Below are 141055 nucleotides of genomic sequence, written 5' to 3' on the forward strand. Positions count from 1 at the left end.
GAAAATAAAAGAGGATGCTAAAGCCTTTGCAAAATCTGTTGACAAATAAATAATCATGGAAAAAGTAGCAAAAATGAAAAAAAATAAATTGAATTATACAGAGGATACTACTGACACGAAAAATAAACAGAAAGAAGTAAACGACCTACAAATGGTTATTTCTATAGAAAATGAAGAGTTAGAAGCAAGAAAAGCTGAACACCAAAAGTTAGAGGCAATGAAAGCGCAACATGAAGAAAAGATTAAAACTTGGCGAGCCAAACACGAAAAACAACAAGAAATGTTGAAAAAGTCTAAGGAAATGATTCTATCTTTACACAGTCAACATAAATATACTGCTATCAAAGAAAATACTAATAAATGTTCTGTCGGTAAGAATGTAATTTTTTTCAACTAATAAAAAAATAGATTTTTTTTAATTATTAAATCTCCCTACAGAAAAAGCCACAGAAGGATCATTCGACTTGGAATTATTTATTTCTCCTGATTCACAATTGAGTTTGCCTGCTCCCAAAACACTGTTATTTGATAATACAAACTTTAATTTGATGTCTGGTCTGGTTTGTGATTATGATTCAAGAAGCTCGAATGAAAAAAATGAATCAAGCACTTCCAAAGGTCTGAAGTATAACTTTTTAGATAAACATTTGATACATATAGTACCATTTTTTAGATAACAAATTTGATGACTATGCAGCGGAAGTTCCTCAAGATATAGGATACGCTGCTTCTGGTATTTATTGTAAATATAATATAAAAATATAATACTAAACATTGAAATAATTTTAACTTTCTGCATGTTTAGATAAAAAAAATGCTTCCCTGTCTGTAAAAAAATGTCAAAAACAAGATAGAGGCAAAACTGTTGGTGAAAGGCAACTTCAGAATAGTGATAACCAGGAAAGTGATCTTGAAACTGATTTAGAGCAGACTGAGAAGAAAAAGACAAAAAAAGGAAATATAAGAAGGAAGCACGAAGAAAGCAGTGGGGATGAGATAAAGAATTCTGACATGATATCCAAACAGGACAAGAGAGTAAAGAATAAAAAGAGAAAAATTGCGAAACGAAAGGAAGAAAAAAGTGACACTGATGAAAATGATAATAATTACGAAAGGCAGTCTTCTCGTAAGTTATTTTGAATATGCATAAGTCAATTATTTTGCGAATTACTAAATGATAAACTAATGAACAATAATTTATACATATTTTATTTATTTATCTATTTTGCAAATTTTTAAATGATAAAGTAATAAATAATTTATATATATCATTGAATAATTTGCAAAATAAATGACTTATGCACATATATACATCATATTATATATTATATATTGTGTATAAAATTTAAAAAAATTCAATTTTAATAAAATATTTATAAGAATCTTTTTAAAAGAGTGTAAATTTGCACAAAAATTCGTGCAACTTTTCAGGCAAGAAGAAGTTTAAAAGTTATTACGTTCCCACTGCAAAATACGAAGATATGCATAGCACATCCGATTCAGAGTCAGATGGAAATAAAAGACGGTTTTCCCGTCAAAGTGATGATGATTATCTGTCTCACGATTTACGCATATCAGAGCACAAGAATTATACGTCTTATCGCGAAGAAACAGAAAAAAAGGTAATGAGATGAACATTACGCCTGTGGTAATTCAGTATAGACATTAATAAGATTTTTTTTAGAGATTAATGTTCCACCTCAAGCATGACATCAGTATTAAATACAACATCTGGGACAAATTAAAAAAAACTTTTGACGTAAAAGAGTGGATTCGAATTCTGATTCATGCAATGTTCAAAGAAGACGAATTGATCGATAAAGTATTTCACCTTGCAAGTTGTAAAACAGAACGTCTTCCAGGAAGAACTCGATCAGAATTTACTCTCGAAGAAAAATTAGTTATAAGAAGTACTATTCATATAAATTTATATCATTATATTAACATAAATATGTACAAAATAATTTAATTTTTCTAGCAACATTTTTCTGCAGAATAGATGACGTAGTAAAAAACAAAAAAGAAGCAAAGATGCACAAAAATAATTGGAAATCATATATAATTAAGCGAACACATCAACTCATTAATTAACAGAGAAAAATTTGAACCTAATTCTCTGTTTAAAATTATTATATAAAAATATTCTTGCAATATGTTAAATATTAAATTGTCTAGGTAAAAAACGTGAGAAAGCTATGATACTGAAAAAGAATGCCAAGCACGCTGCTAGACAACAGTCGAGTTCATCCTCGGATGATTCAGAAAATGTTTAGTCATCAAAAACAAAGTACATATACTAGTTAATTTATAAAATGTTTAATTGAATAATAACGCTTGTACTACACTACTTCAGTAATCAAACGCATCATATTATACCGTTCTTCGTTTTTCATCTTTTCAAGAGTTTTTTATACTCGTTTTTTTCTCAGATTAGATTCTATGATCCTCATAAATTATCTATTATCAAAATAATGATAATAATTCGTAACGAAATCAAATGAATCGTAACGAAAGCAAAAACACCTATAGTTAATAATATTATTATTGTTCATTAGTTAACAAAATAATACATGGTAATATTGATAAGTGATCAAATATTTGTATGATTACAAAATAATGTTACAGTTTTAATAATTCTTTAATTAGTTAGTGATACTAGTTTGATAGTCACTCCAAAGACTTGATAAGTACATTATGTATTTAGGTTTTTAAGTAGCATATTCTATGTACTGTAACATGATTAATAAGGGATGAAACGTTTCTGCAATAATAAAGTGTAAGATAAATATATAAAACCTTAAATACAATTGCAATTAATTTCTTGTTTTTCCAACAGCAAAATATAGGATGCCAGGTGAGATAATTTTTTTTAGGAACCATGCAGCATTAGTTTGTTGTACCCTGTTTTGATTATTTTATGACAACAAGAACTGGCTTTCTCTATCATTTTTACAGGTCAAACATTTGCTAATCACCAGATATCCCTATATGAGTTTTATATGGATTCTCAGCATTGCACTGCGTACGCACTGTAGAACTCATATATATATGACTAACTGCCGCATATTACTAATCTTTACATTTTCCTCAATTTTGGATAGAAAATCGACAAAAGGAAAATTGTTTCGTAATCCGGGAATAAGGAGCTATCATCCGATATCGATATTATTTCTTTTTAAACAGGAGAAAAATGTTTAATGCATATTACGTGCTGTCCGAACGCCCGATTTTTTTTCGCAATTTTCTTAAAAGCGGAAAATTCGGAAATAAAATTTCAAGCGGAGACTTAATCCGGAAATAGGGAGAAAACGTTTTAGCTCATGAAAACTCAAAAATATTTTTAAACAAATTTTTTGTGCGTCAGCTTCACAAGTCTCTGTCTGGACGTAACTATTACTCGTCTTCACATTCAAAATTTGCGCCTTCCGAGACAATCAATATTTTTAACTTTGACTAGTACACGCATCCTACCGCGGCGTACTCGTACAGCGCGCTCATGTATGTACCGTACGCGTACCAAAAGTTATAGAATCCCACTTCCGACATCGCTCATGTATAAAATCCGCACTTTTACCGGTATCTATTTTATTTTGTTTATTTTTGAATATTCTGCATTCTGAAATTTGGAACGGTGTCAACGTATTTTTAGCTAGAACCATTACTCATTACTTACAGTACGATCAAATGATTAAGAATTCCGCCCCTAAATAAATACACAATCAATAATTTAATTTAGCAAAATTCAATGATCTCACTACTTCTTTTATATGTATGTATGTACATACATACATACATATACATACATAGATTAACATTTAAAGATGGCGTGTGATGGCGTATTTTAAAGTGCGTAGAATGTAACTATATTTCTTGGAAATAAAATCACTAGTAACCCACTGTTGACTGCGTTCGCGTGCCAGTCTCTAGTTTTTATAGTTCTGTACAGAATATGGAACATAAATGACGCTGCGTGTGGCTTGACATAGGACTTTGTATAAAAAAAATCAACAATTTTATGTGTCTTGAGACAACGTCACAGTTTAAATTAGTTAAAATATTGCATATTAAATATTTACTTTGAATAGTACATTACTTTGTAAAAAATGTCGAACAGAAACGATTACAGAAGGGATGATTATAAAAGAGAAGATTACAGAAGAGATGACTACAGGCGAGATGATTACAAAAGAGACGACTACAGAAAAGGTTTGGTTTACCCTTACATATTTGTGTTACAGATTAGTTTAATAATAATTGTCATTCTGTTTTCAAAATTAAGTGGAGTCTGTGAAAAATGCAGTTGCTTTAATCTTTTTATTTTCAATCATTGTATAATTATCCAAAATAAATGCCTAAGAGAGGATTCTGTTGCTAGAGTTTTCATGACAAATATTTCACTTACTTTCATCAAATTTTGGAAAAATTAAGACAATTTTTACAAAAAAGCATTTAAACTTCAATTAATTATTATTGAAACATGTTGACAAAATAATTTTATAATTTTTATGAGATTCATCCTGGAGAGAAGTCCAGACTAGAGATTGGATTAATTAATTCAAAGTAAAATGGTAACACCTCGTACCATTTTAAAGCTTCGGATTAAATTGTTTGCCTTTTTTTTTAACTTCATCTGAATTTGCCAGTGTTTGACGTTATCAGGGTCAAGTTCTTATTTGTCAGAGGATAGACGGAGGGAAGGTGAGGATAGTTCCAGCTCCAGAGAACGATCACCTCACAGGCCACATGATCGATATGAGTACTCAGGCAGTTCCTTTCAATTCCAAACAGATAAGCAAAGATTGGCCTTTGGTTTTGATCAGAAACCTTCCAGTAGTGACTCAAAGAAGGGTGGTATACAAATGAAATTGGGTACTGGACCGGTTAGTGTATGTTTTTATCATTTGTGAGTAACAATTTAAACATGTTATAACATCCCAAAATTGAGTTGAATACTTTCTGTTTAGAAACTTACTAAACCAGTTCCTCCCAAGAAACACACAGTTGCTTCAGTTTTTAATAATGATGATGATGATGAACCAGAAGAAATGCCTGCTGAAGCTAAAATGCGAATGAGGAATATTGGGCGAGATACACCGACATCTGCAGGCCCAAATTCATTTGGAAAAACTAAGCAAGGTTTCTGTGATTCTAAGAAGATTTTTGAAAAAACTTTGAAGAAAGCAATGGAAGAAGCCAGTAAATAAATGGTGTTTTGGACTAATTTAATAAATTTGAATTAATTCTTTGATATTCAGAATAGTTGAGAATATTTTATTGGATAATAGAGTAATATAGAATTCGAAATTTAATGATGCAATATTTGCATTGTCCAATGGTCAAGTTATGTCAATGAATTGTCATATAAGAAAATGTTAATTTCATTAGAATAACTTTTGAATTTTACAGAATGTATTCTTGATTTACATCAAAAATAAGTAATTACTGTAACTAATGTTTAAGTATGGATTCAAATGTCAACAGTTTCATTTTATGCTCTCTGTAGTTTCTTATTTAAATTTGCTCATATTACAATTATCTACATAAATTGAAATTTCAATCACATAAAAACTTTCTATATTATGATCTTAGATTTAATAAAGTTACTAAAAATCTTAATGTGTATAAATTTTATATTATTAAAATATCAATTTTCTATCAAATTTGATCAAAATTAAAAATAATAAAAATTTTATAATTGATAAGTAACATTCTTGTACAGGATATTTAAAAAAGTACAGGGCTATTATTTTTTCATCTTTTATTTGTGAAATTAAAATACAGTACAGTTACTTCCTATTTTGCTGTACTTGACGTATGTCCTGAAAATTACAAAAAAGAATTATAAAATGGTATAGCTACATTTCTTATATCTTCATAGATTACATTTATTTATGTATATACTATTGTACATTATAAATCCAGTCAATAAATTGAAATTTAAAACAGTTAAATGTAAATAATAAATTGAATTTGGACAGATTTACAAGAACTAAGCTTAAAATATTTTTAACTAAAAATGAAATTACCCTAGGGAAGTTGCGAGTTGGAGGGGTCCTGATACGCCTGTCAGCTTTTGATCTGTTTCGCACCACTTTAGAGTGGATTGCACAAGATACACAGTAATGCAGCTTAGCATAAAGTTTAGGTAGCTGATATGGAGAGTATACACTGGCATCAGTGATATCTCTGACAGCAGCAGCCTCAACAATGTTTCGAATGACGAATTTCTTGATCGCCTTGTCCTTGGGAACACATCGTGCACAGTTAGTGCAACGGACAGGGTTCACATGTCCACGACCATTTTTGGCGCGTCCTGCGTTCCTGCGTTTTCGCGTCTATAGAAAATAATTATTAAATGAAAAGATTACTCACTTTCTACTACTGTTAGTTGATAATTAATGGACGTTTTTAATTGAAATATATAACTTTCCGACATTTTGAATGTTTATAAACGAAGTTTTCATTTGCTTAAAAGATATAGCTATTTTTAACTCACTCTAGTTATAAACACCGAATACTGAATTAATTAATCGATTAACTTATTCATTTTAAATAATTGTACCCATACAATTACTGATGTGAAGCATATAATTATTGGATTAATCAGCAAAAAGAAAGATAACCTAATTTTTATACCACATGGTGTATAATGAAGTATTTTCAATAAACAACTATAAAAATACATAAAATATAAATATTTATTTTAAATTGAAAGTAACATTTCGTCGTACTTGTCTTTAGTTTCACAAATATATTTATTACGTGAGATAAATAGACTTTAAATAATCTACGATAAAATTATGTACACTCACCATAATTGCAGGTTAACCAGCAAAAGACCGAATGTGGTTGTGAAAGCTAAAAGATGGAAGGCTCGGTAGGTGTGTCGCTAGTTGTCTTACTACACAAGGCAAATGTAAGATTTTGTTTGTTTCCGGTGTTTAAAAAATTACGATGATTTTTTTCTTCAATATACGATAAATTACAAATATACATATTATTAAAAAATCAACAATAAAGAAATAAATTTAATTTTTAATAAAATGAATATATGGAAATAGTGCTGATGAAAATTGATTAGATTTCATTAATTGCTAAAAATAAATTTAAAATTAATTTAATAGTAAAATTTTATTTGTAATCGTACATTATAAAAATAATTTGTTTTAAACAGAGAATATAAAAAAATGGGTTTAGTAAAAAAGAGTTTAATTTACATAAGAACTAATTTTTATGTGATATAATTATGAAAAATTTGTAAACGCCAATAACGTTAACAATAGTTTTTCACATTTTTACATGTACGTTTCATTTTCTCTATATCAAACAATATGAGTCATGTTTTTTAAATCTTATTGAAATCAGAAATCTGACTATAACTTGACATTTTTACAATAAAATACGAAGAAATATTCTAATATAAATACAACATGTTGCTTACACGCTTTGCAATGAGATGTGTTTCTTTGAGTCGTTAACATACATTAAAATGGAACTCATTTATGTGTAATTAAAATCGAAAATATAAAAAGTAATTGTTCTAAATTACCAAAACAGTAAAAGTTGACAATTGACAAGTATAATTATACTCAAAAAACAGAAAAATGATAAACAAATTCATATTAAACGCATGACAATGTATGACGTGTCTCGTGATATTTAACATGAAACAAAGAATAAGAGGTAATGAAAAGAAAAATTTGTTAAACAGGAAAAGAATTTAGTTTGCTTCTGATGAATTTGGCCAGTAATATGCTTGCATAGACGACCGTAGATTGTTGCTTGGTTTAAGAGGAGTCTTAGCATCTATAGAGTCTGGAAAACGCTCATGATAACGTTCCAGTCTTAAGTATTTAACAGTTACCAAATGCCCTGTAAATAAATTGAATTTAATTTACATAAATACATGAGCGATTTCAGATAAAGCGAATTTGTAATGAGCATTACCATCAAACCAACTTCCATGTAAGGCTTTGTAAGCTTTACCAGCATCTAATTGAGACATACATTTCGCATACACACACCCTTCACGGCTACCACGATCGACTATAATGTGCAAAATTTTTATATTATCGCCACATTTGTCAAGTACAGCGTCTTTTATTTTTGACTCCCAGTCCTCTTCAAACTCTCTGAAATAAACATAGTATATATTTTTTAATTTTATTTTATTTAAAAATCCAAGCATGTACATGTAGTTCTAGCATCTTATTAGTAACTGCAAAACTGCGGAGAAGCATACAGCACCTGTACGCAGGATTGGATACAAAAGTCTTATACTAAGTTCTTAAAAAACTAAATAACCTAGTATCTTAAAAACTAAACGAGCCTAGTTACAAGCATTTGCATTTTATATACCAGGTATATCCTTTTCAATATTTTTTACAATCCATTCTTTAAATTTTTAGTTAGAATATGTTCAATATTTATTGGACAAATTTTTCAAAGCTCAAGCCTATTAATGAACTTCACAACACTTACACATCTGGCTCAAACATGTGTCTTATTTTTAAGCAAGGTGTTGGAGAACAAGCTGGGCTATTAACAGAGCCTTCCATTGTTTCAAATGCACTTCCTTGCCAAACTTTACCCAACTTTGGAGTTGGACTAGATCCTGGAGAGTTAGAAACATTTGAGTTGGTGGGTAACCAGCGCCACACTTGAAATTCTTCTCCAGCAACCATTCGAACTTCCCTTCGGATTCTAAAAATGATCAATATTGTAAATATTTATGATATCACTAAAATATACAATTAAGAAAAAATTCATTGTAATAATTAAATAATACCTAGATTCGTTCTCATCCAAGAATTTGACAGCCTTTTCCCACGGCCTATATAATTTTTTTCTGTCTTTGGGAGATATAAGATTGTCTCTTATGTGATTAATAGCTAAATAACAATCTTGTGTACTTCCAGGATTAGCATTTGCAAAGCTTTGATAATGGAGTTCTAACTTATTAATAATTTCACTGACTAAATTGAAGACTTCTTTTTCAGCATTATCTTTGTAACGTTTGTAAGCAACAAATGCTTTTTGACATCCAATAATCGTTAGCCCTCCTGTAACAATTGTTAAAGCTTAATTTTTTGATAATACATATTTAGTAAGTTGTAAAAAGTATATTTTGATAAATGAAAAGTTTGCTAAAATGCTAAGTTCCAATCTTGTTTACTTTTACAAACTTACTTGAAATTATTAGTAAATAATATCAATTATGTGCATTATACTAAAAACTAATAATACATATGTATTTTAAACAAATAAACATGACAATAGATTGGCGAAGGATTATTTTATTCAAAGATTGCTTAATTTTAAGAATATTTTAGAGTTAAACTTAAACAATACATAGAGGCTATTGCAAATGGAATTATTTGATAATTTTAACTACATAAAATAGTACATATTTAGCCATGTAACAAATCTACCATACAGCATTTAATATACAATTCCGACCGAATGGAATAAAATTTCAGTTAAAAATTTACCAAAGCCAGCTATTAGAAGTGCTGTGACAATATTTAATAATCTTTTCTTGACGAGACATTGTAATGGTAAATCCGGTTCTTGAATGACAACACCCAACTTTTCTGCAAAACGTGTCAATAATACCTTTTCCTGTAATTAAATACAAATAGATAAAAAATTAGATTATTAAAATGTTCTATTTTTGAAACCAAGTAACTGAATGCATAGAATAGTTTTAGAAAATCTCACCATGGTATCAAGAACTTGAGGTATCTGAGTGTCATCTGGAATTTCAATTAAAGACATTCCCCATTGAGGATTTCTGAATAAAAGAACATGAGCCATATATAAATTTTCTTTCACTTTGGTTTCAGACTGTCCCGCATTTGAAAAGATTGTTACAATGTCATTGGTATTAATATAAGGAGGTTTTTTAGTATTGTCACATTCAGCTGATATGGCTCTTTTCATTAATATAGGATGAAGTTGCTTGATAAAGTGCAAAACCTCTGTAACGATATCTTCAGGTACGCAGTTTGCACCTCGTTTATCTTGATTCGACGCTATAGAACACAGCGGTATATCGCTATCTACAAAAAGAAATATATAAAATACAAAATAAAGTAAATCTGAAGAATGTATTTTAAGATTAAAAATGGCATAGGCGATCAAAGCTCTGTTGTAAGTAAGCAGTTAATAGCCATATTATTTATAAGAAGTAATACGTACTTGGCCTATATATGCATTGCTTTGTAATCAGCAAAATTTTATGCTGTCAGCTTCATAATATTTTCTTATATTATAATATATATTATACACTTGATCGCCTATCCATTTTTGCTCTAACTTAACTTTAATTAAAGAAAGGAATTCTTTTTTTCACAATACATTGAACAATACCAATTATTTTAATAAGTTTTAGCAAATTACTCAGTTTATTTTATAAAAATATTTATAAATTGAACAATTTTAAAATCAATTTTATGTACTCAAAGGATAATTTTTTCAATGAGGAAATATCTTTTTATTTTCAATACAATAATTTTATTGTTTTAAACAAAAAATTGACTTACGAAATAACACTGTATTAAACATAAAGTTGAACTGTGGTACTACACTGAGACTTTCACTTCCACATACATGGTTATATTTATTTACATTATATTAATTAATCAAAATTTTTAATATTTTGAAGAAAATTTTAACATTTTAAGAATAAATTAAAGTAATTGTAAGAGAATATATATTAAATGTTATAAAATATACAATTGATAATTTTCATTGATATTTTTTCCAGTACTCTTAATACTTTTACTGGTTGCTAGTAATTAAAAATTATTGTAAATAGAATGAGTAAAATAATAAAATTGTAAGAAGCGATAGCAGTAAAACTTAGTTTTAGTATAACTAAAGTTACGTACCAGCAGGTAAAAGAGGAAAATTGTCAGTTTTTCCTTCAAGTCCTAAGTAAACAATTGCTAATACTCCAAAAAATAATGCCAGTACCCCAACAAGAACCATTGATATAAAATTTTGATTACTCTTTACCTCTCCATGACCAGCAACAGATTTGAAAACTTTATCGCGGGTTTTATCTAATGACGACGTTACATAGGTCATGCTGAAAAAGGATAATGTTATTTTTAAATTATAAAAAAGCTTAGTTATTTCAATAATTTTATAATTGTTACCTGGAGCTTGAAGGATAGGTATTTCTCAATGGAGATGTAAAGTGTCCATTTGAATCAGTTTCTTTTACTTCTGGTGTATTATTTAATCCTGAATAACGATATTTTGATCCTGTAAAATTTAGATTACAAAATTATTGTAAAATTGTAAAGATTCCATTGTAAAATTTCTAGTAAAAGAGAAAACAATTAATGTAGTTTAACAAATTATGGAATTTATAAATGCTTGTACTGTAAAATTTTAATTGATGAAAATTATTTACAAAAAGTTACCTATCAGAGTAGATTTTGTAAGAGATGGTAAAGGTACTGATGCTTGAACACTAAGTTTTCTTGTAAAGTCAGATAAGTAAGGACTTTTATAGTTCGAAAGTAAATCATCCTTTTTGAGATCCTTCAAATCATTTTTATAAGAATCCAAAGGTTTACTAGGCAAGTTTACAGAATACCTCTCATTCTTAGGAGGACTGGCTTTATTGGTTGTGCGCAAACTAGAATCATGAGATTCTCGTAATGACCTTCTCCAGTTAGTCTCATATGACTTTGGTGTGTTTAAATCAGCTGTTGCAGCACTGGTTCCAGGGGCTTGATCATTGTAAAATTTAGTTGTGCCACCTCCAAACTTGGTAACAACTGTGGGTTTTCTTGGACTATCTTCAACTATGTCTGAATCTGATCCAGTTTCAAGACCATCATTATTTTGAGACAGTCTTTTATTTTTGACAAAGGTCTTGTCACTTTTGGCTGTAGAACGATTATTCAAACTTGGTAGATTATCATTGTCAGATATTTCTGAATCTCCAGCAGTAATATTCTTGACAAGGCGTTTTTTTGCGGGGCTTTTGCTTGTACTAGATGTAATAGGTGCAGATATTGGTGGAGGCATAGGATTGGCTAGAGTCTGTCTTCGTGTATTTGGAGGTATCTTCTTTTTCTTTTTAGCACTAGCTGAGATGTCATCGTCTGTATCATCACTGCTATATCTGGAATTCCAAATAAAAATAATTAGTTATTATTCATAAATTAAAGAAAGTAAAATCTTTGCTCAACTTATACCTGGCAGCCATAGAATGACGAGAGCCTGCAGCACCACGAGATTCCATAAGAGTTTTTAACTTTTTAACAAGAATCTTCCGAGTGGTTTGTGTAACTGGTCCAACTGGATACCCATACTCGGACAGTTTGGTCCTAAGCTCTGAGTCACTAAGTGCTTCAATAGACATTTTATAGATTTGAAACAGTTTCTTCAAACTTTATATCTCAAAATATTTCCTCCTATAATGATCAATCACTGAAATACTTAGTCTTGTAGATCTGTCATGAAAGCAAAAATAAACTTATTATAAAGTATTGAAACAGAAATAGATTTTACAACACTTGTCATAAATACTTTCACTGAAAATCATTAAAGAATATAGATAATTTACTATTGAACATATTAGATAATGAAAGTATCTATAGTATTACAGATACTTTATATATATATATATATATATATATATATATATATATATATATATATATATAATTTCATATTAAACACTAATAATCTGTTCATATCCTCATATTCGTACGCTAACCTTTTAAAATGTGCTGTGATTTCAACGTTTTTAAAAAAAAGATTTGGAAAGAAACTAATATTTTAAATACTAATAAACAACACGAGCATGTTGATTGTCAGAACGAAAATTATAAACATAATAGATCTAACGACGGCAATAAAATCGAACCACTTTTTACAAATTTGAAATATTTCAAGACGTGCAAAAACGTGGAAGACTTAGTTGTAAAGTTGATGGTATCTGAAGTATACACAGTAGTAAAATAAACAAACACGAAAATATTATAAATCGAGTATGTATAAAAATGTTAGTAGTTTAGTTTTAAGAAGGTTCAAGAATGCTTATAATCTTCCGGCGAAAACGCGGCGCCGAGTCCTGACGAATACAGCGTGAATCAAGGGAACAAGCGACCGGGTATGTGTTGGCATCAAAAGATTAAAAAGATGATGAAAAAAAAGTAAAAAAGCAAAAGAACTCTGGATTCTTGATGAGCTGAAAAAGTAAGATATTCACCTTCTTCGTGCTCGCGCCGACAGATAGACGCTTGTCTCTGTCTCTTTCTCTGTCCTCTTCTTTCTTGTTTTCCTTCTCTCCTCTCTCTCTCGCTCTCTCTCTCTCTCTCTCTCTCTCGCTCTCTCTCTCTCACTCTCACTCTCTCTCTTCTCTCTCTCTAAGAAAGCCCTCTACTTTTTTCTTCTCAGTCGTTCTCTTCGGCACGCACGTAAATTAACTTTGATTTGAACGTCGTTCACATCTCGTTCAGCATTTTCCAGAGTTACACGAACAATTGTAACGGTGGCGGTGCGGGGCACATAACGGTCGCCCGAAAATGCAAAATGCGCGGATAGTCTCAGTCACAGACTCACAGACCACAGACTCAGCGTGGCGGCAACCACACATAACATGCATGTGTGCGTGCGCGTATAGTATATGATATGTGTGCGCGGGGCGAACATTGGACGCGAGAGGGCCAAAAACGCGCACTCTATCCATGAGACGACAAGCGCCATGTAGGTATAATAATTGCTGACTGCTTGTTCTAGCCTCCCATCCACAGCCGCGGCATCCATATACACGTTTCGTTCGCTAAATTTAAACCCCGGTTTGACACCTTGATTGCTGCTTTTCTTTGGGATTCGTTTTCGTATATAGTCGAAATATAATTTTCGATCTCTTCAATTTTTCTTATATTTTCGTCAAATTTTTAAGGAATTTAAAAATTGAGAAATAAGATAGTAAAGTATTTTTTGTATTTTATATGTTATTATTTCGGATTCAATTGATTTAGTTTGATTTATTTAACTGTTCCACATTAAAAAGATGAAAATTCGAAGTTAAATTCGGATTAGATTTCAAATCTACAAAATAATTATCAGACGCAGTTACTGACTCAGAGTTTAAGACCAAAGTTCAAATCACTGCATATTTTTATTGCTATATTTTTTAATCAATTGTTTGATATTAAAGATATGCGTCAATTACTATTGCTGCAAACGTATAAGCTTAGAAAAAACGAAGGAATTCTTAGATGAAAGCCTAATGTCTAACTCAAAGAAATAATTTAAAAATTTTAAAGCACAATATCAAGCAAACAAGCCTTATTGTTAGTGACGTCATGTGCTCAATTATTACGGAACGGACTTCAGAAAAATCCACCCTGTCTAATATACCGACTTGATATATATATGCTATATATATATACATATATATATAGCAAAACACTTAGTCTTCAGGAGCAATGGCAATCTAATTAGGTGACGTTAAAAGCAGTTAGTTTTGTTTTTACGTATATTTCGGCAAGGGCCGAGCTTTCGAGATGGCTCTAAGAAAAGTCAAAGGTAATTTCGAACGGATGTTCGATAAAAATCTCACCGATCTTGTACGAGGAATCAGAAATAATAAAGAAAACGAGGTAAGGCTTAATACTTTTGCAAGGTTAACGTTTAATTTCATTTTAAGATTTTCTATATTATTGTAACTGATATCAATTCATTGAGATTGCTAAAAAATGAAAACACTTGTGTAATATTTTTTTATTTCTTACACTTTAAATTGTGGACACTTTTCATGCAACATATTTCAATTACAATTTAAATCAATATTTGAATAATTAAAAATTGATACTTTCTTAATAGTACCTGCTACTGATCTTCTGAACTCCAATATGTTTTAAGATTTCATTTACCCAAGTTTTAATTCTAAAATAATAAATAGTGACCACAATATTATTAGGCACTTCAAAGTTTATCCATAATATCATGAAATTATTAAATAAAACTTGTATGTTATGATTTTAAACTTAGTAACTTTATAAATTGTAGGGTAAATATATAACACAATGTATGGAAGAAATAAAACTAGAACTAAGGCAAGATAATATAGCAGTCAAAGCCAATGCAGTTGCTAAGCTGACATATGTAAGTTAGAATAAATTTGTATTTGTTTTAAACATGACTAACAAATTTTTTAATTTTTACAGTTGCAAATGCTAGGATATGATATAAGCTGGGCTGGATTTAATATCATAGAAGTTATGTCATCTGCAAAATTTACTTATAAGAGGATTGGCTATTTGGCGGCTAGTCAAAGTTTTCATATGGAGTCTGAGGTACATGTTACAGTTATTTTTATTCACATGCCAATCTAAAGAGTATTTCTTAGAATATACTTGAAATTGTTTTATTTTTAGCTACTAATGTTAACAACAAATATGATACGCAAAGATCTAAACAGCTCCAACCAGTATGATGCTGGACTTGCACTAAGTGGTTTATCATGTTTTGTTAATCAAGATTTAGCTAGAGATTTAGTGAATGATATAATGACTCTTTTGACTTCTACAAAACCTTATTTAAGAAAGAAAGCAGTGTTAATGATGTACAAAGTGTTCCTTCGATTCCCAGAAGCATTGAGACCAGCATTTCCTAGACTTAAGGAAAAATTGGAAGATCCAGATAGTGGAGTTCAATCTGCAGCAGTTAATGTAGTGTGTGAACTAGCTAGGAAAAATCCAAAAAATTATTTAAGTTTAGCACCAGTGTTTTTTAAATTAATGACAACATCTACAAATAATTGGATGCTAATCAAAATAATTAAATTAGTAAGTAACTTAACTCACAATATTACAAATTTTGATTCTAGTCATTTTTATACAATGAAAATGAATTTATACTGCATTTCACTATTATTTAATTAACATTATAATAATTTATTTTCATTATATGCTCAGTTTTCTACAATAACATTGATTGAGCCTAAATTGGGCAAGCCATTGACACAGCCCTTAATTCAATTAATAACAAGGTTTTCCTCAAAATTAATTTCATTTTGTATAACATATGGTAGTACTATTGTCTATTGAAACCTGTAAAAATTATTATAATTTGATAGCTTTCCACAAAAACATTACATTGTTTTTTGCAAATTAAAAAACGCTCTGAAGTTTTTATTAAAATATTGTTGAATGCTAGTGTTTGCTAAGAATAATTTAAAAATTTACAGTTTGGCGCATTGACACCTCTAGAACCTAGGCTTGGCAAAAAATTGATAGAACCATTAACAAACTTAATACACAGGTATTATAATTACGTAAAATAAAATCATGTAATTATTTTTTCTTTGTCATTAGATATGTAGTAGCTAATATATATGATACTAGAACCTTCTTCAAAGTTTAGTTGTATAAAACTTAAAATAATCCAAACTTTTTTTTCATATTTGGTTCTGTTTACTAGACATACCAGCTATATTAATTGTATACTCATTTTGATTTCATTTTAGCACATCAGCCATGTCTTTACTGTATGAGTGTATAAATACAGTTATCGCAGTCTTAATCTCAATATCTTCTGGCATGCCCAATCATTCTGATTCTATTCAATTATGTGTACAAAAGTTGAGAATATTAATTGAAGATAGTGATCAAAATTTAAAGTATTTAGGATTACTTGCCATGTCCAAAATATTAAAGACACATCCAAAAAGTGTACAGGCACACAAAGATCTTATAATGCAATGTTTAGATGACAAAGATGAAAGTATAAGGTTACGTGCTTTAGATTTACTTTATGGAATGGTCTCTAAAAAAAATCTAATGGAAATTGTGAGAAAATTGATGGTACACATGGACAAAGCAGAAGGCACAACATACAGAGATGAATTACTGTCCAAGATCATTCAAATATGTTCTCAAAATAACTATCAATTTATAACATATTTTGAATGGTAAGATTATTCAAATATTTTTATTTCAGTATAACTAATTGTTGGCATTTTAAAAAAATTGAATTTGTTTATTGCTAACTATTATGACATAATCAGGTACATATCAGTTCTTGTTGAGCTGACGCGCATGGAAGGAACTAAACATGGACGGTTGATAGCAACACAATTACTAGACGTTGCGATTCGTGTACAAGCGATTAGAAAATTTGCGGTGCAACAATGTGCGATTTTGCTTGAAAATGCAGCTCTTTTGACAGGCCAACCTAGAGCAACGATGTCTGAGGTGCTATATGCAGCTGCATGGATTTGCGGAGAATTTTCTAGGTTTGCAAAATAAAAAAATTTTATAATTCAAGTAAAATTTTTTTTATCACCGTTGAACCAAATAATATTATCGTAATGCTTACAGCGAATTAGAAAATCCAATGGCAACAATACAGTCAATGTTAAAACCTCAAGTATCAAGCTTGCCAGGTCATATTCAAGCAGTTTACGTCCATAATATTATAAAATTGATTGCCGCTATTCTTAGTAAAGAAGATGAGACTGATATCGAAACAATCCAACAGGTAGATCAAGTTATTTCGACGACGGGTAAACAAATTTTGGCTATATAATGTATTGTTTTTCAGATTGCCGATTTGAAAGAAAAGTTGGCAATGTTTATTTGCAGTAGTGATTTGGAAGTTCAAGAAAGATCAAGCTCGGCGGTAGCGTTGTTGGATTGTTTGACAGAAAATCCAAGCTTAGCTAAAGAAATATATGAGGCGTTTGTAGGCGAACTGAATCCTGTTGCTCCAAAAGCTCAAAGAAAGGTAAGATATTTTACTAAAGCGTGATATTATACATTAAAATTTGGTTTATCAAGTTTTTATTAAAATCATGACGTAAAAATAAATTTTTTCAACGGGTTGATTACCATATGAGCCAATATAAGTCACTATGACATTGTAATATATATGCCATTGATATAAAATTAAAAAAATTAATAACTTTACCATCATATTTATCGATAAAAAAGTCAACATTTTTGGTAACTTTTTTTATCGCCATGACAGTTATAAATAGCTTTTTCTCAATATTTAGTTAATTTTACAATTAGTATACATTAATTCAACGGAAAATAAAGATAACATCATCTATATCTCATGCTAAAAATGATATTTTATTCAAATATTTCGATAGAACATCTTCAATAATTACTATTACATGTTATTTAATATAGGTGCCAATTCCGGAAGATTTAGATCTCAATTCATGGATCAATGATCCTCCTTCTGAAAGTTCAGACTCTGATGATGTAGATATGAATGATATTTTTGTTAAATCAGAGAAAACTAATGATAGTTATCATACGCGTCCTTCGTATGAACCAACGGCAGAAGAATTAGAAATGAGACGAGAAGCAAGAAAATTGGAACAACAAAATAATCCTCATTATTTGAAAATCTCTGCAACGCCTCAAAAGAAAATTACATTTTACAATAAGAATAACGATGAAGATTACGATAATATTCCTATAACAGAATTGGATATTCCAGTATCTTTGAAAGTTAACGATTCTATTTATTCAAATAAATATATCGATATGAATAAAAAAGAACGTAAACGCTTTAAAAAGGCAAACAAAAAGAAGAAATCTAAAAAGAGTAAGTTATATAATATTGATGTAATAAAAAATTAATTATTATACATCTATTCTGTATTCTTTCAGATAAAAAATCAAGCAGCTCCGAAGATGAAGACGACGATGAAGTTTATCCAGTCCAACTTGTAAATAAAGGGATTGGTGAGTTGCCTCCCGGTGCGCAGTTGAGTGATAGTAACGATGAAGATGCAAAGGATGCAGATGATCCTCATCGAGCACTTAACATTGATCTCGATATGCCGTTGCAAGAGGATGAGAGGTTGCCAGTGGTAGAACATCGTATCCCCATTGCAAACATTCTTAATACAGCCGAAAAATCTATCACTAAAAAGGGAAAAGTATGTTATTTTGATTGTACTGATCTAATTATTTCTGAATATAGAAGAAAAATGATTTTTGTATATATTTTAGGAACATAAAAAACAGAAGAAAAAGCATAGTTCCAAGGATAAAGTAGAACAAGAATCAAAGAAAAAGGAAGAGGTCAATTTGTTAAATGTGAATGAAGCTGATGAACAATGTAAAGTAGATGATGGCGTTACAGAAGAGAAAAACAAAGAAAATAAAAAATCAAAACGTAAAAAAGATCAAATTAACCAGGAAGATGGAAAAGATTACCAGAAAATTAGAAAAAAGACAAAAAAAGGTAAAAGTAAAAATAGTAAGGAGAATAAAGATTATGAAGAAACTGCCGGAATTTCTACACCTTCAAAAGAAATATTGCCAAGTAGGGATCTTAATTTTGATATTGAGACTAATGTGTCTGACCAGTCACCAACTTCTGCTAAGGAGTTGGCTAAAGATAAGACTGTAAAAATGCTTTATGAAATTAAACAATTAGAGCAAGATGCTAGTAAAATTATTTTATTACTTTCATTTATAAATCTGTCGGAAAATGTATTAAAAGAATTGATATTTAATGTTATGGATTCATTAGCTTTGCAACTAGAAAGAAGGGTATGTAATTGAATTACATGTAAATTAATTATCTGGAATAATTATTAATTAATTTTTCAAATTACAGCCGAAAGATGAGTATGGAATCAAGATGAATTTTCAATTACTTCCATTGAGTTCCAATGAAGCTCACGTGGCGATTTTAGTATCCGACGTAACGTTTGCTCAGAAACTCCGCGGTACTTTGACGTACATGATACAGGGTTCTAACGATACAGTGCAAGAAAAGCTCGACTTTATTTTACGATTACCTTGCAGTAGTTTTGTAGTCGGGCGTCTTTGTCATAACGACATTCTTGCGGAATTGTTGAAAAGTGGCCAATTGTCACAAAAATCAAGGACTGAAGTAACGGCTTGTAAGAATTTCAATAAAATACTGAAAAATATATGCAGTGAATGTCACTTAACACTGGTCGAGCATATTGATAATACGGCGTCTTTGTACGGTCAATCTCTGAAGGGGCACCACATCTGTCTTTTAGTGAAACAAAACGTGAGTTGATTGTTTTAAATCGTTAAACTGTTTTTTATTATTATTGGAACTTTTGAACTTTATGTGAATATTGCTTCTGTATATTGCAGTCAACAACAAACATATTGGTAATAGAAGGAAAAAGTGATAATAATTCTCTGCTTGTGGAAATTATCGATGAAATAACAAAGATATTGGCGTGAGAATTTCGAAAAAATAAATTATTGTTATAGCTTAATATACATAAAATATTGACAAAATTTCTTAAAAAGGAAGTAGCATCTGATACACATTTGCTACAAATTAAATAATTTTTTTAATTATTATACATATTGAAGACCATTGAACTGAGATAAAAAAATATATGTAACATACGATGTTAGACGTGCGGATAATTATGCACGGTTTTATTGTGCACAATAATATGGCGCAAATCAGCGTGTATCAATTCTTACGCTATTATTGTGCACGATAATTTGTGTATACATTAAAACCGTGCACAATTGTCCGCATGCCCGATGTTAAACGTCGAACTATTGACGGATTTTATATGCGACCTTTGTAGGACAGTATCTTTTCGTCAAGGGTTCACTTGCGAAAGTTTCATTCCATTTTACTAAAAAAACTATTTGATGGTCAATATTGTGTATATTTAATTTGTTAAATACTTTGAAGGGCTTTTGCAACTAAATAAATTACTTAAAAAATAACGCTTTTTAAATTAAAATGGGCGGAAGAATGAGATGTATATTGTTAAAAATACACATAATTATTTAATGAAAATTAAAAAATCCACGATTACGTAAGATTTTAAAATGTAAGCTATGTTGTCTTTATAATTACTCGTGAAGGTTTTAAAAAATTATTATGTTACAGTTAAAATTTTAAGCGCTCATTACATCGAGATTTATTTTTTTGTATTTCATGTTTGTTGGTACATAACTATATTTTACAATTTTTTTACCTCAATTAATTTCTAAATTTAATCTTATTATTATGCAAATAGTTTTATTTGAAAGAATATTGTGTTGATCAATACTGAATAGCGTGATCAAAAACGATTTGATGCTCACTTATTGAAACATTGATTAAAAAATATTTTTTTAACAAATAAATAAAGGTATGCTTATTTCATTAAATAGATTGTAAAATGTATTGTATTTTGTACAGAAATAAAATAGATGAAAGGATAATAAAACTTATATTAAAATTACATGTTATTACATTTACTGTTTATAATAATACATTTTAATGAAACCCATACCCTGCGATAATTTTTCAATGAAATATTTATAAATATAAAAATTAATGTAATAAGAATAAAGCATTCGATCTTTATTTAGTTTGCATGAAGGGTTATTGTGCGTGTGAACATGATTTGACCCATTATCTATCGAAAGATATATGTCGAACTTTATCAAGGTTTTGTTTGTCAAACCCGGCATTGAACTCGCTATAGCCTATAGTCCGCGCATTAAATTTTATATTAAGTTTTTTTCTAAAGCTTTATTTACTCTTATATAATAAAAAGTGTTAATTATCATTCGCTGTGATGAATAAAATTATTTACTAAGATACTTGTTTAATATTTACCGATTTAGAGTTTCATTTAAAGTTTTCCTTTTGCCGATAATTCCATAAAAAAGCTTTCGATATAAAAAGTTTACCTTTTTATATTATGGCGAGAGATTATAAATAATATTTATGAATCAATATCTATCGCATTTTTATAAATACTCAACGAATCAAAATCCCAACATCGATTGTCTTACAAATTGAATTCGATCAACGGTGTTACCAGTAGGTATCAAGAACAAAATAATCGGCGATGGAAACCTCGCTAACTATATTACTAATATATTACTACTTGGAACACAAGAGTATCGAGTTAGAGTATCAAAAAGCAAACGCACAGCAAACTATCACATCTCAAAGCTATCGCACAACCCACACGATATCAGAATATAGGTTTAGTGATTGCGCATAGGTATAGGCATGCAGTCGTCTGTATTGGCGGTTTCGCGAGTCGCTACGTTCGTTCGCGCAGGTGAGAGCGGCGCATGCAGGGCGTTATCCAGCAGCGTGACTCCTCCCTGCCTCTTCGCGCTTGCGGCCCATCATACGGCGTGCAGCACAGCACACATATACACACCTCTCTCTCGTAGTGTGTCTGGCGCTGGCACTTGCACTGCATACGTGAGGCGTGCGTGCAGCTCGCATCTTTACGCTGCTGCTTGCTCCACTGTCATGAGATAGCTAAAACTCCGGTTTCACACGTACGCAGGTGAGTCCAATCTCCAACCGCTCTGGCTGCTCGCTACTACACCTACACCTATACGTCCATCTTCAGCACTGTATCTGCGAGTCTCCCTGTACTGTTATCACCTTGGTAGCACCTTTTTCTCAACGAATCCTATTAGTGCTCACGTACACCACGCACATACTTGCGCGCGTTTGTTGATCGACAGCGAAAGAAAAGAAGAAAAGAAAGCAAGTGCGTATGCCGGCCCAGCCGTCAATCGCACCACACATTTTATTTGTCTTGTGCGTTATTGTTGCCCGGGACGTTCAATCAGTCTGGCTATTGACGCAATTCCAATGCAATGCTCGCGTGAGCTATCCACTTATTAATCATGCCACTTCTACTATAACTTAAATTTGGCGATTGTTCAACTACTTCTCCAATCGAAACAGCTGCTTTCAAGTTGATTGACCAGTCCACTGATTAAAGTTTGTATTTTCCTTTAATTTTGAGCTCTCTGCAAATGATGTATTAATTGATTCTTTGATTCAATATTAAGTGTGTGTATGTATGTGCGTGTGTATTGCCTACTGTTTGCTCTAATCTAAATTTAGACTGATTGCTTTTGAACATTGCAAAGCATATAAGTTAGATTACGACCATTTTTCATTGATCTAGTTAAAATATTGAGGATATTTATGAAGTAGTATATAGTATGGTTGGAAGATAATAACTTTGATTGTTAGTTTTGCTTTACGTTTACAGAGGTGCATGTTCAACATGAGCTTGCCAACACCAGAGGACACAAATGACAATGCAGTTGCAATCCAGGCAGCAGCACAAGCTAAAGAATGGGTGAAATTTGAAGAGGATACACCAGCTGCATCATCTACTCCAAAAAAAGCTAAAGATGCAGAATCAAGTGCTCCGGCATTTATCAAGCCAGAGTCTGTAACTGTTGATGTAAGCAAAATTAACAGGTCCTTGGATACATCTGATGGCGAGCACAAGAAAAGTGAAAACTACAGTGGAGCTGTAATAGCAACTAACTCCGTACAAATTAATTTGGACAGATCAGGACTCAGTCGTTCAGTGACTAATGAAGAGCCTAATTTGCAGTCTTCGGCTGCAGGTGTTTACAATCCAAAAAGTGCCTCCTTGAAAACTATAGATTTGAGAGATACCTCTAATGGCAGAAATATTATAAGTACCCCTATTGGTAATATAAGACAAGGTTTTGCTAATGGTGACACCATTGTTACTCTTTTACCAGTTAATACTAAGTGGCCTTGGATAACTCCAGCTAGATTCCGTCCAGAACTTGTACCTGAAGAATTGATGGCACAAGGACTGACAGTCAGTATTAGACATTGACACTTAAGTAAAATTTGAAAAATAGCTTTAAACAGTAATTTTTATTTATTTATTTATAGTTAACAGTGGAGGACTATGTACAAATAATGGAACTACTTGTTAATGATGTTCGATTCAACATGTACAATATTTGTTACAAAAGAATTCTTGTAGTATGGATATTCACAGCTTTTATGGTCTTATTGGGACTGCTATTCTCAGGAGTGACAGGACTGACATTATTCGGTCTAGGAGTAATGTGGCTGGTCCTTAATGCTGCTGCCATATTCTTATGTATGTTCATCAAAATCAAGCTCAACCACAATCTGGAAAAATGTATGGCTCAGGTGAACAAGCACCTGCTGCGACATAAAATTTTACTCGGGCTCGACGACAGAGGAAAAATATCCTGCCACAAAGTTAATTTGTGCTTTATCTACTTCGACACCACGGATTGCATTGTAAGTATTACGGCATATTATTTACAGAGATTACAAGATCCGCGTGACGAGTGGGTTGCTTGCGAGTAAAATGTAGTGGAAAAATGTAGTGTAGCGATCTCATCATGAAGCTTTTACTATTTTTCGCGATGCGTTACTGCATGATGAACACCCCGGACAATTGTAACGCGCACTGTGCGAGTCGAGATTCGGTGCCGCGATTCACTGAGATTCGGTAAAATAAGAAACTCGACGCGCTAAATATGTCCGGGACCACGACCAGAGTGAACGCGAACAGGTGCATTTTTCATTTTAGCGCTAAAGTGTCGTTGGCCCGCATACGTGCTCGCGCGTGCAAATGACAAATCGACGAGATGTGCGCTCATTGATTTGGTTAGCTCGTAAAATTGTCGTCGAAAGCTGCGGAAGGCGTGCAACCGCGCGTGGCTTATGTAAATACACGTAGTGAGCGGATCGATAATCGGCGAAGGCTGCGGCAAGAGGGTCGGCGCGAGCTGGAAGTCGATGCGCCCAAATGACAAAAGTTTTCGTGGCAGAAAAAGCTGCAGGAAGTGATCGAGCGCGAGGAGCGCGAGGGCCGGCTGATCGGCAACAACGACGAGAGCTCGCGGTCCAGACGACAGCGCGAGCTCCAGCAGCGCATGGACATCGACGACAGTGACATCGTGATCCAAGGCGCAACCACCACTCGGGTCTCGCGCAAACAGGTTTGTCACATGCTCTCTCTCTCTCTCTCTCTCTCTCTCTCTCTCTCTCTCTCTCTCTCTCTCTCTCTCTCTCTCTCTCTCTCTCTCTCTCTCTCTCTCTCTCTCTCTCTCTCTCGCATTACATAAAGGCTGCTCATTTTCCATTAGACGCCTATTTGTGCACGCGCGCATTCGGCTATTCGGCTTTGTGTGTACAGCTGCGCTCTTGCTGCTGGTGTTCCGCGGCAAGCGAGCTCGTCGCAATGCGCGCTGCTCGTTAAATAGCCAGCACTGGCGTTGTCGGCTCGCTCATTTGCCCGGAGCAGCGCTCAGAGGCAGCTATGTCGGTATAGAGTTAGCGAGAGAATAACGATATCGATAATCCTTGTCAAGCCGTACAGAGGCGACGAGTCGGTAGCGAGGAGGCGAACGTTGACGAAAGTTCCGCTGTCGAGGGTGCTTTTCCGGCTCCGATAAGGAATATCGATAGGACGGAAAGAGAAACGATAGATGCTCGCGCGCGACGAAACTGCTCGGCGGGGGTGCGCGGGCTAATCATCTCTGACTCACGTGTGTATTGGTTGGTTTGCGGGCAAATTTGGCTTGGCGTCCGCAGAGCAAAAGCGAGCAGGTGTTTTGCCGATACGCGCAGCGCTGGGCTAAGGACTATCTGCGACGTCGTCTCGACTGGACGGTCGACGAGGAGGCCGGCAATCCCTCGTCGCCGCGTCACCTCAGCTGCGCACTCTGCCCGTGCCAATACATCGAGGAATGGCTGCGCAACAAGAGCCACGTGCAAGGGCGCGACTTCTGTCCACGGTGGAGCAGCTTTCTCAGGGATCGCGGCATTTGAGAGGCGATCGAGCCGCCCGACAGCTTTCCTTCTGTCGGTGCACTCGCTCGGACTTGGCCTTTCCAGCTTTCCAGTGCCGATCGGCAATCTCAATTTTTCGATATTTTTCTCCGAGAGCACACTCTCCAGTTCTTTTTCAACATTCCTTCGTGACTCTACTACTAGACTTTATTCTACCTTATGGAATTTAGCGTACACGCAAGACCAATATCATTCCGATTTTTTAAACACCAATTTTGCGTATTTTACACACCAATTTACAAACTACAATTTTTTCTATGTGTACTTATTGTGTGCATGATTTTTTGTACTAGTTCTTTTTAGACTTCGTGTAGATCTATTCAATATGTATACACCGCTGATCGCGACGCGGCGATTACATTTCTCGTGCTTTTTTGCTGCGATCTATCTCTGGATGGTAATTCGCGAATCAAGTGGCCTTGTCAAGAATTTTTGCACGACCTCGTTCATTACATGTACCATTGTCTTGCAAGACAAACAATGTATACTTATAATTACAGTGATGGCGTATCCTACGTATATTTTATTCAGCTGACAAATTAAATGCAATCATCCCAGTCGTGAATTGAGCTGGTGATTTTTTCTAGAAACGATGACAAACGATGAAAGTTTATTAACCTTGATTGTTAATTGTTTGTACATTAAGCTTTAAATCAAAAATCTTTGAGTCTTTTTAGATCTCTTACGATTTTAGTATTCATATGTATTTAATACTAGTACATACTTCTGTTTTAACTGTTGACATACAAATGCGAATTTATGCAAATATTAACTCAAATATTTTACTCTGAAATATATGTACATGTATATACATGCAATAAATTAACCGACAGACTTAGAAAAATAAGAGCGAATAACAGCCTAGTAAAAGTCTTGGATATGTACTTAAAGGCAGAGCAGAACGGTTGTAAAAAAAAAGTGATAAAGTTGTAACATGCCGTCCACTTGTAATATAGCGTGCGTAGTCTAATCTATTGATTAGTCACATAACATGAAATTTGTAAAGTACATAATTGTTGCATCTTGTTGACACTGAAGCGTGTGAGCGACGAAAACTTAATACAAGTCTCGTTCGCAGAGAGACTCTAAATCAAAATTTATATATGCCTGTTACTAAAAGAAAGTTATTATATCTTTTTAGCGGTTGTTATGGCGAGAATAATTAGAAAAGTATTTATATACACGATGAGCCGGTGTCGAGTGAGAGATGTACAGCGACTTTCTCTTGCGAAGAAAGTGCGCCGCGGCGAATTCTTGTAGCTTGAAAAGCAGACACACAGCCAATATACTAAGCGACGAAGGAAGATTAATAAAGAGTTTTTATTTGTCAGGCACAGCTTATTATTGGAATGGCTCCTATGTCCTTGGCTGGCGGCGCAGTGCGTTCGCCGGAAAAGGCGAGTGTAATTGCGTGCCACGCCGGCTATGTCGATATCGAACGAAGCGAGAGCGCAATTAAATACACGCATGCGAGTACGTGAGGAATAAGCAAGCCGCGTGCACGGCGTTTGTTGGCAGGAGCGCGCGGAGATGCTGCTGCTGAGGTACGCTTCGCGCTGGGCACACCACTTCGTGCGCAGGCGGCTGGAGCTTGCGGTCGACTCGCAGCTGCGCGGCCGCGCCTTGGCCACCCTCAATCCCAACCAGCCGCCCAGGCACTGCGTCAGCTCGCACTGCCCCTGCCAGTTCATCGAAGACCATCTCAAGTACAAGCCCAAAGGCAAGTTCACTTATTTGCGTAGCTTCTTCCAAATGCCCGACTTCCGCTCCAGCTAGGCGCGCGCGCCTTCTACCTCGTCTCGCGTCCGGTCTTTTTTTCCAATTTTCGTCGAAACGCTTGCGCCTAATCACTCGGCATTACCTTCATCGCAGCTAATTCCACACCATCATGGCATATCTTGCTTTTACTACTTATGCTAATACGAAAACTGCAGTATTGGTTTTGTGTTTTTACGTTCACAAGTGACGTTTGTTCCTTATGATTAATGTGATTGATCGCGCATTCCCACTGCAGTTTTGTTGAAATCGGGTTCATTTCATAGCGCAAAGTCCAAATATCTAGCAATTTTCAAAACACTATATTTTAATACAGACAACATTACAAGAACCTTCTCAAATTTCTATCAACTTTCTATCACTATAATTTGTAAATTTCATCACTTTATACATCTGGCAAAATGTGTTCAAAGTGTGCCGATATATATGCACCTTCATTACTTTTCTTAGCGATAGCATAATAGAAAAGCTTATACTTAGCGCGTTAATTAAAAAATCTTGTTCTTTCAAATTCTTTTCAATTTGATTGTTTAATTGCATAATTCGATGATGGAAAAAATGGCTTGTTGTCATAAATTAATAAAAAATGAGTGAAATGATATTATGCAAACGAATTATCGGTTTATGTACTAATAAAAAATAATAATTTATTTTATATAGTACAAAAAAGCTTTACTCGTGCATCCAATGGTTTGGGTATAAACTAACCAATGAGCTTCTCACAAGACAATATACATGTGCATTCGTAATTAAATTTTTTTTGAGTACTGTTGAAAATTTACACTCAATTGAATTGGGAAAACTTGCCTCAATGCTATGTATACTTGTAAGGGTTACTTATACAGTGATATTACAATCAAACAATAAGTTGCAAACTTATATATTGACTTTGCTATTGCAATGTACGAAAAAGTTTAAAGAAATGGATGTTACTATATAATTATCACATATCGATATTGATGTATATAATACGTCAGTTAATAGATAACAAGATATATCAGTAAGCACAAACACTTTCTTATCGTGTACTCATGTCTTTATAACCGACGTTCAGATAATAATCTACAAATATTCAAGACTTTTTCAACTAAAACTACTAAACACCAATATACTACAAATTTTTCTACAAATTTACTTTATCGACTTTTTTAAATCCAATCTTTTATCAACACGACTGATTATGACTTGGAATATCAAGTATAACTATAATTTCATTGATATGTTGTTGAGCTGAATACTCATCATATGAAATATTTTCAAACATTAGATACGTTCATCTCTTAAATAATATATATTATATATTTTGAAAAAATTTTGATAAATGCACTTATTAGACAATGTATCTACTAAAATATAATTTAACCGGTTTGCGTTGTCTAACAAAACTGTTTTTTTCTATAAGAGAAAATTATTGTAATGCCGTCAATTTTCCAGTGACATTATTTCATCGATATAATTTTTAACTAAAGTATTTTCAAGAACCGACATTAGATCCAAATGCGCACGTTTCGTAGTGATAACAATAAGCAAAAGTCACGGTAACAAGTCTCATAAAAGTAGGCTCGAATAAGTAAATAAGTAGCCACGAAACGACAGCGCGCTATAAAAAACAAATTAATTCACTTGCTGATGCATAATTAATGTCGTTGATTATACCAGATAAATTGAAAGTCTTGATTAACATCCGATACCCGAAAAAAGTTTCAGATTAATCGATGTAGTTTTGTGAAAGTTTTTCGGGGAGGGGGGGGGGGGGGGGGGGGGGTAAAAGTTATACACGTTTATTTAGGCCTTTTCATAAAACCAAAAAATGTATTATCTTCTCAGACGTACCTAGGCATATAATACGTACGTATATGATGACGGTAACATCTTTCACCTGAAAAATTATCTTTATATATATATGAAATTTTATGATCTTAAACCAGTGAGTAGGTCTTTTTCCCTATCAATACACCTTCGTAGAAAAGTAAAACCTCGTGCGAGTAGGCTGCAAAACTTGAGATAGTTTTAAAATCATTATTTTTCTAGTTGCGTACAAGTAGAGCATAGAAACTGTAATTTTAATTGCTATACTGCGAAGCGCCAACTTTCTATCAGGTCCGTCAGTACAAATTGTTCAAAATTGGTGTTTCGTAGTGGCAATTAAAATTACGGCTACTGTACGGTTGCATGCAGCTATAAAAAAAATGTAACTAATAATAAATTATTAGTTACAATTTCTTTGCAGTATAGTCCACTATGTATTTTGTTCAACTTGAGTAGAATATAAAAATTATAGTAGAATATAATTATGTGCTTTTATAGTATAGGTGCGTGTATTGCGTATAATTGTTAGGTCTTTATTGTATTCGAAAATTTTTACTGTACTTCTATTATTTTCTGCGAAATAATTTTTGTACTTATTATTATTATTATTATTATTATTATTATTATTATTATTATTATTATTATTATTATTATTATTATATTTATTATTATTATTATTATTACTTTTTTTTTGCTCAAAGAAAAGACGCGAATTTGATGAATATAAATAGAAAAATAACAAATCTGACTGTTGATAAATAGTGATTAAAAATTTATTGCAGACAAATGTAATATATTACAAGTTTTCACATTGAGACTATGTTGCTTTATTTAGATTCACTAAAATTTATTGACAAACTGTAGTTGAATTATTATATTTTCTTTTGTATTTTTATAAATATATATATGTTTATATCATCTAAACATATTGTATCAATTTTACTTTATTCGATTCAACCTAATTGAATCGGTTACCTGAATAAAAATTAGTACTCCTTAATCCCACAATTCCTTAAATTTAAAATATCAGTCAAGCTAGTCGTATGTGTAGGTATCATGCCACAATTAGTACTCTATACTCATAATAAATGTAAGTTATAAATCAATGATTGTAATAACATTTTATTTAAATTTTTCAATGCGCAACATAAGTTATGTAATGATAGAGCTTTCAAACAACCTAACATTATTGTAGTATCTGCCTTCTCTTAAACTAACAACTGATTGCACGCAGCTGGATATAAATGGTGGCACATCTTATACTATTCTACTATCTACACCCTTTGAATACATTCAATTCTTTAGTCGGTTTACAAAGAGTAAGTATTTTACTATATTTCTATAAGTTATTCATTCTCTTATACTATCTTAGTAATTTTTCTTAATATCTTAATATTTATTTGTTCCCAAAATATCATACAAATAATATGGAGCTTATATTTCAAATTTCTTCAATAATTAATTTATGAGCATAATATTTAGCTCACTATATTATAGGATATCCTCCAGGGTTCACATGGTGTGCTTATCTAGCCATTTCATCAAGGATGCAAGATCCCTCGACTTATGGATATCCTCATTGAGTTATTTATATTTACTGAATTGTGATCACACGGAAATACTTATTTTTATAGAAAAAAATATAGACATGTACTATAATAAACTTAGTAATAAGAAATAAATGTTTTGTTGTTATTTATTTTTTTCAAAAAGACAAAGCATATTTAATAGTTACAAAATATATAATATTTACAATTTGAAAAATAGGTCTATTGAATTAGAGCTGCTTGAGCTTGCTCTTTTATCTCTTCTTTTAATTCAAGCATGCTGGTTATACTGCTTTGTAATTGTTCTTCATTCTTGATAATAGAGTCTTCCAATATTTTTAACTTTTTATTTACATCAAGATATGTTTTGACTTTATTATAAATGTTATTCAAATCATGTGGTTCTGAATTGTCAATAAATGCCGGTTCTGTATTGAAAATTAAATTACATTTGAAATAAGTTCAGTAAACATAATTCAACAAATATTGTTTCAATTAATGCATTTCATGCCAAAAAATAGTTTAATGATATTTATACATTTTCTGAGCAAAGAAAATCAGTAACAGTAAGATTTATTAAAAAATATTAAATAATAATCATAATAAAAATAACAATTACCTTGAGTTAAAATTTTGAAAGCTATATCATCTTTATTTGCTGAACTTATTAAATCTTCTGCAATTTCATCAATGCTTGGAGGTTTTGGTCTCGGAGGTAAAGTATTTTTATTTCCAAACATTTATTATTTGTTTTAAATTAAATATCTAAGTATTACGAGTCACAATTTGCAAAGATATATATATATATATATATATAATGTTTACATCACAAAAATCGGGTTGATTACTGTTTAAGAACAACATAATCTGAGATCTAAATCTTTCATCATTTCCATACTTAATACGCCTCTATGACACGGTAAGTACTGCCATCTAGTAAAGTAAAGTATAAGTATATATATTTAGAAAATATCGCTTAAAAATTTCATTTTCATGAAGTCGTATCGCATCTATATTGTTCATACAACTATGCCTAAGATTCACAGTCGGCAATGCCGAGCATCTTGGACATAGTTGTATAAACAATATAGATGCAGTATGACTTCATGAAAATGAAATTTTTTCTAGGGTCATCGGATTCTTATCACCGTATGTGGCCCAAACAAGACTCTCTCCACTCTCCAGATAAGATCCGAGGTTCAGAAAATCGCGCGGTATTTTGCCATAGTTTCGCTTTGTTCCAATTCTGTACTAGCAATAGCTAAAAGCAATCTGACAATAGCGTTGCGTATGTCGGGGTCGGAATATGTAAACACAGTTGATTAGAAGAAAGTAACTAATTAATTTACTAAATTAACTTTTTTCATTGTTCTTTTGTGTAGTTTTATAAATTAACATTATTATTATTTATATATTTTTTTCTTCTAATCAACTGTGCTTACATGTTCCGACCCCGACATATCACAACGCTATTGCTAGATTGATAACTATTGCTAGTACAGAATTGGAACAAACCGAAACAGCGGACTATGGGAAAATATCGCGCGGTTTTCTGAACCTCGGATCTTATTTGGAGAGAGCCTAAGGCTGACATTAATAACCTTATACAGTATTGTTTCTTTTCAAACGACTTTTATTCGATGTTTAAAATTTAACGTAGTTAAAGTAAGAATAGCCATCGCGGAAAAAACCTTTTTCCTGAAACTCGTATTGCTTGAACAATGAGTCAGTATGAAACCGATCCAGATGAAAGGACTTCTATAAGAGAATATTAGACGTCGAACAATAAACATCAGATTTGACGTGTACCAAGCAAAGCAAAATACTAATTGTTAAACATCTAAGTATATCTGTAATTGCGGAAAATGCGAGAGCAATGATAAAAAATATTAACCCACTATATTTCCATTATTAATACAATTTTATATATATGTGTGTGTGTGTGTGTATATCATTTGGTTATCTTTTCTTCTCCATGATATACATTTGATGACAACACGTACATATATGTATATATGTATATACATACACTGCTAGTTTATTGATTCGTAACCCGCAAAGTTCAAAAGCCAATCATTTCAACGATGGGGCATTGAAGACATATGGTTTTTTTGGTAAATTCTGAGAGTGAAACTTGCCAAAATAATACCATTGACCTAACTTCGTTCGGTGTCATCGATGCTCAATCGTCAAATATAATTCATCGATTTTGAACTTCGCGGGTTGCGAATTAACGTCCGGGCACAACGAGTAACTATTACGTCAGCGAAGTTAGATCCCCATTTCCAAGGAAAATTAGTAGCAAAAAAGGGAAAATAGCATTAATTGCCCTATTTGTCCTTGATTCAGTGCTAATTTTTCTTTTTCGATCACTTACTGGAAAATATATAAAAATTCCTATTTTCCAATCACCTAGTGAATAATTTGTTAATGAATTTTTGTTAAGTCGAATTGAACAATATATTTCGTTTGATATATGAGTCGCAAGATAAATAATATTCACGATCGGAATCTCTATACTGGTTTGCAGCTCCGTTATTCATCATATACATTAACGTAATGTAAAAATGATGGTTTAACATTCATTTAAAAATGATAATATCAATAATATTAAATGTAACTCGCTTTGTTCTTGTTTTTCGATGTAGCGATGACGCAACGACGTTGTTTTCATTTAAAAGTAAAAGACTGCGCGCCGTTGACCATAGTATCTTCGTCAAAACGTGGACTGAGCTCGTTTTCCTGACGTTCGAGACGTCGAACATTTTTATTAATTTTATTTGAAATTCATGCAATTGATTGAAAAAGCGAATGGGGAGGGGGGATGACGAGGGACATAATAATTTTCATTTTGAGACCTTCTCCGCAAACATTCAACAAATCATCAAGATAATAGCCATTTACTAAGTGATTGGAAAGTAGGAATTTTTACCTATTTCCCAGTAAGTAATTGAAAAAAGAAAATTAGCACTATTAATTAATTTCCCTTGCAAATAGGGGAGCCAACTTGGCAGTCCCCATTACGTCTCGATCTCTTACATTAGACATCAAATTAAAAATTCGTTCTACATCGAAATTCAAACATAGTATTTGAAAAAATGTAAAGTGCAGCTATACGCGCATAATGCACTATATAAAATATGATTATTAACGATTTCTCTCCTTAAAAAACGAAAAATGTGTTCAAGAAGTCCAAAATTTACATTAAACGGGGCAAAATACTTTTTCCTTTTCTGAATAATTTAATTAATAAAATATAAATCAATATGCTTCATCATATTTAAGCGAGTTCGATTTATGACCGTTCTATTTTGATCATACATAATTGACTTCAAAAATTGACACGCACCTGTTGTACTGATGTTTGGCTGAATATTATTAATTCGCCAAATCTTCAAAGTCCATATTCTCTACTTTTCCATTACCACTGTGGTCTATATTAACTCGTCAACTTCGATAATTATAAATTGATTGTATTAATGTTTGGTTGAATACTATTAATTGTCCAAATCCTCCCAGTCCATTTTCTCTAATTCTTCATTACCACTGTGGTCCATTGACTCTGGAACTTTAATAATTATATAATTTGAGAAAGATGACATTGTTCACTGATGATTTAATAAATAATCTCATAAATTTTGCTTGAATATTTTCACTTATTCATTTAGTCTGTTACCAAACAAAGCTTAGAAAATTGCAGATTTCCGATATAATTTGTGCATAACAAAAAAAAGCCGAACCCAATAATTGCATAAATAGAAAAAAAAACATATTTGACGACAAAGAAGATATATTGACTTAATCCAACCCTAAAAGGTCTCTCCTGCGCCGCTCTATTGGTATTCTGAAATTATATCGCAAGCTAAAATTAGTCCACGAAATGCATTGCCTAAGTATCGTTTTCTTTTTCAAAATTTTGAGTTTTTTAATGCGAAATTTGTTCTCAAACTACTAGTCCTATCAATATCAGATTTTTACAAATTTATCAGCAATATAAAGTACATTATCATAATACAATATTCATTATTAAAACTTTCTTGAAAATATCCATAAGTTATAAAAATGTTATGATTTTAAAGGCATTTCATAAAAAATGCATTACAACTTACGCGTTGTACCACAATTCAATATTTGATAAGAATTTTTAAATGATATTCAAGCTTACCTTGTACTTTTTGACTATTTGATTCGACAAAGCTCGATGTTTCCCTGTCCCAAACGACTATACGTTCTGGCAAATACAACGTTGGAATAGCATTTTGTGATAATTGAGTTTTGCGGACATTCTTTATAATTTTAACTAAGATGAATTTGGGATCGAAATGTTTCTCACACACGCGAAGATCTTTTAATTCTTCATAGGGCATATTCGTCAAGTCTTCACTTTTCAAAGCCGCCAGCCATTCATTTCTTTGTTTTTCTTCCACCGGAAATGGATACCTGTGTATCCTATCTTTTGGAATTGTCGGGCATAGAGGCACCGCACATTTCTTTCCATTAACCAACCAACTCATAACGATACGCTCAATTTACATACAAGCCATCCACGTACGAATACTGCTTAATCTATAAATCACAAGTGATGAAAACGCACTCTGCGAAACTACGGTGCTAACGTAAAAGGTACTCGGTATACATACACTGATGTGCTCTGAAGGACTGCGAAGTTTGCACTGTTGATTACTGAGAACGGATCGTCATTTCACTCAAGAAAGTTTTCAACGAAAATTGGAAATTGTACAGGCATTTCTAAATTAAATAAACTAAACAGTATTGGCATGTACCCTGCTCATCCATTTCTATATCTTTGCCCAAAGGTCGAGGCTATACAAAACATCACTCATCAAAAATTCGTTAAAACCACAATATTTTTTTCGAATTCCTAAATAAATACGTAATGGTTGATTCTTGCGTGCCGAAAATTTTCGAGGGATTATCTTCAGAAACGTGCTTTGCAGCCTGTTAATGCTCTACTCAACCTTACTAACCGTAATACAATTCACAAGGCTATAAACCAATCAACAAGCGAACTCATCCATCGTAATCTTATATATGCCAAATATCAGAACAATGATTTATAGCGTACATATAAGTCATATACAGACTGGTAAATTGTTCAATAGAAAATTCAAAAAACAAGTCCCGTTAGCTAATTACCTGGTTTTTATGTGTAATTAAATGACTGCGATTGTCTGTTATCACACAAATGTACTCTGTAAAATTCATTTTGTATAGAATAGCACGGATAAAGTTTCATGCTCCCCACACCATCAAGGTTCCGTCATTCAATTTTCTATTACAGTTCTTTTTGTCAGTCCCCCGAATACCTTTAGTATGAAAGATTGACGTCTAGATCACATCAAGGTTGAATTTTCTTTCATCGGAGAAAATTACTTTGAATTACGATATAAGTGCGGGAATGTAGATTCTTGTCTCGTGTGACGTACAATCACTCTTCTAAACCCTGCTTTTTCGAGACATCATTATTTAGAACACAAGCTGTGATTATAACGAGGAGTAACCACTACAGCCTAGCGTACAGCCTACACAGGAAAAACTTAGCCGGATCACCACTCTGCCCATGTGGCCTAACATTGAAGACCAAGACCATCTCAACCACGTGCTCTGGTCCTGCAAACACTTTGACACTCTGCGCAAACTGCTATTGTCTAAACTCATAAGAAAAAAGTCATATCCTCCATACATTATCTCGCAATTCCTTTCTGACCCTGACCCTTCCCTCATTGAAATACTTTATAAATTCTTAAAAATGCAAAAGTCTTTCTATAAAACTACTACTAATTATTTGACCTACAACTTCAATTATCTAACTCTATTGTATCTTCAACTTACTCTCTTTCAGCTATGCAATCTACTTCTCTATAACATCTCTCTCCCTCTCTAACTCTATTCAAATATCACACCAATACGTTCCTGCAGCGCGCAAGCGCAAAAGTCATTGATGGCCGTATGGGAATTTATCTTAGCGCTCACTTCAGTGAGCTAAGCCAGAGCCAACTAATACACAAGAACAGAATAAGAACAGAACTAATCAAATGTTCTGGTCATGTTTAGTCCGTACCAAAACATAGGTGACAACATTTTTTGTATAAACTGCTTTATACTCAAACATTCCTTGTAAAAGTTGATGCGATTCAATTTTAAAATAATTTAAATTACATTTGCTCAATTATGGCTCGAGCAGGAACAAAATTAGATGCTAAAAAAGTTGTAAGTAATATTTTTGTGCACAGTTCGTTGTAAATAAAATTAAGATTTTAAGGCTGATGTACATTTTTTATTCAGAATTCTGAATTATTTACTCTTACATATGGAGCTCTGGTTTCTCAACTTCTGAAAGATTATGAAAATGTAGATGATGTCAATAAACAATTAGAGAGAATGGGATACAATATGGGAGTCCGTTTGATAGAAGATTTTTTGGCTCGGACAGGCTCTGGTAGATGCTATGATTTCAAAGATACTGCTGAAAAAATTCAATCAGCTTTTAAAATATATTTAGGCATTACACCCACAATCACCAACTGGAGTGTAACAGGAGATGAATTCTCACTATGTTTTGAAGCAAATCCCCTTACAGAATTTGTTGAACTTCCAGATCATTGTTTACACCTGAAGTATTGCAATGTATTGCCAGGAGTACTTAGAGGAGCATGTGAAATGGTACAGATGGAAGTTGCTGCATGCTTTGTACAGGACCAATTGAAAAATGATAATATTACTGAACTTAGAGTAAAGTTTATAAAGCGATTAGAAGATGCAATTCCAGCTGGTGAAGATTGAAATAATTCAATGTTTCTTTATATTTCTAAATAAACTTTAATGTTTTAAGTGTTACAATATTTAAATAGTGTAGTAATAGTATTTAGAGTCAAATTCATTCTATTACACTTATAAATAATCTATTTATATTATGTATAAAATGATGAAAAAGAAATGTAATGAATCTTTTATTTGTTCTTCAAACTTATTCAACAAAAATATTGATTTTTCTTTGTAAGTCTTTAACATTCAAAGTTTTTTACAGATGACCATAAAAAACAACTGGACAATGATCACTACCAAAAACTTGATCTCTATTGACGACATCACAAACCTTGTTTTTAATTCTTTCAGAAACAATGTAGTAATCCAGTCTCCTAAAACATCATTTATCAAAATATCATAATTTAATTTTTCATTTAAATGTAGGCTCATAAAACTTTACCAGCCAATGTTCCTGTTTCGTGCATTATTGAAATATGACCAAAAAGTATAAACTCCAGTTCTATCAGGATACAGATTCCTGAAAGTATCAACGAAACCTGCTCCCAAAAAATCAGTCATACCATCTCGTTCTTCTTTAGTGAACCCAGCATTTTTCATATTGGTTTTTGGATTAGTCAAATCTATAACAAAAATGATTATAAATATCTGTATTCTACATTTGAATAATTGAACTCCAAGAGTTTATCGTTAATACCAATTTCTTGATGTGCTACATTCATGTCACCACAAATGACCACTGGTTTTAATTTATCCAACTCTTGAATATATTTTTTAAATGCATCATTCCACTTCAAGCGCTTTGGTAATGTTACTAAACCTTTACCAGCATTTGGCACATCTAAAAAATGTACATTTTATTAGTGATTAGGGGTATATAAAGAAATGTAGCATTACAGAAATATTACTTACAAACAGCAACCAAATGAAAGGTTTCATACTCAGCAATGATTAATCTTCCTTCATCATCAAATTGGTCATCATTCAATCCATAAGATACTTTGAGAGGTTCTTTTTTAGAAAACAAAGCAACACCACAATATCCTGTTTTCTTGCCTGTAAAAAATTTATTTGAATATAAAATACAGATTATCACGTTTGAAAAAGGACACTGATCAATCAAAACTCACTATCAAGAAAATAATGGTTATATCCTTTTAATTTTACTTCAGGTGGTATTTTGTTTTTCTCACATTTTGTTTCTAACAAAACTATGATGTCTGCATTTTCACACTTTAGATAATTTAAGCCATTTTTCTACAAAATATGAATTATCAAAGGATCTGCACAATCTATAAATAAAGTTATATTCAAACTTTTAATCATACCTTCACTACTGCTCTAACTCCAGAAACATTCCACTGACAAATTTTAATGTTGTATTTCTCTCCATCAACATTTAACTTATCACATTCGAAATTAATATCTTCTAAGTTTGAATCAGTTTTATTCAATAATTTTTTTGGTTCAGATTTTGTTCGTTTAGTATCTGGTTCACCATTTCCATTTCCATTTTGATTATCAATATCTCTTTCAGCTCGTTTAGTTTTTTTTGTATCTTTTTTGACTTCAAAAGTTTGTTCTGATAACTTATCTTCTGAATTCTAATTAAACAATAATGCAATAATTTGGTTAATGAATTTAATTGAAGAATATCTTGATTAATTTAACTTTACAAACCTTATTATTAATTTTAGCTCGATGACCTCGTTTTGGGGGCATTATAAAGCTTTTGCAGTAGCAAGAGTAAGTTTCTATTGACTGAAAATTAGTTAAAACTGTTTTCACCTTTTGACCAAATATTTTATTAGGCCTATATTTAAGTGCTAAACATAAAACTCTATAGTTAGCAAAACTAAACATAAATATTGTGTTTAATTAATGTGACAAAATTTACATACAATTTCTTTTCTCTTCTTCTATGAAAATTCACTTATTACATTATGTATGGTACCGGGCGGCATCTTTTTTCGGGCGCAATAATCACACATGTGTGATTATTGCGCGCGAACTTTACTAGCGCACATATGTCGAAGAATTATGAAATACTACAAATCTTGTACATACAAACATACAGGTACTTACATTTAGATGAAAATCGCGTTGTTAATAGCGATACTGAAATTTAGCATATAAGAAAGTCTATTTAGAACCACCCGTTCAGGATAGGAGACAATACTCTTGATAGGGCATCAGCCTAAGGCTAAGACATAAACGGCTTTTGGAAAACGAGCATGTGTCTGTAATTCAATAGACGCGTACCAAAACCATTAACAAATCAATTCATAGAACGACACAAATAAATATAACAAATGACAGAAAACATTTCTCTTTATGAAACATTATTAAACATTAAAAATTAAAAATCGTAGTTTGTTTTTTTGTTTTGAGAATTATTAATGTCGAATTTAGAAATAAAATTATAATTTAGACTGTTTCATTATTGTACCGAATTTGATAGTATATGTACCATGTGCGTTGTATATATTTAAGTATAAACTCACTCATTTGTAATTAAAAAATTATGTTTACTTTATTGTTTTTTATTTAAAAACAACATCGTTACTATAGGTAAAATCCTATAGTTATCAAAATATGAGCTGAAGGAACTCACAAACTCAGCGAGAAACCGACGGAAATTGACCTAAAAAAATTATTAAAAAAACTACGCGTGACTGGTTAGAATTTGATAATTCCGTGCAATTTAGTTTTTGTTAATAAAAAATCCAAAAGTTGAATATTCCCAAATTATAAATAACATCTGCGTAGCATTTTAATTCGGTTTTATGCATTTTATGGAAATAAATATGTTGAAACGTTAGTAAAACTCACACCCAATTTTTCTATCTAATCAAAATATTATTGTAACTATCCCTTAAAGAATAATTTTATTACTCATTATAGCGACATAACTGTATATATATTTACATACCTCAAACATCAATCGGTAACATAGAGCTACACTTTTGTGCATCCAGCAACCCCATTCGATATGCGACCAACTCAAAAGAAATTGCGCTCTTATAAGAGCTGCATTAATAAGAAAAAATATTTTTTGAAATAACCGGCAATGTTAACTATTTGTTAAGAGTGCTTAAAATTATTGGATAGTGAAAAAGTATAAGTCATGATATGCCAGATAATGCCGGTACGCTGTGTTATCTGGGTCCCTATATCATAATACAGCTCTTACACTGACATTCCTAAGAAGGTATTGTCTGTGTTAATTAAAAGTTGATATATTACTATAGATATTTGAAAAAACCCATGTTTATAAGTACAGTCCTTTCAAAGCGAAGTACTTCTCGAGTCTGCGTTATATATACTGAACTTTGAGATATGTATCGCTATGTAATAAAAAATAATATGGGTTTCTTTGTGAAATTTTGATTGGATAGAAAAATTGCACGTGATTTTTGCTAACGATTCAACACATTCATTTACTCTTTAAAAATTAAAGTACAATGCTATACAAAGTCAATTTCTATTGATCTGGGAGTGTTCACAACTTTTGAAAATTTGTTATTAATAAAATCTTAAGTGCGTCGAATTATTAATGAGTTTTGATATCACTGCCATTCATACGCGATTTTTGGCAGATCAATTTTCGGCGATTTCCTGCTGAGTTCTTCCATGCTTACGCCTACAGCGTGCTTGCACTGTACCAGTATATGCATACCAAAAATTATAGACACTCCTGTGAAGAAATGACTATCAATAGAGCTCTTAATTCTTTCAGTATTATCTATTTCAGGGTAATTGACATTGCCGATTATTTGAAAAATAACCCATGTTTATGAGTGCTTCAGGACTTTTTACATAAGCATCAGACATCGGACGTCGACCATCAAATATTGAAACAAATAGTCAAATGATGTTATTGTACTAATAATAAGAAATATATATTTTTTGACATATTGCTCGAATTCTACGCAATCGCGCATACAATCAAATGTTAAACAAACAATTTGTTTTTAATCTTGATACACATCCGACATCCGGTGTCGAGGATCCCTGTGTAGAAAGCTCCTTCAGCTGCACGTATCGCTGCAATGAAAAATAATATTTCTTTGGATGTCAACACTTTTATAGCGAATGGCTATAATTATATTTTATAAAAGATTTATCTCTATAAAAACTGAATCAAAACGCTATATATATCCATTTATACTAATCTAGGACACTTTTTTACTAATGACAACTGAATTTCGTTAAGTTATTAATAAGTTTTGCTATCTTTTAATCATGCGCAGCATACACACACATACTCATTCACGCGCGCGTGCATACACACACACACACACACACACGCATACTTGCTGGCTCCACGGTTACAGCTTAAACACTCGCGCTTGCGCGTCTTAACTCTTGCAGTGTAGATTTAACAGACTGCAGCTCGCCCAGCGCTCACTCATTACAGCTGTATTCAAAGTATATTGATATAGAATTAGGCAAAACAAGAAACGTGTGAATTTTTTTTTTAATCAACGTAAATATCAGTCCATTTTTAAACCAACTTTCAAATTAATAATTACTTTTCAGCATAGCACAAGTTTGTTTATTTGAATTTGAATAAGTAGAAAGAACAACTTGTCCATCAATTGAGGTAAATCCGAAGCATTATCACTAAGTTTGTGTTCAAAGAAAATTGTTTGAAAATATATTTTTTTTTAAATTCTCACATTGATTAGCTAAAAAAAGATAAGGGAAACAGAAAAATAAAATGCATTAGCACTTTCATATAGGTTATGATAATCCAATAAATATGTAAACAAAAATATTGTATAATTGCTATTTAATTGATTAAAAGGCCGGATATGAGTGAAAAAAATTAACTTTATATCCAACTTTTACATAATTTGTACTATTTTTATTGTTTTGTAAAGATAAAACCATTAAATATTAAATATCATTGTGCTTTCACATTAGCTTTAGGTATTTTGCCGAGTTGGAATTTTGTTAATAAAATTATAAAAGCTGCATAAATTAAATATTCTTATTTAAATTATAATTTTATAATATTAATACCCTTATATTTCAAAGTAAACTATAAAAATATGAGTGTGTATTATTTTTCAGTATTGCATTAAATTCTTGCCACAATGATAGAAGTCACATGTAATGATCGTCTTGGCAAGAAAGTTAGGGTAAAATGTGATCCAGAGGACACAGTAGGAGATCTTAAAAAATTAATAGCAGCACAAACTGGAACACATTGGGAAAAAATTGTTCTGAAAAAATGGTACACAATCTTCAAAGATCACATTAAACTAGGAGATTGTATCCTTTTTAATACCTTATTCAATTTTCTTTTAATAATCTTATATTTTCTTTCAATTTTGTATGTATGTGATATAATTAACGATTTTAGGATAATAAATAGTTAAAGTTTTATGGTAACTTTTTATTTCTTTAAAATAATTTATTTCCTTAATTGACAATCACAGATGAAATTCATGATGGCATGAACCTGGAACTTTATTATCAATAAACGAGTTAATAAATATAATGACATATTTAAGATTGTGATGTATGCATATTTTGTAAAACTTCTGTAATTTATACGTTAAAATGTAAAAATTAAACAGTAAATATTTAGTGAATAATAAAAATTAACCAATTACATTCAAAACTGTTTATTACATAAACGCTTTTTATTGAGAAATAGTTATTGCTAAATGCATCATTTTATTTGTATATAATTTCATTTTTTATTTTATCACTCCGTAAGATTACTTATCTATGATGTCTTTTAATAATAGGTAACTTAAGTACACAAATCTATCGATCCAAATAGGTATCTCTTGTAATAAAAGTAATTTTCTCGGAATTTGTTATACGAACTCTTTGGTTCAAAGCTCATAAAATGACGTAATTCTATCTTACTCAACTTTGTTGTTTAAAAAAATAAGTAAAAAAAATATTGTGCTCATAAGATTTTAAAGATATTCTATAGATCACAATTCTGAATACTTCAATCATAAGCTACATCAATAAATCAATTGAATGTTTATACATGTATTAATTATTCCTAGTTTTAGAAGCGTCATAAAACGTTAGTGAGGTCTCTTGAGTGTTCCATCAGAACGGCTTACAGGACTTTCAGGTTCTATAATTACTCTACCTCGGTTGCTTAAAAAATCTCTTATATGTTGAACTATCAAGTCAATGGCCACTGTAACACAATGGAAAAGAAGAAAAAAAAACCAATATAGTTAATTACTAGTCAATTACAATATATATTTGAAAAATATCGTTATAATTAAAATTTTCGTTACAGCATGCATTATGTCGCCATTCTATCAAACTATGGTTCTTTTTAACAGTTAGGCACAGTACGTGATTATAGTGATGAATTATAAAGACGCTTGCATATTTATAATGACATACTTTAAATGCATTTTGGCTAGATTCTAACTTATCAAATAAGTAAATGTATAATGATAATACAAATTGTATAATCAGGATTTCTACACAACTTGTAAATTAGGTTTGTGCATAATATTTACAAAAAACATTAAAAAAAACATGTATATTTTTTTCTAAATTTGAACATCAATAATAATTGACTACTTTGATGAATATTATGCCTTGAATGGAAGTATATATATAAAATGAATAGATTGAATAATCTTAAACGCCGTAGTACAAAATCAAATATAAATTGTTTAAGTTCTACAGCTATTTGTAATAGTAATTAACATTGGTTTTTAACGTATTGCTAAGCAAACTTTCGAAATTATTGATTTTATAACAAAAATTATTTATTATTAAAAGCTGTAAAAATACTGTTATTCACTTGCACCCTTTTTATACATTGAATTATTTTTTTAATATTGTTATTATGTAAAATTTGCATGCAGTTCATATCCCGTATGAAAATTAATATATCAAATCTTGTGTATATGTAAAATGCATTATAAACATGTAAGAAAAAATGGAAATTTGTATATAAGCATAAGGACTATAATAATTGAATGGTGAGTTCAATGATAATTCAATCATCTCTTGAGGAAATCTGAAGATGTAGACACTCTCCTATGATCGATGTATGGATGCTGCCCGGGTGTGGAACCAGCCTTTTTAGACTGCAAAATGTCCCAGATGTGGTGCACTATAAGGTCTATTGCCACTGTAAACATACAACAACCAAAACCATGTGATTTTTTATCAATCACCCATTAAACATAAGACCTTTCAATGACGATATTCTTCTTGCCAGGTATACTGCTAAATATGAATTACATCATTCCACGTATGTTATCTCAACTTATAATAAATTTGTTTAAAAAACAGCATTGGATATATAGCTGAAAAAGTTATTTACTCAGAAAATGGATGTTTTATGCATTATTGACAACAGTTTTTATCTTTTTATGGCTTAATTTTTAATAAAACTGTGACTATTTCCACAGTTATCTGTAAAAATTAAAGCTCAAATTTTATAATATTAATGTAAGCTGTCAGTAACGGTTTTTTCGAAATGTTTTATCATTTCGATATATTTGATTTAAAAACAAAAATATACAGTGTTTATAGTCTTATAGTACTTTATATCCACCAATACCGGGCAGCAGTCACAAGAAACTACTATTGATACCATTGAAAATGGATTATTAACAATTTTAAAGATCACTACAGTCAATATACTTTTGAAGAAAGTAAAATTTCGAGAATTTCGTAAAATACAAGCCAACAGTATAGTCGATACATAAATTAAATTGAGATTAGTAATCGAAAATTGTTGTAATTCCAAGTCAAATTATCGATCATGCAAAAGTGATGATGAACGCGCATGTTAATTAATTATTACAATATAAAAAAGTGATGTTAGCATGTTTGCGTTTACAGCCCCTTTCTAATGATATAATTACTCTTGGCGAAATAGAGAAATCATTAGTGTTGATAAAAGACTAATGCATTTGTTCGATGTTACCTGTGTTATCGGCTCCCCGAGGAATGATAACGTCAGCAAATTTTTTCGTGGGCAAGCAAAATTCTTCAAAAGCTGGCTTTACGTAATTCATATACTGATTCAATACATATTCCAAATCTCGTCCTCTCTCATTAATATCCCTTGGAACTTTGAATACAAAAAAATATACTACAACTATCGATGGATTCTCAATAAACTTGGCGTAACTTTGCCATTGCTTTCAGGCATTTGAAGGACATGTAAAATAATTGGACATACCTCTCCTAGCCAGTCTCGTATCCGAATCCGTGTCGACAAAGAGTTTCATGTGGAAGAGGTCCCTTATGTCCGGGAAATAGAAGACGAGTATTCCCTCGAACAAAACAACGTCGGCTGGATAAATGACCGTGATCTGATCCTTGATTCTGAAACAGAGCAAGAGCGAGAGAAAGAGAGAGTTGAATGTCCTGGGCAGGAAAAAGTTGACAACGCGGTATGAGGATGTTGTGTTCTCCGCGAAAAGTAAAACTCACGATCCGATCTCGACGACACACGCGCTTTTTTTCGCAATCGGCCAAGCTACAACAAAGCGTTCAACGACTTCTTCCTTGTCGTATAAACATCGTGCTCTCGCGAAAACATCCTCGTTCCCGCGCTCGCTATAAAAACTGCGAGCTGCGCCGAGACAATTCATCGCAGTCGTTCACTCTTTTCTTTCTTCATCGGCAAGTGCAACATCGGCGAAGATGAACAACAAGCACCTGCTCGGCGCCGTCCTGTTGGGCATGCTACTAGTGGCGCTGTTCGATCTCGGCGAAGCTTGCAAGAAGTGCGGTGTGCCCAATTGCAGTTGCATTCCGATGGGGATGGGCTTAGGACAAGCTCAAGGCATGGGGCAGGGATTCGGATTGGGATGTGTTCACGGTCTTTCTTCCCTCTTGAAACCTCTTTGCAAGCCGTCACTTATCTGCAAGCCGCAACTCTGCAAACCATGTATTTCCCACCATGGCGGATACGGTGGTATGGACCAAACTCCGAGCTATGGACATGGCATTGGGTGTACATGCAGTGTCGGACCTGTATATGGACTTACGGCTGGCTATGGGTACAGTGGATACGGTTCTCAACAGCAATACTACCCTACCTTACCGCCTTACTGCTACGTAAGTTCATTTTTTCGTAAATGACGTTTTTCGCAGAAAATCTCATACAAATTATTCAAAATTATTTACAAAGATAACGCTCGCTTTGCTTGTTTTTATTACAGGGCCATGGCTACCACCACATGCGAAAACCCTGGTACAAGCCACGTTGCCGCTGCTTCTAGTCTGGCGTTCAACTACCAGTCATTTGTACAATATTTTGCAAAACGTGCGAATAAAAAACAACAAATAAGTTACCCAAGACGTTTGTTCATTGTCGAAACTGTAAACATTGTAAATATTATGAAAGCTACTTACAAACTATTTGTCCTGAAGTCATAAGCGGGAATTTCACACTTCTTTCCGGCCAATATATCTTTCAGAATTTTTAGGATCAAATCGTTGTTGAATGCATCGGGATGATCGAAATTGAATTGGCCTTTCTCTGCCTTGATTTTTTCAGCGGGCGTTAAATCTCTGTAGAAACTGTCCTGCGATATGCACACCACTTGACGCTCTGTGTGATCTTTATCTACTTGGCCGAGTTTTTCCATTATCCTTTTGCAGACTGTGGACTAGAAAGAAATTCACGACTGTAACGAAGCTAAATATTGCATAACATCGGCCTTTTTTTAATCAATAATATTTTTTACAAAGCTTGATTCGAAACAGGAAAAATACGAACGGATTTTTCTTTTCTTTGTTTATACCCAACGACATGAATTTCAAGATATTTGTTAGCATTACGATTTTGGAGTGACAAAGGATTCACAACAAAGAAAAGTGAAAATTGAACTTAAAGTGAGTTTATTATTTCTTTATATAATATTTACAAATACAGGTTGACAACCTGATACATAGTCATTTTTAATTTTTTTGCATTTGTGTGCGACATTTTGATTTACAACAATTCAATCGTGTTTACAAATATATCCATGAATACACTAATAAAATAAATAGTGTTTTAAAAAATATTTTTAAGACAAATTAAGACATTTACTATATGAAAATCCAATTCATACATCAACAAAAAGTGTTACATACGTATGTACACGAAAAATAATTTCATTTTATTCAACCAAAAAGTCTGTGCACAAGGATCACATATTAATTTCGACGCCTTCGAACGCGAGAAATTCGCCATGCATTCGGCTCTTCATATTTGTTGTAGAGTGGCTCGAGACGTTGATTTTTCTTGAATTTGCTGAGTTTGGTGGGATCGCTGAACTTGAAGAATGCCGGAGCATATTCAACCAGCCATTTTGGCTCAATTGTCGTTACTTCTCTCATGTATTCTTTAGTCGTTTGAACTAATTCATGATAGATGACCCACTCGGGTTGTCTGTTGAAAAGTGCGCTGCTTGGATGAATGTAGACAACTTGACTGTCAACCAAAGTACGATAACCTTCCTGTGGATCCTTCTTTGCTGCATTTCTAAAGAAACCAGAACAGATTGCCTTTTGAATGCGAACGGTATTTTTTGCAGCTGATACGACGTCTAATTTGTGTCTGTCCATGATACCCAACAATTGCTTTCGCACGTCTTGAGCTCGTTTGAGAGTACGTATCTGCACGAAGTTTTCGTAACACCAGGCGTTGCTGAATTTATTATTCTTCCACGAGTTATAAACTGCGAGAAGCGTCAAGTGATCACCTTCAGTCTGATTGAATTTAGCTTTTTTCTGATCAGCAAGTGCCTGCTTATCTTTCGGTCTATAGAATACATTCTGAACGGACAGCATACTGACGATAGTCAGAATCTCATCAGAGCACTGCAAATGTACACTCATGATGAGCATTTTCGAGAGATTGGGCTCAAGTGGAAACTCGGCCATGCGTCTACCAAGACGAGTTAGTAGACCCTCATCGTCAAGGGCACTGAGACTGTGCAAAGTTTCCAGAGCCATGATGAGCGATTCAACAGGTGGTGCGTCCATGAAGTCAAAGTGCAACAAGTCATTAATACCCATCGTTTTCAATTGAAGCACCGTCGTCGCTAAATTGGTTCGTTGAATTTCCGGCACCGGCGACTTCAACATTTCGTCCTGATAAGCTCGCTCGGTATAGAGTCGATAGCACTTGCCAGGTCCCGTTCTTCCGGCTCGCCCTTTTCGCTGTTTTGCTGCAGCCTGACTGATGGGAGTAACGATAAGACTGTCCATGCCCGTTTTAGAGTTATAAACCTTTTGCTTGACAAATCCCGGATCGACCACATAGTAAATACCATCGATCGTGAGACTTGTCTCGGCGATGTTTGTTGCGATGACGACTTTGCGTGATCCAGGCGGCGCTGGATCGAAAATTCTTGTTTGCATTTCCGAAGGTAAAGCTGAATATATGGGAAGAATAATGAGATCTGGAATCTCGTTTCCTAGGACTTTCATACGCTCGTAAAGGATTTCACACGCTGTGTCGATCTCTTCTTGACCCGTTAAAAACAGCAATATATCTCCAGGAGGCTCACGAAGATGTATTTGCATTACTGTGATAAGAGAAGCATCCAAATAATCGGTTTCTGGCTCTTTGGTGTACATGATCTCGACCTCGAAGGTACGTCCAGGAATGGTGAATATAGGTGCTTCAAAGAAATACTCGGAAAATTTAGTAGCGTCCAGAGTGGCACTGGTGACGATAAGTTTCAAATCGGGTCTTTTCTTCACGGCCTTTTTCAGCAAACCAAATAATACATCCGTGTGTATCGTGCGCTCGTGAGCTTCATCGAGCATAATCACAGAATACGACTTTAGATCTAAATCCATCAAACATTCTCTGAGCAACATACCGTCTGTCATGTATTTAATTATTGTTTCTGGCCCAGTACAATCCTCAAAACGAATGGTGTATCCAACTTCTTGCCCGAGTCGACAACCAAATTCTTCTGCGACTCTGTTTGCTACGCTCATTGCAGACACTCTCCTCGGCTGAGAACAACCGATTTTTCCTCGAGCGGTATATCCATCTTGTGCCAAGTACTGGGTCATTTGAGTTGTTTTGCCTGAACCTGTTTCGCCTACTACAATCAAAATTTGATTATCGTTTATAGCCTTCATCAAGTCGTCTCTCAATTTATATATTGGCAAGCTCTGTCGCTGTTCCACAATGCTGAGATTAGTTTTTTTGCCGAAAGAACTTTTCTTGCCGCCGATAACATGCTTCTTCCATTCTGGCAAATCTTGCATTTGTAAGCCGATCCCACGCATATTAGCCGATGCCGATTGACTTTCCACGTCAGGAAGTGGATCTATCCAATTTTTATTTGAATTTGTAGGCTGAGAATCGACTTCTTGTTCTCTTTGAAGCATCTTTTGTTCGCGTCTTTCTTTAGCTAGAGCACTTTGCATCATAGCTGCTTGAGCTAACGACCCATCTGGATTTTTGACAATTCTAACAGGACTTAAATCACCCAAAGCTCTTCCATGTCCTTGAAGAAATGGAGGTTCGTCTTCAACAAGTTCAATTTCTACATCTTCTTCTTCGTCATCTTCACGTGGAAGTATTCCAGTTTCCATATCAAAGTCAGGTAATTCACTTTTGTCAATACAAGATGCTGCCATCATTTGCTTAATTTCCCATTTCTCTGGAGATGATAATCTTGGCATTTTTCTGGTTGGAAGAATGTCATCTTCTTTGATACTATTTTGCAAATCTAAAAGGGATGTTGGACGATCTGGATTACGTAAGTATTGTTCATCCTCATCAGCTTTATTTGATGTTAAAACTGGATTCAAGTCACGTCCACTTTCCTGGTCCACATCTTTCATACTTAGAGCAATTTTGTTTCCATTGATAGTAAGAATTTTGACCAAGACCTTTTGCCCACGAGTAACAACATCACTAACAGTAACTACTCTTCCTTCTCTTCTCAATTGGGAAATGTGTACTAAACCTTCACAACGACGCCTCAGCCCTTCTAATTGCACAAAACAACCAAATGCAACTATATTAGCTACTTTACCACTGTAGATCTTTCCAATTTCTGGTTCATTTGATAATTCTTCCAATGATTCTGATGGTGATTTAGAATGAGAACGTGACCTGTGTTTTCTGTCATATCTGCGTGAATTTTTGTGGTCTTCATACTTATTTCTTCGAGACTTTGATCGTGATCTTGATCTAGATCTTGATTTGTATTTTCTTTTATCATCAGACCTTTTAGAATCTTCTCTGTTATATTTTCTAGAGTCTTTGTCATGGTCATGATACCTATTAGAGTCTCTTCTTCTGTCCCTATGTCTGTCTCTGTTGTCATCTCTATGTCTATCTCTTTCATCGTCTTTATGTCTTCTTCTTTCTTTATCACTACTAGACTTACTGCTGTGTCTACTTTTATGGTCATCAACTTTATTCTCTTTGTTTTTGTTATCAGAAGTGTGATGTCTATCTGTATTCTTACTGTCTTTGTTACCCATATTGTTTAGCTGATCCATCATGTCGTCAACAATATTGGAATCATTATTGTCACCATTCGAGATATCTTTTGGTGGGCTTTCATCTGGCAAGGCTAATCCAGGAAATCTAGATGCCAAGGAGTCACTTTTGGAACTTACAGGCTTATCTATATCTTTTGGCTTCATATGTGTAATTATTCTTAAAATTGTTGATATAAATGAATCAGGCCATTCAGCTCCATTACTGTGCAGAGCTCTTTTAAACGAATCAAACGTTTTACTCTCTTCAGCCAAATGTATTACAAATTCTGCTAACTCTTTACTGTTTATACTTAAATGATTTTCCAACTCCGTACAAATTTTTGATACGAGAGAAAGATGTTCAAGTTTTCTAACCTCATCCATCTTCGCTTCTTTACCGATGTACAGATAATATGAATTGCTTGACGGATCTACAAGTAAATTTATCTATAACAATGAATGATTCTAACTCAAATATGAATTTAAACACAATTGATAGTATCTCAGCTTATTTTAATGTAAAATGTCAAACTCGACTAAACTCCAATTGCATAAACGCCATTACGACGCGTTATAGTCCGATACAGTTACAGACGATACTGCACTCACAGTATAGGGATAGGCACAAGCTATATGAACATTATACGTCCTTCAGCTAAGCCGAGCTGAGAAAAAGTGGCTAGTGGTGTACTTCAGTCTATACATTCGTAGGAGTATCGTTATAGTAGCTACGAATGTATTGACTGAAGTGCGCAGCTGGCTGAGAATACGCAATGCGGGATCGATTCATCGATTCGAGATTTACATTATCACTAAGGGCCCTTCCACATGAAGGAATATTCCTGTGAGGCCCTCACCACATATGCGCGCGTACGAGGGCGTACAAACGCGTACAAATCGCTAAAAATGTTGATAGTGCCAACAACAGAAAGTTACTACTATTCCTCGCATGCCCCAAACGAACACACTTACTCTCGGAACAAACGTATCATAACCTTCAATAATATAGCGTTATGATACGTTTGTTCCGGGAGTAAGTGTGTTCGTTTGGGGCATGCGAGGAATAGTAGTAACTTTCTGTTGTTGGTACTATCAACATTTTTAGCGATTTGTACGCGTTTATACGCCCTCGTACGCGCGCGTATGCGCATATGTGGCGAGGGCCTGACCTTGTTTCGTGTGATTTTGCATCTCCTGGAACATTGGTATAGTTCACCGACTACTTCCCTATACGTATTCAGAGGTTTAAGAAGTGCAAAATGAATACGTATAGAGAGATAGATGGTGAACTATACTAATGTTAGAGGAGCAAAATCATACGTGACAAGAACATCACAAGAATATTTCCTCAATATATGAAAAGGCCTTTAATGTATACTGAACGCTAGGGATCCCCAATTATAATCGATTAATGAGAAAGTTCTCGATTATTTTGTTCAAGAATCGATTATTCATTCGATTATTTTAACATGCGATTATAATCGATTCGATTCTTATTACTTGAAGTTCGAAAGTTGTATTCGGTTATCGCTCGCTTTTTTATAACTTGTGTTTTTATAGCGTTGAACATATAGCTTTCAATATTATTGGATATACCGCCATAAATAATTGAAATATTTATTTATAACAATGGATTGCAGACAAGTGGTAAGATGACTGAAACAAATCAATTGGACAGAACAGTCGGTATAAGGTACGGCTAAATCGAATACACTCACAGTAGCGTGTATGTGATGTGACATAAAATAAGTACAGAAATTCGGTATCAATTTACCATTAACAAAGTTTTTCAAACATAATAATTCTGTCATATACCACTACTTTATTCTACAAGTTGCAATTCAAGTTTTAGCCTTGTTTTTTAACCTTGTTTATTTAAACTTTAATTTTGGGATTCGATCTACGCAAACAAGTAGAAGAAAATATTTAAAGCAAATAAAAAATAATTTTTATTAAATTATAAATTTTTATACTGATATTTATTGCCTTAACTAAAAATTGCGCGAAAATTTCAAATTAATAATAATATTTGAAATATTTACATAATCGATGTTATAATCGATACTTGGATTATTTTTTTCAAAAATCAATTATTTTTTTCAAGCAATTAATTATAATCTATTACTATTCCACTGGGAATCCCTATACTGGGCGTCCTTTAATTCGCGACCGCGGAATTTGAAAACAACTGCGTTTTTTATAGTAGTGGGCAGCTCAATCAAAATGATTCGGGTCTACTATGAAGCGAATTAATAAGAAATGTATAGTTGTTACATCTGCAAAAAATATATATCGAGCAATATAAATCAAGAAATTGTTAAGTCTTGCTAACCTGGAACTGACAGATAAGTATAATTTTGTTTATTTTATTTCTTACTTTCTATATTAAAATAAGGAGAGTTTACTTTGTGTCAATTTTGTTTTTATTTTCAAAACTATGTATTCAATTACGAATAATAATTAACACAAATATATACAAGGACTTGTTTCACATCAAGATACTTTGGGAATGTTGCTGATTCAATTCTGTCTGAGGTCACAAGCTATGTCGGTAAACAAGCCTATGAGTTGATAATAGATCATTATTACAGCTATGAGGACACATGAATTTCATTATATTTGTAAGGCACTGAGTAAAATTATATTAATTATTTCTATACTGATATTACAGGATCAGCAGCATCTACTTAACAAGCACAGTAGATTTACAGGTAGTAACATCTTTAGGAAATACTTGAGCTCTAGCACGAACTGTGCAACTCTCAAGAAGAAATCCTCGACCTAATCTTGTTCGATGTCACTGATGCTCAATCGACGTCGTTTAATTTTGTTTTCCAATTTCGCGGGTCGCGAATTAAAGGGCATCCAATGATATGTATAGTACCCCCCCTCCCCCTCCTGCAAACACATATGATGTATAAAGGTCGTTCCACACTGAAAGAATATTCCTGTGATGTTCTTCCTGCATCATTGTTACGCGAGATAAAAAGTGAGACGGAATAAGAGCACTAGAATTATGGAATTATGTTTATTCATGTGGGAAGACCCTGACCTCAATTTTTTAAATACATTGAGTAATTATAGAAATGTAATTAAAATTAATTATACAAAAATTTAATTTAAAAAATTCAATAATTAGAATATATATTTAGGTACTATTGCATTGTGCTTTTTGCGGATGAATTGCTTTTAATTAATTATATGTAAACTTCGACTTCGAATACTACTTTGATTATCAATTATATAGTTACATTACAGTTATAGTCAAATAATGTCATCGATTAGTTTTTACTTTTTAGATTTTGTACTATAAATTATTTTAAAAACAGATGTCAATGGAATACGAATAGGTACGTATATATCTTTTGACCGACATTATTTTTTAGTTTCTGCAATTTTTACGAATAAACACAAGTTTTGTCGCAACTAAGTACACGATATTGAAATATACATTTTCTAATGCGAATTTCGCTCTCAAAAAATAAATATTTTAAGTATCTTAATTTTGCAAATTATCATTTTTTAATTTAAAAAATTTTTTGACAATAACCGAGCATTAATCAATCAAAAATATCAATAATGTATATTAGTCAGTTTATTTGTATTTTAATCATAAATTTGGTTTTTATAAAATTTTTAACCAAATTTAAAAGCAGTATTATGTCTTAATAATACATCTCTATTTATCATATATTTATATTGTTAAGGAAAAAAATATACTCACACCTTTTCTTGCTAATCTTTCCTATTATAAAAAAGAAATATACAAATTTGCAAGAATTATAAAAAAACACGAGCGACACTCATTATAAATATAAAAACGAACGATGTACCTGTTTCGACAACAATAAAAACCGCTTAGTTGCCAAACGTAAAAAAAAAGATCAAGGGAAAAGCCTCGACGCAAACCGCGGTACCGCCAAGAGATAGTAATGAAATAGAATAAATATACTGATACCGCATCACGAAATAATAGGTTATAAACGATGGGAGTGTTGCTAATCTAGCTTTATAGTTTTAGCTTTATAGCTCTAGTTTTATACGCATCTCGTGTGTCTAGAATATTACCTTGCCGCTGGCTGTGCCGCCGGAAACGCCGATGAGAAAGGGTGTTTTGCCTTCGACACCATTCATCTTGCCGTTGAAACCGAAGGACATTTTTCGCGTGGAACTGTTGTCTGCCATCGTGCTTAGTGGCGAGTCCACGCCTGCAACAAAGAGAGCCTCGCTACTGCTAGCTCGGGGTCAGGGCTAAGCAAAGCAGCCGATCGATTCTGATGCAATAGCGTACGCCGCAGATTATACTGACCGCAAACCAGCTGATCGAATCAACTTGCTACTGCGATTTTATATATCATTCACTACTGTGGTTATATTGTGGCGTTGATCAGCCGAAATGATACGTCGTATCACGAATGTGTCTGGTGTTAATCCTATGATGTATCACACGCATCATGTGATTCAAACTGCAAGCTGACCACTGCTCAGACCGCTGCAAATATTCTCCAATTGCTTTTACGCTATTTAATATATTTTGCGCGACTTTCGTATAGTTTCTTCTTATATACACGATTTTATTTATAGACTGACATGCAATTTTACAACCATGTGGGTTTTTGCTTGATAGATTCTTTTTCATTTCGCACTCCTAGTGGTACGTGATCGCAGTCACTTGTTATTGTTGCGCAAACGTGCGAAGCATAAGTCTGGTACTTAAACGACTGTTTATTTCACTTGTTGCAAATGAACGTCACTAGTAATCTGAAAGCGATGATAGTTGCAGTATTTAACATTTATTTTGAATCACTAATGGAGGAACGAATGTTATTTAATTCTATTTTGGCTTAGCTTATTTCAATGACTTTTTCTTAAACACGAACAGTTACACTATCATAATCACGACAGTAGTAGCTAATGTTTCGAGGCATTATATTTATGCTTTATTATTAGTACCCGCCTGCGCATACGCGTCTGCACAAATGAGGGATCGAATTCAAATATATATATAGCTAGTAAGTTTAAATAAGCATTACCAACCGTTGGCTAAAATAACAACATTGACCGCGTAATTTAAATTTAGATGTACGTGAGAAAAAAGTTTATTACTTGTTTTTATTTTCTCGTCATAAGTAAATATTTTGAAAAAAAGAATACTCATCTGTTTTGACAATTTATTCTATTTGATTTTCTTTCTATTTGATTACAAAGAAAGTCATTCATACTATTTTTAGAGAATATAGATGTAACATTTAGTATTATGCATTACAAAAATTATTGTCTCTAACTTTAAGTAATGTAACATAATGATGATTCCAACTGTAGACAAACTTAGATGAATACAAAATTTAAAAGTACATATCCGTCACAAAATATATTGTTTGCCTTTAGCTCGCTAAAGGCAAGCCAAAGATAAGAGATCTATTTAAAAATGAAACAGCAGTACACTATTACGAGAGGGAGACTGTGAAGCGCCGGAGAAAACCAAAACTTTTGCCGATAAGAATATATAATGTACGATGCGCCCCACTCGATGGCGTATCATATTGTCTGCAGCAATACGCTCGGCAGATATCGAGTGAGGAATATTGTGACCAGTTTGCCGTGTGCCGTCCCGCGTTTTTGCGCTCCGTTTTACACACGTGCGGCTACTAAGCTGATCGAATTGCTGTATGGGACGTCCTTTTGGATGAAATAAGCTTACTCCGAAAAGTGTTGATCGCGTGCAGTTACATCGAGTTGTATATCATTTTGTATTTCGTACCAGCTAAAGTGTAAGCTTTTTAATTATTAGCGGTTAGGATGCCACATCGAACATTACTGTATAGTTAGCCAGATTAGTGTATTCGTGTTTTGCTTTGTGGCCAATGAGACACGTAGCTTATGCGACATTCAAGTTTATTTATCTTTCGAATGTTTCTTAGTAAATATTGCAATTAATCATCATTTAATGATCGTTTACCAACTTTGAGATACATTTACGTTCTCATATAATATTTATTTTACTTTTCTTACAACATAACTTTGTTGTGATGTAATTCCACTTATCATTATAGATATGTAAACAAACGTTTCTATACGTCAGGTACATTTATTCAAACTAAAATCGTTTCATGAAGAATAATAGACTATAGGAAAAGTTACTGTTGAATGATATTTCATCATCAGTACTTAATATTATCAGTTATTAATTTTTGTTTCACTATGAACACAGTTCATAGTCCTCGGTAAATAGAGATTGTGAATTGTAAATGACGTCATAAACAGGATCGCGATTGCTGATACTCCTTGCGTAAAGTTCGATTTTGCATTTACGTTCAAAAAATTGTAATCTTAACTTCGCGTGATGGTAGTTATTAGAAAGTTATACAGATTACTATGCAGTAGAGAAAAAATATGGCAACGGCTCTGAATCGGGGAAAAAACTTTCTAATGTACTTAGTTGTCCGGTGCGTTGCGCACAAGCGAGCCTTTGATAGAAGTCTACTTATTACAGTTGATTTCCCAGCAGATTTGTTTTCTTTTTGAAGTTGTTCAAGTTATAACACAAGAGGAAAGACACAATTATCTGCTTATCCGATCGAAGCATTGAGGATCAGCTGCGTTACACGATAAATAGGAGCATTCTTAAGGATGACATTGTCCGGTTTATGAGCCTCGTACTCCTTTCCAGAGCAGTAGCGGACCGGTTTTATCGGTGTACTACTGCTGCCATCACCACCACCACCGCCGCCACCAGCAATCGTAGCTTCGCGTGGGGATTCAACACTTGCATAATAAATGTGATTTTCATGTTTGCTCTGGCTAAGAGGATGATCCAGAGTGTAGCTAGCCAACGCAGCGTTGCTTCAGTCAACTACGAAGTGAGTATTTTCTGTAAACACGTTTTAAAGTAACAGCAGAGCAATGCACAGGAATGCTGTCGGTGAGAAATACACGTTCAAGGTGATTTTGATTAAAATGTCTTTTCATCTTCGACCAAATATAGTTTAAGTTTGCCTGCTCGAAAGTATAGAATTTGATAAGTCACTATATAACGTCACGTCATTGCGATAATGCTATACATTGCTTTGATCTGCGATCGAACGCGGCGCGACTCCCTGCTGCTTTGCAATGATCGACGAATGACCAACTAATAATGGATCCATTTATTGACAGGAAGCTATAAGATGTTTGAATAATTTGCAAAGCAATGCAGCTTACTTGAACGCAGCCAAGGGAATCGTACCAACCAAGGAGAGCACGTTACAGGATGTGAAGAAATACTTGATTCGGTGAGTAACTTGAACTCAAATTACACTGTTCACCGTCATCGTCAATCTCCACTGCTTGCTACAATATCTATCGCTACAGGCAACAACTCTGACGTTTAGCTACGTATCATGGAAATTTTGCTAGAGATAACGATATTTTTCTTACAACCTATGTTCTCGAAATAATTAATTACGATGAGTCAGTTATCTTTAAAATTCCCCAGTCAGCATGCAAATGTAAGCATGTAAACATTTTACGATTTCGATAAACGAAAAACTCAAACTCATCAAAGCGAGTTGTGGCAAGATTTATTATATTTAACCACATCTATTTAAAATAAAACGATTATCCCATGAAAAAAACGTGAAAACAGGTCGGGTATCACTCTTGAGCAGCTGGATGGATTATCCATAATTCATGTAGCCGGTACCAAAGGCAAAGGATCGACTTGCGCCTTTGTCGAGACGATCCTACGTGCACACGGCTTTTGTACTGGATTCTTCAGTTCACCACATCTAATTTCGGTGCGCGAGCGCATTCGCATCAATGGCAAGTCGCTTAACGAAACAGAATTCACACGGCAGTTTTGGCAGGTGTACAAAGCGTTGGATCAGAAAAAGGAACACGAAAATGACATGCCGCAATACTTCAAGTTTCTCACCATACTCATGTTTCACGTATTTATCAAGACCAACATTGACGTCGCCATTCTCGAGGTAATAATTTGTTGCTTCTAGTCAAATTCGACAAATTCTGTTATTCTTTTCGCGTTCCGATTTTGTTATTTGCTTTGAATTGCTAAACATCTTCAAAATGTTTGCTTATCATCAAAGCCTCATAACAGTAAAATTGCGGTGAAATCCAAATCAAGTACTAAATCACAGGTGGGCATTGGTGGCGAGTACGACTGTACGAATATTGTGAACAGCAGCGTTTGCACAGGTATCACGAGCCTCAGTTTGGACCACACAACCCTCTTAGGTGACACGATCGAGGCGATAGCTTGGCAAAAAGCAGGTATCTTCAAACCTGCAGTGCCAGCTTTCACGGTGCCTCAGTCGAATGACGCAATGATCGTTCTGCAAAGTCGAGCTGTCGAGAAAAATTGCTCGCTCAGTGTCGTGCCTAAAATTGAAGAATATCCTTGGAGAAGGGGTGTACCAACTCTAGGTATAATTATACGTTCCATTAATCGTTTGCTCTACTTTCAACATTTCTATGCTTAATGATCGACTTAGCTTGGGAGCAACAATCGATAGTTCATCGCCTACATTTATAAATGCATTTTTTCTCGCTCACATTTTTCTTTGAGAAGTGGTAAGTTACATCCAACTCTAGTGCACGATGATTCATTCATTCGCCGCTAGTAAATCAACGAGGAAACTCAATCAACTATCAATCTGGGCATCTACGCATTGGGCTGATTTGTTAATTGTCCTTGTTTATTAATTCTACAATCACTCCTGTTTTTAGAGAACGTGACTAAGATTAAAAAATCCGTCTCAGGTATTCGTAGTAGCGTGCAGTCGAATAACGCCTCACTAGCTATTCAGTTGGCATCCACATGGATGATGAAGAACAATCGAATTCGACGCTTTGGTGTCCTTAAAAGTACCGAGAACAAATGGATAATCGATGAGGAACCGGCCAAGAAGACGTCTCTATGCTTCGATAAGATTGCCGTGGCTTTAAATTGTTGCAAATGGCCCGGACGTACGCAGGTTTTACTTGGAAAGAGTCTCGATTTTTATATCGATGGCGCACACACCTATGAGAGTATCGAGTGCTGCGTTTCATGGTTCCGCAGTAATATTCAAAACGAGAGGTTGGATATTAGATTGAAGATTACCAGTGCTATCTTATTTTGATCTGCTATTTTTTTTTTAGGACGGAAAGACCTAAGTACTTAATTTTCAATACGACAGGCAACAGAGATTCATCAAAGCTAATGGCACCTTTGAAAAAGTTACACTTCAGTAAAGCCTATTTCGTACCAAATGTTGCCGGTATATGCAAATTGGCCGACCAAGAAAACTTGAACGTACCTGTAACCAAGCAAAAAGAGAAGTGTTGCAAGCATGCCGAAATCTGGGGCGAAAATTCAGTATTAGCAGATAGCATTTACGAAACTCTTCAACTTATAAAGGAAGATCACAAGTGCAATTCAAAAAATCACAATACTGTTAAGCCTCAAGTTCTCGTAACAGGATCATTACATTTGGTTGGCGCGTTGTTATCTGTGGTCGATCCGGATTTAACGATGTCAACCACATTTTAATAAGAGAAACTCATGTACTCCAATTATTATCAAATAACAATTACTAAAACTGATAATTACTGTCAATTCTAAAATAATTATTGGTTAAAAAATTGTTTGTTTGCCACTTTTCAAAAATGTACATTTTAAGCGTTAAATATATTTTATGAGTTTTTTTCTAAATCTTTTGATTCGTTACCTATTAAATCATATGTAAGTAAATCTGAAATCTTCTAGAATCTACTACTGAAAAAAAAACAATTTTGTTAGGGCACAGCTTTGAAAACCTTATTTTTTCCGGTGTAAAATAAAAATAAATTGCCTTAAATAGCAGTAAGAAGTACAGGCTCATAATTTTTTTAAAACCTTTTTATGTAAAACAACATAATTAACTTGAACCTATAATTTTCTAATAAAATCATGAAGGTTATATATACGTCTTTGCTACTTTTGCCTTTCTATGAGGTCCATTGTACAGCTAAATTGTAACTGTGATGACGCATCATACGATTTCATACCTTACTGCCCGAAAGTCAGCAAAACTTCTGATGTTTGTTTACATATTTCCGTACACGCATATTTTCATAGCGTGTTACAACTTAAAATTCTTGAAATTCAATGAATGGACATACCAATAAGTTCATGTAAACACATAATTGCTGTATGATATGGATATTTGATTTTTAAAGTTTTTGTAATAAACTGTAATTAGTCAATACAATGAATATCTAATATAAGCATCGTTTAAAACGTTAATAAAGAAAGTGCACAAAAATAGGCTTCGGGTTACAGACCAATCGGAAAGGTATTTTTAGTGTGCCAGTAGAAAATGACAATTTTTAATACAAGAGGCCCAGTGACAACTCTAACTTGAAAAGCTTATAACTCAGAGTATTCATAAGGCACACTAATAGAAAAAATTATATTAGATTGGAATTTTTAAGTAGAATATATTCTACTTATTTAAATATGATTTATAGAAAACTTTTTTCCTTAAAAAAATGAATAGTTTAAACTTTTAGATTTTTTAAAAACTGCGTTACACATCCACTTGCTTGGTTTATTTTTTGCCTAATAATAACACATGCTTGAGACTTATTTTTTATGTAATATATACCAAAAAGGTACCTACAAAACAATTTTAGAATGATTTGCTCAAGACTTTTTTTAACTTTAAAACAAAATTTTTATGACGAGTTACAGTGCAAATTCTGAATAAAATCATACCTTTTCATCTTATAGCTTCGAAACTATAGTAGATATCTTAAAATAATCTTACGGAGTATATTTTTCATTTTTCTTTTCTACAGAAAATATTTTTCAGTCTTACATTAACTCCTTTTGTAGAACGGTTATCACACAGTAACTAGAATTTCAAAAATTTTGGGGATTTGCTCATATATTATAGAGAATGAATGAATGAAATATGTTAAATAATAAAGATAACTTTTTATTTCTCGTTTTTAAAAATCCTAATAATTAAATGTCACATTTTAAGAGTAGATTTTTCGTACTTATTAAAAAAATTTTGGTGTGAAGAATTTCTACTTGGTATGTGGTAATGCATGTCAGTTTCCGCTTCGGTGTCAGAAAGGCTCAATGAAACTCCGGCCCTTCTTCTTATTCGAGCATCGTCGGGACTCTATATAAAAATCATCACTTGAAGAGTTAATTACTCTAATTTATATTTTGAATCATAAAATGTACATACCTGATCTAGAATTCCGGCAGTGGGTTCTGAAGCGTATCCAACTTCTTGTGCGTCTTCTTCAAGGTCTGCTTCGTATTCTTCCATCCCATCTGAGTCGGAATCTAAGTCGGCGTAACGATTACCACGAGATACTTTGCAAACCATTTGTGCCAAGTCAGTAAATGTGTATGAAGAAGGAACCTGTTGATTGCTAGCCTGATGTTTTGCTCGTAATGCCTTGGCAATCTCCCGATCTGCGTTAAATCGAGGCAAAATCCCTGCTTTCGATTGTCCTTCGAAGTAGGTTTTACCTGCATATAATTATTAAAATTTGTTATTAAAGGAACGTTATAGAACTCATTTTTTAATTTCAGAATTCAAACAAATCATTTCCCATTTTAACTTTAAATCAAAATAACTTAGAAAGCAATGCTTAATTTAAAATGCAATTTCAATTATCGGCCAAAAATCTATTAAAAATAATATTTTATACGCAATTGACAAAGAAAGAAAAATATTGCTTATTACGTCAATTAAATGAATAAATTAATCACTTGTACTCAACACGCGGTTTTACATTACCGGTAATCTCGCGATCACGCTTAATATAAATATTACAGTGAGTCAGCACACGATTAGGAGAAACAGAAAATGATTGAATAACTGACCGTGATTATAGCCAACGTCCTTGATATCGTCAAAGTTGGCGAACTGCAGTGTCTTGTATCTATCAATGGGCGGCCTGATGTACTCGCAATAATCGGAGTTCTTGACCTCTTCGAGTTGCCTGACGCAACTAACATAAGCTAGACGCGATTGTATATCCGGCAAATTCGGCACCTTGACAGGCGTTGCAAAAGGATTCCACCGTTTCCACAACAACCACCAACCGGAGAGGGAATCTCCGTAGTTGGTCAAATCCGTGTCGTCCTGCGATCCAACGTCGATGGCAAGGATATGATGGGCACCTTGTCTCAACATCTCATCAGCTTACGAATGCGACAAAAAGCAAAAAGAAGGTACGGTGAGGCATACGGCTCTTTTTTGGATTTTATTTACTATCAGTTCTATTGAGTTGTGTATAGCGTATAATGAACAATATTGTGACAAAATTTCAGAATGTTTGAAAGGAGTGAATGATATTGGGTTTATAATTAATATTTTTTAGTTGCACTTGCGCAATGCATTATCGAGCAAGCGTGTAAATAAGAAAATCTTTGAACTCCTATTTACGCATTATTTGATTGATTGTAAATACTTGAAAAAATTACAGGAGAATACCATTCTTACGTATGCGTTTTATATCATAGTTTTATATCTTGAGTATATGTGTTAAAACATTTCAAGTTGTTAGTGTATTCAAATGAACGTAAAGTTGAGAACGAGTTTTGAAACGCATTTCGGTGATGTAGTGAAATTTTTGTTCTCGCTTTTCATTGTTTGGTAGGTACTCGTATTGTACTGGATCATGGAAATAAAGACAGAAAAATAATTTGCTCGACAATAAACATTAATTGTCAACTGAACGATTTCGCCGTGTTGGCAAGCTTTATGAAGAGGTTCTTAGACCCGCTAACAAAATGTCGATCCTCGTTTTGTTGATCTTTGCATCCACGATCCGATACAACAAAATTGTTCACATTTTGGTGATAATTAATAGAAATTATCTAGAAGTAAAATAGAGTCAGAAAAGTTTAGTGGCGTATGTTTAGAAAAGAGTAATCAGGATAATTCATACCTGGGACGTTATTAACATAACACCCGTCGACCAAAAGATGCCCGTCATTAGGATCACAAATTGGCGGAAATACACCGGCAAAAGTCATACTGGCGCGTACGTACTTCCAAAGCAAGCCTGATTTAGGCAAACTACATTGTTTATAATACGAAGACAAAAAAGGGTGTGCATCTTTTTATCAACGGGAGCGAGCTTTTCAACAAACCGCACTAAAAGGCATGAAGTATTTTCAAAGTAATTTTAATATAATAAATTATTGAAACTTTATAAATTTGACAACTCATTATAAAAAGCTATATCAAATTTAATACTTCGTATCTATGCAAATCAAAAAAAGGTAAATTAAATCTGAATCCATACTCCTAGCCGTTAGTGAGGGACTTTGGGATTGTTCAATAGCGCGAAACTGCTGTAATTTTTTACGCCAATTTTCTTTTCTGATTGTCTAATAAATTGTGCTATGTTGTTTTGGACAAACTATCAATTTTTTTTCACGCGCGTACTGAAACAATCCGCCAAATGAAAATGGCAATATGTTTTGTACATCATTTGATTCTTTATCGAATTTTCATACTATAAATAAACTTTTTTCCAACAATCAAACTTCAGATAAACCCAAGTTGAATAAAATTATGGATTACAAGCATCGTCATGATTAACTAGCAAGAATTTGGTAAAAAAGTAGTAGTTAGTAAAGATAATACAATGCAACTTATTCATAAACAATAAATACTTTAGAAAAATAATACATTACAAAATAACGATACATAACAAAATAAGCATAAAGCGACAAGCATTAAGCTCTCGGTATGTTGTACAAGTCAAATTACCTGGAAGGTTATTGACGTACCCGCCGTCGAGAAGAAGGTGGCCATCGGTTGGGTCGCACATAGGAGGCATATAACCGGACAACGACATCGATCCACGAACGTACCGCCAAAGCGATCCTAAACACGTCGACATATTTTTTTTCATTAGCTCATAATTTTTACTTTGCAAATTGTCAATAAATACGACGTTTTTTGGATTTAAACCCACGATTCTCTTCCTACTACACTAATTAGCACTCAAATACTATAAACTTTGATTTTTTTGACGTGTATTCAAAAAGTGAATAAGAAAATATCTGAATTTTTCTTTTCACAAGGTAGATCGAACAAAAATTTATTATTTGCCTCCCCACTTCATGAGACTGAACCAGAGACACAAAACGGAGAGTACGTCAATAACTTTTTTGTTCACACAGCTCACTCCCGCTAATTAAGCAATCTAAGTTTTAAAAAAATGCATCTACAAACTAGTGCAAGTCTAATATAAATGAAAAGAAATAAAATTATATGTAAAAAAACGTGGGTATTAAATTTGTCTGTATATCTTTGATATAATGGTAATCTTGTTTTGTTTGCGCGATGTTTGTATGATTTGAGAATAAAAAAAGATCAAAGCATTTGCGAACAAACAATTTGCGTACAGACCGTGTGTGTGAACGCGCATACAAGAAGCAGTAATGTCAGTTGTTATCGTGAAATAGGGAAGCCACAAGTCCTCGATATACACATCTCCCAAAGTGCTTTGGATTGTATTATTGAAATCTTTGCCGGAAAACATTGAAGTCATTGGATATGTTAAATCCAATATTTGCCTCCACCACTGTGTCATTTTCTGCAGTAAATAGTTAAACATTTTAGGATATTCACACAACTTATTTTGTTTTTATCTAATTTCGACATAAAAAAGTTCAATTATTTTACATCAGATCAGATTATAAAAAAGATCATAGTGTGGTAAAAAAAAAACAAAAGCAAAAAAGAAAAAAAAAACAAAATAAAAACGAACAGAATTTTAGAAAAAAAACAAGTTATTCGAGAATTACTATACCTTGGACCATTCGCGAGCTTTCTGTGTAGTAGTAGTGATGTTTTTTTCCATACACCAAAGGGCACCCATGAATGCCCCTATACTGACTCCACCTACCATGTCAATAGGTATACCAGCTTCGATGATAGCTTTGAGCATACCCACGTGTGCTGCTCCTCTAGCTCCACCGCCACCAAGGACTAGACCTACTGAAGTACCTGTTAACCAACGTGCTAGCCTGCTAAAGTCGCTATGCACGTTTGGTTCTGACATGAGTACCTTTGAATATAGTTCATTCTAAAAAAACAACATATAAAATAGTTTCAGAAAAATTATATAACGAAAATATACACAATGTACAATACTATTAAAGATACTTACGATTCGGTACTGTGACTTTCTCGTAAACATGCGTTTGGGACACTGTATGTGGTGATGACTAGAAATCCAGGAACGCATATTCAGCCACTGGACAGTATTGGTAGGTCTTTGTCCGCTTTGTTCTTTGTGAAGAAGTACTAACTCTTTCTGCGTACGCATTGCCAGGCGTTCGACTTCACGTTCTGTGCGGCCAATCGAAGGCGGTCGATCGCCTAAGCCAATGATGAGAATACAATCAGCTTGCCGAACACAACGCTGCGTCCACAAAGTGTAAGTCGAGTCGCATTGATACAACGAGATACGATGTTGATCTTCTTGTTGCGCGAGCCAAGATGTCAGACGGTATTCGTTCATTGGCTCCATTATTGATGTACCAAGTGTCTGTTAAATTTATTCATATATCTTAATATTTACTATCTATTCTTATATTTTTATGATGAAATGCTAATAAAATCTTACTTTTCGGATTACATCAGAAGTTAGACGTAAGCAAGGCCCGATGGCACACAGAGAATGGTACAGTTCATAGGTGAATGCTGTCAAAGGAACATCATCCGAAACTGGGACAATCGCTACTGTCGAAAAATTGACTTGCGACGGTCGTGAATCGACAGCTGTTTGTCTGAAATTTAATTTTAAGAACAGCATGAACTCATCGTTATAAAGATTATCGTGATTTTGGAAACGTTTGTACCTTGACTCGCGAGATCCATTATTTGACGGCCCCTGTTTCCAAGTGCCAAGCAAACGATGACCAAGTAATCTAATTAGTCTAGTAACAACGATGGGATATCGGAGTTTGATGACATTAAAAAGGCCCTCAGGAAGTTTCGCCAACTCAGAATCTCGCACTGCCATTACAGTTGTCGATCTTGGAGTCTGCGTAACCATCTCGACGATTCCAACTAAATCTCCTTTACCGTATTCGGCGACCAGTTCCTTCTTTCCATTTTCATACGTAATCACTGATCGCAAACGACCACTTAGAACGATAAATGTTGAGTCCGAATCATCGCCTTGACGATAAACAGCTCTTCCACTTTCAAGGAATAGCCAGTCCAAAGCAAAGTCGACCTGTAAGCCATCTACTTGGTAACAAATCCCAATATACATCATATAAATATTAACGCATTTGCTGCGATGGTCTTTTCGGCTGAATTTAAAAATATCAATCAGTGAATATTTAATATAATTAAAAAATAAAAATGAAGCAATATTCTGTAGACATTCACCTTAGTTACAAGCTTTCAATTGTCATTAAATTTGGATCAAAATTATGAAAACTTGACACATATATGTGTTATGCCGCACATGGTATTAGTCAATATTGAATATATATGTATCACACTGCAGAAAATGAGTTAAAATAACGTTATAAACTATACCTGTCTGACAAATGGGCTCAAACGCTTAACAACGGTTTTTGCAACGTGTAACACAACAGTAGGTTTCTCTCGCATAATTGTAAAAAATGTCGATTTACTAAGCAAAGCTATGCGACTCGAATGCTTTGCCCTGATTGTATAAAACGACGGCTCGCCTGTCAACACGGCCAATCCACCAACGATTTCTCCTTGATGAGCGCTAAACATATGTACATCCTGACCTCCATCGCGCCCTTCAGGACCTCGTTGACTGACCATCAGTGATCCAGATACAACATACACCAAAGCTACATCCTAGAAAAATAATTAAAGAGATGATTTTTAAAATTTTGGACGTACATGAATTTTGTTATTATTATCATTATTATTTACTTTAGTAAATAAATATTTTCCGTTATTTGTATTATTGTTTGCTATTACTAAAACTTAATTTCGCAATAAATAAAAATATCATCAAATCACGTTATCTTTGTGAAATCTGTTTGGTTTTTAGAATATCGGTAGCTAGTTAAATACGTATGATGTGCACTTTATGAATAATTGATGTCAACAAAGCTAGTATAAATAAAACTGTTCAAAATGTATATCGTAACTGTCTACAAATTATTTACCGAAACATTTCAAACGTTTAAATAATATTACCGACATAGATAAAGAAATCAAATGTTAAGTGAAAAAGTACGAACCTTATGAGACTCTTCTTTCATGAGGTAAGTACCAGCGGGTACTTCACGAATGTGTACTTTGCCATCTTTGAGAAGAGAATCATTCTCAAGACCCAACTCTTTGACAAAAGCATCAGTAGCGATTTGAACTATCTGAGCTTCATCCATTGGCTGCTGCAAACCCTCATTCTTCGAGTGCTTACGACTTGCGCTGCCAGAGTGTGTCTCAACAACTCCGATCCCACCGCCGTCTGAAAAATCCTCTGGATGTGAAGATTGTTGATTCGATGTAACGGAATGAGGCCAGTGCGAGTCGCTCTCAGGTACCATGTCAGGTGTATGTTGGCTAAGCTGACTCAACTGTGAACCTGAGTTTGGTGTTTTCCATTCCAGATTGGTTTTAGATCTATCAGTAATATTGTGAATTCAAAATATTGTAATAAGAATAAAAAATAAAATAACTAAATATTTTAATCAAGGGAATTCTATGAAATACCTGCGACTCGACATAATTGGTACAGGCTGGGATGAATTGCCACTTAATTCTTTCTGAGAAACGTCGATTTGCAATGGATCAGCAACTCCCGAGTATGAATTGATGAAGTGGTCTGAAACAGGTACAGCAAAGTTCTCGCGTGTTCGGGATCTAACTGGTGAGCCGGAGACCGAGCTGTGCTTTTTCTTGTGTGCACTCGGATTTACTAGTTCTGCTGAGAGTCCCAAATATTGATGAAGTGCTGTAAATGTTACACGTTGCAAACGAACCATAATGACCTGGATAACTCGAACGAACGCATCAGGATGATCTTGAAAAACCTAAAAAGTTTTGATGATTTATTTATTAATTTTTTTTTACATAACAAGAAAAATAAATCGGATAAAATATGTTTGCTATTTAAAACATATTTTTAAATTAGAATCAATATATTTTCTTCTGTGAGGTTTCTATTTAATAATACAATCAAGTAAATTTCCAGGTGAATCATGAAAAAGATAACATCGCGCTGTTTACGTCATGACTTTGCAAAATTTCAAGTGTATCACGTGAATTATGAAAACAGAGTATTTTTTTAATTGTATAAATTAATTATAAAAATACTAGAATCTCTCTTATAACTTCTACAGTATCTAATTTTCAATATAATCATTGACTTACTTCTTGAAAGGCGCTCATTGGTAATTTAACAACTACAGAATCTTCCACAGCCCTTGCAGCTACTGTTTTGTAAGTGCTTGTATGACCAGTTAATACATCGGTAAAACTTAATAGACTAGTAACAGATTCTCCTGTTTTTACTAGCTTTAGAGAGATCTGAGACCCATCAGACCCTGTTATATAAACATTAACTAAACCTTGTTGAACTATAAATACATTTTCATCAGGATCCCCAATTTTAAACAAAGGAGTTCCTGCTGGCAAATTCATTATTTCTGTATGTTTACACAACTTAAGAAAAACTGGCTTATCAAAATGTCCAAACACTCTAATGCTTTGTAAAATATAAAGAGCATCTGGCGGTACTCTATCACCAGGACCAACATCTTCCTCAAGGTATTCTGCTGGAGGCTCCAATACTTTCAACTGCTGTGGAGTATTTTCTTTTTTCAATTGCAAAAGTCTTCTAGCAAACCGCATGACAGCCCTTCTTTTTTGTCCTCGACCTGTGCCACCTGGTACTTGGCCACCTATAGATTTGACTTTCCTCAGCATCTTCCTTCCATAAAACAATACTTTGTCTCGTTTTCTGAACCTTGGTCTGCCTGTGCCTACACCTACAAACTCTTTGACTTGAGGCAGAAGTTCCTTTGTTTTCCATTTCCTCAGTACATAAACTGATATAACTAAGATTGTCAGCAAAATACCAACAGACACTGCTAACAATGTCTTTGAAGTTTGATACTCTACAATTAAATATTCTATCCATCTTGAAAATGCATAAGAGCCAAAACTGTCATTAAACTTATTTATCAGTTCCACAACCTGCAAGTTAAGTGTTTGATTACTAGAAGCTTTCTTATATAACTGAAATAACAGAACCACATACGAAAATTAATAAAAAACAAACTTAGAAATTATCTTACAATAATAGGAAATCATCATATAAAGCTTATAAGCTTGGATAATTATGTCTGTTTTAAACTTTTGTTAAAAAATTATTGATCAATGAACTATTTGTTATAGCATTTACTTGTTTTAAATAATTTTATATAACAAATCTAATATATATAATTAGGTTGCCATTACTTTGAAAATTTATACTATTACTGATAAATATATCACTATTAATAGAATGAACAAAATCCAAGCGATAAATGTAGTAACCTGTTATAAAAAAATAAAAATTGCTTAACTACCTTCATAACTATCTAAGCTTTTGAACCAATGATTGAAGTCAATCATGAAGAATTACCAAGCCGCTCAAGTTATTTAATAAGTCAAAGCAAAGAGAAGTTATCCAATGTATAAAAAAGACACAAGCACAGGTTGATTGAACTTTGATTAAAGTCTATTTAAAGGGTATCCACGAACATAAGATCGAGAAAGAGGGGGCTTATCAGCAACAAAACTCGATATAATCCAGAACATACTTTCACTATTATTGCCTAACTCTATACGCAATCGTTTGGCTGACGGACGTACGACGGCAAGAGGAGAACGAAAACGAAAACAAGTAAATAAATAAGGTGAAGGCAAACACACTCACACACAAGCAAACAAATACATGTTAAAACGTACAAACCTCCATCATGGACATTCATGTCTTCGTGTGTTGCTCCGACGATTCGTTGATAAATCCCAAGAATACGCACTCCGGCAAATTTCGGAGCAGAAATGTACGTTTAAACGACGATTACCGGTGATTAACAGATGATCACCTTTACATTAGTGGCTATGAATATATCTTATATGAAAACAGAAAGCGTACACTTCACTCACTGACGGCGGCTCGCGACCGTCTGCTACTCTCCTCTCTTTGCGGCTGATTGGGAATACAACGAGAAGAGGAGTGTAGGAGAACGACGAGAAGTTGTGGAATGCTGCAGAGCGCACCGCGACCTTTGATACTTCGTTCAAGTCATCCAGCGCCATTTTACTGTTGAGACTCGATTCGACGTCTCTATGCGCTCATAATCGCATAACAATATATATATGTTCACTTCATTTAACTATCGTGCACATATATCTCACGTACACATGTCAAGATGCATGCGCGGAAAGCGTACTGTGTATACGTGCGAAAGCACATACCGATATGTTCTGCTGCTTGCTTGTGTACTTGCGCCAGAAACATGACAGTTATCTACTGCTTGTGCTTGTTTATATTTTCTTTTAGAACCGTTTATAATTACGGATGAAAAAATTCGATTCGAATCTCTTATTCATGCCTGTATGTTACAGTTGACTTATTTTATTTCTATTCTAGTTCAAGTCAATTTAGTTAAAATCAGATGAAAATGAAAATTGAGTTGAAGTTGACTTTTTAATTAGAAAATGAGGAAGATTAATCACGATATCATGGCTATAGTGACTACCCCGGAATCACTTGGTTGAATATAATACATAATGCGCTATAAACACTAATTAATATTTTATTTGAACAAAAGCTTTCTTAATTGTTTTAAATTGATACTTTTTGTATTATTTATGCAATAGCTCAACAAATAATTTATAAATAGAAACAACATCAAAAAGATTTATGTTAATCAAACCTGTATCAATGATAGCATTGGTGTTTATGCAATTTCCTGTTGTGAATAAACAGTACAATATGTAACTTCAAGAAATGCAAGTTTTTAAACAAGAAATTTACTAAATATAAAATCTTTAAATTAAGACAAAGTAGATAGACGTAAAACCTATTCTTATCTGCAAAAGAACAAGTCAAATAAATCAGACAAGTTTCAATTTGAGTTTTATATTTAAAAACGTTTGTCAAGTAGTATTTTAGAATTAAAATAATAGGATTGTAAAATGCATAATGGGCTATATGTGTCTATGCCTGATGCATAGATGAAAAATGACTCAGAAATTAAAAAAAATTAATTTATCTTTTTATTTCTAACGTGTAAAGGAATAATAAAATCTTTACAATCATGATTTAAATTGTTTGAATTTAGATAGCAACTAAACTTATCCAAATATTGTAATGAATACATAAACTTTTGCAGAGAATGTATCATTGTTTATAAGTAACTAAATATTTTAATGCATTTGTTTAATTGAAATACTGCAAAATACCCTGTTCTTATAAATCAATATATATTATTGGAAAACCTTTTAAAGTCAACTCATCACTGTAAATATAACATATTAAATTAAATACATCATGTAATTAATTCAATTGTATAAATTACTTTACAATATATTTTACCTCTTCACAAGAATGTGCATATATAAGGTCAGTTTTGAATTCATTAGTAATTTCCAAAATTTCATAAAATACTATGGATGACAAGAATATATCAAGAGTTGCTGGGAGTAACTATCAATAAAGATTACAAATTTACTCAATCACCTTTTTATAAACTATTCATTTATTAAGTACTATACAGCCAACTTTTTGCTCTAATATTGCCAAATTATGCTCTAATATATGTTATTAAAACAAATAACAATCAATTAACTTATTTCAATACCCTAGTCAATAATGAAACAGAATTTTTAATCGTTAATATATTTGCTGCTACAGTAAAATAAACAATTTTTTCCTGCACAGAACTGGAAATTATAAAAATTTGGAATGCAATTGAATATAATTCATTTATTTACAAACCAAAATCAAAGAGTCTACTTGTTTAAAACATCTCATTAAACAAGAAAAATAACAATAAATTATTTAAATATTACAAGGACTTAAAATAATGGATCATATTGAACTTGGTCAAGATAAAAAATGATCCATATAGGATTATACTATAGTGAAAATATCAATAATAAAAAATAATATTTTAACACATCATAAACAAATTTATACGAAGTCTTTCAGATAAACAATAAGATACTTACTTAAATACTTGTAAGAAAGTTCCTGGAACTACACGACAATTAAGTCTTATTTGCATGTATTTTCCAGTAGCAAAAATAACATTTTTAATGTAATGTGCAATTTTTGTGATTCACAAAGCTATCAAAACTTGTGTGTTATTCAACATTGTGTTTAAAGATTATAATACAGATATAGACAGTGCTGCTTATAGTACAAGATAGGCTGAATTTGGACAATATATTTCTCACTTTCATAATTGCTATTGTAGAACGTTTGATGACTCATGGTTTTACAAAACCTATAAGAAACACATTACATTTGTATTTCTCAAAATTGATACAAATAAATGTTACGAATTATATTACAGAAAAATTATTTGAAATAAATACAATTTTTCTTTCGTTTAAGTCATATTGCAATGAAATATTCATAGAACCTGTACAAAATTTTCATATCATTTATGTATATACACTATGTTATAATTCTACTTGAATGCAAACAATCATATTTATTTGTCTGACTCTTTGACTATCAATGATAACGTAATATAATCTGCATTGTTTATTTCAAAGAAGGTTAAATTAGTCGTAATAAATTTATACATATATGTGTGTATGTGTATACATCGCATGCACAAATGCTTCATTCCTTATAAGGGCTCATGTTATTGAAAATAGGAATGATTTAAATATGTTTGTTTGAAAATCGAGATTTAACGAATATTCATCGTCTTGGAGCTTGCGGCTCGGCCATCGCGCTATACCCACCCAATATATATTCTACGATTTTCTGTCGTGTCAATTTCGGTTTATAACCAGTAGTCAGTACGTAGTGGCTGCGTCCACATTGTGGATGCAATCGCAGTGCACCCCGCCTTTTCCTTTGGCGCTCCTTGTAGGCAAGAAAGTAGCTAGATTATATCTGTCCGTCTCTGTCGCGCTCGTGAGCGCGGCTAAACTGCACCGTGACTGCGCTATCACAAACAGGCAGAGCAGACCAGGCAGTGCAGGCAAGCACAGGCGGCATTAGCAGCAGGTAGACGTGAGCCGGTGAAAGAGCAAGGCGTTGTCGTGCGCCTCCTCGTCACCACGCACTGGCTCACGATGAGTTTATTCTTTTCTTTTTTTTTACCAATCCCGTTTGCACACACGTATACACGACGCCGTAAGTGAAGGAGAGAGAAAGAACATTTATAAATATAGTCGCCCCTTTGTTCGCGAGCTCTTTTAGGCTAAGGCAAGAAGGAGAAAGAGAGAGAGTGAGCGACTATGCGAACGATCATATAAGTTGCTGGGGTAGAACGGTCAACATGAGTAAGGACGGCGAGCAGTTACTCCAGTGTCTAACTGTCTACTCTCGCACATCCTCTTCTCCAACAGTGTCAGCTGATCAATGGATTACGTTCGTTTCACACTAACCACGATAATCAGTAAGTTCTTATTATCCTTTATTTTTACTATCACTATTCTTATCCCTTTTATTCCATATATCAACTTATTCCATCCCAAGTGCTGCTCTTTATACACTTCCGTTGCTTCGAAATATTATAACCAAAGTCGTAGTATTTTTTGGCTTTTATGTCTTTTTCCAGTTTATTTTAATGTATGAAGTGTTGGAAATAGGTACTGATAAAATATTTAGACCACAAGAGATTGTCACGACATGAATCTTATATTTAATTTCGCAGCTAAGTTTCTAAAATAATGCAATTTTAATTTTGATTGCTTTGATGGTTATCTTGAAACAGTATTTGTAAACAATGTTTTTAAGAGTTGATGTTCACTTATTTTATTAAACGTACGTGTATAGTAATCATTCAAATTTTCATTTGTCAATTCCTTGAGCTCCTAACTTTTATTTATCAATAAATCAACACATTTTCCTTTAAGAATATTAAAAAAAGTTGTTGTTTCTTACAAGCCTGGAAAATATAAGTTCACTCAACAAGGCTGTACAATAGCAATACAGAAAATGGGTAACAAAACAAGTTGTTGCTCATATACTAGTCCACAACTTGGACAAAAAGATTTATCAGGTGATGGTGGTGTGAGGAGTATTGAGGAACGTCTTCCTGAAGGTGATATCAGTATCAATAATCTTCAGCACATTAGTGAAAGAGAACCTGAAGATTGGGATTGTGATCCGTCGATACATCCATCTGCAGGCACTATTTTTATGGAACGTTCTAAACAAGCAATTGAAAGTATGTAAATTTGAAAAAATGAAAATGAACATTTTTATTATTCTTTTGTTTATTGACATCTGTTCTTTTCTTTCTTGTTTCATAGATGGGTTAACAAGGAAAAAAAGTCAATACCAAATAGCAGATACCAGGCCACTCAAAAAGAGCAGCAGTTGTAGTACTATATATCTAGATGACAGTACTGTTTCACAACCTAATTTAAAAAATACTGTGAAATGTGTAGCTCTAGCTGTATATTATAACATTAAAAATAGAACATCTAATAGACAAATTGATATATTTGATGAAAAATTGCATCCGCTAACTGTAAGTACTTTAATTATATATATTATCTGTTGGCTTGTTAATACTTATGCACTAAGTTGTATTATTCAAATTTTTAGCGTGATGGCGTGGCAGAAGATTATGATAGACATAATCCAGAGCATAAACAAATTTATAAATTTGTCAGAACCCTTTTTAATGCTGCGCAACTCACAGCTGAATGTGCCATTATAACACTAGTGTATCTCGAACGCCTACTTACATATGCTGAGATAGATATAACACCAGCAAATTGGAAAAGAATAGTACTTGGTGCGATACTATTAGCTTCAAAAGTATGGGATGACCAGGCTGTGTGGAATGTTGATTATTGTCAGATCTTAAAAGATATCACGGTAGAAGATATGTAAGTATTTTCATTATTTTAATTTCATTCATAACTAAAGTCAATGTGCTCATGATTGTAAAAACATCAGCACTCATCAACAAATTTTTTCAGGAATGAACTCGAAAGACAATTTCTGGAGATGCTTCAATTTAATATAAATGTTCCTTCAAGTGTATATGCCAAATACTATTTTGACTTACGCACGCTTGCCGAAGCAAATGAATTAACATTCCCTAGTGAGCCTTTAAGTAAAGAAAAAGCTCAAAAGCTTGAGGCAATGTCGAGAGTTTATGAAGACAAAGTTACGGCCGACGTTTTACGAAATGGTATTAAAAAATGGTCTAGTTTAGACAATGTATGCTTAGGTGGACCCAGGCGGAGTATAGCTATTTTGTCTTAAAAAAACTACTTTTCGCGACTGTAAGCATTGCTTTCGTGATCTTATGAAAAGTATACTTACAATATCGATCGTCTGAAATGATCATTAGATATTCGTTATGACTGTGAGAGTAATGTAATCAAATTTTTTATACAGCGGGATTTTTTAAGATCTTTAATAATAATACTGCGTGCTTTGTTTTACATAAAGCTGCTACATTTTAAGTAATATTTACTTTGCATTTGGGAACTGCATAACATAAAGTTTATTAATAGTTTGAACACTTTTTAAAATGATTATTTTGTATCTTTTTATAAATCCAGTTACATTATTGATTATTTTGCTCGAATCACGCATTAAAAAATTGTAAATAAGAAGAAATCGATTTATACAAGTTTTACAGTACATTAATACAATATTTAGTAACACTCGTGCATGTGTATCAAAAAGTATTTAGTTCTTGCAATTCATGTAAGATAGTTTGGGAGCAAATATCTTTTGTGATGTGAAATCAAACAAAATTAAGTGCGACGAAAATAATACAAGAATAATATTATTATTGAATTTTTTACAAATACTTACATTTTTTGTAGAAGGTTGTAACATTTGTTTAAGTTTGTGGTGTCTTTATATTTTTTAAATTTATTCATTTCAATTTTCATTTTTTCTTTCCTTTCTAAATTAAAAATGAAAATTGTTCGTATAGTTACGTTTTCTTTATAATAATTGGCGCTAGTTCCGTTAAAGTATTTATTGTTTCTATTAGCTAAAATTATTAAATGTACGAAACTAACCAATTTCATTACTTAAATAGATTTTAGAAGCATAACATAATATTTTACGAATCTAGATTTGTAACTTATTTGCATATTCTATCACATCACAGTAGAAGACAAAAATGTAACACGTAGATGAATTTAATTCAAATTTAGGGTAATTCAAAATTAAACTTTTATTTGTGTATACTTAAGCAACTGCACAGTTTCGTTTATGCGAATATACCAACTAAGCAATTCAATGCTAACTAAATAAAAAATCAAATTTTTTACAATGATAGTTTTGAAGAATTAAAGAAAGTAACAACAATATCAAAATTGCTATATTGCTCGACACTTTTTTCAATAGTTCAGCCTCTCCAAATATTTAAAAAAACTTCGCGTGTTTCTTATTTTTTACATTTTTTTATTTAATCCTCATTCTTGAAAGTAAGAGAAAGCCACCTGATAATGAAAGTGGGAAAAAATAGACAAATTTATCAGACGCCAAGAAAATAAAGTATGATGTAAAAACATCCAACTGAATATATAAGATGGTTTTTTAGATAATTAGAAATACTTGCAGAATATTGCATGCATAAATCTATTTTTTATATAATAAAATAGGAAACGAATATTAAGACAATCTAGTGTCCCATTTGCGTCCTGCATTTTAAATGCCATTTAAAACTAATAACTTAGGTTGTTTGCAATAATGCACGCTATTAATTTGAATAATAAGATTTGATTTAATAATGAAATGCTGTGCAAAAGATATTTTATAAAAATTCATAATCTTTTCACGAATAATAATTTTGTATAATCAACGATGCTTGCTAATAAATTGGTCTGCTATCATAGAATAATAGTTCCTCGGATTGCATTTCGTTATAATTCACAGTGATATACATGCGAAGTATCAAGAATTATTTCATCTAATCAAAACCAGTATATTTTTTCAAATAATACTATACTGACTATTTTTACATTTGCTATTTTTTCACATCAAATTAATTTATCGAGTGCATTGTTGTGGAAGCCTGCCTTAAAATTTGTAATCGATTGCACGAATTCCAATGTATTTGTTACCTTACATAAATTCGAACGAGATTAATATTTACTATTTAATTTATTAAAATTTCTTCCGCGATGTCTTGCTATAGTTCTAAAATGGTGTAAAAATGGTGCATTTTTTGATAGTATACATGGTGAAATGTAAGCTTTCACTATGATCATTGTTGTAGATAGCTTATGTATACGTTTACATTTTTTTAAATGTTAAATGCAATTTTTGTGAGCTTTAAAAGACTAGTATTTCTGCCACTATCAGAAAGTTTTAATTTTTAAAATAGAAAGAGTGAAGGAAGCATGCCGTTTGCGACGAACGGTACCCTTTGCGCTTTTTGTACGTTTGGTTTAATTGTAGAAAATTATGTTTGTACATATGAAAACTAATTTTTTTATAATTTTTAAATGCTAGGAAAAAAATATTTATTATTGTATAAAAATAATGAATGTGGTATCTAACATTTTGAATCGAAATATTATTTGTTACTACATTTTCACGTACTGCGAAGTGAATCGTAAATGATTCGATATAAAAATCATTATTAATTGAATAATTACCGTTACGATTATAAATGTAGTACTTAACTGTTATTAAAATTGGAATATTATGGAAAATTAATAAATGAATGAGATGCTACAATTTTTAGAGTAACTATGCGTTCAAAGTTAGCTATTCAATTTTTTAGAGAGTGTTCAATGATGTATTAGACTGTACAAAGCAAATTTGTCCACACATTATGTAAAATAATTATGGCTTTTTTACAAGAGTATATTTTACATTACACAATGTTAATTGTAAATAGAATATGTTGGGGCCAAACACTTTTTGTATAAATAGGGCCGTGTATTTCGACTCCGTGTTTGATGAAGAGAAAATCCAATAAAGAATGCACATTTTTTATATTAAGCTGCTTCGAACGTCCACGCAAATATTTTTTGTAAATAAGCAAATCTATACTTTTAACAATTCTTGTAATATTATAAAAAATTACAGTAGATAAAATAGAACAAGATGGTAGACTTGGAATGTAGACTACTTGGTCGTCATTCATCTGTAGAATATCGTATTTTGGAATTTATCAAGTTTATATCATTGACTACACAAAACATTTACATCTATTACAACTAGCAGGCAAAATGAATTGGGTTTGTATCGGACAGATACCGATTTTATACGAATATTTAAATTTTGTTTATTTAACACGATGTTTTTTCAATTCAACAGAAAATATATAATAGTACCTATTTATTAATAAAAAGAAATTATTATTGAACATAAACTTCCTATAGAAAATTTAATTAGAAAATAATTGGCATAATACATTAGAGAGCACTATATTAAAGAAATTAAATTAAAAAATTATTGTAGAATCAGTATCTATACGAAACAAGGCCGGTCGTAAAATGTCATTAAATTTATCGCTATTTATTCAATTAGTAAGTAGCTTTTCTTAGGAGTCTACGAATTATTTCAATACATGGTGCTATATTTATTGTAAAAGTGTAAATGTTTGTTATAGTCTTCCTACGTAGGTCTATTTATTAAGTCATGTAATTAATCTTGTCATAAAATAAAATTTTTTTACGAAATACTCTTCGAATTTTTTTTAAATTTGTTCTCGAATGGAATGTATGCGTTTATTTAAATACACGGAGACGACGTCGATTCGATCCGCCTACACACTGCTATATTTCAGACTTTCACAGGCAGATTGTCTGAAATTGTGTGCGCAGTGTTTAGCAAACTTTAGAGACTGATCATGATTACTATACATCGATTGTGTCTTTAAAATACTCCAGATATTAAAATTAATATCTTGTCCCATCGATTCGATTTTGCATTGTTGCATTTATTGTAACGGGAAGTCGTATTAAAAAAAAATGTAAAACTATCTAATAAATTATTTACAAAAAAATAAATAATTGAATTCCTTTCACCTCTTCTGATATCATTCAATTACTTCATTATTTTATAATATATTCAAATAAAAATAGCATCTTGCTTCAGAAAAAGAATCGATAAGTTAAATTTTCTTTTTCTTAGTCAGAATAAGACGTGTCAGCATATCGTATAGCTACTAAGTTGTAAACAATGTAGATTGTTGGACAATTTTAAAATGTTCCAAAATTTAAAAACTGTTGAAATGTGTCAAAATAATGTAAATTTTTACTCAGTTGATACCTATAATGCCGTAAAAATAATACAGTACCGACCGACAAAATTTGTTATAAAGATAAGCATGGCTATCCCATAATAGGCAACACAGGGATGAAAAAAATGACGCCAGGAAAAGAAAATACCTAACGACAGAGGAGCCGGTGGCACGGTAGCTGGCGGTCACACGCCCGCGCTTTTTCAGTACCCACTACTCAGCCCCATTCATTAACAACACTATGTGCATCTAGCTGCCGCATAGCGGCGCTAGTGGACCATTTACTTAGCGACATAGAAAATCACGAAGCATCTGCAATCTGCATTCTGCAATATCTGCCATACAGAATGAAAACGCAGATCGAGCTGGCGCAGGCATAGTATATAGTCTGTACATTGGGCTCGCCGCTCGGGTGTATTTTCGCGTAAAAAGCTTGTTGTCTGTACATCGGCACACGTAATTTTGCACGCAAACACTGGTAACAGGCGACTGCGCACACATGACGCTCATTCGTTTGGCTCTGCGAGCAGAGCAGCGGTATCGTAGTAGGTTGTAGTAGCACGACGGTGACGACGAGCAGGAAGATAAAAAAGGGGGGTAATCTTGTGATGAGTGTACGATGACGATAAGGAGTAGCGTTCATTGAATGTGTATATTCGCGTGGATCAGTTTAACGCTGCTCCAAAGGACGACGTTAACCTTTCGGACCATCCAGGTCGAGATAATAAACAGGTGAGAGAGCCTAGCATAACAGAGCAGACATTTTTTCGTTATGTCGACGTTGGGAGGGAAGAGAAGATTTTCGCGCTCTCGCGGGAAAACACCTCAGTAATATACGTCTATGGAGGCAATGAAGAGTCGTTGCCTCAGCCTCTTACTCCTCGTAGTAGTCGTAGTGATACGACGCCTCTTCAGTATGATCATTTGGCCCTCTCCTCTGCGTTTCTCGCTCTCCACTCGTCTCTCTTTTTTCATCTTTTCTTTCCAAATGTTGAGTGCAAACCCTCTAGTGTGAACGTTTATAACGTGTATACATTATACAATAGATTGCTCATTCTCCTTCTATTGCACACTGTTGTATGCTTGAGAGTGGGCATATACACTTTATGAAAAGTCAGATTTATTTTTACTGGCTGTTACAACATGGCCTCGTAACACTGGACAGACAAGAGAGTATCGTTCGATTTTTTCGCCAGGTACCTACTTGTTCTACGGTGCTTTGTCTCAGTCATCGCGTTTCAACGGAAATGGAACTGTCTCTAACTCAGGTACACAGTTGTTGATAAATCTATCAACATATTTTATGCTACTACTACCGAGCAATTTATTACGTGATCATTATTATTCGTACTTCGTAAATAGTTTCAATATTGTATTTCATGTAAAAAAGAGTAATTTTTCTGCTGATTCTGAAAATTACAATATCACATAATTATATTTTCTAAATTATTTTTATAAGAAACTATGTTTGGTTGTATCCATTTTTCCTCTTGAGCGAGGTAAAATTTGATTGTCGTGTATTCTCCGTATTAACTACCAACTCCGTGTTTTTTCTATTGCAAATTAGATCGAAATCACAATTCAATCATGAAAATTGTTCTTTTTAGCTTTATGGCCTGACCATAAATATGTAAATAATCGACGTTTTGCTATTTTTACATTCACAGGCTATAAAAAGTGGAGTTTAATAGCTATATTTAGTTGAGAAGTTGGTTTTCTTTTTTAAACACTCAAACTTTATTGTAATTAAATTGGCTGCCATTTATGATTGTTTATCAGAAATTTTACCTACACAAATCCTACTATTCAAGAATTTTGGGGTTATTTAAAAATATTTATTATTTAGATATTCAAATATTATGTAGCCATTATTTTCAATGCAAATAAATACTACTTGTTTATAGGATCATTGAGAATCTAATATAAATCAAGATAAATGGGTAAAATAAGAAATAAACCCAACCTGTATCATAACAGTCAATCACAAAATATCCTCCGTAATTTGATGCTACGTGATTGTGGACTTCGCACAACTCACAAAAGTAGCACAAAGGAATTTGAACCTCTTGCAGAAGAAAATTTTATTGGTAAAGCATTCAAAGAATTGGTATGATGATAACGTGAAATAACATAATTTTTGAATTTATTTAAGTTAATTACTACAGAATTATTATTTCCCAGAAATGCGATCTACCAGGGGTGCCTAAAACTACTTTTTTAATGGTTTTTAGTCCTGATGGGTATGTGATATTAAACTTGATAATGATAGCACAGAACTTAAATAAAACTACATCATTTTAATATATTTTCAGTACAAAAGTTGCATCAACACATGGAAATCATAAAATTTATATCACAGATTTGCCAAGTGGAAAGAACATACAAATTCTTTCTGGCCATCCTCGTACACCATGGTGCATAGCATTTCATCCAAACTCTAATGATATTTTAGCGTCTGGTTGCTTGGGAGGTCAAGTTCGTGTATGGGATCTGAGTGTAAGTTCAAATCATTATTTCACCATAATTGGTTGTTTTTATTTTAGAAAAACAATTGTAAATCAAATATGGATTTTTCAACAACTTTCTATTTTTAGGGAGGCAGTGAAGTTTGGAATTCAAAAAGCCCTATAGCATCAATAGCATTTCATCCGGTACAAAGACTGCTTGCTATAGCTACGTACAATGAAATTCATTTCTGGGACTGGAGTGAATCAGATCCATTTGCAACTGTCACTACAAAAAGTCATAAGGAGAAAGTTCGGTGAGTTCTATTTAAATACATTGAAAATAACTTTCTTACATCGTTTATTCAATAAATTTAAATTAAAACAGATATGTTGCCTTCGATAATTTGGGAAGAAAATTAATAACGGGTATAGCAAACGCAACACATACTTCACAATGGGACAGACCTCCAGTGGAGCATTTAATACGATCTATTCCACTCTCAAGGTAATATCTAATTTGTTTTGAATGTAAAAGTATTGTTATTAATTAATGTATAATTGGGATGTGTGTGGTATAGAGCACCAAGACAAGAGCATGAGTCTGGTCAAAATGATAATACTCCTTCATCTCAGTCAAATAATGGACCGTCATACAATTCATTTCGTCCTGCAAATACTGAGCACGGAAATGAGTCTGATTCAGATTATCAAAACAACTATCAAAATAGAAGATTTCGCTTTCGTAATAATTTTGTGTAAGTAAATATTTATCATTTATGAATCATATAATTATTGTGAATTTTAAAACCGATAAGCTTTGACGTTTTAAATTTTAACAGAGATCGGATACGAGCAATCCGTAATCAATTGTTACATCGTCACAATTTATGGCCTGCTAATAATAATCAAGAGGCTGAACTCGGTAGTTCATACGCGCCTTTTGTCGAGAGGATGTTTGATCAAGATCGTAGCAATAATCCATCGACTTCCGGTGCAAACAACAATAATGCTACTGGCGATGGTAATAGTAATAATGCTAGATTGCGTGTTGCGCCAGTACAACAGCAGCCTTATTCTAATTTTTACGAAACAAGGTCAACGGCGAGTACTAACAACAATCAAAACAACAATAATAACAATAATAGCAGGAATACAAATAGCAATATCAGACCGATGTTGTCAGTATTAAGGATCGAGCCAGTCTTACCGGAAGAAAATAGAAGTAACACACCGCCTCCGAACAATATAAATACCAGCTACGATAATATGCGATTTGCGGAGTCCCGTCGTATAATGAGATCAACAATACGTCAAAGGCGGTTACGCAATCGCTTTGGTTACCAAAGATCTTCCGCAGATATATTAAGGCGTCGAGAAACGACCGATCGAAGTACAGACCCCATGAGTAGAAACCGAGATGCTCCTTCCACCAGCACGAGCAACACCACAAGCAATACATCAGAAACAACAAACAATTATTTTCTAGCTGAAGCCTTTGCGTTGATGTTAAGAAACATTTTGAACTTTAGTGCTCAAGAAACAAATGTCAGCCTTGAAAGACTTCAAAGAAATTTACGACTACTCCGCGAAGAGTCCGGCCAAGTGGTGAATGTGAGATTACACTTTTTATGTGAAGATCTGCACGACACCGAGCAAAATAACAGCATTTGCTTATTGAACCTGTACAAGCTACGCCAGGGTTTGCAGACGCGTATCGGCATGATGACGAATCAAGCTAACCGAAATCCGCGTTTGCAGAGCTTCCTCAATACTGTAAGTCATGAAGTGCAATCTCTCAATAATATGGAGGGACAGCTGATCAACACCAACTATCGCATCGAATCGCTGAGAGAAGAGCTTTCATCTTTCAGAGATGAGATGCGTTTTCGTCAGTCCGTTCAACCATCGAATACTACTCAGATTTTGACAGCTGAAAGAGAAGTCGCGAACGTGCAGTTTCGAGTTCAAGAAGAAAGAGGAACAACGTTGGCTCAAAATGAGGAAACAAGAAGAACAAGCCAAGCAGAAGAATCGGCACCGCGGACGGGTGTTAGACGTCAGTTGGAAATCGATGATAATGACGACAATCAACCATCGGTAACCAGACGCCGACTGGAGAACGACTACGAATATCAACCGAACGGTGGTCCAAGTGAGTTATTTGATCTTTGATTCGCTCCTATTACTACGCGTTCACGTAAATATTTAAAAAATTTTATTTGTAGCCTACAGCTCCCCATCGAGCGACGACAATTGTGTTCCTTACCGTGGTGCATCCGAGTTCTCCGTATCGTCTCACTCGGCCTTTCAGCCAACTCGATCTAGTTCACAGCGTAATAGCGTAAGTCCACGCAGTGAACCGGGACCTTCGTCAAGTCGTGCCGATCTAGCTGTTGCGGGCCCATTGACATCGAGCACTGCGGGTGCTACCAATGGTGTGGATGATTTCAATTCACGCCGAACGTCACGTATCATACGCAGTGCTCAACGTATATCCCAGAGCAATTTCGACATATTTTGGGAGGCATTCCAGCGTTATCTTAATTCAGCAAACATGAACGAGCAGTTACCCAATGAGAGCACGTCTAATGACAACACGGGAGAACAATGGGAAAATGGTTACTGGTTATTGGAAGAGAACAGCAATTCCGACTCGAATCACGATGAGCAAGGGGAGACAAGCAACTCTATGGTCGGACCGAGACGTAGAGCTAGTCGTTGGATCCAACTTGACTCGGTAGGATAAATGTTTTATCAAGATTTTTCCGATTTACTTTATTAGATGTAACAGAATTAAAAGTGATGAATTTTCAATCAAAAGTCTATTTTTAGTTTTCACTCAATGATTCAAGCAGTTTTTTGAATATATTGTTTTATTTAGGGAAATCGCTCAACAAGCGCTTGGGAACCAATTTCATTCCGAGTTCGATCAAATCAAAATACATCAAGCACTGATCAAAATCGACTGTCCCCGATCTCAGCTAATTCGACACGCTACGAGCAACCACCATTGTTTCCATTTCGAAGTCTGCGCGAGACTTTAAACCAGAGGATGGAAATGAATCAAGCAAATGCATTAGCAAGAGCACAAAATTGTGAAACTACTATATCGTCTGGAAACGTAGATCAGTCAATATCAATATCTGATCAAAGTCAAAGTCAGCGAACGGGATATCATGAGAATAGTGTTGATCGATCGACTAACACCGACCTGTCTAGTCTCGTACCTGAAACTTTGAACTGTGTTGATTTAACAGCTTCAACTTTGTCTGCAACGGCAATGTCAAGTACAGCTTTGCCGGAAATAAATACTAGAAGCAACGAGGAATTTCGAGAACTCAGATTGTTAGGTGAATTGATCAAAAAAATTTTTCTAAAAAAGTGCAATTATATGCCTATTTTTCTATTTAGGTCGTCACGTAGTAAACGTCCAACGTCTTTGTCGCATTCGTTTAGAAATTGCTCAACTGCAACATATTCGACGAATGTGGGAGAGACTTCAGTGGCGCATTCGTCATGTTTACTTAACGTTATTTATTAAAGGATATTTTACATTAAATACCAATGTTGAAAGTAAGTTCGATCTTGATATATCAGTGACTATTCTGCTTGAATGCTCCTTTTCATTTGCTAGTGAATTTTTTATTCATTTGTTGTCGTTGCAAATTACACATATTTTGTATATTTCTTTTACAGATTCGAATAGTAGCGATGATGATGATCCGGAACCAAGCACTAGCAGGTATATAGATTTTCTTTTTTAATACTTCACAGTGAATGTGATTCAATAAATTAACTTAAATACTCACAACTACTTAATTATTTCTGAAATCAGGCAAGGAACAAATAGGTCATTAAGATCCACTTCTCAGGCACCAACATCAAATAATGATTTTCAAACGGAAACAGCTCAGAATTTCAGAAAAGCTTTATTGGCAAAATACACAAGACAAAACAATAAAAGTGAGCCTAATCAACCTCAACCGTCCACTTCAGCGGCAACACCGTCCACTAATAATTTGGATCAACCTGGTACCTCACAATCTCAATCCGACGCCAATACTGTTGTTTCGGGTATTTCGAATTTAAAACAAATTTGTACTATCATTCAATTTATAATATCATTAATAATATTTCCGTTCAACAGACTTATCCAAAGCCGTTTTTGAACACCTTAATAAATGGCTGACAAGATGTTCAAATGAAAATTTGATTTGGGAAACGCAGAATCGGAGTAAAAGGCCACAAAGACCAACTAGTGATCATACTTATTCGAGTGTATCTGGCGAAGGCAGTGGCAATTCTAACGCTCCTATCATGCAGCTAGCAAGACTTTATCAAGTTATCAACGGCATATCTAAAAGTATCTCAAATTCTCTACGACTGGCAAATGTTTCTATCTCGCCAAGTGAAAATAACATTAGTAATACAACGATTGACACAGCTGTTCCTAGTACTTCTACTGCCAGTCAGGCTGAACCTAGCAACACAACGACTACTAATACTCGTGACGTAAATACGCCAAGTTCGTCATCACAAGTAGATAGCTCGGCTTCTAGCAATATGTCTGAATCGCCAACAAATGTCACCAATACCCAAGAAAGACACTCCAGGTAATTGACAAAACTTAAGCTAGTCAACAAAAATTAAAAACCATCCTGCATATTAAAAAACACTCATTATGAAACTGTTTATTTTTGTACTAGGCGTTACGGACGGAGAACGTATCTGCGGCGATCACGGTTACTTCAAATGGGTCCAAGAATTAACAGAAAACGCTTAGTTCGCATGCAAAATGCTAACAATTTGTGTCGCATGTACGAGGCTGTCTCTGCCGCATACATGGCCGTAATGCGACGTAATCGTGCCCGTAATGCAGCCAGAGCAGCTACGGCAGCTACGACAGCTACGACAGCTACGACAGCTATGACAGCTACGACAGCTACGACAGCTACGATAGCTACGGCAGCTACGACAGCGACGATAGCTACGACAGCTACGACAGCTACGACAGCTACGACAGCTACGACAGCTACGACAGCTACGACAGCTACAACAGCGACGATAGCTACGACTGCTATGATAGCTACGACTGCTATGATAGCTACGACAGCTACGACAACTACGACAGCTACGACAGCGATGATAGCTACGACTGCTATGATAGCTACGACAGCTACAATAGCTACGATAGCTACAACAGCTACAGCAGTTACAACTAATACAAGTATTAGCACGAGCACCACAACCGCGAACGCAAATACAAATAGGGTTACTAGTACGAGTACTACTACTTCCGGCGCTATTAATAATAATACTAGTGCCAGCTCAAGTGCTTATTCGAGTACAAATACCAGTACTAACACTACCACCACCCCCACCACCACCAGTAGTAGTAACACCACTTCTAACACGAATATAAATCAAAATCCTCCTGCTGTAGAGCCAGTCCAATATATGATCGACAGGTATAACAACTAAAATCATGCATGTAACAAAAAAACAAATTTTTTCTTATATTCAATTTAATAAAAATAATACTTTGACAGGTTACAAGCTTTAATTGATCAACAAACAATGCTCACGCGAAACAATGAAAGCAACACCAGTAACAACGATGCCAATTCAAACACAACAGCAGATTCAAATAACGATACGCAGTATGAAAATCATGAAATAATTGAAAATATTCGAGAAGTTATGTGCCTCCAGGCTAGACAAGTGTTAAGTTTGATGGTCATAAGTTTAACACGTCTTTTTGAAAACAACAACTATAAAAATGTACGTCAACATCAAATGATGAAGATGTATTTGTTACCTCGTCTTGGGCTTAGACTAACGGATCTATTGCTCGAAAGACTAGCGTCAACATTACGTGAACTTGAGCAAAATTATAATGATTACGATTCAACTTTGTCGTCTACAAGATCATCAACTAACAATGAACGCCAATCTGTGAGTACCAATACAACTAGTGAAGCTCAAACTGCAACTGCTAGTACATTATCTAGTACCGGTGGAACGGAATGTTCCTCCTCCACCAGCACTAGCGTTACTAATAATTCAGGTAAATAAAATTTTCTTAATTTCAATTTGGTTATTTCTTTTGTTTAATTTTTAATTTAATCTTTCCGAAATTACAAATTTATTTTAATCATGAAATTTACTATAGTTTTGATTATTTGATTGTTTAGAACCATCAACTTCTAGCGGTGTCACGGCAAATAGCAGCGATAGCAATCATAAAAGGACTTTAGTACGTCTGGCTAAGTTTTTCGGTATTGATGATGCAACAGCGAGCACATCGTCATCTCAAAGGGCACCAAAGCCATCCACAAGTCGTGAACCTGAGACCATCAATGCAACGCCGTCTACAAGTAATGAGGCTGACAACAATGATAACTCACTAACGAATGATTCTCGCAATGAAATAGCACTTTCTGCTGAAATTCAGAGTATCATCGAAAGGATTAAAATTAACAGCACGAGTGCGAGTGATGCTACTCAACGTTATCAGACTCAAAGTGGCGCAAATACTAGATTTGACAATGATAGCGACGATCGTGAAGATGAGGATGATACATCTGGTATAATGAGAAAAAATAATTTTTAATAGCATTCAATAAGACCAACAATTACAATAGTAGTTGATTGTTGTATAATATTTGCAGGAACAAGAGATCGTTCTAACAGCGATAACCGTGATGATAATCGCGAATCTTCTCGGAATTGGCCTGAAAGTTCTTCGAGGCACCCTCAACGTCGAATCGACGGTCTCTCGATACTGCGGCGTTATGCTTTGATGCGCCGTCGTCTACTCTATCTTGAACCGTTTAACGTTTCTCACCCTGCGCGCGATCGTAGCAATTCAAACGCATCTATGACACCGCGTGAACACCTTAATATTCTAGATTATGGTCCTTACCGCAGTCGCAATGAGCTAACAAGGACAGAAGGAAACAATACATCCACCTCGTCAGTTCCGCCTTCGTTCTTGAGACAACCTCTCAATGTCCCAGTTATAACGGTCAATAACGTACCTATGATTGATATTAATCCACTTACGGTACGAAGAAGGCGACTGAGACAAAGACACTTGCCGGAACTCTTATACGGTAATGGACCGAGATTTGATAGGTTTAATGCTGCTAGAAATAATACATCTGGAGGATCTGGTGCTAATCAAGACAACGAAGGTGGAGTGGAATATCCACCGCAACCACCGTCGTTTTTGAACAGCTTCAGAAATCAGGTATACCAAATTCGCAAGATTAATATTTTAGTTAAAAATTATATTTTTTCGTAATATTAATTTCAAATTAATTAATGTGCGTTCAGACTCCTTGGAGGCTCTTTTTGTCTCGAGGACCATTTAGCGCCGGCGAAGGTTCAAGTGGTGGTCAAGATCCAGAGAATGATAGCGACGACGTAGAAATTAGAGGTAATTTAGATCTTTACACATTTTTATTAAGAGCGATCTTTATAATCGAATAGAATGTAAATTAGTTAGTTTTTATTCTTGCATTAATTAATTCAGCATTATTTTTATACTTGATTGTATCTTACTATCTTACGTCTAGGTACGGCCAAATTAATGAAAAATAATTACTTTTATACAGCGTAATTGAGATTTTCTCTAAAATTTTATTTTCCTCTACAGATCACCATATAAACATGGCTTTTATTGGTTTAGAAATTCAAAGTTACCGCATCCAAGCTTGGGATTTTTCCAATATTCCTGATATACAAGACTGTAAGTTTTCATTTGTATTTGATTTTATAGAATTTAAAAAAATGCTTTACAAATTTATACATGATTTCTCGGTTGACAGCCAAAAAGAATGTGATTGTTGGCGAATGTAGAATACACAATGATGCAAATATTGACATTTCATCTGATTCAACAGCATTAGTAACAGTGCTGCCATCAAATCGTTCAAATTTAACAACTATAGGTAAGTTAACTGGCAATTCTAATATTGATATTATGCAATTTGAAGAATATTTTATTAAATCAAATTAAACATAAAATATATCTCGTAATATATGATTGATGTCTTTAGGTGTATATAGTTTAGACTGGGAAACATTAGGTGAAAAAATGTATTCAACAGAAACGGATCACACAGTCATTTCGGTATCTATGTCACCGACCAAACATCATCTTCTCGTTGGATTGGGTTCTCGTCGTATTCATGTACCTTCTCGTCAAATGCCAATGGCTCTCATTTATAAACTGGTGGATCCCGAAGACAAACCAATTAACGATTTACCCGACGCTGGTGGATTATATCGATCAGTAGTAAGCCGACATGACCCCAATTATCTGATCTTCCTCAATCATTACCTAAATGATATACGACAAAGAATCACAACAAACAACGAACAGCAGAGTGGAAATCAGGCACAAAATTTGAATAATCAAGACTGGCGGAATCAAAATAATAGCGGATTTTCAAGAAATTCTGATGCAAGCGATGCCAAACAGAACAGAAAGAAAATGATACTTTTAAGGACAATGTTCCAAAGTCGTGATACTCCGAGTTATGTCAGTTTGAATTGTATTAGATGGACACCGCATCCTGGTCAAGGTATGGTTTACGCAACCAACACTGGCTTGTTGAATATATTATATTGAAGATATTAAGTTGAATATATCTATTCTTCTTCGGGCGCTACTTACCTTACTAAGTAAATTTTTGACAACAGATAAACAAAATAGCCCGATGGTTATTAAGAAAAATGAAATGTTCTTTAAATTTCTAATTTTATTTAGAATAAATGAACATTCGTGGCTAATCTGCCAAAATTTTTTAAATGACATAGTTACTAAATACGAGTGTAAAAATCAAAGTAACAATCTTAGAAGCCTTTAATCTTCTGTATACAAAATAGGATTTTGTTACCTTGCTCCATTAAAAGTAATCAGAGAAAACATTCATCTAATTATAGCGAGTAACGTTTATGAACTTGAGTATGGTAGGCAAAAATATATATTTCAGCGCGGAATCATCACAGAGAAAGTAATGCGTTTTACTTTCTTTGAGGTAAAAGATGTAGCATAAGCATTCGGTGTACGTGAAATCATGATATTTTATCACTATCAACCAGTCCCATATTTTTGATTGCACTTATTGCTGTGCAAAATTAACACTAAACTTAATGTTCACGACGGGACTGTGCCTTAACGATTTTTTTCATTTTCTTGTTTATATTCTTACTACTGTTAAAATGCATAACTTAAATATTATTGTAAAGTGAATGTAAAAAAAGGAAATAGGCAAATGAAATCGTATGTCACCTAAGGTTTTATTAAATGGTGCGCATTTAAAATTAGTAAAAGTGCGTATTGTACTAGATTTTAAGATTTTGTAACTGTATTATTTAAGTCGTATGTTACAATTTTGCGCTACTTTTACGATCAGACTGAATTTAAATTGCGATCTGAGTATTTTTCGATTATATTGCAATATACTTTTGTGATAGCAATTAGAAGAGTAGATCGTTGTATGATTTTGCAACACACGATTATTCCAAAGCTTCATTTTTTATTATCTTCTACATCGCTTTAAGTTATGGTTTATGATTGCCTATAATCTTATCATTGTTTATTTCGTGTGCCATTTGACTGTAACATCGTATAACGTCAATAACATTTAATAACGATATTTAATTTACAATCGTCTGCTTTATCCTTAACAGTAATTTGTAAAATAGTACACAATTAAAAATGGAATATTTCAGATATTGCCATTCCATATACTGTTCAATATATTGCATCAGAAACTAAATTTACTAAAATGTTACATTTGTAAATGATTTTTTTCTGTAAAGCGGGAACGATCATGTGTGACGTACTAATCATAGTAAATGCGTTGATCTTTTTTCAATTTGAACATTCTTAGACTTTTTAATGTAAATATATGATCAAGTTCCTAATTCATTCATACTTTTCTTATTGTTCGTCAAAATTATAAAAAATACAAAAATAATCACAACGATTCGCTATTTCTAATAGTAAGAACACTGACCGTTCCGTGACTGTGAGACCAAATAAATTTTTTGCTTTTTATATGAATATTTCAAATGCCAATAAAGTGGTACTATAAACTCGATTTTTTTGTTATTCTAACATAAGTAAATGTATAATTTTATATAAATATAATAATCTAAGCGCAAAGAATAAAAATATAAATATTTAACAGTCACTTAATCATCATAGAGTAAACTTTGTAACAATTCTGGAGTTTCTGGTTGTTTTAAACAAAATGGAACTTTTTCTTGCATTGATGCCGCATATTTATGACGCTCTAATTGATCAAGATCTTGATCCAACATCGTTTCTATTTCTTCATCTATATACAAGGGGTTTTCGTAGGATTTATTTAGATATGAAGAACTTGGATCCGTGGAGTTAATAGTTTCATTGATTGTATTCTGAATTTCAGTTTCAGTCAAGAAAACTGGTTGGTAGGTATTCAGGGGATCTGGAATTTCTTGCTGGATAACTTGATTAGGTGCTTGTTGGAGTTGAAGATTTTCTTGTGATTCAGGCATAGTACATGTAATTTGATGATACTTCATTTGATGCAGTTTCAAATTCCCTGTTTGTGAAAATGATCGATCACAGTAATTGCAAAGGAATGGCTTTTCTCCAGTGTGACATCTTCTATGCCTTTGTAATTTGTATTTTGTAGCAAACTGTTTTCCGCATTCTGGACACTGTAAAGGGTGATTTTGTACAGGTATGATTTGATTATTCACGATCATTTGATTGTTTGCTGCATGAAAATTAAGCATGTGGGATTTCAGAGACACTTTATATCGAAAAGACTGGTGACAATTAGCACACTGAAACATTTTTTTTATTTCATGACGTTGTTTATGCTTCATCATGATTTCTTGTTGATTGAAAGACATGTTGCAGATCTAAGAGAAAAAAGAATGTAAGAAATTTTGCTTGCTAATAAACATTCTTGAGAATTACTCACATCACATATGTATGGACGCTGTCCTGTGTGAATTAACTTGTGTCGTTTCAAATGAGCTGAACATCTAAAACTCTTACCACATATAGGACATATCTGTTTTCTTTTTTCACTTATACTCAACATTGGTTCTGTTAATTTATCTGGTAAACTTGCCTCCTTCAAATGACAAAGCATATCCTGAAATGTAAAAGCAATTAAGCAATGGCGAGAGTCGCAAAGATTAAGCTCTTCTTGTCAAAAAGTAATACCTCTGCAAAATCAATTTCTAATGAAGGTGCAGTAAGTTGTTTTTGAACATTTGCTACCATCAAACAAAATTCATCAAACATACAAAGCTTTTGCTCGCATTCGCTACATACATATTTAGAAAAAGCATCAGTAATGCATATATTGATAACCTGTAAAAAAATGTTAATGGTAAATGTCAGAACTTTCATTAAAATGTCAATTCGTATATTCATAAAATAGCACTTACCTCTTTCGCAAAGTATTTATTAATGATTGATAAGAGGACTGAACCTTTAATTTTGTCTTTGAAAAGATCAGTACCTTGATGTTTTTCTTTGCTACATAATCTACACAACGACAATGTACTCATCTTATGAAGCATCATTTTTAACAAATATTGGGATGGTAAGTTGTAAGCAATAACTAGGAGTCTAAAGTAACTTGTGTGCCGGAGATGAGCAGCGTAAACAAAACAATATATATCTATTTGACTTTTACTTATGTATTGACACTTACCGAAAAGTAAGGTAACTTTGTTATCAGTCGACTTGAATCGAGTAGTACGCATGCTCCTGTAGTCAAGCGACTTTTGAAATGTGCAAAAATTAGCATATGTCGCCATCGTCTAGAAGAGGCATTAACTTCGACTAGCCGACTAAATCTCTTCTGCGTTTTGAATAGAAAGTACAAAATTGATCACCCGATAACACAAATTGACGCTTCTACTTGTATCGGTAAAGAAAGGTATACCATCATCCAGTCAAATGTGGTTCGGGCAGAGACCAGGAGAATCAGTTTCTCCTGATTTCCGCTTTAGGTACGCTAATGATGCTAATGATGAAAAACACAAAAGCTATGGACATAATGGTGGATGTCTACAGGCTGCATCTTTCTCATTGCTTGTCTCTTTACACGCGCGCATTTATCGAATAACGCTACGACGAGGGTTTCATAGCGAATCTATGCAAAATTTTCATTATAACAATCATGCTTGTTAAGCCGTTACGAACGAATTCCAGAACATTCCGATGAAGCACTTCAAACGGTGCTTATCGTTTGTCTGAAATCCGATGATTAACGCATCTGCCGAGGCTGTTTTCCGTCGACTAATTATATATCACGAACTCGCCACTCTGGCTAGCTCGAGCTCTGAGTGTGCCGTGGGTGCCGTATCCTTGCAGTACTCGCGGAAAGACGAGAGAAAGTGCGATTCGAGTGCGGCATAAGTGCAGCCAGTAGCGGCGAACGGCAGAAACGACAGCAGCAGCAGCAGCAGCAGCAGCAGCAGCAGCAGCAGCAGCAGCAGCAGCAGCAGCAGCCGGCGGCGTCTGCCTGGCGGTCGGCCAAAATATCGACTTAAACTACTGTGGCGCTCCGTGCACCTTTGGTCGTCGCGTTCGTTGCCTCTCCCTCCCTCCATCCTTCCCTTTCTCACTCTCGCTATTTCCCTCTCTCTCTCTCTCTCTCTCTCTCTCTCTCTCTCTCTCTCTCACGCATACACACATACACTCGACCCCTCACTTTCGCTCGATGTTTCTTGCCCGACAGAGCAGCTCGCTCTGCAGCTTTTCTTCTCTCTCCTTGGTTCCTTCGCCGCCCTACAAATCGACCCTTTCAAGCCTAAGCTCCCTTCCTCTTTTCTATATATCGTCGAGCCACGTTTATTCGCACTAGCTGTCTAACGTTGCAAAATTGCTGAATAAACGTCAGACACGCAAGTGCAATTCAACACCGATATTACGAGAGCAATTGCCTTCTCCCACTCGAACATGTTGTATTTCTCGAAGAGCGGTTCGCAGCTCGTATTCGTATGCTTTTGTTATTTCCCAAGGAAAAATTGGATCGCATTAACCGAACCATCAATACAGCAGGGAAGCAATGCAAGGTCAGCGAAAATATCGATAAAATGGCATGCGCGAGCGAAAAAAAAAGAAGAGTGAAAATCGTTGGCAGCAGATAGCCTCAGGGGGAGAGCGTCGAGCTCGGCGGGGCTCATATTCACGAATGACCGACGCGCGCCGCGTCTAGGCGCCGCGCTGCAACCGTATACGGCGCGCGCGAGCGCAGCGCGTAAGCGGGATACGCGCCCGAGCGGCGCATTTGCGCGGAAGGGCTTATACGCCGCATCTCATTTCCGGAAATTGAAATTCGTCCCGCCACACGCGGCAGCCGCACTCGCGCGCAAAACTTGCTCGGCAGCGGTTCGATCGCGAGAGAGGCGCGATCGATGAGCCCGCCCGCCGTCGCGCGCGCCGATGCGCGTGTCTCGTCGCTCTCGCGCAAATTCAGCTCCAGCCAAACCGGAGAATCGCCTTTGTGCACTCTTGCGCGTCGTCAGCCTTCCGTGCCTTCCTTCGCGATTTTTTATTGCGTTTCGCTGCCAATTCCTCTATCCGACCTTCTGTACCGTAGTATTTTTCAAATTATTCTCTCGGTGTCAAACGTTTCTTTTACTGCCGAACCTAAGTTCGCCTGCAAATGAACAATTACGTATGCTTCGCGGAGTCGTTGCAATATTTTTTTCGTACACCACGCTACAACAATCACAGCGCATCGAAGGATCTTTTATTTTGAACAACTTCGAAGCATGAAGGAATTATCATTTCCAAATTAATCCCATTTGACTGATAAGCATTTAGCCAGTATCCAGAAAGAAAAATGCTACGTTCAGCTTGGACATGAAAGCGAGAAAAAGAAGAAAATCGCGCAACGCGGTGAGAGGTAGTTGGCAGGCTATCTATGATCATTGAGCTCCGGCTCGAACCGGCGCACACGCCACCAAATTCGAATAAGAATCATCGCCATACCACTTTCATTTTCCGCTATACAAGTCATCGCGTTCCTGATAACGATGTCGATACCGCGATCGTTAACTCCATACGCTTTACGTGTTTAGTATGAATTTTGATAGTGCGTTCAAAAATCAGTAACTTGATCATTAATCAACCGATATTCCAAAATAAGCCATATATTATTTGTATCATAACGAAAGCATAATTAATTGGAAGCCGAGCTACCGTAATTCTAGTTTAACAATTATATCGGCTGCGTGCTCTTTCGTTTCAGCTCTCGCTGCACGCATTTTGTTTGTACTAAAATCGCGATCTCTCGACTTCTAATGAATATTTTTCAAATTTCCACAAACCAATGTATATGTTATTTAATTCGTGATGTATGATATATTTCATAATTTCACCGAGATAAAAAACTTTTTACAATGACTTAAACAATTACATTGTAAAGAACTAATTAACGGTGCAATTGTCGTTGATCCACCATCGAAATTCGTATTCAGCGAAACAAAATATATTTAAAAAATCTGGTTGTATCGTCATGGTATAGTTCATTTATTTATAATTAACGTTTTAATTATTTATACATTTTTTGGAACTCAATTTACAATATCTCAACTGGTAATTGATATTTTTTTAATTTTCAACGTGCAATACGTTTCTGATTTAATGTGGAATATGAATTTTTACAATCGTTTAAACAATTTAAATGTTAATAATAAATAATGTAACTACATAGTTGCCATCCGCCTACACTTTTTTTTTGTATTTTGTCTCGCTGAATACAAATTTCGATGGTGAATCAACGACAATTGCACCGTTAATTAGTTGTTAATAATGTAATTGTTTAAATGATCGTAAAAAGTTTATTTATTGTCACGGTGAAATTATGAAATGTGCCGTACGTTTCGAATTAAATAACAAATAAATTGGTTTGTGCAAATTTGAACAGCATTTATTAGAAGCCGAGATATCGCGATTTTAGTACAAACAAAATGCGTGCAACGAGAGCCGAAACGAGAGGGCGTACAGTTGATATCACTGTTAAACTAAAATTATAATAGCTCGGTTTCTAATCAATACTTTTTACATCTAAAAAAAAAACTGGTGCCTTCTTTATAGCGATACTTCTTTAAAATAAAAAATAGACTAGTGATTATGTGTTTTGAATACTTGACACAACTAAATATCGACGAGACACTGAAGACAACAAAAGAAACCTATAGAACTTGTGTTGGATGAATTTTGCTAATTTGCCTCTCATGGAAAAATTAAATATCTCAAAGATATGCGTAAAATTTAAATATCTTGAAGATTTACAAAAATAAGCGAACGTATGACTTGATAAAGTTACGATTATACAATGGCACTTTATCTTTTGCTGTCATTCGATGTGCTTAACAGAAAGTGAGCAAATATATGAAAATCGACCGAGAGAAAAAAAAATAATCAAATCGATCGTATTTATTCACACTTGTATTTAGCATACTATGCGTTATTTTGCAAAACTGTTTTTTTTTTCTCGATTCACACGTGCAGAAAACTTGGCTGTTTCGTTTGCACACAAGCAGGTCATCGATTTTGCCTGGCAGCAATTTTCGCGACTGTATACGCGTACGCGCAGCACACGTCCCGACAGCCGCTCGCTGCAAAACTTTTCTTGGCGCCGCATATTGAAGCGATCGCGATCGCGCCGAGATACATCGAAAGTCCATGCTTGAGAAAACGCCTCCGCGCGTCGTACGTTACGATAACGAATTTTTCAGCGTCCAGCTTCCAGCATCCTCTTGCCAAGCTGAATACGCGTGCGGTCCCGCAGCGAACGTTTGCAGAGTGACTGCGAACGCAGTCAAAACAAGCACCAGCTAGCCGGATAAAAAATTCTATCTTAAAAAAATGACGACAAAAAAAAATTTTGAATTTTCGTATACTTTGAAATATTTTTACTATATATTTATAGGTGTATAAGATTTATATTTCAGCAGTAAATTCAGTTTTTAAATAATTAACATGGATAATAATCTGCAAGAATAGAAATATGCCGTTAATAAATCGTTTTGAAGTTATAAGATGTTATTTTTTGAAATTATCAGTAGAGATCGTTAATTTTATAACCATCTGTGATACTGAAATGAATATTGTCGTGTTAAAATTTGGTAGAAAAAGAAAGAAAACAAATAGAATAAAATAGACAAAAACACATTTTTATCTTTCGTACATTGTAAATTAAGAGGTATGCGAGTAATGGAAATTAATTATCAGAATATTAAACCCGTTAAATTTGAAGAACATTCACGGGTGTTTTTATAGAGGTAACCAAAAGCACACAATATTAAGTGTATTACTCATACTAATAGAATATTGGAGCCATACTCACTACTCTTGAGTATATAAAGTTTAGTGTTGTATAATAGTATAGTTTATTGATCGTTGGTTGAATGAATCTTTTGGATAAGTTATCTTGAAATGAGTAAAAGTTCATCGGTCTTTGTGAAGAAATAGGTGCGCAATCTATTTTTATTCATCAATGAATATTGATGTATGTAGTGTATTTTAAAAAGCATGATTTATGCGTGTCCATTAAAATCTCCAAGTTGGCGCGACAAAGGTACAAATAATGTAATAAATAACAGAAAAATGTAAAAGAAAAAGCAGGCGAAGCGCGCTAAATATAGCACTAGTTAAAGAAAAAACCATGGGCCAGCTGACGTCTCGTTATAACCCGTCGAAGTAGTGGTCGTTCGCGAACATTGGCCAATCAGTCGAGCGCGCGAAACAAAAGCCACTCCAACGTATATTTGTCGTCGTTGTTCCACGACCGGTTTTTTTTTCCTTTTTTCGGGCCGAGGGAAAGGAGCGGAGGGACGGATGTGCGTCGGCAGCAGCGGCGCCCTACCAGATCGACGGATTAGAGTCACTCCGCACGGCATTAATCGCGCGATCCGTGATGCGTCCGATATGCCAGCAAACGGGAGGGCTCCGTTGATTTGGCACGTCGCATGCACATTTATGTGAGGCAGTTGTGTACTATACGCGATGCGAAGGGCATGAGATATGGACAGCCTTTTGCCAAACGTTCAATGCTCTCTGTCAGCCTTTATTTTCACGCGCAATTAAAGAGCTGCGCGCGAACAGAACAAGTATTGTTTCAATACTGCAACTTTCAATATTGACGTTGCTAGCGTGTTGGAAGCGAAATTTCGTAACGACAGAGAATCGCACACCGAATCCTCGTATATTTGTTCCTCGACGGAGTGGCTAATAACGCGCTGAACGCCAGTATTCGATAGTGAAATTCCGGCGCCCGTTTCGCCATCGTCATCAAGTTGGAGGCCATTTAAAAAGATCCGCGTTAGACTTTTATAGATGCCGTTCACCGTGACACGTGCTCGACGCAGCTTTTGGGCCGACTGCACGGCTGCTCATTTTAATGATTTCTAAAAATATATTGGCGCGTCGACAAAAAAGCTTAGTCGTCAGCCGAATGAAACGTCTTTTAGGAGCGAATGGAGAAATAAGCGCCGCAGTCCACGGGCACTTGGCGTATACGAGCGTGCGCTTTCGCCTTCTGTTAGCCTGCATTTCGAGTCGGTCGGCCGGTGGTCGTTTGCATAATACGATCTAGTCATGGTGCAAGTACGTCGCGTGCGATGAGATCGTGAAATAACACAGTTATATCCGATGCACAGGAGCCGAGACGCGCGCTTCTTCGATTCGAGTTCTTCTCGCATGCGAATTGCCGTGCTTTTCTTTTTATTATAGAGCCGTCCCGTAAAATACACCTCCTTTGCATTCGATCTGCACTTCATCATTCCCCCAGTGCCGCGTCTCGCCGTTTCCTTCTTGTTTGCATTTTACTGACCTGACTTACTCGTCGAATAATGCGATAAATCATGCAAATATATTTCGATACGTAATTGACGATCCAGCATAGATGACAAGGCTCATACGTTGCTAACGAGTGTCGTCGGGACAAACCAGTAGATTGATAAATCCTGCGGGGCACGAAGCAGCCCTTCGTTGCTACGTGCGGCCTGCATCATTACGGTACGTGTAATTGAGAAAAGCTTCGGCTTGGTTGAACCACGACTTTAGCGCGACGAGTAACGACGCATGCCAGGAAGAAATCGGCTAGTGTGGCGCAAGCTCGCGAGTGGCAGATCGGCGACAGAGAGCTGTCGATAGCCCTGCACTGCTCGTTAGTCGTCGGCTGATTGACAGCCAAGAGTCCGGCGGAAAGGAAGCGTAGCCGCGCGCCGGCCGATCGCGGCGCGCGTCTCCTTATCTGCTTTGCTGCGCTACCAACAATGCCGCGCACCCCGAGCCGACTGCCCCACTTTCCCAGTTTGCCAATAATTATCGCGCGCCGTTTCAGCTATAGCCCGTTATTGTGCGTGCGCGCGTACACGGCTAACTTCCAATAGACCCGACTATCGCTTCGACGGATGCCGCCCCCCCCCCCCCCCCAATCGTCTTTTTTCGCCCTTCTTTTCACTCGGGATTTTTGCTATTTTCAAACGCTCGAACATCATTGTCACGAGTGACGCTGAACTCGTTGCTCGCTTGTCTCGCTGCAGTGAGATCGCTGAGCTGCGGACGATGGATCGTCAATGAACGTTAGTTTTGCTAAAGTTCTTTCTTAACCGAAGTTCACGATTGAAAACCACTGCTACGGATACAAAACAAATCCAACATCCGAAAACTTGTTCGTATCGTCGTCAGTATACTTTGCTTGCTCGTTATAACGTTCCGTGAACCATTGAATAATATTGTAAATCCAAACAAGCTGCTGCTCTGGCCTATGCTATGTATTCGATTTTTTTATTTTTATGCGAACAACGCGAGAGCAAGGCAATAATAATTGACCTGTTGTTGACAGCAATGCTCAAGACATCAAATTCAACGAGAAGTATAGGGTTATATTCGAGAGAATTCCATAATCAAAGCCAGACATTTTATAGATATGCGGCATACCCAAGTTGTTCTGAAGTATCGGTCAAATAGAAATTACATAAAAAAATGCTTTTGCAGCAATCGAATGTTAATGGCATCGTAGCATAGACATTTGAAAGCACTAAAACATTTTGTAGCGAACGAATCAAATGGAGTACTTCGATCAAATAGAAAGTATTTTTTGAAAGTTGACGAAAAAAAAATTCAAGTCTTACAGTTTATTATGAGATGAAGAATTATATACGTTAACAAGATATGTAGATGGAACGGGTTAGCAAGCCAATTTAGCAATTGGCAATCCAAATGTAAACATTGAATTGTTGAAAAGAGAGAAGTTAAACATGTGAAGTCATAAGTCATGTATTAACAATTCGTCGATTTTGCCGCAAAGAGTAAACTTTTTAAGAAGATCAAACATCTTCTTGCATCGCGGAGCGGATCTCATCTCGAAGACTTGGAAATACGTGATCAGCCTTATAAACTTACTCTATTGGGAATTTCATCTAAATGCGCTTGAAAATTGAAAAATATACGGAGCTGCTGTTGCGGTATAGAGCTCCTATCCATGTTCGATGACTTCGGATTTGTTTGCGTCATTTGCGCTTCAAGCATATATCTGAAACAGACGCTACCCTCACGCCCGCTTCTGTACCATCTACGTAAGAGCGCGAGAGCCCGAAAGAGACAGCGCCTGAGGCCGAGTCCTCTCCTGTCGAACCAGCCATTGCTGACACCGCAATCAGTGCGTAGCCTCGCGTTGGTCTCTGCCAAAATGCCCCCATCAGGGTCACCCGCGGTTTTGGATTGGGTGAGCAATCAAGACAGCCTGAGCGAAGCTCAATTGTGAGCATCTTCGTTGGGTGACTTTCGTTATGCGTCACAGCGCGTATTGGGGCAAGCACCCTGGGAACCAGCTAAGGAGCAAACAGCTCGGCTCCCACGCAAACGACTGGCCCGCCCTGATCTCTAGCGGATCTCAAGACAAAATGGAACCAGCAATAATTCTGTATAACAGTGCAATTGATACATTTCTCAAGTTTAGCTGAAGCGGCTTTTTCCCCACTTACGAGTGCCTTACTTTATGCCAAGTTCTTTCTAATAATTCGAGTCATTTTTTTGACAATTTCACTGAATAAACTATATTAATTTTGGTTTGTTAAACACTCAGTTACTGTGTTATTATTTACAGATCCAACATGATTTCATCCCATCTCCACGCTATATAAAAACACACGCATTATCATTTATCTAAAATCTTGTCTAGTTGTTTTCAAGCAATCACATCAAAAATATACTCTCAAGAATAAACAGGATTATAGAGCGTCTGGGCGTTGCACGAGTTAAAATGAAAATGTTTGTGACAGTTTCTGAGTCGGAACGCCGAATTATTCGACTGCTCAACGAAGAGAACTGCAAATTAATTAGTAGTTAAATACAATCGAAAATGGCTTTGAATCGTTATTATATGTAAATACACCGCGAGAGTACTATATTTCATACACTGAAAATTCGTATTGGTCGATTTGACCAATAGTCCGTTTAATACACTACACTTCTGTGCAGTTAACCGTACTTCGCTTGATTCAACTACGCGTCGCTTGATTCAACTATTAAACAGTTGAAAAAACGACTCTACGGTCAAGTCAACGAAACAGCTGTTCATTTTACGGAAAGTTTCAATTGAAATGTGCTAACCGATAGTTCTGTCATTTCGATATCTCGTTTTGTAAAAATACCCGTGGTTTACTTTTAATTTTACAAAACAATCATTTGAATTACTGAAATACAATCTCTTGAATTACTAAAATATTTCATTAAATCAATAAAAACTTTCATTAAATCAGTAAAAAAATTCGATGGTATAACTATGTTTTCAGTTGATGCAATCATAATTACTTTTTTTTTAATATGTGCATACATTGACATTATTATATTTTAACAATTCAACATTTTTCTTCTTGATCGTCGCCGGTTGCTGAATATAGTACTTGGGGACGTTGTAATACCGACATGCAGCACAGACAGCAGTATACGTATGTACATTTCAGGGCACTACATTCCGATCACCAATACTAGTTTTATTATTATTACATATAATATATAGTTTGGTATAGCCACATGTAGCATAAGCTATATGCTGCGTCAAGTGCACTGTGACCTCTGGCATATGGAGTGTTGACATTCCGCACGCGCTCTTTGCGTTGTTCACACTTCACGATTTCAAATGCCGGTCTTTATCGTAACCTTAAAAAAGTGTAACTACCACATGCTCGAATATGTTTAAAGCAGGCTTTGAATAGTTTATAATATTAAGAAAGACAGTGATTGTGTACTATTAAAAAAAAATAGTGATTGTGTAATATTAAGAATAACAAGTTTGTTTTATTTTTTACTACGACTGAGTGTACAAAAGCCATCATGCCTGCAGATAATTTATTGACGCTGCTCATGAACTTGGAATGTGACAATTTACTGTTTGTATTTGAGGGTAATTCTTATTTTATATTAAAATTCTAGTAAATTGAGTATACTTGTAAGAATATATTTGTAGAAAACGGAATTACATATGAAAAAGTGAAAAGCTTGACATACTCTGACGCAACAAGACTTTTACCACCTTATCTAGTTGGTCAATTTTGGAAAAAGCATCAAGAGATATTTTCTGGAAAAGCTGTAAGTACTACTGAGTTTTTGTATAGCTATTTATCAGATAGAGCTAAGAAAATCAAAGTTTAATTAAAAAACGTATTAAATATTTTACCAATGATTATAGTTTATCAAACTTTTACTGGTTCAATTTGAGTAAAATATTCTGAAAAATATATACTATTCTTTTTTAGAATAGTCAACCTCATTCAGCAAAGAGCCAAACAAATGCTATATCTACTTCTCAAAGAAATTATTCACCTTGCACACGAGATATAGTCGATAAAGAAAATAATTTATCTAATGAAGCTGTAAGTATGGAAACTATATTTATTATTTTTTATTTTTTATTATTAAATAGCAATAAAAACATTTTCATTTAAAATTTTAATTTAAAAAGTTAGAAAAATTCTACTAACAAGCAAAATTATAAAACTTTTATTAGTACTATTTACTTTCTGTAAAAAAATTGTAATCCTATCTTATGAAAAATATTATAAATTATTAGAGCAGTCAGCCTCAGCCAGCAACGAGTCAATCAAATCAAACTAGCCAACAAAGGAACTCTTTATCTCCTCCAAGAGCTGTTCTCCAACAAATTGATAATAACCAGCCAAGGATTAATGATATTTTTATAACTGAAAATGTTGATATATCAGAGATACTAAACAAATCATTCGAAGGGAAGTTCATAATTGATACATATGCTGCTAAGAGTCAATTGACGGTATCACAAAGAAAAAAAGTTGTACACCTCATCATTTGTGCTGTTCTAAGAGATTGTAAAAGGTAACTTAACGCGCGGGCGCGTGTGTGTGTGTGTGCGTGTGTGTGTAATTGTGTTTTAAATAAATATGCGCTTCTAAAAAGTTGTTTAATTGTAATTTTTTTAGAGACTTACAGGAGAGTGATTTTATGATACTACGAAATAAAATTGTTGATGTATTTCCGACGGAATTGCGCAGTATTTATTACTCACCAGCTGTAACAAAAAGAAAATCAGTTTCTGGAAAAGCTCAGAAAGTTTGCGGTAAATTATTAAATAAGTATCAGAATTTGAAGAAACTTCCTATTGCAGTATATCAATCAAACCAAAGAAATTTAGAAGATTCAGAAGATATTATAATTTCATTAGAAGAACAAGAGAGTCTGGATTGGCTTAATATGCACGAAGAGCCATGGGACATAGCAAAAGTTCATTGGGAAAATACCTTCAATTATAGACACCGCCAAAGCGAGTGTGATCGCAATAAACTAGTTAGTAGTTTTTACTTGGATTGGCCAATTTTAAAGAGCTGTAAAGGATACGAGCTTATAAAGATTGATTTTATTAAAAGTGGCATATGCATTAAAAAGAATGCAATAGAAAATATTGATATTTTTTTTTCAAAAGTTTATTTGAAAAAACCATTTCCAAGAGATGAGATATGTAAAAACTTGAAAGATTTATGTGATGATGAGAATGTAAATGCGGGTATGTTCAATTTTATTTGAATGAAATATTATTATTTAAAAATAAAATTTTATAAACTAAGGATGTTTTTTTAGACACAAAAATATTTATCAAGCTCTTATTACTATCTTTTATGGTTCCATCAACTGTCAAAATTTCGCAAGGTTCAAAAAAATTTTGGAAACCTTCTTGTTTAGAAAGTTTTGAGGGTATAATTACTCACGTCAAGGTTTGTAAGCTTGATTTGTAAGCTTGCTTAAGCTTATCTAAAAAATAATTTTGAATTATATTATTACTAAATATTAATCAATTTGACGACTTTTCCAATTTTTATAAAATAAATTTACAGACTTATGGTGATATTGAAAGGGCCAAAGAAAATAAGAAAACATATTCAATTATTAAAAACATCAGATTACAACCATATGTAATCGCTGTAGGTGAAGAAGACTACAAAGTCGAATCAGCGTATTTGATTATTGATGACTACGAATACAAAGTGTCGTCGTTAACTGAAGCTATAGATATTTGTTTTCAATCGTTTCACGTCTTCAGAGCTCAATACCCACCGCAAAGTGATCACCTTTGGTTGTTACTGCAATATGGAATTTATAAGATTCGCACTCGATGGGATCGGTTAGCTTTAAATGTGGAGGAAACCTTGAATGATGCAGGTTATCTTGTGCCAGTTTTAAATGCTAGTTAATTATTAAATCTTATATCCTTATATAAATGGTTTTATTTTAAATTAAAGTTTATATTTATTCTTACTCTTTAGTTACTTGTGCAAGATAATTTAAATAATTTTTTCAGTATGGTTTTACTGGAATGTCCATCTTGTGATTTAACTTTTAGTTGTTTAAACAGTTTTTCAACTCATTTGAAGGTATGGCACAAGAACTGTGTTACATTTAAGTGTAAAATTCCTAATTGCATGAGAGTATTTAGTAGAAATAGTGCGTTTATTAAACATTCAAAAGAGCATTTTAATGTTAATTCACAAAATATAGTAACAGTTGAACCCTTAACTAAAAAGTTAAAACTAGATATTGAAAAACCATTCTTTTCAGAAAAAATCGATTCAGTAAGTGGAAAAGTATGTTTAGAAATACAAAACGAGTTACAGCAACCATTAAATTTATCAAAAAGTAGTGATAATATGGAAAGAAATAAAAAAGATTTTGAAAGGCAAATTGCAAAAGAAACGGATCTTTTTGTATCTCAATTATATGCGAAAAATGGCTTATCGATAAATTTAATTACGTTTTTAAATGCAGCTTTTTCAAATTTTTATAACAAAAATTTTGTTGCAGAGATTGAATCTCTTAATGATAAGACATTTAATTCTAAACCTTTAACAAACATTTTAAACTATATGAAAAATACATTTAATAATTATTCGAATCATCGCAAAGCTTTGAAAAATTTACAGAATCTGTATTATATTGAACCAAAAGTGTTGCGTGTCGCTAATGTTTTAAGATCAAAACGATTTGGTAGAAAGAAAAAATATACATCAGTTGAAATTTCTGTTGTAAGCATACCTATAAAAAATGTTTTAAAACATTTTTTAGAATTACCCCAGGTATTTTCGTCCATAGTTAATTATATTAAAGATAAAGAGAATTGTCATTGCATTTGTTCGATATTTCAAAGTAAAAGGTGGAGAAATATAAAAGAACGATTTTCAAACAAAATTGTATTCCCATTATCATTGTTCGGTGATGATTTTGAAATAAATAATCCTCTCGGCTCACGAAAGGGATACAACAAGCTGCATAGTTTTTATTGCAATATCACTGCAATACCGCCTGAGTACGCTAGTCAACTCGACAATATATTTTTATTACAAATTTTTCGTTCTCAGCACAAAAAAATTGTTCAGCATAGTAAACTTTATTTTCCAGTAGTTCGACAACTAATAGATTTACAGAAAAATGGCGTGACTATAAATGTAGATAGTAAGAGATTCACAGTCTATTTTGATATTTTTAACATAAGTGGTGATAATCTAGAGTTACACAATCTATTAGGTTTTAACGAAAGTTTTAATTCTAATTTTCCATGTAGAATATGTTACATGGATAAATATCGTTGTAAGATAGCAATTAAAGAAGATTTGAATCTTTTGCGCTCTACTGAAAAACATAGGAACGATATTAAACAAAAAGTAAATGGTGTAAAAACTTATTGCGTATTTAGTAGTATCCCTGGATTTGATATATTTGAATGTGTCTCTTTCGACCCTATGCATGATGTCCTGGAAGGGATTTGCCGATATGAAGTTGCTGAAGTATTGAATCAATTAATTTTTATTGATAAATTACTCACGTTTAATGTACTTGAAAAAAGAATGGCCAATTATTTGAATATTCACGCGTCAAATGTTTGTCCACCGCTCTTGTTAGATCACATAAGAAATAAATGCTTGGTAATGAGTGCTGCTGAGATCAAATTCTTGATATTCAACTTAACTTTTATAATTGGCGATCTCGTACCGACAAAAAATAAAGCGTGGAAGTTATATTTGTCATTGCGGAAAATAACATTTCTTTTATTTGATTCAACCTTAACCGATCAAAAAATTATTATTCTAAAAAATGAAATAGCGAATCATCATAAAATTTATCGTAAAGATTTTAGTGGTACTTTGAAACCGAAGCACCATCACTTATTACATTATATCACAATTATTATATTTTTAGGTTTGCCACGTTTGTTTTCATGTATGCGTTTCGAGGGCAGACATAGGCCGTTAAAAAATATAGCAAATGCAACGAAATCAAGAAAAAACTCTGCTTTAACTTTAGCTATAAGAAATCAGTTGCAATTAAATTATAAATTTTTATCACGTCAAGGATTTAGCAAAACGATTGATTGCGGTATGCAGTTATTCGCTACGGCTGATCTGTTATCTAATTTTCAATTATTTAAAGTTACGTCATTGGACATTGGCTTTGATTATGTCCCGGTTTCTTGGATTTCAATTAATAGTATTAAATATTATACAAGTTCGGTATTAATAACAGCTGTGTTAAAGAAGAGAATTGATTTAGGAAAAATAGTCAATTTGTTAATAAAAAAAAAATCTAATGATGTTATTTTTATTTTAAAAAAATTAAAAGTTTTAGATTATTCTAATCATTTATGTGCGTACGAAATCAACGAAACCAAACAATATGTTGTTATTTTTGAAAAACATTTAGTTAATAAAAAAGTATATAATTTGCAAAAAATAGGAAATTCTAAACTATATGTATCATACGACATGTAAGTGTATTTGAACAATAAAAGTGACTTTATAAATATTTCATATGATTTAATGAATTAATACTAACCTAAATTAAACATTCTTAATATTATTAAACTATTAATTAAACAATTTATTGTCAATTATCTTAACTATCTTCATTTCACACTATCATCATAATTTAAATAAATTATTTCTTCATTGCCCACTAGATGGCTTGAATTCCTTTTCTCGCAAGTGGCTAAGGTATATTGTAGTTAGTATATAAGAGAATCTTACTGGTATATTAAGTAAGATAGCGAAATAAGCGAGATGTTTGTAAGCGATATACATATATATATATATATACATATAAGCGTTGCGTATACTATAGCTATTTAATTATAGGTTATAAGCAAGCGTCGATATAAAAGTAAACTGCGCTTTATCTACTACAATATAAACTTTGTAAAAACAAAAATAGCTTTCAATCATCAAACTCATAAATCATTATTTGCATAAAATATCGTAAATCATAAACAATATAAAAGTAAATTCTATTTTATCAAAAATTTATCCTTTCATGTTAATTCAACTTAAATATTTATTAAAATAACTTAATTAGTATAGTTGTTTTCAACGAACAAGTAGTCAATTTGATAGAAACTTTCCTTAAAATTAACCATCTGGGTGTCAATTTAACAAAATAGTATAGTTGTTTTCAACGAACAAGTAGTCAATTTTATAGAAACTTTCCTTAAAATAAACTATCGAGGTGTCGATTCAACAGAATCGGGGTGTCTATTCAATAGAATCGGGGTGTCGATTCACAGAATCGGGGTGTCGATTCAACAGAACTTGTCAGTAAAATAAACTAACATCATCTTTGAATAAACCGTAGTATCGGTTAGCGCATTTCAATTGAAAAAATTCCGTTGAATCAATCGAAATCGGTTTTCAGTGTAGGTTTTAATGAAATTCTAAATCATTGACGTTTACGTTCTATATCTGTCTAGCTGATTAACCAACCGTAAAACCTGCTAACGCCAAAAGAAATAATCGCATTCTTTATAATTCGTCCATATCGCTGCCTGCAATATTGCAGTGAAGATATATATTAATTATTACATTGAAATGAAAAGATAAAGCGCGATACTTGTATTGCAGGTGCAAAGACAAAAGATAAATCCAGATGATCGACATGGTTGTCAGGCTAATGTACGAGAAAAGCACTTTCTTCGGGGGCTCGCTGAACGTTATAAATTACACTACTGGGGTTCTTTGCCAATAAAAATATCTTGCAACGTCAAGGCCAGCTAAAATTTTAGAATTTATTTGAATTAGGAGTAAATTCATTGTGAAAATGATGCAAGGTTTATGAGCATTTTTTTTTTTAAAGAAGCTTCTACAGCGATGAAACTTATTGCAAAGATGCTATTGCACAAAAAATGTCCTGCAATAAAAATGTGTCGGTTGTTTTTTGTAAGGAAAAAAAACAAGGAAACGCAGCGCCCGAAAATCCCTTTGCCGGACGGTATTGCGCTGGCAAAGTATCGGCCTTCAAAAATTGCAGCCGATAAACAGAAGAATAAAAAGAAGGTTTATTGGCGAACGAAAGGGTCAAGTGCGCTGCACCGGCTGCAAGCTCAAGAGCTTGATGCGGCTGAGCTCGCGTCGTCTGCGGTGCTCCTCGAGCGACGTCTGGTTGAGTAGTCGCGGCCCCGTCAGCATCATGACGATAGCGCCGAGTGGCGCGAGGAACAGGATCGACACTGCTGACATCTTCACCACGTCCTCGGCCAACTGCAATTCCCGCTCGTCGTCGTTCAACTTTGCCTGCTCGTACGTCATCGGAGCCAGTGCTGCCTGAAAAGCGAACGCCAATTAGCGCCTATTCGGGCGAACTTATTGTTGTGCACAAATCATCGGCTAATGCAATGGCGAGAGTACCTGCAGTGTCCCTTTGGAGATCCAGGCTAGAGCGATAAATAAGCGTTCTTTCGAGTTGAAGGGCGTGTGGAACGTGGCCAAGTACGCGAATATAGTACGGACCTGCGTGCCATAAGTCACTTGTGTTATTTGCCTCTGATTGACCGCCGGCATTTAACGAGTTGACCAACGCCTCTTTTTAGTTTAGTCGATCGAACTTTACCAAAGGAAAGAACAAAAAAAAAAAAAACAGAAAAGAAAAGTTATTCGAGTCCTTTATTTTTCGCGGCAGTTCGCGCAGCACAAATCGATCGCGCAAGCGCGCAAGCCGAGCAGGAGAATTTGAAGTGACAGGCGCAAAATGTCGCGTTAGCACATTGCACGGCGGCGGCGCTGGAATTTCGCTTACCAGCAGTCCCCCGGAGATGCAGACGACGTAGAGACCAAATCTGGCGAGAGACCAATCGCGAAAATCGATTTCGGCACCGATCACCCCGACCAGCACTGGCTGCATCAAGTGCCACATTATGTGCACTGCTCGACGCATTGGCCTCACCTGCACGCACATGCATAAGCCAATTGCACGAAACGCGGTGTTATGTTGTACGCGATTCTAACAATTTGTGTGTCTGAAATCACGAGCGGCATTTTTATCGCGACTATTCTGCTTCTTAGTTTTTTCTTATCCTCGATTATGGATCACTTTTCAATGGAATTTCATTTCAATTTCAATAGAAAAAGACAATTACGAAAAGCGTTTCTCTGCAGTCGGAATGAATGAGAGTCGTTGGCTTCTCGCAAAATATTACCAAATTCCCCGATATTCGGGGATCGCTCCGTCTGCGACAAATTTAAACTCGAAGAGTTCATTGAAACTTGGTTTATTTATAAAGCTCAGCTGAATTCAATGCTGCGGATCAATCTTCGTTAGTTTCAATGTGCATAGAAAGCTTTTGAAGATTGACGTTTGGGCGCGAACGACGCGAGTAAATCCGACGAAATTAAAACACGAATTTACATAATGTGGAGACAAATGAATAGGAACCGATGGGACACTTACGTCGAACGGCACGCTGAGAACTCGCCAACCCATGGTGGCAACGAGAGACATTACGATGGTAGCGAGGAAACCACCTCCGGTTTTCAAGACCTTCGTCATGGCCGTGGTGCACATGAGCGAGCCCAGCACTAGACCGCAGACCCGATACCACAGCACGTATCGCTATCGGGGCGGAAAGCTCGCTCGCTTACACGGACACCCTTCCGTCTGCTGTCTTGTTCATATTTCATAAACGCGCCCACGGCAAAGATTCGCGCAATGGTCTACTTGGACGGGGATTGGAAAAACAGATTTGATCGTTTGACCGAAAGCTGCGACGTTTGCGCGCTCTGGCGAAGCTCCTGCGCTCATTTTCGAGATAAAAGTTAGGGGACCCACGGTCGAGATCTAATCAGGCTGAAAGCCTCGACCAATTTACTGCTCGTTTTCCCGTGGATTTTATCCGTGGCTCGCGCGCTCGGTATGCTCGGAAATGCAAGTCGTGTCGAGGAGTCGACTCACGTGTCTCCTGTGCGGCAAGAAAACGAAGAGGAGGCCGAACGCAGCGCCGACGGTCGTGCCGAGCAGCAGATCCCGCAGACCTCCTGAAATGTAGGACCACCACTGGCTTCGAAGACCCTCTGCAACGGAGACGATTGGCACAGTCGTCGGAGAGTCGGAGCGGCCGAGCCGTCGATCGCCGGGGCAGCTCACCGTCGGAAAACACGAAGGAGAAGCAAATCGAGTACACGGAGACGATGTGCACGTCGTCCAGCGACGCGGCGGCAAACAGCAGCGTGGAGATTTCTTTGTCCTCGCCGTAGCCGCGCTCGGCTAAGGCGAGCATGCAGTTGATCGGCACCACCGGCGACACGCAGGCAATGATGCTCCTGCCGACAGCCACGTCGCCGTTAGACGCAACCGCGCGAGCAGAGAGCCCATTGGGGGCGCGCGTACCCCGCGAGCAAGGCCCAGACGAGAGGATAGCCGAGGAGGCCGCGGCACAGCAAGGCCACGGCGGCCAGCTCCATGCTGCACGGCACGACGGCGAGGTTCAGCACGAACAGGGGATGCTCGCGCAGCGCCAGCCAGCTGAACTGCAATCCGGCTCGCAGCATCACGAACGTCACCGAGAACGTGCGCAGCTTCGAGCTCACCCTCGGGCCCAGCTGCTCGTGGATGTCGTACCTGTCGTTCTCCGAACCGGACGTTTTATCGCCGAGTCGCAAACGAACGACCAGGCCGTAATATCAATACCAGCCAGCATTGCGAACGATTATGCCTGCCAGTAGCATTCCAAAGACCGGGGGCAGCTTGAGGAATGGCACGTAGGCCAAAGTCCAGCCGAGAAAGTAAGCGAAGACGAGGGTGGCGAGTAGGCCGAAAAGGTTGCCGCCCGGTAGCATCGGCTCGCCCACGTAGTAGTAGAGAATCGTGCCGCACATGGACAGCATCAGCGTGACGGTCACCAGCCAGAATAACGTCTCGTAGGTGAACTGATCGCAGCACCAACCGATCAGCGGCTCGGTCACGTTTACATCGCGAAGACGACCGTGGCAGCAAGTGGCGCGCCCACAGCACGTCAGGTCCTCGTCTTGTTCCGCCAGTGTCTGTGCCGAGCGACTTTGCATATTGCCGTGGCCTCGGCTGTGCGCTTGATTTTTCCTCGCTGCTCGCTGCGATCCCTTCCGACGACGAGCTAAGCGAAGTTTGGCGTGTCGTCGGCAAACCACCAGATTCGGTTGGGCACTCGATCAAGGTAGCTCGAACTCACCTGGTTACTGCCGATAAATCGCTTCGAAAGTCTATTAGGAATACCCAACCCATAACCATTGCTTGGACGAGGTTATATTGTCGCGTGAAGTGAATAATCAGGAAGCAGCCGTCAACTGTTTCGAATGGCCAAACGTCTCGCGTTTAATAACAGTCACCTAGCATCGATGATTTGCAAATAAGCTAGGCAGTCAATTAATTGCAATATGATCTCGTAAAGGCCGCGTAGCCTCTTCGAGCGTGTAGCATCCAGCACAGCCGATTTACCGCACGACGTTGCGGACCCAGTAGCGTATGTAATAACGTTGCTTTGCTGCAGACGGTGCATGTCGCAGCAGCAGCAGCAGCAGCAGCAGTAGCTTGACGCGATTACGCCGGAGCAGGAGTCGCTCATTTGCTCGTTAGGGCTGAACGAGCTGTTAAGCCGTCTCTTGTACTGTTGCTCTCTATATATATACACATACACACGCATACCTGTAGGTGTGTGCCGCTGCACCTGTAATGAGTCTCGGAGAGCTTGACGCCATTCCTCGGATGCCCCCGTAGGCAGCTCGAAGGCTCCTTCGTGGCCTGTATCGCGACCGTTGCTCTCGAGCCTTTTCCACTGCAATTCGCTTGCGTTAACACTCGCGAATAATCGTCATTCGTTCGACGATGCTCTCCATCAGTTTAACCATTAAATCATATATTCAGGTTTGTTCAGTACATCTACCAATGCGTCACGTTTTCATCCCTATATTTTTCATTGCAGCAAATTTTCATTCGAATATCATACTAAACAAACCATTATTATTTCAATTTCATTTCATCAATTTCAATTTCAATTTCAATTTAATTAAAATAGCGCCTCCATTGTCACCCTAATTTTGTATTCTTTAAAAGCTGGTTTTACGTGGGTTAATAAAAAACCCATGTCTTGATTAAACTCTGCACGAGTTACGTATGCGCCACAAAAATTTTCGGTTTCGCGAGAAATGCTGATCAAACGAACAAAGAAATCAAGTAGAGTAGGTTTCTGTTTCACTAGTGCCCGAAGAATTTGCTGATGATACAAAAACCAGTCGGTAGCATATGCGATTCAAAACAAATTTTCATTATGAATTATTGTATCGATGGTTTAAATCTGTATGTAACACTTTTCCTTCCTTATTTTGAATTTATGATCAACAAATGAGACGCGTTACCATTTACTCAGCAAAAATACTAAATTCAAAGCAAATAGAATGAATAAATTTTGCAGTAGCGCCTTGAACACTAATAAAAAATTTTTCAAAGTTCACGTGAGAGTTGCTTTAGACAATAAATTCCAACGGACTGCAAAGCGAGCCTCCGTGGGATACTAAGTTGTACTGGCCGGCAGCGGCTGTAAATCTCACGGTTACTGTAACTTGCCCGAAACAAGTATACAAAAATCAAATAGTTGCTAGAACTTGCATTAGTTTCCATGATGTCAGAAAAGGTGATAGATTAACGTAGTTAAGGGCGTCGATTCAACAGATGACGTGAAATTGTACTTGACTAGGTCCAAAGTTGAGTGCAAATTTTTCATTTGTAGTGAATTGCAGATGCGGAAAAATCAACATTTATCGGAAATTTAGTGCTATCATTTTGCATCAGCCGTCATTCGTTTTTCCTTCTGTTTGAATAAGCATTCGATCGATTTCCTTATGTTCGTCGCAATGATCGTACACGTAATCACGTGGCTACTGCGCAGCTTTACCTTCGATAATCAGTTTTTGAAGGCACACATTTTTATCAAAATAATGGCCGTGTCAACGTTGAAGCATCGATCAAAATAGCTGGCAATATCAAGGACATCGACGAATGCAACCAGTTTATTTCGATTTGTTGTGGAAGGGTAGTTTCTGTTTCAACAGATATATGTCACAAGTCTTCAGAGCAAAAGTCATCGATTAAACGTTACGTTATTATTGATTGAAGTAGCTCCATCAAGTATCGTTTACGTATTTTTTTCGAATATATTAGCTACATTAACAATGTTATTATAATCAAGCTGATTTCATCGTTTCATGTAAAGCAAATAAAAATGTCAATTTAAAAGAATGTACGGAACAAATGCAATCACTACAATTTTGGGAGCATATTCGTGGCGTTGGTGTACTGCCTCTTGAATGAGTAGAGATCCGAAGCTTGCCGAAGAAAAGTCTGATTGGATAAAAGGAAGAGAGCTTATGGAAAGATCAGATGAGTTGAGTGGTTGATATTGGTCAAGTATAACTAGTTTTCGAACTATCCCCAAGGCTTATGCATATAGACGTGCGGCAGCTGGCCATCGAAAAGTTTTAATTGGCTAGCTCGTTTCATCTCTCTCTTTCTCTCTCTCTTTCTCTCAATTTCCACGGCCGATGGATTTATTTATATTCAATCGGATATGGCTCGGCTCGTCGTGGCACGGATTTTGTTGACTACACGTCTGGGCGACAAACGGAAACGCAAGATTCGATGATTACTACCCTCTGCCATGACAACCGTGTAATTATATAGGACAGGTTGCTTGCAACTTGTCTGTCTGTATGTGTATGTGTAGGCTTTCGACGGGCCAAATGATGGTGCACACAGCATATGATCGGTGCTGTATATGTGCTTATCACAACGTTGCCCCTTAAATGGCTACAAATCAAGTATCAAGCTTGCTAGTATTAAATTATCTGATAGATCACTGCCAGTTTAATATATAAGCGATATTCACACGTTTATTAGTCGTATTTAATATAAGCACGTCTTATTTTGGTGCTCTCATTACAATTTTTTGAAATTAACAGTCAGCAGAAGGATTATAAGGCAGGTGGAATCAATAGGGAATTAAATCTAAGAATATGCTAGGATTTTGAATTCACGGCTGCTATCAAGTGGGAACAGCACCATGAATCTTTCCCAAAGGTGAAGTTCATTTTGCAGCAGCCGTTTTAAGCTCACACATAGACGATAGAATTTACCAGCTCTTTGAAATTCCCTTTAGTGAATGTTTCATTCGAATCCTCCAAATATTTCTCAATTTATACTTGCAGTAAACGTAAACTACTTGATTCGTCTAGCTTTACTCTTTCAAAAGCAGTCATCCGCAAATTTTATTTTTTCAATTATACCCAATATGTGACTATACCGAAAATTATTAATGAATTATGAACAACTGATACCATCATCTGATTTTAGCGTTGCAATTTTTGATTCATGTGCATAGTCAAAAAGCAATAGCTTGACATTTAGCCAAAATACATTGAGTTATTCAAATAATTAAATATCGATTTTTGTTTTTCAATATTCGTAAATGAATATTTACGAGTAACCGTGACATTAATATTAATATGCATCTATTATAAACTGGCGTATAGTACTAGACAACATTGGTATCGTACCTGATTACGTGTCAAGCGAGATTTTTGAATTGCTGTTTGAATAGGTGCACTTTCGTCGTATACCCGAAAAGAGGTCTCGATAGCATTATATCAGTCGTGCGATATCCCATTTAAATGCTGCTGCTATAAGCTACCGAATGAGCCGTCACTCGCTGATCAATGCGTAAATGTCAATCAAAAGTTACAGCAATTTGCACCTAGTGGTCCCACATTGGATTCATCCTAGCCTTATTTCGTTAAAAAGAGGAGAGGGAAGTTTATCGAAGAAAATTTCACCCAGTTGCGCGTATGAACGTAGAATATATGTATACTGATCTGCAGAGAGTACAAGCGACTTTACCAAGAAGATGGACAAGGATAAGGAGAAGTTTGGCGGACTTAATAGCGAAAGCGCCATTACTATATCGGACGAGGGTCACGAAGAACAAGTTTTGCACCCGATGAAGTATTACAATGTCTAAACGTAATGCTGTATTATTCAAACTAAGATTTAGTATAGATCTTAATATACGTGCGTAGTTTCAAATAATACGTAAAGACAAATGATGCGAAATGATAATGCTAGTGCATAATTGGAGAACGAAGACTCGAAGTGTTGTTCACGAAATGAGAAAAAATGGAGCAGACGCGGTATAAAATTGTGCATCGATAGCTGGAAGTAAATTGCCCATCTACAGGAGCTGCCGTTATTGTAAGCTTCACGGAGGGGCTATCCCCGCGCTCCTTGACTCTCCATTTCCCCAAGGGCTGCTCCGACGACGGCTATTTTCTCATTTCTTGTTTCTTATATACTCGCGAGCCATTCACGCAAACGGACGTCTCCCTCATTCATCGGCTACTTTGCTTGCCGAACGAAGCGCAACTTCTTGTATCTGCCACACCCCCTCCCCCTCCCGCCCCTATTGTATGCCAAGTTTACTCGTGCATTCACTCTATATACTATAGTGTGAAGGCTATTAAAAAACTTTGGAATATATCTTTGGAAGGCGTACGCGAATACTTTGTTCACGAGGTATACCTATGTCACCAAAACACAAAACGCATATACTTTTCTGGGCTCGTCAATCAAAAAAAATGTTTTCTTCTTCATAGACCTTCCTGCAATGCTTTTTTTTCTTTTTTTTCTTCCATTTAAGACATGTAGTCACGGAAAATGCTCGTCAACCTTGATCAAGTAAAAAACAAAGAAAAGGAACTCTTTTCTCCGCCGTCCTTGTGTTGATAGGCGCTAAAGTCAGGCATGATTTCTTTTGTTCATAACTTGGGCCAGCATCTACTTGGAACGAACTCAAAAGTCATGTATAGAGTTTAAATTTATTTTCAAGTTATGCTTCGATCAAGTCAATATTGAAACGGGATCACTTCGGAAGCGTGTTTTTTCAAATCAGCTTAGGCCCCCATGAAAATCGGCTAAACCCCTTCAGAGATATGCGCGAACGTACATTTGAAAAATTCGAATCTAGCGCAGAACCTCACAGAAATGCCTAAATTTGAGAAAAGGTTCGGAAGTTCTAGCGAAGAAAAAATTTTTTCAATTTCAGGTCTGAGAAAAGTCCGTTCTTCAAACAGATTTCGTCGTGTGCACGCAAGCTGCACATTGAGATTGCGTGTCTAAAAATTCAAGAATTTGTCGAAGTAACGAGCAGCTTGATTGCCGGGGAAAACATTTGGCTGGACGGCAAAAGAATTGTCGCGCGATCGGCGAGAAGCCGAAGGTAATAATTAAACAAGAGCGAATGCGAAATGGTTCATTGCACCTGCTGGTCCACATCCGGCTGAAACCGATAAATATTTGAGTACGATACTCGCAGAGCTCAACGAACTCCCGCGTCTCTTTCTCTCAACCCATATAACCAGCCGACTCTCGGCGAGCGAGAAAGCGTTGTGCTCTAATTGAAGGACAGATTTGACGGGTGGGGCGCATCGCGTCTGCGTCGTCAGCGGGAAAACGGAGCTCTATTTCGGTTTGCCGCCGCGCTCGCGCCTTGCGCACATGCCGGCCGCAAAGATATCGAGAATGCAGCCAAGCTAGCGCGCCTGCACTATAGCGCCAAGTGGATTTAGGGTTATTGAACCCGCTCATTGATCCCGCGCGCGCTCGAGCTCTCCACCTGTGCGCCTCTCCTCCTCTCGCTCGCCTTTTTTACCCTCTCTCTCTCTTCCCACCCATCGCGACTGCCAGCGCCGTGCTACCTACGCCGCATCCCTCGAGAATTCATATTGTGCGATCTGTGTTATTAATTTTTGCGCTCGTCTACCTCGCTCCAGTTAAAGAGCGCGCGTGCACGAATAAACTCGAGTCGAGTTTATTTTTCAAAGGTGCTCTTTGCGAGGTAAATAAAAAAGCGTACGGCAATGTAGTAGCTCGCTATCGGGCTTAACTGCTCTCGCGATGCACCGATGCGATTCGTCGAGCTCCCACGCGTGCCCAGTTCTACTTTCGTCGATCACTTTATTAAAGTTCCGAGCCTCGGTCTGAGAGCGTTCGTTTGCACAACGAATTTGCTTGCGAACGCAACTCTCGTTGGAGTTTATTGTTCATTAGAGCGCCTCGCCGTTCATTGCCATTTCACCAGGAAGAGATTGCCGCGCGAACCAAAGCTCATTGACATTGACGCAGGCTATGCGCTGCTCGTCTTTCTAGAGACAAATTCCCCTTCGGCCCTGCCTGGCCCGCTCGACGGCTTTGAAAAACAATTTCGAAAAATCGAGATAAATTTTGCAAAATGGCAAGTGCATAACAGGACACGGCAGCTACGAAAAAGTGATAAAAGAGGGCAAGATGAAAAAGCCGGCTATAAGCCGTCCATAAAATTTTTTCGGCGGGGTAGAAAAGCCGCTCTCTCTCTCTCTCTCTCTCTTGCTCCCTCGTCCAATAAAACACGCTCGAGCGACTCTGACCTAAAACGTAAAAATTGGATTCGCATAGACAGTGACAGCTACTCGATACTCACCGAGTAGATAATGGGCCTGTGCCCTCTCCCTCGATTGACAGCCCCAAGCGTCTCTGTTCCACTCTCTATATCGTTTTCTTTATATGCTTGAAACTCCCCTTCAACCTCCTTCGCTCGCTCGCGTCTCCTTCAACTCTTCTATTCCAAATTGATGCTATTTCCGCTGCATATCGAATCTATTTTTTCACTAAAACAGATTTATCAAACACGTTATTTGCTGCGCGTTCACAAATTATTTATTGCAGTTCCATTTGGCGTTGACTCTTGTGTAAAATTTTCGCATTTCAATAAAATTGGAATATAGAGAATGTCGCAAAATAATTCAACTTTTTAGAAAACCTCTGTATGTCTTTTATCGTAGTAATTTTGTAGAACAAAATTTATCGATAACAAAAGGTACATTGATAATTTTGGAGAATAAGTGACTGAATTTATAGCTAATAACAACATGAACAAGCTTACAAAGAAATCGAGAAAAGATAGTAGATATTTGAATATACAATACAATCATTATGAAGTTCGATCATATTTTATTTATTTGTTTAATATCTTGTTCGTTGGAACCGTATAGTACAAATATGCGTATATCATAAATTTAAATACTACACTTAATCTAAAAACAGCTTCCTAATTAGTAACAATCAACAAATTTTAGTTACTGTTTTTATACATCGTGTCGTTAATTTTAGGGATCTGCATAATTTTGACTTTTAACGATAACATCCGAACATTCTAGTACATATTTTTGATCTAATCACAGTAGATAATTTTTCTTTATAAATTTATTTTTGCTAATCATTTTAAAAAGTTTGTTTCGTATATTCCATCATTTCACCATACCTGAATTCTGTAATTTCTAATTCTACAAAAATATTCATAGCAATTTGGTACTTCATTAAATACTCTCCACAACAAAATTAATACAACACATCTATTTCCGATTAAAAAAGGTCATAAAATCGAAGATCGATATCTCAGGTAAAAAATCTAAGGAGATAATTTTTTTTAAATTAAAGATTGAAGTTTTTTTTTTTTTTTTTTTATTTATTAGAGCATTTTCAACCCAGAAGAAGGGTTAATTGAAGTTTTTACTTTAAGATGGTGGAACTCAATTTTTGATTTGACGCAACTTCTTAAGTGACCTTGAATTTCAAGGTCATTTTTTAAAGCTCAAAAATTTTAAGCTTTCCCAGTGCGCCCGCGCGTGAGTAATTTTTTTTTTCTCGATATTTCTGATCATGACATCTTAAAGTAGAACTTTTTCTTTTTCATTGAAAAAATTTGACCTGCTAAGATATTTTTTTTTTACGATTTCACCGCGTTTTGAAAGTTTATTAAAACAACGCTTTTTTCGTGAAAAATTTAATATTTTCGATCTCCCTACGATTGAATCAGCGATATAGAATGACTCGACTTCGTAGATCGATATCTCAGGTTGAAAATACCATATGCACGGGTTCAAACGTTATTTCTTGGTTGATTCTGATCAAATCGAAATGGAAAACTCGTATCCGAGCGAAACGAATATTATCGTCAACTTTAGCGTTACCCAATAAGCACCACGAGTAGGTAGTCGATCGGGTTCAACTCATACTAAATGTAAAAAACAAATTCTTAAAATTTGTAAACATTATTATTTTATAACTTTTATCTTACATTGAATATCTCTTAAAAAATTGGAAGTGTACAAATTTTAACGAATATGGTTTCTACAAATCGACCATTCTTTAAACAATATCTTTTAACGAAATTGTAAAATTTTGTCGGTTAAGGGCTACGGGTTTTTATTCTTATGGCAGTATTTTAAAACTATTCAAATCGATTTCTTAGAAAAATAAAAATGCCTTCGTTGATTGAAATCCAATCCACGCCAATTGTTGCACTTTCAAAAGCTGGACTTAGTCAACATAGCAGCAAAGATAGCAAAACAAATGGAGGTTCATTTTTCGACTATTTTTCGAGTTCTGTCTCGATTCAGTGAAACAGGTGCTTATCGTATAAGGACGAGCAAGATAAATGACGCGCAACAAATGTTCGTGAGGACCGCCGTATAATATAAGCAACCTTATGTGAACCAGTAAGAAATGCGCAACAAATTCATTATGATGCCTTGCCACACAGGCAAATCAGTTTGCAAACAGTAAGGAGACGTCTTCCCGAAGCAGATTTAAGATCGCGAATTTGAGCTAGAGTACCCCTTTTCAAAAGAAGACGTCGTAGATATTGTCTGCATTTTGCTAGAACTTCTGCACGATAGTCAATTAGACAGTGGGGGAACGTCTTGTTCACAGACGAGTCACAATTTTGCCTGTACGGTAACGATGCTAGAATACGAATTTGACGTTGTAGAAGGTCCAGGATTTTTTCCGGTGGATCCATCATGATATGGGGAGGAATCTCTTTAAACGATCGCATTGATATTATTGTAGTTCCACCTCCCAAGTTAACAGCTAGACGCTACATCGACGAAATTTTAGAGCCTCACGTGCTTCCAATGAGTCACCGCATAGGTACACATTTCATTGAACACGTATAGGACATGCAGGTAGACGATTATGCAGTAGGCAGAGACAGCCAGAGAATCTTGAGGAACGAGGACTAACTTTAAATGAAATATGGCAGGAGATACCTCAAAATATGATAAGAGCTTGCAAGATTAGCTGAGATTATTTGACGCCTAGGTGGCAACACAAGATATTTAAGTCTTTCTTTACAATTATTAGTAATCGGCTCTTTTAAGGCCCCTTCTCCCCGACATACGTACACACGTACAAACACAAATATGATAAGCTAAACCCGATCGACTACCTCCTCGTGATACGTATTGGGTAACGCTAAAGCCGACGGTAATAATCGTTTCGCTCGGACATGAATTTTCCATTTTGATTTGATTAGAATCAACCAAGAAATAACATTCGAACCCGTGCATATGGCATTTTCAACTTGAGATATCGATCTATGAAATCGAGTCATTCTATATCTTTGATTCAATCGTAGGATGGATCGAAAATATCAAATTTTTCGTGAAAAAAAGTGTTTTAATACAATTTTTAAAACGCTGTAAAATCGTCAAAAAATCATAGCAGGTTAATTTTTTTTAAATTAAAAAGAAAGAGTTGTACTTTAAGATGCCATGATCAGAATTATCGAAGAAAAATCACTCACGTGCGGGTGCACAGCGAAAGTTTAAGATTTTTTAGCTTTAAAAAACGACCTCGAATTTCAAGGTAACGTAAGTGGGAGTTTTGTTAAATCGAAAATTGAGTTCCACTATCTTATAGTAAAAACTTCAACTTTCAATTAAAAAAAAAGGATCGCTTTTTACCTGAGACATCGATCACCGAATTTACACCCTTTTTTAGTCGGCAATAGGTGTTACGTTAATTTTGTTGCAGAGAATATTTAGTTTTATGCATTAAATGCAGTTTATATGATCAGACCGTTGAAGATTATAATTAAATATTACGCCAAAATACTTATTAGTCTCTTTTTTTTTGTAATGCGTTTATGAAGAAACTTAATGAATTCTATGCATATCAAATTCTAGACTTTGCAGAAGTCAACTTGAAAAATTATTATTCATAAGGTCAGTATGCGTTCTAAGCCAATTAACTTCGCGTTACTATTGATAATAAAAACGCGAATAACATTTAGCTCTCAATTTCTACAATAATTTTTTCATCCATGTTTACTAAAAATCACATTTACTTACAATTTCAACCTCGTAAATAGGATTCATGCATTTTTGAAATAAATGTGTTCCGTGGGATTTTATCACGTAGGAAAAAATTATCAATCCCAAGTTTGGAAAGCATTTTATAATTCTCAGCTTTCTTTGACAAAAATAAAAAAAGGATTCAAATGATATAATACTATAATCATGGCAAGTCAGATAAATGATTTATTATAAATAGCAATAAATTGCCGCCGACTTCATAAAGACGTTTTACTAAATTCACAAATTTACTTATTAAAGTCGAAGTGTTTTACCATCCACAATAGACGTCCATAAGATTGATAGGATATCTATAAGCTCATGTTGCTATGGTCATTTGGAGCCAAGTGAGATTAATTGAATATAATTCCGACTTGTTCCCCAAACTAGAGTGTACAGTTTAAATGAATCGAAATACCGTCTTGTCAATACGCTCTTCTGTTTACCGTCGTCGCTATTTATGTAAAACATCGAATTTTCAATTCTCGACAATTAGTATTGCTATTTGGATTACTTTTCGGCATTTTCGTCTTATTATATTTCCAACGATTGCAAGAGAAATGATATCTATCTTGAGAGCGATATTTTATCGTCACGAGACAATTCAATTATTCGCTCCTGAAACGAATAATACATTTATTTCAATCATATAATGGATTATTCAATATATATTTGTCATGAATAGTAGCAGAGAAGTAAAAATATGACCTTAGAAATTGGTTCTTTGCAAGATTACCTGTTAAAAAGAAAAGATGTGAATATTTGACCAGGATTTGTATGAAATCAATTTGGCAACAGAATTCTTTTGAACGTGTACTCAAATTTTGTCTCTTTGCAAGGAACTTCGAGAATGTGCATAATTTTAAGAAACACGCGTTAAAACAATGATAATAATAATAATAATAAATTTAGCTTAGAGAAGAAAAGGGAAAAACAAAACCGGAAAAAGGCCGCCCGTGTCCACGCAAACGACAGATGTGCGTCAAATAGCGATGATGGTTTTTCGTATTGTGCACACGTTAAACATTTGTCTCTCCACCGGCTAGCTATAAATTTCGTGGTCTTGAGCATCACACGTTGAAAGTAATGTCGAGTATTTCGAATTTATCGTCTAACTACGAGATCTACAACGCGTAGTATTAAAAGCGATTCATTACCCCAACCAACGTGAAAACTGTTTTGATTCTCAAGTCAAATTCAATTACCGATCACGATAGAAATAGTGCATAATTTTGATCTACTCGCGGTAGATCCTTTTTCCTCATAAATTCCGCGTTTTGAGCATTATCAAACGCAAACAGGCGATCGCTTTTCCTCCGTTATTGCGCACTCATTCAATCGAAATTCACGCCTTTTTCTTTTCGTACCAATCGTGCGCTTAATTTATACGTTCTTGTTTGTAAAAACAGAACAGTTTATCTTCTGTCAAAAACAAATGGCCATTCAAGTAAAAAAATAATAAACGGCGTCCTTTCTAATAAATATAAACTGTGCCAACTATTTCCGCTCATCCTCGCCCCTATATCGTTATTCTTTGAAGCGTTCATCTTTCACACGAACCGCGAATAGAGCTATCCGTTTGCTTCTTTGAGAAATTGGACATTAAATTTTTTCACGAGAGAAAACGAATGCTCCACGGGTCAATTGTATCGGACAGCGTCGCCCGTCCAATCCAATTAGTGGCAATGAACGTCGGCTATTTTTACTTTTAAGAAACAGCTTCGTCGATAAAGAAGTTAGTCGAAGCTTATTTTGCTCCGACAAGCGGGAAAGAAGCGTTTTAAAATGTAATCTTGTAAAAGACTAAACTATACAGCGGTGAAGTGGTTTAACATTGTTTGGAACATTTAGCGTGTCACCGTATGCAGCCTGTCAAGTTGCAATGTAACGCGTTCGTCGGAAAAGTCGTGTTCGCTGGTAAGCGCAAGCGATAACGAATTTCGCCTCATACAAAAGCTTATCCATACGAACTGGCTGCGTATAATTTCCACGAGCGATATTTCTACACGCTCGCGCAGCACTCGTTACGTTAACTGCCGCTACTCGCACAATATTTCCATGTTAACCAAACGTTCTGCATTTTAAATCCTCGTGGCTTAAGCTAGAAAAATAAAAAAAAAAAAAAAAAAAAAAACGAACGAACCGCATGCAGCTCGCGCAGCTTGGAAAGGGAGTGCAAGAGCGCACTCTACAAGTCGAATAATTTGCATTCGCGACTCGGCGTTTGAATTTCTAAACCACGCGTATGTGCACGTGCGTCGGCGTAATTTTTTTTTTTTTTTTTCCTACCCATACGTTTTCGCAAATCGACAGAATTTTTCGTTTTCCTCTTCCCTTTTGCGCGGCTAGATTTGGACCAGGTCCAATTTTTGGAGAAAAGGATAAAGCCGCACTTGTCGGAGGCTCCCTTTCTTCCTTCGTGGGATGCTTCTCTTTCCCTCTCTTCCGCTTCGTTTGATTGCAGCAGCTCCCCCGTCGAGCATCGTTCAAAGATGCGCACACCTCTGCACACGGTTGCGTGCGCTTGCGAGAATGCCGTGCGCGCGTGCTATCTCCCTCGCACGGGTGAGACCATTGCTTCATCTAACCCACGGCTGCCGCCACGCTTTTCAAGTTGCTCAATCTCGTTAGATAAATAAATCTGCACGCCCTCGTCCATATATTAATTCGAATGATCGACGACTTTTTTTCCTGGCTGAAAGGAAAAGTACTGCCAATCCAACCCCTTAAGCATTTATTCTAATTAATGTTTCAATTCCTTCTCAATTCTATATACTTTTCCAATTGTTACACTTTTATTCTCGTTTACTTTATCAGTTACATACTTGGCAAATTTGATAAACCTTAACTTGATACGGTTTTATCGAATTTTCATGTTACGTGCATGCTTTTGATAATGCAATTTTATCAATTTGTGCAACGTATAAATCGCAAAAAATTGTCCTAAGTTAAGGAATTTACTTAAAAATGTATCGTACACTATATTTTTGAGCACATTATTAATCATAGTTAATTTTTAATTCTTAATTCTTCTTTAAATGATTACCAGTCCAGGGGATGCATTTAAACTTTCATTTGACAGGATAAGGTATGTTTAGTCGAAGTGAAGCAATAGGTTTATGTTCGATTATCGGTAAAATTTGTCGCTCACGAAAGGCCAAAAGAAAACGTTATCGAAAAATTATTTTAAAGCTAAAATTCTTAAATAGCTCTGTAACATACAAGCATAAAAAAAACAGAACTTTAAATAATTTATTGAGTTCTGTATCAACATTTGATATGAACTCTAGCTGCCAATCTATATCTTATAATTAAGATAAATAATTTAATAAATAGGATAAACAGAACTGATATGGGCCATTTATCACAGTTCAATAAATCTAGTCATAAATTCATTCATTCGTATCTTGTTTAATTCATTCATGACATCACTTTTCGTATAAATTCACAAATTAATTGCATGACGAAAACAAGTTGATTTTCAAGCATAATTTCTATACAGTACTGTATGAAAACTTTAGGCGGAAAATACACACATTAGTCACATTTAACCGTTAACAATGAAATTCACCCTTACTTTGATGATGTAGCAGGTACTCTTGTTGTTGTAGGAGAGACGGAGGAAATGTGGGAAATTTATAAAGTTAGGAAATTAGATTTGCAAAGCAATTTGTGAGACTGCACTGTTTCAGTGCACAATTCGTGAACCGATTCATGTACTACAAGTTGAAACAAATGTTCAATAAAATTTTATGCCACAGAGATTTTTCGGTCTTATACGTCACTAAAATCCGTCTTTGGCACGTTGAAAAGCATAGCTTGATTTAAAGTACGATAACTTAAGCCGTGCCGCATCAAATTAATTGTGCGACACTCATTTTAAAACTGTTATCATAAGCTCAAAAATGATATCTTGTACGATCGAAAACTATCCATCAAAAAGCTGTTTCCCCTAAAGGCTTAAATATCTATTCGCATTATTTACGATATCTTGAATAGTGATGAATCGAAAAAGTTTCGAAAATTGAAAAAGAAATTTCTTGCAATTTTGAAGAATCTTGTTAAAATTGTATACATTTTCCTTTCCATCTTTCATTCGGTAAACATAAATCAAATAAGTTGTTGCCCCTCAAATTCTACCGTCTAGAACTTGATAACAAGTTTTTGACAAGTTCATATATACATATATACAGACATTGTCGAGAAATAATGCTTTATAATTTCTGTAACCTTAGAACACAGTTGTAGAATAACTTTAAGACAATTGCTTTTCACCAAAACTAATTACGATGCCACAATTAAGCGGCCGTGACAGTTTTGAAGTAGGTGACCGCTTTTATGATGAGTCAGCATTTTTCATCCAGTAAGGAAAAAATTGTCGTATGTTTGTAACGAAAACAACTTTGTGGTCGTTCTCATTTACAAAAATGTACGAGATGTGACTTTTTTGTATTCACGTAAAATTTGTATCCTCGCGATGGTATATTGAAATATAAGAAAAGGCACTCCCAACAAAAGATAGCAGTACGTTAACACGAGCTTTTCTCACGTCGCCTATGCTCGAGAAAAAAAAAGCAAAGAACAAAGTTCCACTGTCCAGCAACCGTGTCTTTGAGATATAGTCTTTGACCTCCTCTCCCTTCATCCCTCTGCAAACCTTTTATTTCATTCTGTATGCAACTGGTTTGCTAACGCAAGCGAAAAAAGCTCCTCTTTGACAAGAGGAAACTCAATTCTCTTACGCTATCTACTTTTCAAATCCAAACATTTGGTGCCCTCAATCTCCATTCTTATCCCACTTTCTTGTGTGCCTTTCTAAACTCAAGTGTAGGAAGATAAAAGATAGAGGCACCTAGCAACAAGTATTGTGTCGGTTGTGAGCTCAAGCTCCATGTAGCCTTACAGGCGCGTGTTTTGATCGGCCTTGTTACCTTACAGAAAAAAAAGCTTTATCGATCCGTTCTCTCGTGTTCTTATAGCCAGCCAGTCGCCCAAACTCTTCGCTTTTCACTTTGTCCTTTTTGGCTGGCCGCAACGTTACACTGTTCTTCGAATCTTTCGAGGCAAGCTTTTCTCGTTGAGGCCGAAAAGTGGAAAAGCTATCCAGCAATTATAAACTTGGTCGATGTTAACTTTTACTTAAGGCATTTTTGTGACTGGTTATAATGGTTATTACTTGCATGCCATCGGTAGTTTTTTGGTTTAATTTACTCTCGTATAGTTTCATTAAAAAGAAAAAAATTCTCTTGTTAAACGAGAAAAACATTTACGCGGTATATCTGATTTTTAACTCTCCTACTCGTGGTTGTAGCATACGCAAATAAAGTCGGCATTCGATGTCCAAAGTTTGCCACGTAGTTTGAATTTTACAACATATTACTGGATACTCTGACAATACAATTCCAACTATGTTAAACTTGTCATCGTTTTCCCAATCGAGCTGTAATAATACTCTTGCTATTGTAATATAATTTAATGATATGCGATGCTGTGCTCCGAAACGTAACAGATAACAAATAACTTAGCCAAGTAAAGCGATGAAATGAAAGCAAAGTTGCGAGCTTACCTGCCTCCCCCCCCCCTTCCCAAACGACAAACATGCTCGGGAATCGAGATCGAAAGTGGAAACGAAAAGCATGGTAATGCAATCTAAATCCGTGTATTGACGATAAGCTCCAATAGGCGCCAGTCGATTTGGGCTCAAAAGTGTTACTCTGTCTCCACCGCACCCTTGTTGCGCGTGAATACTCTCTCCTTGGCGTCTCCCTCGTTGGCAACATCGAGACCCTTCGATATTATGCTCTAGATGAGAATGCAACCCGTAGAGAGAGAGGAAAAGGGCCTCGATATTATAACGCGCTCTTCGCTTTCTCTCTCTACGCCCAAAATTCAAGCTTGAGTGTCTTTGACGTCGCGAAAGAGGCAACCAACAAGAGTCCTGGTACCGCGTTGCCAATGAAATATCAGAAAAAGAATTGACAAGAAAGCAGTTTGAAGCTCTTGTATTTCAATGCGATATTCATTAAAATTTCTGGATATCGCAGAGCCTCGGCTCTCGAGGGTTTCTCGAGTAGATTTTTCAAATCGCAAATGACATTGTCAGCTCGACGGAGAGAGCGACAAACGTTTCATGTTTATTCCTTTGACGCGGTCCAACAAAAATGTCACTGTGTGAAGAAGAGGACGCTTTTGATTTCATGAATATTGCTGGATTTTAAGTGGAACTTTGTAGGTCACGAGAACTTTTGCGGCGAACGAAAACGGCCGATCAACGTTATGTAACGCGAAAATTTATCGCTCACGGCAGTTATTTGGAATGTCGCCGAAGGTCGGACGAACTACATGCTCTATATCGGCACGGCGCAAGCTGGCTTTTATCGTTCAACGAATAAACAAATCCAATGTTCTGCAATAAAAACACGTCTCAGCGTATTTATATATATTACAGAAAAAGTAGGCATTGTTCGCCAAGTTCGTTCTCAGGCAGGTCTGCGACTGAAGTTGAAGTGGATGCATAATCCATGCGAGGGATACTTCTTGCAAGCAGCCCCGAGTTGTCCGTACGACGGTGCTTCAGGGAGTGTCGCGTCTGCGGAAGGGGCGCGCGAGGACAGCTCAGCGCGGGTAAAAAACAGCGCGAAGTGGCTGTGGGGCGGCTCTGGTTTGCCGATCCTTTAACACGCGTCGCGAGGGCTTTTTCCCGTCTCCCCTCGCGCGCGTCGCCAACCGGAGAGTAGCCGCGCGGGGAATCTGGATTTCGTATTTGGCGCTGCGCTGCTGATTAATATTCCCACGACAGAGACGACGCGTCAAAGGGGGGACTTTTGACGTTGGCCTGGATTGCCTTGATCTTCCCCAGTCAGTTGTCTGTCGGGCGAGCTTTCTGACAATTTGTTGCGCTTGCCGGCATCAGAGCAAAGAGGATTTCCCCATATTTACATCCAATTCCCCGCAGCTCGCCTGCTACGCAGTAGCAAATATTACCAGTCGCAAGCTCGTGTCTTTTCTTTCTCTTTGAATGAATTGCACTGCTTTTATTTGTTGTTCTGGTTGGTAAATCGAATAGCGCGAGGGCGAGCAAGAATAAGAATATCGAGAGAGCTACTTCAGAGAATAAGGGAAATTAGTCTGAAGGCAAAAGACGAGAGAACGAGAGGCAAGAAAACAGAGAAAGATAAGGAGCAGGAGTCGGAGAAGTTGCGGCGCGAGACTTGCGCGTACATGAGTCTCAAACGGTCCCAGTGAGATTTACCGATTGCATTTCAATTCCTCGTCTAAACCTGTGTGCGCGCTTACTCTCTGCGTATACGATCATGCGGAATTCCTATGGCGTCTGCCGAACAGTTCTGCTCTCTCGGAACTATTGTCTATATATCGCGAGAGTGCACATTTCCCTGAACTTTCAATGTTTCCTGCGTGCGTGCGGTCGAATCATCGAAACGTCGATTGCAAGTCATGAGCGTAGTAGAAAATGGTCATTGTCCGATGCCTCGGCGGGTCCGCCGCCGAAATTATTGGCGGGAAGCTGTACCTGCAGCAGGTGCTACGAGAAGCGTCTGGCGGCTGGCCGCGCACCCTTGATGGAGTAATTTCCGCGTGGCAAGGACCGTCCAATATTACTGATCGAAACGTGGCTGAGCGCCGCGCATAGCCCGCGGGCACGCCACTATTTGCATCGACTCCCATTAGCTCCCACACTCTCGTGCCTCCGCAATTAACCGGACTATTTTGTCCAGACGCGCCCCTTGCGCATTTCGGTCGGCTGCCGCTTTCTCGCGCGCCGAAACATTTCGTCACAATTTCTACCACCCGCTAATCATTTGCTCGAGCTGCTCTTGCCTGCGGGGAAGGACGTGTTTGTTCTCGCGAGCAATTTAACGCTGAAAGAGACAGCCGCTCGAGAGTCCTGGAACGGATTACCAAGTCAAAATGCCCGAGACAGAGAGAGAGAGAGAGAGAGAGAGAGAGCGAGACTTTGTTGCCCGCAAAAGAAAATCCGGCGCTCGCCATTCCTCGCGCGCGTGTCTATTGTTCCCTTCCCCATATAGCATACACTGCCATTCCTCCTTTATCCGCGACTTTGTTTCTCAAACTGTTACGTTCAAAGTCAAAGTCGTCGCGAGCGCGCTTTGCCACGGAGAAAAGCAGCCTTTTGGAAGTGAACAGTTGCAACTACGCACTAGAATCGGAGATTTACATTTTAATTAAATTACGTCACGACGATTATATTTACGTAGCACTGTTCATACTCGTTTGTGTTACTTTTTTTTTCAAATTTTGCGCCAATTTGCACGAGTTGCTCGCGTAGCTTTCAGGTTTTCGTATGTATATTGGACATTAATTTTTTTCTTTGAATATTCTATAGTCATGTTTTTTATTGAGATTACGATGGAAGTTGCCGGCTGTTGTCACTTCACAAAAGGCTTTATATATATAATTGTCACCGTCATTCCGTACGTTATCTTCAGCAGTGCAAGCCTTTGAAAAAATAAAATGTGTAATGGTGTACGAAGTGAAATGACAATTGCTTTTCATTGCTTACGTGCGAGCATCTTCAAACAAACGTGTAGTCGAGTTCACAAAACCTTCGAATTCCCATTCAAGCTCTCTAAAGATTCTTGCAGTTTCTTGGCAACGGGCGAAAGGAAAAAGTCGCCGAGAGACTCACGACATGTGAATACACGCTGGCAATACAATGCGAAGCGATAATTAGTGTTTGCGTCAAGCCTTGGGCTAACGACCCTGTAGCTCCTTATCCTCCTCCCACTACTTTTTTGTGATAAGCTCACGTCAGCAGTGTGCGGAAGAGAGCAGCATCGTCTCTTTTGACCCTGCGGCTGCAACGCGACACTGTCGGCTCTTTGGCGACTCACCATCCCTTATGTTCATCATGCTTTCGTTTGCAGTTTCGTTTTTGTTCTCCATCACGTATACATTGTTCGGAAACTTGAAACTTTGTCATGACACGCTTATTTGAATTGTCTTGTAATCGGAGAGTCAACCATATTTTCAAATAACTCAAAATTTTAATAATTCCTTGCACCCCCGTTCATTTTCATGACTTCATCGTGCGATATTATGTTTATATACGGCCATTCAAACTGCTGATTGGCAAATTTTTATAGTTAATTAATTTATATGGTACTACGTTTCGTATCGATTAATTGAATAAGATTAATTTTGATAAATTACACGGGCCATTAAAATTTCAAAATAGTAAAAACTCAGAAACACGATAGTGTATACTTCCGAAGATTTTTGATGCGCTGAATGCGAGTCTGGCTTCAGAACTGGTCCATCATCTAAGGTTTTCGAGATATTCTAACCTAAAAGTGCGAAAATCATGATATTTTGCTATGTTCGAGATTAGATAATACCGTGGATACATTTTTTTTCCAAAAACAAGTAGTTATGATAAAGCAACACTCTTACCCATTAAAATCCATTTTGCGGATTAGAGTTATCTTTTTTTTCATTATGATATAATTCAATTTCATTAATATTGATTCAAGTTAAGTACTTTAATCTTTGAACTCCAATTACCTTAACTTCCGACTTCTATAACCTGTGATTTTAATGTTGTTGCGAAACTGCTAAAATACTTAACATCAATCAATGATATCTCAATGAAAAAAAGATATTTCGAATTTACAAAATAAGGTTTAAAGGGTAAGGCTTCGTGATGGTTTTACTGGTTTTTGGAAAAAAATTTATTCACAATGTGACATAACCTTAAACATAACATATCGCAATTTTTGCACTTTTATGTTAGGATATCTCAAGAACCTTAGGTAGTGGATCAATTCTGAAGCCAGATTCGAATTCAGCGCAACGAATAATTTTGAAAATACATTATCACGTTTCTGAGTTTTTTTATTAAAAGTACATTTCAAATATTCACTTTTCTAAAAATAATTTATAGTCAAGTAGTTTATGCTATTGCTCATTGGCTTTAGAATATTTAACCTCAAATGTTAATTGATTACATAAACCTTTAAAATGTTTGACGTTTTATAAAAGTGCTCATAATAGATTAGAAATACTATTCGCATAACATTTTTTAAGGTTTTAAAAATAACTTTAAATACTGTTTTTACATATAAATTTTATTTAAATGTATTTTACTTTCAAATTGATGAATAAACATTACGTATTGTCATTTTGAATACGACTTATTTACCATAGTTTTCTATAATTTGATTTTGTTTATTTCTCGTGGCTATTATTACGTTATTGGTAACTAATTGATGTACTGTTATTTGCTGACTTAAACAAAATACGGTAGATGACATGGACATTTATAATTTAGTCCTCATATAAAATTATCCTAAAAAACGTATATAAACCGATTATTTTATGTTCAAAAGTATTGAATCAACTATCATAACTGGTGTTGACGATTTACTCCAATACAACGTGATTATGGCTTGCGTGACCCTGTAATATGGCAACAACTAAAGTGTCTAACCAAGTATCTATGAAATAGTGCTATATTCATTATTCAGTTTATGTAGTTTCAAAATGACCTATACAATAATATTACAAATTGAAGTTTTGGTTAATGAAAATCAAATTAGAAATGAAGAACAATGAAAAATCCTTTTACAGCAGTGGTAATGGGAAAGGCTGATTCGCAACTCAATAAGACTCAAAGGGCTCCACTTGTTATCTTAATGCAATACCACGAAATTATCAATATTTTATTTGAGCTGTTACGTTTTCTTCTCTATACGAACGAGGATTTTACGGTTATTATAATTCATGTCTTACACAGACTTATCCGAATTCGTTGTCGTTGCCAGGTAAGCAATTACTCTTTTCCGTTGTGAAATGCCTGAGCGTGCAATTCGTTTCACTTGCTTTATTGCAGAGCCATGATGATGGATGTCGCTTTTTTCTGATTTATACCATCCGGATTATGGGGATCTTTAGAGTTGGCCCTCCCTTATCGCGAATGCCAAAATGATGTTGGCGACGTGTTATCTTAACCGTTCTCGCAACTACATTGAAATATGAGAAATGTTAATTGAACCCTTACGATTTTCGTTAGCTCATCGAATAAAACGAAAAACGTAAAACAATTGAAACAACAACACTAACAAATCTTGCTTAATATTTTCAAAATATTTGAATTGCATTACGAGTCCTTTGCGTTAGTTTTGTTCAATCTTTTTTCAAACACTTCGTTCAGCTGAACCGTTATTGCGCGCGCGCGAGAAATTGGATTGATGTTATGAAATTTTGGTAAACGCCTGTTACATATGAATGCATGTAGAAGCGACGCAACGTTCAAGGCAAATAAACGGAATGCGAAGCAACGGAACGATCGAGGCTTTAAACATTGATCAGGTTTAAGTGAGAGCTAGATTGAACTCGCTGATTACGTAGAAACCGAAAAATCGTTATGTCAATCTAATTGCACTGAGAGCGAGAAAGTAACACTGGAAAATATTATGTATGGATTCGTGAAACGATTAATTAGGCATTGGCAGTGCGTTCATTTGCGGTTGATTTTGTGACGAGAGCAAGCGTTGTTCTCTTTTGTAATAGGTGTTAAGAACGTCGTTGTGTTTATCAGATTAAGAGTTTATGTAATGCGGCTTATTCCTATGCGATTTGTTGCAATGTGCGGTATTGCGAAGTTCAAGTATAATGTAACTTTTATTTGATTTGATTAGATTTGTCAAAATGCGAATTTGTGTTATGTGTGTATTATTTATTAACCATTTTCATTTCTTTGCCTCTTCCCCCTTCCCGCCTTAATTGCTATGAGCGAGTGCACCTCACTTGCCCACCTTTAAATAATGGTTAACGAACGAGCTTTCGTTACGATTTGTGAATTTGAAGTGGCGACAAGGGGAATTCATCGGATCCCCAAAATGTCATTACACATTTCATGAATCTTATTCTCTACGAGCCCATTCATTTATTAAAACTATACGTATGCGAGCAGCTTGGAAGAATAAGCTACAAGTTTGAAAAGACGTGTAAATGTCAGCGCTAGGTGGTAAAAGTAGTAGACAAGCGTGACGAATTATCCATTGACATTGATTGGCAATCTCCACGTCACAAGTACCACGGGCAAATTCGAAAAATGCAAAGCGGCGTGTACAGCACTGACAACATCTCTGGTGAAAGTCGGAAATATTGCGAGCGCGCGCGCAGCTGCTGCCGCATTAATTGAACGTACGTGGCGGCGAGAGCGAGCGCGACGCTGGGTGCGCAAGTGCGTGGCTGACGCACGACTCTGAATTGGCAAGGCGCGAGCCTACCAACGACACGTTCCGATCACCCCTAGCCGCCGTTGCGCGCTACTTTTCCATTGTAAAACATTTTCTGACCTGCAAAGTGCACGACCGAGCTCCCATCGTCTTAACGAATGCGCGTGCACTCGCTGCACTGGCGTTACATCTGCCAGCTAGGCATACCCACTTTTGCGAATATTTTTGAGTATATTACAACGATCAGGTGTTTATACGATGTTAAAGATAACAAGTTGGTGGTGCTTTGTGAATTTTAAGAAGTGTGCAGATTTTATGAAATACGTAAAAAGCTAGTAAAATACTCTAGTCCATGGCCATTAATCGGTTGCGACCCAGACTGTAGGACGCAAGCGCAGCCCGCTGGCCAGTCAAGCCTTTCCGGCGATCGTAGCTACAGATCCAGCGGTGCAGCAAGGGAGCGTGCGCGAACGCTCGTGGAAAACAAGCTGACTCGCGTGCGTTTCGGCGAAATCTAGAATGAGAAGCGCTATATAGAGTTTGGGCTGCGCTATCCCCATAAAAATGTCGCGAATGCAAAAGAAGGAACAGAGGGACAGACTCGATCAAGCGTGCTTTGCACGTCGATTCGGGCTCGTGTCCCGAAGCCATAAAGGTCTCGCGAGTCGGAGTGTATACGTGGCGCGAGGAGGGAGGCAATCGGGCAACGCCGGGGCGTGCATAAGAATGAGCCATCGACGGCTCGATCGGCGAAGGATGCGCCAATTGATTGGAGCGTCGTCGCGCACAAGACGCGTGCAGGCTTCGCGCGAGCAGCTCGCTATCGTTCAGCTTAGCTGCGCGCCGTCGATGCAGTGGCAATAGCCGTCGAGCTTCGCGAGCCGCAGTATTCGCGTGACAACGTCGGCGTTGTTTGGATGGGCTTCGTTATTTGGACTTTTTAAGAGAGCAATTCGTGCCAATAAACGTCGGGGCTGCGTGGATTGCTCGGCAACACGCGACCCACGTCAACGGCCGAAAGACGGCGAACGACTTGACGTTTGGTCAACGTGCGTTGTCGATTAAAAATTTGGCACGAATGATCTCTGCAACGACAACTAACGAAGCACGCGAGCACGAGACAGCTTGTCGGGTGGTGATAGACGCTGTTCCGTAGCTGTAAACTAGGCAGACAGCCGTCATCGCGACGTCGCGGTGTCGCGCGGAGTGAAAGGCCAACGGCATATGCAGGCGATCGAGATCGAAGCCTTGCCAAGGCTGCGCGCAAGCTGAAACTTGCGCCTAGCTACACAGCGATTTATCCGCAACTTCGGCCGAGCCCGCTGGTGTAGCGCCTGGAATAATTCCGGGTTACCACGCGCTGTACTCGCTCAGACGATCTCGAATACCTGGCAAATTGCACCGACTCACTTCCATTTGCTTCTACCTACCCTCTCTTTCTCGCTCTCTACCAACTGCCACGTGTTTTAATGAATTTCCTTCTCCGCTCTTGCTTTCAACTGCTCCTCTCTCTCTCTCTCTCTCTCTCTCTCTCTCTCTCTCTCTCTCTCTCTCTCTCTCTCTCTCTCTCTCTAATCTACTCGTATTTCAAACCCCCGCCTTCGCTCTTGCTCTTTTTTCGCCTAGGTCAACCTCTGTTTCTCTTCTTCATTTTTCATCACCTGTTCGTTGCGCCGACTTGTTCTATTGTAGATTTGTGATTGTGATATTGCGGGCAGAGGCTGCTTTCTGCCTAAAACTAGGCCATCGTTTAACATCAAAAAATCATCGACACAGAGCATTTAATGTGCGTGAAGCGTTCACCCGACTGTTCAGTCATTCTTTCCGATCGCCTAATTCATTTGTATTTCGACTCGCCTTTGAAATTCACTCGGAAGCAATAATTAACAAATTCAATTTCAATATGTTCGGCATGAACATTGTTATTTTCCATGACATTGCAGTCTAATGGCTTATCGCACCTGCAAATAACACCAATCCATTTTGTTTGCATTGCAACAAATTGTACTTTTACAAACGTTTTGAAACGCTTGTGCTTTGGACATTTGCTGAAATTTGCATTCGAAACAAAATCAAGCTGCGCAATTAATTTTTCCATTTAAAAAATTCGCTCCACTAACGAATAATTGCAAGTAGTAGTGTTATTTCGTTTTGGAGAAAGGCAGATGATCAGAGTAATACGGAACGTTTTAGAGCGTAATTTAAACAACTTTTGTAAAACTCAATTGTCAATAGATAGTTGGAAACAATGAAATGCTGAGAATGGATGACCAAACGACCTTCAAAATTATTACGGCTCAAGAGTTCCTTGTAATTTTAATTTTTTAGACATTTCTAAAATAGGAAATGCTCTCATGCTTGAGCTCAAATTTGAGCAGGGCTTTTCTGTGTTTTTTTCTTCTTCGCTTTTACAATACTTATATTTTTAGTTATATATGGATTTATAAGGGAAGATGTCTGTTCTCCTTCTTTAAATATATGACAGGACCGCTTCTAAGCTATTGGAAACATTTTTGTTAAAACTACTTGTTGATAGACGCTTTCTTGGATACTCGTGATTGATTTTTTGGTTCATAATTAACTCAAAATCAATGGAACAAGGTTACTTATATTTTTCACTGACAGTCAATTTCACGTGGTGCAAGTGCAAAAACCTGGCGACTCTTTGATCACAACTGACATGAAATTAGTTTGACCGACAGAAGTGCCAAATTCTCAGGAGTTGTCTTATAGAAACAAATTCATTATTGAAATCAGTCAATTATATAAAATCACAGTTTCCAAAGTTCTTTTATATAATTATTCTTCTTTTTATTCGAATTTTAGAATGTTAATTAAAACCATACGGATTTTCTTTGGTAACGGACAGTTTCAAATTTGGTAATTCAGTGAGAAACACTGTAAAATTTCAAACTCTTGCTAACGTTGGAAGGTAAAGGATACTTCAGATCACATTAAATTTACAAATATCTTATACATAATATAAATTCAAGAAAGTTAGTCTTTCGACTTGTCAAAAAAATAACTTTGTCAAAAAAATAATAGCTAATAAGCCGGATATAAATACCATGAAAGCTTGTCATTTTGCGCGGCGTGTGGTTTTTGTTTTTACAGAATTAAAAACTATTAATAATTACGGTAATCATCAGATTGGAAAAAACAGAAAACAAGAGTATATTGTTTTTTAAAGCCGATTTCAAACATCTCATATTTTGCAAGTAATGACCGAAAAAATCGCGAAAAAAATGCCACTTACAGTGTAAAGGCTTCCTGAAGCAACTGTTATGAAATTAAAACAAATCAAATAATTTATTTGTAATCGTCAATCTCTAAAAATTAATTATTTCATCAATTGCTTGTCCAATTATTTTCGGATTGAATGCAAAACGTTTAGAAACTTCTGAGCTTTTTAACTTTTCATAAATTGTTGAACAAATAACGAAATTCCAGCGTTTCAAAGCTTAGCATTGCGTTTTCAGTGCTTTCTTTTCAAAAATACTATCTTATTTTAGCTACAGCGATTAGCTGCTAATGATATTACACTTAAGTTGCCATGCACCGAAATCTTATTACTGATGTAAAAACATACGTCCGTTTGAGACGCTAACATTTAAACATTCAACTAATATTTTAACATTTGTAAAAATTTCAAAAGCTGAGAAGCTTTTCAATATTTGGCATCAAACTCTAAAGTATGGTAATGAGCAAGATAATTTTTATACAGGGCTCTCGACCATTATTAACAAAAATAGCAGATACTTCAATAGAAATGAATTATTAATAAATTACTGAAAAAAATAACATTTTTTTCGAGTGCGAATCTTAATGAAAATTGTAATTGTTTGTGGTTAACTCTGAAAAACAATAAAATAGTTAAGTTAAGGGGCCAGGCGATAAGTAGTAAATAGATAGTAATAATTAATGAGCTTGATTCATGAACGTCTGTGAATTTTTAAAACAAGAACAAATAATATATCGAATAAATATTTGATAGGTTTATTACTTTAAAAAGCTGAATAATGACCAAAATTTTTAAAATATCATATATACACCGATTGCGCGTTGAACGAGGTTAATCGAGTGAATGAGTAACGATGTATTGGAATTTTCGAGCTGTCCGCCTATCAACACCTTATACAAAAACAATTTGTCGCGGCTCTTCTTCAATGGTTTGATCAAATGGAGGGTACAAAAAATACAAAAAATGTAATTTCATTATTAATTACAGCTAATCTATTTTGAACTACATAACCATATCTACAACAAAAATATTATGAAGATAATATTGTCAAGTTTTATTACAAATCATCACATAAATATGTTGAAAGAACTTCAACATATTTATAAAGATTCACATCTTCAATGAAGAAATGGATTTGAAATTTCAAATTCTAGTGGTATATTTACAGCTTGAATGTGATATTTGAAAATACAGCTTTCTCTTGACTTTTCAAGGTAAAAGTGCTGTAGTTGTAGAACAACTGAAAAAATCTATGTGTACTTCTTTGACTAATTTATTATTTGACCGAGTGAAGAGACAGAGAGAGAGAGAGAGAGAGAGAGAGAGAGAGAGAGAGAAAAAGAAATTGAAATTCGGTATCAAATATTGAAGAATTAAAAAAAAATTTGTTTTAATATAACTTGATGCTGGAGTACGAGAAAAAAATGTGGATCGATAGCCAAGCTAGCTTCTGCATACGACTAACTTTATAATTAGAAATTTTCAGAGTAAAACATAGCTAAAACATAGCACTTAAACTTTAGCTAGAATTCGAACTATCCTTTTACAGTCTCACATTTCTAGTTTAAAAGCGATAAAGTTGGAAAGTAGTTTTTAGGGAAGAAAGATCCGAGGAAAGATCT

At 35.2% G+C, this 141055-nt stretch overlaps 17 protein-coding genes across 48 annotated transcripts; 8 read left to right on the forward strand and 9 right to left on the reverse strand.

Moving 5' to 3' along the window:
• Positions 1-3745: 3745 nt before the first annotated feature.
• Positions 3746-5613, forward strand: LOC131673733 (PEST proteolytic signal-containing nuclear protein-like). 7 transcript variants are annotated; one of them, XM_058952009.1, is made up of 4 exons: positions 3746-4206; positions 4660-4698; positions 4789-4886; positions 4965-5613. In XM_058952009.1, exons 1-4 carry the CDS (start codon positions 4104-4106, stop codon positions 5202-5204), a joined length of 480 nt encoding a protein of 159 aa, XP_058807992.1. In that variant the 5' UTR covers positions 3746-4103; the 3' UTR covers positions 5205-5613. The 7 variants fall into 7 exon arrangements, with proteins under 7 accessions (XP_058807992.1, XP_058808000.1, XP_058807984.1 ...); XM_058952017.1 differs by having other exon boundaries at positions 3758-4206; positions 4789-4880; XM_058952027.1 differs by having other exon boundaries at positions 4081-4206; positions 4644-4698.
• Positions 5614-5743: 130 nt separating this feature from the next.
• On the reverse strand, positions 5744-6878 carry LOC131673768 (small ribosomal subunit protein eS26). Its single transcript, XM_058952040.1, has 3 exons — positions 6813-6878; positions 6027-6335; positions 5744-5819 (listed from the first exon to the last, which is right to left on the reverse strand). The coding sequence occupies exons 1-3, from the start codon at positions 6813-6815 to the stop codon at positions 5787-5789; spliced, it is 345 nt and encodes a 114-aa protein (XP_058808023.1). The 5' UTR covers positions 6816-6878; the 3' UTR covers positions 5744-5786.
• A 255-nt stretch (positions 6879-7133) lies between these two features.
• LOC131674484 (inner nuclear membrane protein Man1) lies at positions 7134-13604 on the reverse strand. The gene is made up of 11 exons (XM_058953196.1): positions 13235-13604; positions 12216-12473; positions 11433-12142; positions 11163-11271; positions 10893-11092; positions 9721-10061; positions 9492-9621; positions 8789-9062; positions 8482-8703; positions 7948-8132; positions 7134-7872 (listed from the first exon to the last, which is right to left on the reverse strand). Exons 2-11 carry the CDS (start codon positions 12380-12382, stop codon positions 7721-7723), a joined length of 2490 nt encoding a protein of 829 aa, XP_058809179.1. The 5' UTR covers positions 12383-12473; positions 13235-13604; the 3' UTR covers positions 7134-7720.
• An 862-nt stretch (positions 13605-14466) lies between these two features.
• LOC131674476 (AP-3 complex subunit delta-1) lies at positions 14467-21189 on the forward strand. The gene is made up of 14 exons (XM_058953183.1): positions 14467-14633; positions 15043-15138; positions 15201-15329; positions 15411-15821; positions 16223-16296; positions 16502-16945; positions 17042-17269; positions 17355-17514; positions 17578-17760; positions 18171-18594; positions 18660-18931; positions 19005-19550; positions 19618-20043; positions 20133-21189. Exons 1-14 carry the CDS (start codon positions 14538-14540, stop codon positions 20223-20225), a joined length of 3582 nt encoding a protein of 1193 aa, XP_058809166.1. The 5' UTR covers positions 14467-14537; the 3' UTR covers positions 20226-21189.
• A 217-nt stretch (positions 21190-21406) lies between these two features.
• LOC131674490 (transmembrane protein 268) lies at positions 21407-30886 on the forward strand. 12 transcript variants are annotated; one of them, XM_058953269.1, is made up of 7 exons: positions 21407-22306; positions 23011-23620; positions 23698-24078; positions 24615-24785; positions 27157-27358; positions 30458-30542; positions 30721-30840. In XM_058953269.1, the coding sequence occupies exons 2-6, from the start codon at positions 23036-23038 to the stop codon at positions 30508-30510; spliced, it is 1392 nt and encodes a 463-aa protein (XP_058809252.1). In that variant the 5' UTR covers positions 21407-22306; positions 23011-23035; the 3' UTR covers positions 30511-30542; positions 30721-30840. The 12 variants fall into 12 exon arrangements, with proteins under 12 accessions (XP_058809252.1, XP_058809262.1, XP_058809188.1 ...); XM_058953279.1 differs by having other exon boundaries at positions 30733-30781; XM_058953205.1 differs by lacking the exon at positions 30458-30542 and having other exon boundaries at positions 30721-30886.
• Positions 30887-30907: 21 nt separating this feature from the next.
• LOC131674579 (uncharacterized) lies at positions 30908-35732 on the reverse strand. Of its 3 annotated transcripts, XR_009302858.1 has the most exons (4): positions 35411-35732; positions 34936-35336; positions 34120-34338; positions 31520-31703 (listed from the first exon to the last, which is right to left on the reverse strand). XR_009302858.1 is itself a non-coding variant. In XM_058953331.1 (3 exons), the coding sequence occupies exons 2-3, from the start codon at positions 31508-31510 to the stop codon at positions 30993-30995; spliced, it is 327 nt and encodes a 108-aa protein (XP_058809314.1). In that variant the 5' UTR covers positions 31511-31703; positions 31919-31975; the 3' UTR covers positions 30908-30992. The 3 variants fall into 3 exon arrangements, 1 of the variants encoding a protein (XP_058809314.1); XM_058953331.1 differs by lacking the exons at positions 34120-34338; positions 34936-35336; positions 35411-35732 and adding exons at positions 30908-31198; positions 31919-31975 and having other exon boundaries at positions 31390-31703; XR_009302857.1 differs by having other exon boundaries at positions 34936-35731.
• An 889-nt stretch (positions 35733-36621) lies between these two features.
• LOC131674570 (trafficking protein particle complex subunit 3) lies at positions 36622-37722 on the forward strand. The gene is made up of 2 exons (XM_058953313.1): positions 36622-37001; positions 37077-37722. The coding sequence occupies exons 1-2, from the start codon at positions 36963-36965 to the stop codon at positions 37572-37574; spliced, it is 537 nt and encodes a 178-aa protein (XP_058809296.1). The 5' UTR covers positions 36622-36962; the 3' UTR covers positions 37575-37722.
• Positions 37723-37793: 71 nt separating this feature from the next.
• LOC131674551 (exodeoxyribonuclease-like) lies at positions 37794-39780 on the reverse strand. Of its 3 annotated transcripts, none has more exons than XM_058953287.1 (8): positions 39642-39780; positions 39237-39317; positions 38885-39160; positions 38687-38813; positions 38469-38612; positions 38254-38397; positions 37999-38179; positions 37794-37930 (listed from the first exon to the last, which is right to left on the reverse strand). In XM_058953287.1, the coding sequence occupies exons 2-8, from the start codon at positions 39276-39278 to the stop codon at positions 37813-37815; spliced, it is 1032 nt and encodes a 343-aa protein (XP_058809270.1). In that variant the 5' UTR covers positions 39279-39317; positions 39642-39780; the 3' UTR covers positions 37794-37812. The 3 variants fall into 3 exon arrangements, with proteins under 3 accessions (XP_058809270.1, XP_058809278.1, XP_058809287.1); XM_058953295.1 differs by lacking the exon at positions 39642-39780 and adding an exon at positions 39458-39597 and having other exon boundaries at positions 39237-39382; XM_058953304.1 differs by lacking the exon at positions 39642-39780 and adding an exon at positions 39458-39592.
• A 3275-nt stretch (positions 39781-43055) lies between these two features.
• Positions 43056-56153, reverse strand: LOC131675022 (uridine-cytidine kinase). Of its 2 annotated transcripts, none has more exons than XM_058953823.1 (6): positions 55333-56153; positions 55092-55231; positions 46932-47188; positions 45751-45896; positions 45493-45639; positions 43056-43731 (listed from the first exon to the last, which is right to left on the reverse strand). In XM_058953823.1, exons 2-6 carry the CDS (start codon positions 55206-55208, stop codon positions 43613-43615), a joined length of 786 nt encoding a protein of 261 aa, XP_058809806.1. In that variant the 5' UTR covers positions 55209-55231; positions 55333-56153; the 3' UTR covers positions 43056-43612. The 2 variants fall into 2 exon arrangements, with proteins under 2 accessions (XP_058809806.1, XP_058809804.1); XM_058953821.1 differs by lacking the exon at positions 43056-43731 and adding an exon at positions 43738-44688.
• LOC131675024 (uncharacterized) lies at positions 45918-46924 on the forward strand. The gene is made up of 2 exons (XM_058953824.1): positions 45918-46634; positions 46739-46924. Exons 1-2 carry the CDS (start codon positions 46218-46220, stop codon positions 46796-46798), a joined length of 477 nt encoding a protein of 158 aa, XP_058809807.1. The 5' UTR covers positions 45918-46217; the 3' UTR covers positions 46799-46924.
• On the reverse strand, positions 47355-51929 carry LOC131675020 (ATP-dependent RNA helicase DHX8). Its single transcript, XM_058953813.1, has one exon. The coding sequence runs from the start codon at positions 51405-51407 to the stop codon at positions 47721-47723; it is 3687 nt and encodes a 1228-aa protein (XP_058809796.1). The 5' UTR covers positions 51408-51929; the 3' UTR covers positions 47355-47720.
• A 461-nt stretch (positions 56154-56614) lies between the features above and the next one.
• Positions 56615-60693, forward strand: LOC131675021 (folylpolyglutamate synthase, mitochondrial-like). 7 transcript variants are annotated; one of them, XM_058953814.1, is made up of 7 exons: positions 56615-56794; positions 57517-57883; positions 58179-58294; positions 58648-58990; positions 59159-59444; positions 59748-60099; positions 60162-60693. In XM_058953814.1, the coding sequence occupies exons 2-7, from the start codon at positions 57671-57673 to the stop codon at positions 60550-60552; spliced, it is 1701 nt and encodes a 566-aa protein (XP_058809797.1). In that variant the 5' UTR covers positions 56615-56794; positions 57517-57670; the 3' UTR covers positions 60553-60693. The 7 variants fall into 7 exon arrangements, with proteins under 7 accessions (XP_058809797.1, XP_058809800.1, XP_058809799.1 ...); XM_058953817.1 differs by having other exon boundaries at positions 57529-57883; XM_058953816.1 differs by having other exon boundaries at positions 57532-57883.
• Positions 60694-61972: 1279 nt separating this feature from the next.
• LOC131675025 (neuropathy target esterase sws) lies at positions 61973-71324 on the reverse strand. 2 transcript variants are annotated; one of them, XM_058953827.1, is made up of 14 exons: positions 70989-71324; positions 69404-70228; positions 68744-69063; positions 68269-68653; positions 67583-67876; positions 66892-67271; positions 66657-66819; positions 66198-66578; positions 65838-66113; positions 65435-65621; positions 63960-64076; positions 62890-63210; positions 62243-62532; positions 61973-62173 (listed from the first exon to the last, which is right to left on the reverse strand). In XM_058953827.1, the coding sequence occupies exons 1-14, from the start codon at positions 71001-71003 to the stop codon at positions 62018-62020; spliced, it is 4110 nt and encodes a 1369-aa protein (XP_058809810.1). In that variant the 5' UTR covers positions 71004-71324; the 3' UTR covers positions 61973-62017. The 2 variants fall into 2 exon arrangements, with proteins under 2 accessions (XP_058809810.1, XP_058809809.1); XM_058953826.1 differs by lacking the exon at positions 63960-64076 and adding an exon at positions 64790-64906.
• Positions 71325-72408: 1084 nt separating this feature from the next.
• On the forward strand, positions 72409-80155 carry LOC131675026 (cyclin-Y). The gene is made up of 5 exons (XM_058953828.1): positions 72409-74664; positions 75156-75438; positions 75524-75744; positions 75822-76108; positions 76202-80155. Exons 2-5 carry the CDS (start codon positions 75207-75209, stop codon positions 76488-76490), a joined length of 1029 nt encoding a protein of 342 aa, XP_058809811.1. The 5' UTR covers positions 72409-74664; positions 75156-75206; the 3' UTR covers positions 76491-80155.
• A 742-nt stretch (positions 80156-80897) lies between these two features.
• Positions 80898-93007, forward strand: LOC131673814 (serine-rich adhesin for platelets-like). 3 transcript variants are annotated; one of them, XM_058952131.1, is made up of 23 exons: positions 80898-81177; positions 81642-81713; positions 82350-82552; positions 82627-82685; positions 82758-82941; positions 83040-83206; positions 83278-83397; positions 83471-83647; positions 83732-85044; positions 85118-85629; positions 85774-86242; positions 86304-86465; positions 86589-86634; positions 86728-86966; positions 87040-87505; positions 87599-88360; positions 88442-88959; positions 89087-89479; positions 89564-90144; positions 90231-90333; positions 90553-90645; positions 90725-90847; positions 90956-93007. In XM_058952131.1, exons 3-23 carry the CDS (start codon positions 82382-82384, stop codon positions 91528-91530), a joined length of 7233 nt encoding a protein of 2410 aa, XP_058808114.1. In that variant the 5' UTR covers positions 80898-81177; positions 81642-81713; positions 82350-82381; the 3' UTR covers positions 91531-93007. The 3 variants fall into 3 exon arrangements, with proteins under 3 accessions (XP_058808114.1, XP_058808125.1, XP_058808106.1); XM_058952142.1 differs by lacking the exon at positions 81642-81713 and having other exon boundaries at positions 83732-84665; positions 84813-85044; XM_058952123.1 differs by lacking the exon at positions 81642-81713.
• A 93-nt stretch (positions 93008-93100) lies between these two features.
• On the reverse strand, positions 93101-94704 carry LOC131673826 (zinc finger protein 773-like). The gene is made up of 4 exons (XM_058952156.1): positions 94359-94704; positions 94132-94281; positions 93884-94060; positions 93101-93821 (listed from the first exon to the last, which is right to left on the reverse strand). The coding sequence occupies exons 1-4, from the start codon at positions 94677-94679 to the stop codon at positions 93102-93104; spliced, it is 1368 nt and encodes a 455-aa protein (XP_058808139.1). The 5' UTR covers positions 94680-94704; the 3' UTR covers position 93101.
• A 16100-nt stretch (positions 94705-110804) lies between these two features.
• Positions 110805-113783, reverse strand: LOC131674952 (sodium/hydrogen exchanger 9B1-like). Its single transcript, XM_058953770.1, has 8 exons — positions 113410-113783; positions 113110-113340; positions 112854-113042; positions 112675-112780; positions 112174-112335; positions 111523-111669; positions 111135-111236; positions 110805-111050 (listed from the first exon to the last, which is right to left on the reverse strand). The coding sequence occupies exons 1-8, from the start codon at positions 113781-113783 to the stop codon at positions 110805-110807; spliced, it is 1557 nt and encodes a 518-aa protein (XP_058809753.1).
• Positions 113784-141055: the final 27272 nt, after the last annotated feature.

This window comes from Phymastichus coffea, unplaced genomic scaffold (genome assembly GCF_024137745.1).
Source record: "Phymastichus coffea isolate CEN01 unplaced genomic scaffold, Cenicafe_Pcof_1.1 PCOF00014, whole genome shotgun sequence".
Taxonomy (NCBI): Eukaryota; Metazoa; Arthropoda; class Insecta; order Hymenoptera; family Eulophidae; genus Phymastichus; species Phymastichus coffea.

Coding starts and splice junctions, on each gene's coding strand:
- LOC131673733 (XM_058951974.1), top strand. CDS start 4,104: ATGTCGAACAGAAACGATTACAGAAGGGATGATTATAAAAGAGAAGAT. Junction 4,207..4,659: donor AAGAGACGACTACAGAAAAG/GTTTGGTTTACC, acceptor TGACGTTATCAG/GGTCAAGTTCTTATTTGTCA. Junction 4,887..4,964: donor TGGGTACTGGACCGGTTAGT/GTATGTTTTTAT, acceptor CTTTCTGTTTAG/AAACTTACTAAACCAGTTCC.
- LOC131673768 (XM_058952040.1), bottom strand. Junction 5,820..6,026: donor CAACTCGCAACTTCCCTAGG/GTAATTTCATTT, acceptor TGTAATTTTCAG/GACATACGTCAAGTACAGCA.
- LOC131674484 (XM_058953196.1), bottom strand. CDS start 12,382: ATGTCTATTGAAGCACTTAGTGACTCAGAGCTTAGGACCAAACTGTCC. Junction 11,093..11,162: donor ACCTATCCTTCAAGCTCCAG/GTAACAATTATA, acceptor ATCCTTTTTCAG/CATGACCTATGTAACGTCGT. Junction 9,622..9,720: donor CTCAAGTTCTTGATACCATG/GTGAGATTTTCT, acceptor ATTTAATTACAG/GAAAAGGTATTATTGACACG.
- LOC131674476 (XM_058953183.1), top strand. CDS start 14,538: ATGGCTCTAAGAAAAGTCAAAGGTAATTTCGAACGGATGTTCGATAAA. Junction 15,330..15,410: donor GTTTTCATATGGAGTCTGAG/GTACATGTTACA, acceptor TTTTATTTTTAG/CTACTAATGTTAACAACAAA. Junction 16,297..16,501: donor TTAACAAACTTAATACACAG/GTATTATAATTA, acceptor ATTTCATTTTAG/CACATCAGCCATGTCTTTAC.
- LOC131674490 (XM_058953205.1), top strand. CDS start 23,036: ATGTTCAACATGAGCTTGCCAACACCAGAGGACACAAATGACAATGCA. Junction 23,621..23,697: donor TGATGGCACAAGGACTGACA/GTCAGTATTAGA, acceptor ATTTATTTATAG/TTAACAGTGGAGGACTATGT. Junction 24,079..24,614: donor TCGACACCACGGATTGCATT/GTAAGTATTACG, acceptor TTTTCGTGGCAG/AAAAAGCTGCAGGAAGTGAT.
- LOC131674579 (XM_058953331.1), bottom strand. CDS start 31,510: ATGTTTGGAAATAAAAATACTTTACCTCCGAGACCAAAACCTCCAAGC. Junction 31,199..31,389: donor TTTCAAAATTTTAACTCAAG/GTAATTGTTATT, acceptor TTTTCAATACAG/AACCGGCATTTATTGACAAT.
- LOC131674570 (XM_058953313.1), top strand. CDS start 36,963: ATGGCTCGAGCAGGAACAAAATTAGATGCTAAAAAAGTT. Junction 37,002..37,076: donor AATTAGATGCTAAAAAAGTT/GTAAGTAATATT, acceptor TTTTTTATTCAG/AATTCTGAATTATTTACTCT.
- LOC131674551 (XM_058953287.1), bottom strand. CDS start 39,278: ATGCCCCCAAAACGAGGTCATCGAGCTAAAATTAATAATAAG. Junction 38,398..38,468: donor CTTTCATTTGGTTGCTGTTT/GTAAGTAATATT, acceptor TACATTTTTTAG/ATGTGCCAAATGCTGGTAAA. Junction 38,180..38,253: donor TGTAGCACATCAAGAAATTG/GTATTAACGATA, acceptor TTTTTGTTATAG/ATTTGACTAATCCAAAAACC.
- LOC131675024 (XM_058953824.1), top strand. CDS start 46,218: ATGAACAACAAGCACCTGCTCGGCGCCGTCCTGTTGGGCATGCTACTA. Junction 46,635..46,738: donor CCTTACCGCCTTACTGCTAC/GTAAGTTCATTT, acceptor TTTTTATTACAG/GGCCATGGCTACCACCACAT.
- LOC131675020 (XM_058953813.1), bottom strand. CDS start 51,407: ATGGATGAGGTTAGAAAACTTGAACATCTTTCTCTCGTATCAAAAATT.
- LOC131675022 (XM_058953821.1), bottom strand. CDS start 55,208: ATGGCAGACAACAGTTCCACGCGAAAAATGTCCTTCGGTTTCAACGGC. Junction 45,640..45,750: donor TACGAGACTGGCTAGGAGAG/GTATGTCCAATT, acceptor TTGTATTCAAAG/TTCCAAGGGATATTAATGAG. Junction 44,689..45,492: donor TCGGGGAGCCGATAACACAG/GTAACATCGAAC, acceptor GTATGTTTACAG/TGGCAATAGACCTTATAGTG.
- LOC131675021 (XM_058953814.1), top strand. CDS start 57,671: ATGAGCCTCGTACTCCTTTCCAGAGCAGTAGCGGACCGGTTTTATCGG. Junction 58,295..58,647: donor GTGAAGAAATACTTGATTCG/GTGAGTAACTTG, acceptor ACGTGAAAACAG/GTCGGGTATCACTCTTGAGC. Junction 58,991..59,158: donor TTGACGTCGCCATTCTCGAG/GTAATAATTTGT, acceptor ACTAAATCACAG/GTGGGCATTGGTGGCGAGTA.
- LOC131675025 (XM_058953827.1), bottom strand. Junction 68,654..68,743: donor CCAATTATGTCGAGTCGCAG/GTATTTCATAGA, acceptor TATTACTGATAG/ATCTAAAACCAATCTGGAAT. Junction 64,077..65,434: donor TATGCGCGTTCACACACACG/GTCTGTACGCAA, acceptor TGCCTAAATCAG/GCTTGCTTTGGAAGTACGTA.
- LOC131675026 (XM_058953828.1), top strand. CDS start 75,207: ATGGGTAACAAAACAAGTTGTTGCTCATATACTAGTCCACAACTTGGA. Junction 75,439..75,523: donor TTCTAAACAAGCAATTGAAA/GTATGTAAATTT, acceptor CTTGTTTCATAG/ATGGGTTAACAAGGAAAAAA. Junction 75,745..75,821: donor AAAAATTGCATCCGCTAACT/GTAAGTACTTTA, acceptor TCAAATTTTTAG/CGTGATGGCGTGGCAGAAGA.
- LOC131673814 (XM_058952131.1), top strand. CDS start 82,382: ATGGGTAAAATAAGAAATAAACCCAACCTGTATCATAACAGTCAATCA. Junction 87,506..87,598: donor ACCCAAGAAAGACACTCCAG/GTAATTGACAAA, acceptor TTTTTGTACTAG/GCGTTACGGACGGAGAACGT. Junction 90,848..90,955: donor TTCAAATTTAACAACTATAG/GTAAGTTAACTG, acceptor TGATGTCTTTAG/GTGTATATAGTTTAGACTGG.
- LOC131673826 (XM_058952156.1), bottom strand. CDS start 94,679: ATGCGTACTACTCGATTCAAGTCGACTGATAACAAAGTTACCTTACTT. Junction 94,061..94,131: donor TAGAAATTGATTTTGCAGAG/GTATTACTTTTT, acceptor TTTACATTTCAG/GATATGCTTTGTCATTTGAA. Junction 93,822..93,883: donor AGCGTCCATACATATGTGAT/GTGAGTAATTCT, acceptor TTTTTCTCTTAG/ATCTGCAACATGTCTTTCAA.
- LOC131674952 (XM_058953770.1), bottom strand. CDS start 113,783: ATGCAAAGTCGCTCGGCACAGACACTGGCGGAACAAGACGAGGACCTG. Junction 112,336..112,674: donor TCTTGCCGCACAGGAGACAC/GTGAGTCGACTC, acceptor CCGCCCCGATAG/CGATACGTGCTGTGGTATCG. Junction 111,670..112,173: donor TTCTCAGCGTGCCGTTCGAC/GTAAGTGTCCCA, acceptor ATGTGCGTGCAG/GTGAGGCCAATGCGTCGAGC.